The 106,155-nt window shown below is 37.0% G+C and overlaps 1 protein-coding gene and 1 long non-coding RNA gene across 4 annotated transcripts; one reads left to right on the top strand and one right to left on the bottom strand.

The window, feature by feature from the left end:
• Positions 1-47,667: 47,667 nt before the first annotated feature.
• Positions 47,668-88,134, bottom strand: LOC128812957 (uncharacterized). Its single transcript, XR_008438882.1, has 4 exons — positions 87,203-88,134; positions 80,351-80,443; positions 64,834-65,084; positions 47,668-47,778 (listed from the first exon to the last, which is right to left on the bottom strand). It is a non-coding gene; the product is annotated as an uncharacterized LOC128812957 (long non-coding RNA).
• Positions 88,135-88,323: 189 nt separating this feature from the next.
• Positions 88,324-103,297, top strand: N4BP1 (NEDD4 binding protein 1). Of its 3 annotated transcripts, XM_053987301.1 has the most exons (7): positions 88,380-88,652; positions 91,187-92,937; positions 97,171-97,301; positions 97,685-97,781; positions 99,030-99,137; positions 100,665-100,772; positions 102,846-103,297. In XM_053987301.1, the coding sequence occupies exons 1-7, from the start codon at positions 88,410-88,412 to the stop codon at positions 103,174-103,176; spliced, it is 2,769 nt and encodes a 922-aa protein (XP_053843276.1). In that variant the 5' UTR covers positions 88,380-88,409; the 3' UTR covers positions 103,177-103,297. The 3 variants fall into 3 exon arrangements, with proteins under 3 accessions (XP_053843277.1, XP_053843278.1, XP_053843276.1); XM_053987302.1 differs by lacking the exon at positions 100,665-100,772 and having other exon boundaries at positions 88,324-88,652; XM_053987303.1 differs by lacking the exons at positions 97,171-97,301; positions 97,685-97,781; positions 99,030-99,137; positions 100,665-100,772 and having other exon boundaries at positions 88,324-88,652.
• The last annotated feature ends 2,858 nt before the right edge of the window (positions 103,298-106,155 follow it).

Below are 106,155 nucleotides of genomic sequence, written 5' to 3'. Positions count from 1 at the left end.
ACTTCCCCAAGCCACACCTGGTTATTTTCTGAGCCTCAAAACTATCACAGTCCAATATCATAGTTGAGATTTCTGTCTCAAGAGTGAGTTCATGCAGAGTCCCTGATGTTTAATCAAAGATTAATTTTGTTGTCTTCCTTGGGTAAGGATGTGACAACAGCTCTCTCCAATATCTAACTCTCATTTTCATGAAATGGGAAAATACCCAACCTCTGTGACTTTCACCCATGCCAAATTTGTTTAAAATTGGCCAACAAGTTCAAATGTTATAAAGAAGGCACACACCAAGGGTAGGGGCACAAGCTTGCCACTTTTTAGGACAGCTTGAAATGAAAAAATCAGAACTAACAATTTCTAGATTAACAGTGTTCCAGAAATGCTTATTCATTTTTAAAGGAAAAAAAAAAAAAACAGTTCCATCATCCAGAGCCTTCCTTAGTTTTATAAGAAATTTTCTAGCACAGTTGATCTTATGTCTATTTTAAAAAATTAAGTTAATGCTAGCAAGAATGATTATGCATTAACTATGCATACATCACAGAGAGTACAACTTTAAATTCTACTCCCACTGTACTCTGTGGAAATATGGTGAGCTCAGTGGAAATGGCAGGTGAAAACCTTCCAAAGCAGCCAGTAAACACAGAAGACATCAATTTCTCTTGCTTCCACCTCTGGGTTCTGGGTTATATGCTCTGCCTAACTTACAGGGGAGACAAATGATGGAAAGCTCTGTTCTAAAGTATCATTTACAACACAAGGACCTTTTTTCTTTGGTGATACCTTAGTGTCTCTGCATCCTGGAGTATTTCACCTTGGCTCATTTGCTGGCTGACTCAGATCCTCTGGTCATTCTAAAAATAAAGTATTATCCTGGACAGTCCAAAGTCAAAACCCCATCCAAGAAGAAGAGCTACCACATTGATTTTATAAGACTGTGTTTGGGTTTAAGTTACTGACTCCAACAGGCAGCACATGACCCTACAGTGAAGAAGCCCAGTCAGCCCAGTCTTGGAATCTAATGACAGAAAAAATTTGTTCCAGCAGATTGAAGAAAGACACAACTCCTCTCTATCTGAGACTCCCTTGTTTCTCAGACCTCTGCTGCAGTCTCTATCTTTGCTAAACAGCACTGTAAATGTTTGCTGTCTAGGTAAGAAACTCTAGTGCCTTTTTTCTGTTAATTTGCTGTTCAATGTGACAAATTAAAGAATCATAATGCTTGCCATAAAAAGAAGCAAATAGAAAATTTCCCAGCAACAGATCCTCTTGAAATCCACACTGATTCTGCAGGACAGCTTTTCTCTCAGTAACTACTGAAAAAACCAGCTGATTACTGAGAAAACAATCAGTTAAGCTAGAAACCTTATTCTTATATTGGTATCTCCTCCTCTTATTAAGTGCAATGAGAGTGTCAATATCCAAGCATCCCACAAACACTGCATGATAAATCTTCCTTACAGCCTTTGGACAGACAATACAGTGCCCACAGAAGTCTGATTTATCAAGTGTGCTGCTATTCCATTTGAGACACTGAGCATCCAATTCCAGAAGTTCTGAGCCTATAAAAAGTTTACTTGAAGCCACTTCCAGCATCTAAGAAAACCTCCAGAGCACCAAACTTCCTGTGCCACATAATTGCTAGCCCAGAACCAAAGGAAGTAAAACCAGAAGTGTCTTTATGTACTTACAGTTTCCTCATTTCCAACAAACAGCACATCATCTTCAGTGAATGATTCCCTTCTGAAATTTTAGATAAGGCATACATTTATTTCTTTTTTCCCTGCTTGGCATGCTATATATAACATCCTAAACTGAGTATTTATTTTCCTTTGTAGATCACCATATCTATCCAACAGTGCTGAGAAACCATTCAGAAATAAAGAGACTATATATAATAATAAGCAGTAGGTTCAAGAACAGGAAATGTTTTAATTCCAGATTTTCAACAGTTTTCAGAAAAACAGATGTGGCAGATCAAGCAGAGGAGGCACTGCCTGTGCATCCTCTCAATAATTCTAATACATATCAGATGATAATAACATCACTTTCTAAATAATGACAGCAAAAAGCTTTTAGACTACAGAATAAGTAAAATGTCTGATACAGAGGAATGGGTATTGGCAACTTCATCTGATTCACAAGACACAAGGAAAAGGCTGAAGCTATGACCCTTGCTACCTTAAAAAGTCATTATAGAAGTATCAGCCTTGTTCTGGATGGCTTCCCCAGGCAAGGCAGCCCAGTATTTTTAGTTAAAACATCACTAGCTTATTTATCCCCTAAAACTAGACTATTATCCTAGATAGGATAATAGATTAGCTATCTAGGATAATAGTCTAGTTTTAAGGGATAACTAGATAACTAGACTATTTATCCTTTCTTCTTCCCTCCTCTTTCACTGGATTTTCTTTGAACTGATTCTGATAAAGGAAACTGGTTCCCAAGACACATTAAATTAATAATTGAGATTTACAATCACATTGAAGGAACAGTCCCATATTCACAAAGTAGCTCTGGAACCTCTAGTGGTGACAATAGAAAACAATGCATAGGGGATGGGCACAGATTCAGAGGGTGAGGATTTGTCCCTCTGAAAGATTCAAAGCATAGGATCAAAGCACTATTTCAATTGTCAAAATGGAACCTGAGCAGTACTGACACATCCAGGGATCTCTATGGAGAAACATTATTAAATACAGATTTCCTTTGGAGAAAGGGAAATACTTCAAGCAAAAATGTAAACTTCCATAATTTCAATTTATGTTGATTCTGTGAGTATAAAGTGGAAGAGGAAAAAAGAAAGGGCCTACTTTCTAACATATTGTCTATTTAGTGAAATATTTCCAATGTTATTTAGCCATTTTAATATCACCAAATTTAAAAGTAAACAAATAAAGAAAAATATTTCTGTGCCATATATTTGTAAAGATATGACTTTGCATTGTTATTCCAGCTACTCACATGAAATAGATTCTTTTCTGGTGTCCACATGTAGAGGAAAACTGTATAACTTTCAGCACCAGCAGGCAATTCAGAAATACAGGATATCATACTTTGCACAGTTTATAAATTTTATCAGTTGCAGTATTTTAGATCAAAACTTCAAAGAGCTAAAGAAAGAATGAGGATGCTACCTTTGCATTATTTTTATGATCAAGCTTTAGTGTATTGTAAGGTACATTGCTGAATTTATTTTGTAGTCAAAGATTGTATCACCTAGTAAGACTGATTAACCTGCCCTCCCCACCCCTCCAAAAAAACCTCATGCAAATTAGATTTTAGAGAAAGAACAAAAAAAGAACCAAAAAAAGAACTAAACTCTGCTCTTTAACACATAAAAATTGAGCACATCATGAAATATATACTGTGTGCTGTTAAGATACTAAAGTATCCTGCAGCATATAAAGGATTTCAGTTGGAAAGGAGAAATCTTTTCTTTCCTGTGATGTCATCTAAATCTCTTTGAAATAGCTGCTGCCCATAGAGAATTGGCACATGATCAATAGAGGTGGGGAAACCTCATGATCTCCTTCAGCATCCCTCAGGCAGCTGAACAAGTTCTACCTCCTGTAGGACCAGAACACTGATCCAGTGCATATAATTTAACTCCCCCACAGAATATCATTTCTTTCCAAATGCTTCCTATAAACATTAAGAAAAAGTAGGTTCAGTATCCATCCCTTTGGCCCACTTTTCATTTAATATGGATGTGCTTGAAAACTGGAAGTATCTTTTGTTGCGTTAGATGTTGTATTAAAATGAATACTGCCTGTTTCTTACATGGCTCTGTCTCCAGACTGGTTGAAGAAATGAATGATATATCTAAAAGTAGCCTCTGCAGAATTTAACAATTGTGTGAATACTCAATTTTGTGCAACTGGCTAAATGGGAAATATACCAAAATCTGGTTTTCACAAACTCACTTGGGATTATGGAAATCAATATTTTGGCAACACCCACATGAAGCAGCTCATGAAGAGGCTCTTTTTCCAGAACATTTACTTGTTCACAAATTCATTTCTATGATTTAAGAATATTCTTTCACCAATAATGTCTTACAAACCTCCCTGATTAACAAAAGAACTGCTGAAGATTTGCCCTCCCCTTTGCTTGCTTGATGGGCAGTTCTTGTGACACCTGAGTGAAAGGCAGAGCCTCCTTCTCTTTAGCTCTCAGAGCAGTTCCAGTGCCCATGAAAGGACTGAGCTGCAGCCTGTGGCACTTCAGTGCCCGTCAGCCCCACTGGCAAGGTTTAGCAGTGATCAGAAGGTGAGGGGCCAATGGCACTGTGCTCTACTGAGCCCAATAGAGAGAAACTCAGAAACTGCTGTGCAAAAGGGCATCTCAGGAAAGGTATGATTAATATTTTTTTAATGAACTACTCAGCATAAAAAGGATTGCAGAAAATGAATCTGGAAAAGGAGTCTGTTCATGAGCTGCTATATGTACAGCTTCAAAAATAAAGACCCACGGCCTCCAGGATCCCTCCTTGCTCAGCCAGTCAAGATGACTTATTACACCTGCATACAACAGAGGAGAAAACAGAAAGTAAAATTACTTCATTGATTTTGTTCTGGTGTATGTAAATAACTTTACTGTCAGATCTGCCCTTTCCAGGAGAAAAAAGTTTTGTTCAATTTGCCAGTTGACTTTTTTTTAAAATCTGATTTTCATATTTCACAACTTATCCACTGAGGACTCAGTAAATAGTAGCACGATTAACTGGAATTATATTTACTTCCTAATCTATTTTATAGATTATTTCAAACAGCTTTTAAGTTTCTTAATAATTTTTTGTTTAGCTAATATGGTGATTTAGGAAAAGAAATTCTCTTGAGTGATTTCAAGCATTTCCAGTATTTCTATTTTCTCACCACAACTGTTAATAAAGGCATAATTTTCTGAATATATTTTAAATGAACAAAGCTCCAAACTTTTACACATGTTGTATGTGTCTCAATTATAAAACAAATATTGTTTTGAAAGTAAAATAATCTATACACCACTAATTTGAGGAAAGGAAGCACCATCTATAAATCTATGGATCAGTCTCAAGCCAGTTCATTTTTAAGCCAAAATCAGCCAGTGTTAGTGAATGGCTGGGAATATCCATGTGGACAGTCACTGGAGGGCAGAAGTAATAACCAGCCTGTCAGTCATCTTAACAAGCTTCAACCAATATTGATTTTGGGGGTAGATGAATAAGTATAATATGCACGCGTTTAGAAATGTTAATAAAAATGTGATCTATTGCACTTTTCTCACTAAATACAAAAGGCCAAAAATAGTCTAAATAACTCTAAGAAAATTGTTTGCTTGGCAAATCCATCTGCAAGGGATGTGGAAATAAATCAAGGGTTCCTTGATGTGACATGGCATATTTGAACTAACGGATCAAACAGAAACACCAGCTACAATTCAAACAGCTACAACTCAGACTCATTAGAGACAAGAAAAGCAAATTAGATAAAAAAATAATCTTACTTAGGCCATCTTTCAAAACAAACTGAAAAGTTAGAGAAGTACATTCTCAGTGCTCATGAGTTTAAGTGATGGACTTAATATGAAATATATAATTTTGCTATATTCTTCATATCTAAAGCTAGTCAAAGCAGAGGGGTTTTTTTTATGTGCCTCAAAATAATCTTCTCGAAGCATTCCAAGCTCCCCTAATAATCATATCATATTTATGTGCTAAATAAACAGCCTAGACAAAATTCCAGGTAGAATTCTGTGCTCCTGCCTATTATAAATGAGAAGAACATTCAAGGACTGTGCATCACTAATTCTGACCTTACAACTTAAATACAGATTAAACACTATACAAGATCCATACCTCATAACTTGTCACAATTCCAGGTCAGCCAATGAGCTACTGTTGTCTTTGAGCATCTTATTTGTTTAAAAATCCAGTTTAATTTGGTAAATTTCTATTCCCAGAAGTAAAATTTACTTTAATAAATGGTAATACTGAGTCAACTGATACTATTTATTTACAATTATACTAATCACTTGAATGGGTATCTTCATGATGGAGCTGTAAATACACTGTAAACTTTAGCAAAAATAACAGAGTTTAATTTGAATTACAGATATGAGGCCAAATTCTGAACTGAACCCCTACTATTCTAAAGGCTGTAGAAAAACGGGTGAGTAAATAACATAAAAATTGAAATATGCTACAAGGGAGACTCAACAAAAAAAATTGGTACATACAAATAAGATTATAATGCCATGCTACTGTAAAATGACCCATTAATCTATTGTGAAGCAAAACATGTAAGCATGTATCAATACCTCTGATTTTACAGACCACCAACTTCCACAGATGCATCATGAACTCTACATTTTACTGCTTGTATTTCAAATTTTCAAGTGGTTCCACAGTGCAGGAGATCACTTAAAACAGGAAAGTACAGAAAAATATACATAGATTAAAAATTATGACACATAAATGAAACAATGGCATGTTCTGCAACCCAACAAAAGTAAAACCAAAACAGGAAAACTACAGAAAATGCAAAGCCTTTTCCACAAAAAAACCTCCCAGAATTCAGAACGCTGAATTACAAGCAGCATTCAAAACTGTTATCTAAAAAACTCATAACAAGCCTGTCATTAAGAGCAGTCCATGTCTCTAGCCCTACTGCTTTGCAACTAAGGACTTTTTCATGCAGCATGCTGTCCATACCTTTTCCTTAAATAACATTTTCCACATTGCCTCTCCCCAGGCAACAAAGCAGCAAATACAGGCAGATGAGCATCATATTTACAGCAAGCAAGCAAGCAAGGACTTACTCAGAAGCAGATGTCTGTCACTCATAGCAATGTACTAAATGAGTATCTGAGCAATAACCAAATTCCTAAAGGGACCTAAAAGGTGGGAAAATGATCAATCCTCACATGAGAATTAAATTCTTGAACTGAACTCATGAGGACAAAAGTACAAGTATGTAAAGGATGTTCTGAGGTCACTGAGCAGGACAAACATGTGCTCTTCATTTACACTTCAAAACAGTGTTGTCATTTTCTTGGAATATTTCATAAAAGGCGACAACTTCGAGCACAGCAGTCCAAAAATTAAACTGAGGTCAGAAAAACCTGGCCAGTTAATAGCAACCCCAAAGCAGTCTGTTCTTTATGGGACAGCAGCTCAAATAAATGAGATATATAAATATTTAATGCCAATCCTTACTTTTGCATAAATAAATGTAGCTCTTGGCCATGTGCAGAAGCCTGTTCTTCCACAAGTTAAAAGAATCCCAACATTAAGAAAACAGAGACAAATTCACATATAAAAGGAAAATCACAAAACTGAATTTAGTTATGTATTTATTCCATCATTTGGGGTCTATGCTATATACCCTGAATTGCCTTAATCTGTTTGATAGAATCAATTCCAAAACTTTCATGTAAAGACAGAAGAAATCATGGTCAAACTTATAAAAAAGTCTTGCTGCAAGGGGATCTGTAACACATTACATTTTCAGACACAAAATAATCCTGATTTTCTGTCTTTAAACATCTATATTATCAAATTAAGCAAAATGACATTTACATGTGAAAAAAAGGAAAATATTGAAAACCTTTACAGTAACATATTTCTCAATTTGCATGTAAAAAGCCTAAGTAGTAAGAGAGTTAGTGTACTAAGTATTGTGTACAAAATAGGCAGAATTATATTGAAAGTTTATTAGAGCTAGCTCAGTTATGTATTCTCTTCCAGAGATGTTTGAATTGCATAGAGTAAGGTGTCGCCCTGTTCTTTTAAAAGTTTTATAGTTCCTTTAAAAGTTTTCTATGCCTTCTAATATTTACATATTTCTACTGGACTTCTCACGCACTGTTCATGTAAATAATGATTGGTTTACATTCTTTGTGGGAGGACAGAATTGATAGACTGTTGGTTTGACCAGTGTGGTTGGAGAGGTGGCAATTTCACCCTCCAATCCACTGTTACTTTTGGAATTCTATATATTGCGAGGTCAGAAATAAAACTTCATCTTTTCCTTCTTTTGCATCTTGAGTAAATGCTTGAGTAAATGAGTTATTTTGTGTCATAGTGTGACAGTAAGGGACCAGATTAAAAGTTTTAAAAATATAAGTTCTATCAGAGTGTTTATTATGTAAGCATCACATCCTCAAATTCTGAAAATAGAACCCTCAACTCATGAGACTTTCCCACTGAAAACCTGAAAGAAGCCTGGTGTGACTGGCAGAACAGACATCCATGTGCACAGGGCCCTGCCATGAGGGACTGCACTGATCCATCCAGCAGGAGGTTCCCACTCCCATCAGGCAGTGCAATCTGGTGGCCAAAGCCTCCTGCATTTCAGTAGTGGATAAAACAATCTTTATGTATGCAGCACATATATACAAATACTGTACAAAGACATAAATGTGCCATTAAGGATTAAAATTAATTATATAAATGCATTCAACATTTTTCTAAAAACCGTGTATCTCCTTTGCACCAAACACAATAGAATTATGTGCATTTCATAAAAAGTAAATCCTGGTGCATATATCTCAGATATAAATATGTCTGCTAAAAGGTGTATATAAATTATTTCCTTGGTTGAATTCTAGCAGAATAACAGAAGTCCACCACATGTAACTAAGGTAGTCAAAGTAATTGTCAAGACACAGCAGAAAGGTCGCTGTAAAAAAAGACTATGTTACAGTAACATTCAGAGGCAGCTATTTCTTCCAAAAGACACCTCCTGAAAACAGAGAGACACTGTGACAAAATCAGACTTTTTTCTCCTATGACAACCTTCAGTTTCTTTGTTCCTTTGAATATTTTTCTTGATTATATTTATAAGAGTCCCTAAATCTCAGTTTAACTGCTGTTATTGATTCTTAAGGGCTGAAACACAGGTCTAAACGGAGTTTTTGCCAGCTCCTTAAGTGTCTTTTATATAAAGCATTAAGGACATTGATATATTTGTTTTCTCTTTCGGAGAAGTACAGATAACTCTATCATTCTATACATCACCTTCATTGATTGGTTTATTTCTAAAAATATGTGACAATTTACCTGCAGGACACTTGCTCCTAACTCATTAAGAGCGATCAGTAAACCCTGTGGTGTTCATTAGAAACAAACTTCTGTACACAGCAGCAAAAAAATATTGCCTTCAGCAACAGTGGTTCAGCATTTTAAGGTGGCTGTAAGGTCAAAGAAATTATTTGTTATCTAACAAATACGTTGAATGTAATCTCCATTGTATCTCCTTATTCTGAGGTCATCCTGGAGGCCTCATTATTTGATTCATGCATGTTGGTTAGATTCACTACCACCCTTTTCCCCAGTTTTTAATAATATTTATTTTCTGGGAGTTCATAAATTCTGAAATTTAGCAGAGAAGGTTTCTGGTGAAGTAATGAACCAAAATATGACAAAACATCAATCAAAGGAGCATGTGGCTTCTGACCCTTTCTGGGCTTGGTTTTATGACTTTCATATCTTTGAAGTTATAAAAAGGAGACACGATATGACAGGTACTGTGCTTGGAGAAGTCACTTAGTCAATTCAATTCCAGCAACCTGTGAGCAGCACCACAGAACTACTTCAGCAAATTTGAAGGTGTTCAGCTCCCTGTCTTCCTGTCACAGTAGTAACACATAAGCACTATAATAGCTTGCAGGTGTATTTGGCTGACTTTCTTTCAGTCCATTGATGAAGTGGAGGAATTAAGTAAAAACACAGCAACATTGCATTTCAACATTGCAATCCATCAAACAAAACCAGAGATAGCCTTCAGAAGATCAGGAAACCTGTAAGTGCAATGCAAAATGTGGCTGCGCAAAGTCTTAGAAGAGAAACATGGCCAGTTAGCTCTGTATGATGAAAAGAAAGAAAACGAATCCTAATATATATCATAGGTGAGCTCCTCATGTAGGGCATTTTAGCATAACTAGAACTTTTTGCTCCATTTTAGTTGTTCTAGAAGAGGAATACAGATAAAAAGCTTTGATTGTTCCCAGCTTTAGAGCTGGTGAGGCTTAGGTACCAAGAAATTACACTTTCTCAGTGCTTTTTATGAAAGTCTGGATACTTCAGCAGCCCAAAAAATAGGGAAAAAAAATCTCATTTTAATATGTTTTTAGTTTTATCAAGTAGGAAATTTTAAATTTGTCTTTGAACAAGCTATATTGGATCTTTCTGAAGTCAGCGGAGGCGCTTCAATTTTCAGCAGAAACTGAATCAGTGCCTTAGGGAAATAAGATGGCCATATTGTTCCTGTGGGGAAGGGGAGAAGATTTGAAGAGTTGTTTGTGAACAGAAACAAAGCTAAACTTACAAATAATTTGAAAGAAAACAGGAAAAGGAACTGAGGCAGCCTGTTGGAAAGTTAAACTGCTGCTGTAGGGGTGGTGCCCTGCGACAATTTCATGCAAAAACTAATAGACTGAATTACAGAGAAATATGTGTAGACAGTGATGTTTTTGGACTTTTTTTCCCATTTAAAATATTCATACTCAATACAGCAGAGATAATAATAGGAGTCTACATATTTCAGAAAGCAAGAGTTCTGGAAGTTTGTGGTACATTAGTTGAGGGTAAAGCCAGAAGGCAGGAAAAAAAGGATGAAGAGTAAGCATGGGTCTTTCTGTGCCAATTTTCTCTTCTGCCTGAGGCTGCCACTTTGGTAATAACCTGAGTTTCTAACACCTTATATTACACAGGAGGCTCAAGATTCTGAAAAGTTATATACAATAAAAATCTGAGAAATGTGCAGAGAGTAACAGTATCTGTTAAATCTTTAGGCTCAGCTCTGTTAAATTTAGGCTTTCTGGTAGGAATGAGTTAGTTGCAATGCTATCATTCAGAGGCAGACAAATGACACTTGACTTTTAAAGGGAGGGGAGCGTACGTGTTTGTGGAGGAAACAAGCCCAAGCCTCTGAGCAAACCAACATTTGGAGCATCCACCCATATTTTAACTCTCTCAACAGATAGGTTTTGAACCCTTCATGAATCATATACAGACTGGAGATAAATAGGTAGCATATTAGGAATTTGAGTGTTACAAAATAACATTTATACACCCTCTAATTTTCATAGGGCCAGCTTCCCATCACAGGCAGCAAAATAGAAAACATTCTCAGGAGCTTCAGTTGTGAGTCAGTACTTTCTTTAATTTGTTTTTTTTTTTAAGGCACTTTACAAATCCAGAACAAAAGCTGGTACCTCTGCATTTAGTTCACCGACAAATCTATTAACATGGCAGATGCTCTCCTTGCATCAAACATCAGAGGTTTTTCACGCCTAATGGGCAGAGTCTTTTCTCATTCTGAAACAGATCTTCCTGAAGAAGATCAAAGCACAATGGGAATGAGATGGGGAGCAAGACCCAGGAGTTCTAATCCATTTATATCATCCTGTCTTTCAATATTGTGAGCAAATCCCCCTAAAATGAATGCAGCTTATAGTGGAAGTTAATCCTGATCTGTGAGATTACAAAGTTGGAACAGGCAGGTTCACATAAAGGATAACAAGAGGGTGGGTGTCAGGTCTATTCCTTACCAAACAGACCAAAGTGAAAAAATGGAACATGAAATCTTTCTTGCTCTTTGGTGCTACTGTGAATGCATACTCTGGGAAATTTTAATTCTGAGAACCTCACAAAATATTTCACAAAGCACTTTTTTATATAATAGAAGAAAAGGAATACAAAAGGTATACAACGTATACAAATTATATATAAAAGGTATAAAAATTACCAGTTTTTCCAGTAAGATAAGATCTGTATAAGATATATATATATATATAGCAACTTATGCAATATTTGTCAATACCACACTGTGTTTGATCTTGTTTCACTTCCATTTTTAAAACTGATTTTCTATATGGGTATTTTATATGTTTGTTTACTTATAGGTGTAAGTGGACAGAATAACATATAGGCTGTTTTTTAGTGCTCAATAAGGCCAACAAAAAATTCTTTTGAATTCAAAGTCACTTGAACTCCATAAGGAGCAAATCACTCAGTCTTATGACAAATGGATAGGTTGTAGATTCACAGAAAGGATTTAGCTATCCTCTGGTGATACTCCTACAATCACCACTGAATAAAAACATGCACTATGCTTTTACCTAAGTTGCTATGTAAATGACATCTCCAAAACTCTGGGATGTGATTAGTCTAGAGCAATGCCAAGCCATACTGCATTCAAACACAATCTCACTAGAACAACTGCTGTCATTACCCCATCAAACACATCTCTTTAATTTTTGTATGTTATTTGGAGAATAACAACGTTCCCGAGTTAGGAATGCCATAGCACACAGTCAGATTATTCATGCAGAAGATGCTAGAGCAGTTGAAATATACCAAAAGGTCTCCTGAAAACCAAATTAAGAACTAATATGTGATCTCAGCAAACCAGAAATTAGTCGCAAATAGTGCATGTTTATATTTGATTTTGCAGCCACATCAAAATGTGGGTTTCATATACATAAAGCATTTTCAGAAACAGTGGTCCTAAACCTGCATGCAGAATAAAGCAGGAAACTGCTAGGGGCAGTTTAATAATTCCAGAGATGGTGTTTAATAATTCCAGAGATAATAATGGATTCAGATAGACTTTGCAGTGCTTTTATAGATAATATTGTGTAAAGTATGTAGTTGGGAGGAGATAAAATTTGAACACTGTAGGCAGAAGTTCAGTGGGGAAGTTTCTATTCAGTGATACTGAGGCTGATTTGGTCTGGCTTCATCATAGAACCCTCACTTTGCAGCCTGATGTGTATGGATCAGCCAGAAAAAAAACTGACATCCTCGTTCCCAGTGAACGAGGCATTCATAGGCATCCCATTCATAGGCAAAGCTGAAGGGAGGTAATATTGAAGGTAGCTTCCCATCCATGATCCAAAAGTAATAAATGGCCATTTTCTCCCAGGTAAAATGAGAAAGAAGGGGCAGGGAAAGAACTTGAGTATGTAGAGGTCAAGCACTGGAAGAATTTATAATTATTATTTTTAAACATTCCTCCTTCTCAATGTATTAGAGGTGAGTACACAAGGATACAAACAAAGCTTGTGCTTAGGCATCTATATTTTCTTCTAGGTCAGATTAAGCTAATGTAATAAAGTAATGGAAAACCACTGATGGATCTTGGCTGAAGACATGGATGTCAAACTTTCTTTAGATAACAGAAACACAGTTTGACAGAGAAAGGTATTTGTTAGTGACTTTCCATCTACTACAAAGCACCTTGAGTTGTCTTGGCACGGTGACTTGCCATATGGAGTGATGTGTGACCTGTGTTAATTTTGTTCCTATCAAAGTATTTTGTTCAATTTCCACAGAGATGTTGTGATAGAAATTATTGGCTACATATGTCAGCAAGAATACATGAAAATTTGCAGCCTTTTAAGTATATTTAGAATGGATCATAATTCCATAACAAACTCCCAACAATACTTTACCATTATTAGCCCCCATTACAAAAAAAAAAAAATTCCTTGTGGTAACAACAATAATATCGCTTCAATTCCCAATAATGAGGTAAATAACTAAGCTGTTCTACATCTTTTTCCTAATGTAAAATATTTGAATATTCAGTTGCAACTGTTACATTAAGCCTTAACAGCAGTAAATTTCTTTGATAGAACTCTTCCCCTATACTTAAACCAACAACTCTTCTTGAGGCAGCAACAACTATTCTAAAGGAAAGCTTCGGTCAGCCCTTGTTTCTGTCTCTGTAATGGACAAGGTTGTTTTCTTCATTGTTTTGACTGTTGACTTTCAAAAGAATCTTTAGACCATAACCATCTTTTCTCTGAATGCAAATCCAGCTCTATATACTCAGTAATATTGGTGGTTCTTTAACTAGTTTGCTCCCAAACTCAGATATCTGGGAGATATTCTATCAAGTTATTATATTTTAAATATACTTTGTGCTTTCACTGGTCTTTACTTTCCAGTAGAGTCCAAAGGCTGGATAAAAAATATCCTTATACAATAACTTTTAACAGTGCTACTAGCATGCCTTAAAGTTATTATTAAAGACTAATAGGTATATAGCGAAATGGAGTAATAAAAAAAGGATATATATATTATAGCAATTTCTAAAAAAAATAAACTCCAAAGTATTTGGTTATATCCTACTCTGTTGCTTGTCTCAGTCCAAATCCAGGGTCAAAATCTGACCAAGCAGAAAATTAAATGAAGCAAGATGTTTGATTATGACTATAAGACTTTTCTTTTGAACAGGCTTTGTATTAATCCTTCTTCTAGCCCACTGGGGTGACCATGGGAATATTAAGGGAGTTATTTGAACATAAGTTTGATCTGGTCTGAAACATCCTCATTAGTGCTGATGATGCTCATGTTGTAGAGAACCCATTTTCACTTTAAAAACAGCAGCTAAAATATGCAAGGCTGAGAGGCAGAAAAAGTTGAAATAAACTTTTTGCTCACATAAATTGTAATAGCAGTGAAGTTGGTAGAAGTACTGGAATTCTTTCTGAGCTTTTTTATACATTAGCTAATCCCATTTGATTTGGAAGTGTGTCCCACATGGCACTGTCTCATCGGTCACCGAGTGGGTGGGCACATGTTCATATGTACAGTGAAAGTAGGAATCTGACCAACTGCAGAGTAAAGAGAAAGCTGAAGAAGAAAGGGAGTAATATAACTTGAAGCCCTCCACACACAATAATAATCTGCATCTAGCAAAAAAATTCTGGTAAACCCAGAATATTAAAAATATTCTGTTCACCTAGGCATCCTGTGAGAAACAGTGCCACACATTCAATTTTCAAATGGTATCTCAAATACCATCCTTTTCCCCCACCTTCTCTCCAGCATTTTCATTTACAGAAATACTCATAAAACACCAGTATTTTTTCCCAGAGCAATGTAACTATATCCAACACCCCAGGTTGGTATCAGAAGTCTACTTCAGCAATACTCCTGTGTACAGTGTTTATTACTTTTAAGAAAGAAACAGAGCTAAGGCTACAGAAAAAGAAACATTTTCACCATTTTGATTATATAAACTAATAAATATTCTCCTCCCAGACCCAGGATCCTTGAAGTCAATACTTCCTGAAAAAAAATTGTTTCTTGCTTTCCATATTAAGAAAAATATTAACAATCAATAGAGAGGTCAAAAGCTTTTCTTCACAAAATATCTTCACAGCATTTTTTCTATTTTTTCCTTCCCCCTTTTCTTCTCCTGAAGGACATTAAATATTAGAAAGCTGTAACAATCACAGCTTCAAATATCTTTACAAATTCAGTTGAATTTAAACATGGACTCGTGCATGGAGGTGACACACATGATTTCATGAATTTGCTACAGGCAGCTGCATTTCTTTTCCCTCATAAGGTTTACTACCTGTCCTTATGGTCCCTGATTTTAAATAAGGCTCTGACCTAGCAAAGCCTTAGCCTATCCCATGATCCATCATATCCTCATCCTGCATCACCGATTTACAGTGCAGTACGAGATTTATTGAAAATGTATTGCCTTGCTGTGATTTATATTTGTGCAAGTCACTGAATCACAAGAGCTATTAAGTCTTCAGGGCAGGAATCACCTCTGATGATACATCTGGTAAATGTATCACATTTATTCAGTAGCTACAGAGTCCAAAATTAGGTTTCAGTTATACTGAAAAAACAATAATCAATAACAACAATTCTTTTCTAGTTTTGTATTTACGCAATAAATAATGTCTGCAGCAGTTGAGGAACATAAGGTCATTTTCTGCAATCTTTCAAGCTCTGTATTACCAAAATTAAGAAGAGAACACTCTTTATGTTATTATAAAACAGGAAATCTTTTTACCTTGATAATTATGATCCTTTAAGGCTTCTTAAATTAAGTGCCACCTGAAGAAAAAGAAATTGGAAGAGAAAATAGCCTGGTTTTATTTTTTCATCTCTTTCTTCTTGCACTGAAACTTTTTGAAGAAACTTGTTATCCTGTGATAAAAGTGCAATGAATTCTCTCTTATCCTCTCCCATTTTTCTATAGTTCTCTACAGTCAGATTAATATGACTATGAATGGAGTACAACTGTTTTGTAGCTCCCTCTGGAACTTAAAAAGGAAAATTGGATAACCTGGCAAACCTCATTTGCACTCAACAGCTTGACTAAAATCCATGTCAGGATAAACAAGAAAACAATGTGAAACAAGTGTTAGAACTGATTTACACAGGCCTGGACTATTCTCAGCATCAACTGCTTGCTTGAATATACTTCAAAAATATCATTCACAAACCAAATTGCCAATGCTCTTTTTTTCACATAGAGAGATAACCTACTGAACGTTTTTCACCTGTGGAATGATGAAAACTTCAAATCAAAAAACAGTCAAAACCAAACCCCAGAAAACCACCACAATAAAAACCCCCACAGATAAAGCTATTAAAAAATAAGACTTTAATCAAAATTTACCAGACTGCTTCTAACTGCAGGGTTAGTGCCAATACTTCCTGAGCAGTGAAGAGAAAGCCATGGTTGCCACAGCTCTCACTACATAATAACTATCAGGAAATGCTGGCTTCTCAGTGGTGGTGACAGTAGGGTACCCACTGACTACAGGACAAAAACCCCATTAATATGGCCTCTCATTATACACACCAATCACTATTTCTGTTTCATGAGATCATAGATCTTTAATGTGTCATTCAGATCCCCTTTGGCTACAAAAATAAGAGGTAACCAGAGAGGGAAGGTAATGGCATGAGCTGCATGAGATCACCTAAGCTGCACTCACACCATGTTGCTTTTCAGATGAGCAGGATTCAGATCCCAGGCTGCTGCCAGGGCTTGGAATATCTCCAGCTGCAGCAAAATGATCCATAATAAATCATCCCTTGGGATAAATAATGAAATAACTGCCATAACTGACTCCTAGCACTACAGACAAAGTACAGTTGTAGAATGAACCCTGAAGTTTTTATTATAAATTAGTCATTCATTCTAGGAAAATTTTCTTCCTGCAGGATGTTGCCATCCTTAAGCTTTGGTAAGATTCTGTGGGGAATGATAGACAGGGAGGTATCCAATTGCTGATTAGCCGCACCAGTGTTCTTTATTCCACATAAGGTAAGAAAATGTTGTAAAAGCACCGTGTGGAATCTTGAGTGGCTATGGAACCTGGTTATGTTTGTAACGTATCTTGAAATCTGAGCTTAATATCTAGATTTCACAGATAACAGAGAAAGTCCAAAATTAAATGGGTTTTCTGAACACATGCATAAAGCTCACAGCTGAACAGAACTTGAAATTACTAATTCTCCCCACCAGATATTTAAAAAAAAAAAAAGTAGAGAGTTTTGAAACTTTTGTTACTACAATTCCTAAAATGAATGTTTTTTAAAACTGATCATTGCACCTGTAAAACAAAATATAGCTACTAAAATATTAGTTTATTATTTACAGTTTGTCCTTTGGATTTGTAATGAGAGCTTTTGTTAAAGATGCTCCTAGAAATTTAAGTGGTTATTCCAGTATGTAAATAAATCTAACCACAATTAAGAAACATGACTCCACAGATGAACCAACATAAAACTAATGTTGGAAAAGAATGTAAAAAAAATGGAGAGCAAGAAACTGCTGCAATTACTCTCCCACCTTTAGATTATTCATCACAAGGCAGCTACCAACTGACTTTTATGTTGAGTTAAGTAGTCACCCAGATTGTAGATTTTATTTTATTTGCCAAAAGCTATTACCTCAGGATTCAAATTCAAAACTGGTTTAAGAATTGGAAGTGTTCTTTGGAAACATCAGGCTGGGCTGTTCACTCCTGTGGTTACTGCAGTTTGATCAACAGGATGCCAGCTCCTGGCTTCTTGACTTGCACTAACAGGCAAAAATTCTGATAAGAATACTACAAAACAGCACAGCATCCAAACAACTTAGGGATATACATATTGATGTATTTTTAAATTTATTTCTTAGGCAAATTATGGACAGAAAATGCACAGCATATTCATGTGAATGAGCATCCAGAGGGCCCTTATTGAGTATATACAGGAATATATACAAAATATAATACATAAATATAAAATTTCTGGTAAACATTCAACAAGAGAAGAGATGGCTCAACTGCTCATCTTCTGCCAGTGGCTAACAACTGATCACAGTTTTATCTAAGTTACATTTTTACTGCTTAATTTTTTCTGTCAAAATTGAGTAACAAAGGCAGGTTAATTTGTGGCAATATACTTAGCTTTGACACTGATATATGAAAAACACTGAAGGAAGAAGGCAAAGCTTTCAATAAATCCAATATTTACAGAAATACTCAGAAGGTTTAATGATATTTTATTCCTTTTTCCATGGACTCCAAAACACCAAATAGAAACACTAAGGGTTTGTTCCATTTCCCTTCATACCTCAGCCTTTTTAATTACTTCTTCCAGTTTGCATCCATTGCAGTTTGTTAATTCCTTCCTGTTTACTCCTCGAGCACTTTTTCCTGTAGGAAATAGGGTGTAGGCAACAGGGAAAATACCATGTCCCTAATAATATGACTAAAATTCTGGTTATTGTGCCCTACATTGAACCTTCACTACCTATGCCAGCCTCAGTGAGTTTTGTTACAAGTGCGTTAAATGTTCCCATCCTTTTCTGTCCTTGACAATATGTACATAATGCTCTTTTATAGCACAAGAGAGTTCTAACTGAGTTAAGTTCTCACAACATCCTTCTTCCTCAGTTAAGGAAAAGAAAGGTTTGGATCTGATAATGGTAGCATTAGCCTAAAACATGCATGTGAATTAAGTGAACACACAACAAAGGAATAAGCCTTCATTTAACACAGTGGATGTCCCGTTCAATGCAAAGATGCAGTAGAGTCACTTCAGTGCTAAAGTTTACAGGTCCCTAAAACGAAAATACTTTCTTATTTTCAAAAAGCTCTAAATGTCTCATAATCAGGCATAATCTCTATATCACTACAATGCTCCTAGAATAAGGCTTATAGCTAGGGGAGGTGGCAAGCACAGTTATTACTGAAATGAGGAGATAACACATATCAATACCTTCTGAAATATCTGGAGAGTAGTCAGTGGTGGCTGCAGACACCTTAGTAGAGATCTGTATAGCTTGGAGTAAGTAATTTTGGAAAATGACACTCAGCTTTGTTGAAGAATTAATGAAATAATAAAAGGCATGGGCCTAAATGTATTGTGGCTATTAAATCTGATTATCACTATTAAGATGTAGTTTTTAATTATGTTAGCTGTTTATTTCTTAATGTCTTAGCAAAATAAAGCAAAACAAAACACAGCAGAAGAGTTTTATGAGATTTCCTTTTTTTAAAATCAAGGGCAGATTCTACCTTGCTTTGCACCATACAATATCATTTGCTCTGCTGCCAAATGTCTGCAGTTACCATTATTATGACTGGCATCAAGACAAACCCTTTAAGCTTTGAAGAAAGTAAATAAACAGAGTAACAGAAAATTTGGCACAAAATGGATTACTGACAAACCACAATAATTTCCTAGAAAAGCTCAAGCCTCTTAAACAAAAGAAAAACTGGTATCTCCTGAGGCCAGTGCCATCTCTCAATTTACACTCTGTTGTACTGGAAGAGACTCTAAGTACGCCAAAGAGATAAGTATTAAATCTACTGCTTGAAAACATTCCATCCTGTCATTCAAATAGGTTCATTAAGTAAATCTGACATATAGTACTGAAAACTCTTTACATGCTGCAAACACTTCTTTACAAATCAACAATAATAAAGAAATCCAACAATAATAAAGAAATGCAATAATAAAGAAATCAACAATAATAAAGAAATTTGGAAATTTCAGTGAGAAATTGAGATTTAATCTCATCCCAATTGAATTAATCACCTTAAATTAGCAATACAAAATCAGTATTTCTGAGCCCTCATGAATCTAAGTGACAGGTGAAGAAAGACCTCCAGCTCAGACACATGGAGTACTTGATCAAGACAGAAGTGAACACAGCTCACTCATATTTAAAACATTCTTTCATATATTTTTAATAAAATAACTGATACAGATTCAAAACCAACTTCATAAATCAAACATTATTCAATGTACAAGGCTTCAAGGTTTCCCCTATTATGGATGTGAATGTGCCTGTCTCTGAGACAAGGGTTTTGCACTTGAATGCTTGAGGTTTTATGAAAGGTTTATTGGATTTCATAGTCCCTTAAGGGGAAACCCTTTAAATGTCTTTGCAATTATAAGTCTAATAACAATTTCAGCTCTTGGACAGAGCCTTGACTTGACAAAGATAAGGAACTGGAAGTTGCTCAGTCAATACAAAGCTATTAATCTCTGTCACCCTGCTGTCATTGTGGCTCAGGGAAACAATGTAGTTTCTTGACCTACGTGAAGCCATGTAGTGATTTTATTCAGGATGTCAGCATTCATCAGCACAGATTTTGTCACACCCCAACTCACTTGAAGAGCTCCCAGTTCTTTATCTTGACTGCATTGACACCCTTCAGATACCAGCAGTTTGTTTCAGTCTCTGCTTATTATTATTATTTAGCACCTACTCATGTGTAAAAGCCTTCAAGAATAAAGTTTTAAGCTGGAATATAAGCAGTTTCATCACTGCCTTCTGTGTCCTCAGAGGACAGTTTTGAGTTGCCAAATGCAATAAGCACTTGCATATTCGAATGAAGGTTAATTTTGTTCATCTTCAGTAAAATTAGATTAGTATTTTTCCTTAGTGGTGCGCTTTTTAATGTCATCCTTCTCTGATCTTGAAATACAGTGTGAGAACATAGATCAAACTCTTAGCAAATTATCCTGCCAATGTTATCACAGGAATGTACAATTAGCGTGGATTTGTCTTAAATAAGCTGAATTTATCTTTCTTTTTTGGTTAGTGTACCCTTGCTGTAGGAGAAACTACAGCACAGATTTGTTAATGGACTTATTCTAAAGTCTTGGAGAGCAATGAAAAGAACCCTCACTTTTTTCTGGAACACTTTACAGAAGACTACAGTGATAGTATGTAGAGACTTCACTAAATATTACATGTGAACAAATGTAAAAAGAAGTAATCTAACCAGTTCATACAGAATGATAACTGCACTCAAACCTTTAATAAATATTTCCTAAAGGGATTACTGAGTAACAAAAATGTGGACCACAAGAGAAGCTAAATAAATTATGAGTAATGTAGGAATGACAATTAGATGAGTTATTTTAACTGCCATACACCAACTTATTATACTAAACAATATATATGAATACTAGCAAAACCTAGGAAATATTAGAAATCTCTCCAAAGTACTTAGCAGTATAGTATTCTTGTATTACACTTAATAGAAGTAACTTCACTGACTTCAGTAAAACTATTCTAGAATTTCTCTGAATAAATAAGATTTTCAAAGTGAAATGACATTCTCCTAAATTTGCAACATTGATGATTTTATATTTGATAATGAATATGGATGATACTGTAAAATTGCAAGGGTGTTTTCTGTCTGGGTTTTGTGGCTTGTTTTGGGGTTTTTCTCAGTGAGTATTTTGAATGCAAGGACCTACAAGAGAAAACTTAACTAAAATTACAGCAATCAATTATATTTCCATCAGACAGCCCAGGAGTTTTCTATCAACTCTTGTTTTCTCTTCTTTTATCTCTTCTTCTTCACTCTTTAATTTGTCCCTTTATGATGTTCCCCTCTTTGTCCTACTACCCTTGTATTCTTACTCCTTCTTGTCCTTGCATCTGTTTCTACTCTCCATCTGTTTTGCTGAACAGGTTGCAGAGCAAGTTATATAATAACTTTCACATCCTCCTGCTGAAATTGGCTGCAACCAGCCTGCTGGTCTTACACTTGCTGAGTCAACCTGCTCTCTTCGACGTAGTCCTCCCAGTGTATGAGACTGACAGGGGCACTGCTATTTCAGCAAAGTCATCATGAATAAAGGTGACAGTAGGCAATTGCAAAAATAAACTAAGAATTAACTTCAAATTGAAATTTTTGTCTGTTTTTTTCTCTGTAGGCTTCCGAGTATGAAGGTTTTGAAGTTGTTTTATGATGTGGGTTCATCTAGTTGAGGAAAGAAGTTCCACTACATTCTCTTTTTACACTGGACAACCCTAAAATCAACTCACTCGGAAGACATTCTTTAATGTGTTTTCTGGTAGCTACTGAAATTGAAATGAATGGGGAAGCTGAATTAATGCATTATTTGTCTTAATCCTGCAAAGGCAACAATCTATGATCATTGAAGTGCATAAAGCTGTTCTCAGTAGCAGGGGATTAACACCTACAGTATATAGCTGGAATTGCTATTTTTCTCCTAATTTTTCCACACTGATATATTTTATATCAGACCAATTGCCAGTGTCTTTCAGTGTATTTTCTTCCTCAACTATCACTCTCCTTCCTTTCACTCTTTCTGTGGTCTTTATCTTTTCAGTTCCATTAATCACATTTTGTGGCATTACAGCCATTGCTAAGAAAGAATTCCAATCTTACATATTGTGGACATACTTCAAATTTTCATACGCCTTTAACCCAAAGTCCTCCTCCCTGTTCTCTGCATGTATATATGTGCATGTAAGTATTTATGCACACACATATGCAGTATCTGTCACAAGAAGCCCTCGGTGACTCGAGGCTGTTAGTACATGATAACAAAAAGCAGCAACACAGAGGCTAATGCCAGTTAGAGAGCCGAGGTTTGTATCATTCATTCTGATCTCTCACACTGTTTCATTAATACTTGCTTATCAACACAAGCCAGTACTTTTCATCCTTCTGGGCCAGTGCCAGCACGACACTGCAGTTTGACCAAGTATCCTGCACAATGTGCACACTCTCTCATGCCCTGATACACTGTGCACAGCTGCCATCTCCTTTTAACCTCTCTCAATGCAAATTAGATGGGGTTGACAGGAGAGCTCAAACAGATTTTAGGAGGTAAGATTTTTGTACAATAGGTGACCTCATTATTAATTTAGCATTTTCTTTTTCTTTCAGCCTCTTAATTCTTTAATTCCATTTTGTAGTTTTCTTTCCAATACTTCACAAAATTATATTCTTGGATATGCTCAAACCTATTTCTCATCCTCACAACAAGACACCTAAGTTTTTGGTCTTTGTTTTGGGGTTTTTTTCCTGTCTTTGTTCATTCTGTTATTCAGTATTTATCCCCATTCCATCTTACATGGCCAAAGCAGATTTGCCCCCAGTCCCTTAGATCTTCTGAAGAAGATACAGACAGTATCACATATCCCACCAGGAACAAGGTGTGAATTCATGGCTGCTGATCCTGCTCAGAGACAGCTGACTTCATGGGAAGGACAAAATTCCATATGCAATCTAGCACTGCCTGTCACCAACTTTGTGGCCTATTTTCTGGGCAGCTAGATGAGGTATCAAATATTTCTTCCTGACTTGCTTCTCCTCTTTCTCATAACTTTTATAACACTGAAAGCATTCATCCCATCTCATAAATACAAATGTTTTTACTTCCTTTGACTCATAGGACCTAAAGATTCTAAAGCAGTTTATATTTCCTGTGGTTTCACCCCACTTTCCTGTCCCAATGTTTCTTATAATGTCACTGGCTATTTTTTGCCTCGTTATACAATAAATTTGAAATAACAATACTTCAACTTTAATATATGGTGGTCCCTGAATTTTGATACTTCTTCTTTCACCATCTTTATGTTAATACTAAGGAATTTATGACTCTACTTCAATTTTATCTTGTTGGATGATAATGAGTTTGTAATGACCAAATAATTAGTGATTGTGAAACACCTTTAGTACCTAGAAGTAGGACTTAATCTAAAACATTACATAAAAGCTGTATATTAACAGTACTCTTGTTTAGGTGTATCAGACTGAAAGAATCAACAATATGCAATAATTTAAATAAAAATAAGCCTGTATGATAATCTACAAATAAAACAGTTCAAAAAATAATCAAATATTCATGTGATTAAAGATAGAGGTTTTCTGATCTGGCAAAAGGAAATTCTCTTGGTTTAAATTCTCTTGTTTAATCTCCCAGTCTCTCTGTCTAGATTGCATTTAAGTGAAAAATGCCTTAAGAGCACAGTGTCTGTAAAACCATAATATCTGATCCTGTAAATTTGAGTATATGTTAGTGACTCTGGCACCATAAATTTTCACTGTATAACTATTTTCATTCATAAGTTATGTTGTAAAAGTGAGATTGCACTGTAAACCCTTCTCCTTTGCAATGAATAAAACAGAGGAGTATCCGGAAATGCTTCCTGAGCTGTAGAAGCTGTAAATCAGTGGAATTACAGCATGTGGAACAATGCACATCTCCCAGAATATTTCCAGAAAAAAATGCTTCATCTGCTTGAAACTTACTAATAAATGGAATCAGATTTAAATGTATTTTTAAATAATTGAGAGTGTATTATACAGAAAGATTTTGTAAGTCAAAGTATTTCCACTGTTTTGGCATGATTGTTACAAAACCACATTTCCAGGAATGTTTTCTTCTGCACAAGCATTCTGTTGCAATGCTACTTCCCACTGCATTTGAATTTGCTTTAAGACAGTACAATAGTTATTAGTGATTTATAGTGAAGTAAAGGAGAATCAAGCCAAGTATTTCTCATTAAATCTCCAGTTTACTTTGACTGTGTCTCACTTCATCATTTTGATAATACTTCTCAGGAGAATTCACAAATCAGTATTTATGCTAATTATTTCAAGATTTTTAGAAAAACTTGCTGTCAGTGCATTGAGTAATGAAAGAGGAGTTGAAAAATGCAGCATTTCATGATGGCCTAGTAGAATAGCAGCCTACCACACTTTCGTTTGACAAAGGGCTGAGGCAGTTCCAGTGCTCATTCACTGAATGTTAAAAGTATGAGAGGATTAAAATTTTGCTTCATGAAATTAGAATTAAGACTGAAATTTACTGAGCTCCCCACCCCAACATATAATCATGAAAAAAAAAACCAAAACCAAAAACAAACAAAAAAAGTTCTTAATTCTATTATAATGAAAACCCATTAAAAGAAATTAAAAGCAAATTTTGAAGGAAATTGTAAAGTCCCATGTCAACAATTTCAAAGACTTGTTATTTATTTTAAATTAAATTCTGGAACAAAAAAACCCTGGGTTTTATGAAGCATTTCGAATTCAACAGAACTATGTAGATGAGAATAGCATAATTTTCATGTGTTTGTGTTTGGGTTTTTGCTGTCAGGTGAGCAGATTCCTACCCCAAAGCCTTAAATAAGTCTCTTGTTCTCTATCTCAATAAAATCACAAATGCAAAATGAAATTGTATTTCTTAATATATATCAGAATTTTGGGAAATAACATTCTTCTTTTAAAATCTGAAAGGGATTCTGTCTCACTGAAATAAGTCTGTAGATTTGGCAGGAATTTCCCATTTATTGTGTAGTGAAAGCTAAATGAAAAAGTCAGCTTAGTGATACAGTTTTCATTATTTCTGGTAGGTTGGAGTCTAAAACCTTGAGTTTAAAGACAACTGTGACTTTTGAGCTAGGTAGTGTCCTAATAAATATGCAACACTTTGCTCCTTTCCCCAGTGAATCTCTAATTATTCTCCTTACAAACTGCAGTAGCTCAGGGGAGAGTAATGAAGTAATATGTGTTTTTGCATAAGTCAGGGAGGGTGAGAGATCTGTCCTGCCAGAACACACTGAAGTCCAATTTCTAGTTTCCATTGGGTAAAGAGATGGCTTTCCAACAATCTTAATGGGAAGAAGTTCCAAGGGAAGCAGTAACTTTGCAAGGAATAAGTAAAATCCTAGTATGTTTAGGTTTTGAGCTTCTAGATTTTCACATCTCTCATGAACAGCAGTGTATTTGGGTTTATTTATTCACAAATCATGGTATGTTACAACACAGATTTGATCTCATTCAGGGTTGAACCATGCCAGAGTGAAAAGCTATTATGCAGTAATTGCCTTTATACAGCTGCTGGAAGAATTTGGTTTTCATCTCATGTCTCATTATTCACCTGACTGCAGATCTGTGGGTGTAAGAACCATAAAATGTTCCAAGTGTCCTGTTATTGTCCTATTACTGAAATGTAACATGACTGTTTACATTCAGATTGCTAATTGACCACTTTGGGTCTGGAAGTTGTTGCTATGAACAGCAATGTATTTTTCTTTTATACATGGAAAACACCAACACTTTGGAGTCCTTTACCATGGGAACTAAAAAAAAGTCTTAAGAATCAGTAAAGGCAGGAAAATTTCCTTCTTTGCAACAGAAGTTACCTACACAACAGCCATCATCAGGAGCACAAAATGTGTAATTAAAATTCTGAACAGAAAAACAGAGTGCCCTAATTATACAGGGCCAATGAAAAATGGGAGAAGTGTTTGAAATCTTTCAAGCAGACAATGCAGTGATGCTCAATAAAAAGACATGGAAAGGTCACATTAAGTTAACTCAAAAATAATGAAACAAGAGAGTTCAAATACTGCATTCCAACAGCAGACTACAGAGACTGGAAGTGTTTAGCCTATTTTGGAAGCTAGTGGAGTCTTCTTTCAAAGATTTTTTTTTTTTTGTTTTAACTCTTAGAATTTGTACACTTTATGAAGAACTTCAGTCAGGAAGTACAACAGAGTCATCCCCTTTCTCCTTTCTATCTGATCTCTTTGCTATTTTCTTTGAACTCTGGATAAACTGGATTTGATTTTAAGTTGCATATCTATTGCCTCTTCATATGGCCTCTGACAGTGCACCTATTTTGAAATAGGATGTTTATACAATAAAGAAATTTTACTCTTCAAAAAGACCATAAAACCATCTCACATTAAATACAAACCTGTGATATGTCTGTTTTGAAGAGCTATGAAAGGAACAAAAGAAATCAGGTGGTATTTTAAACACTAAAAGCACTCATACATGTCACCCAAATGCCATTAACACTGAATTCAACAAAAAGATTTGTTTGAATGAAGACTGCAGGATTCACCACCAAAACTCTTTCTAAATGGGAAGCCTATCAATGTGCTCTTAGTCTGCACACATTTTATTGTGTTCTTCATAAAGTCAAAGAGAATTTGAATTTATTCTAGAGATGAATGACTAGAACTCTGCAACTACACTTACATCAGCTCTACATCAGGTTCTGTTTTAATACACACAAAAATCATAATGGAGCAATTGCAAACATCACACACAAAACTCCAGGAAATGACAGCAGGAGTCACAATGTACTTTATTCCAAGTAGCACACACTTAAAAAGCTCACACACATCACTACAAATTCTGCTAAAGGCCAAGTACGATGCTCAACATGACCTATTCCCCTTAAAGAAGTGGTCTGTCCTACAAGATAACTTAAAGTTTACTTTAATTAATCTATTGTGTACTACAGTTTTTTCTTCTCTCCTCCAGAGTATTTTTTTTTTCCTAGGGTTAATTTGCAATTATTAACTGGGATAAAATTTAAAGCATAGGAAGAAGAGGTAAAAGTTTACAAGAGTACATCAGTGTAGATGCTGAATGTAAATGAGAACAAAGGTCTGTGTGCTAAGATATATAGTTAGAGGAAAAAAGCTGATATCAGAACAGAGTTGCTGTTAATGGAATAAAAATTCAATTCTCCCTGGTAGACAATGTTATCTAACAGTTGATTTTTTTTTTCAGTTGTTTGCAGACATGTTTTCAGCTTTTAGGTTAATTATCAAAATCCCTGCTCCTTCCAATTTTCTTCAAGAACACTCCCACCCATTGTGCCTTATCTACCAAAGATACCTTTGTTAAGAAACATAACATATATATGCAGTATCTTTCAAAAATATCTGTCAATAATGAAAAAAACAAAGTACCAATGAAAAATATCAGCCAGAGGCAAAATTACAATAAGTCAGATGAAAAATGTGGAAACAAACAACCCCACAACCCTGCATAAAGAAATCAAGTATCTAGCACTGTAAAAATTTTCCTTCTGAGAGGTAGAATTTGTTTAAAAGAAAAACAAGGCTTTTCCACATATATTATTGAATCCATTGTGAAAGTTCCAACAATAGTCTCTGAAACAATTACAAACATTAAGAATTATAATTAACTTCTGCTTAAAAAAACTACACACATCTTTCCTCTGCATCAAAGCATCTAACTGTAAATAACTGAAACTAGCTGATTCACAAAAGGTCTTTTGTTATGGTAGTTCCCAGGTTTGCTGTTCTGACAACAGAGATGAGTTTTTCACTAAAGGTTCAAAGACAGTAAAGGGAGTAATATAAATAACAGGTATGAAAATGACAATTAGGAGGAACAGTACAAGCAGTAAAGGGACTGTCAAAGTCAAGTCAGGAAAGTAAAAACAGGTTGTAAAAGGAGTAATGTCTGTAATATTAGTGAACATCTTTTAACTACTTCTAATTCCAACAGCTCAGCTGGGGACTCTGCTCTAAGGCAGGAAGGTAGAGACATTGAAAGTCAGGAACAAAGCACACCCAATTCCACATTTGATGGGTTCATTCTTTGCAGAGCTGTAATGAGGCAGCTTTACATTAGCTCAGGCGTGTTTACAGCCACACATCCCAGCTGTCTGAAAGGATGCCTGTAAATTTTGGTGTAACAATCCCAATGTCATAAGTGAATGTCATAAGTGAGGTGGTAACCGCCTCAGAGTCCTGAAGGCAGCCAAGATCTAGACAGGAATCAAGCACCAGCTCCTGACAAATAAAAAACCCAATCTATAACCCTATATTAGGGTAATTACCTCCCCAAAGAAGTGAGGGTTTCAAATTCAGACCTGAAATTAAGACACTTGCATTTACAAGCAGGTGTAGACACACCTCCAGACAGCAGGAACAATTTCTTCACCAAAAAGGTTGTCAAGCATTGAAACAGGCTGGCCCAGGAAATGGGGACTCACCATCCCTGGAGGTATTGAAAAAGGTGTGTGAAAAGTTAAGCAGTGAGGCAGCATTTCTCACTCGTTAAATTCACACCAGCAGATCATCTGGTAGTCAATACCCAAGATGCCGCCTGCAAAGTGAGTGGGACAATGCCTGGGAAATATTTCTAAGAAAATGAGTGCTAATTAATAATATTTACGGCACCTCCCTGCTTTTATTTCATTCCAACTCCTTACTCTAATTGCTTTGAGCTTTACCTTAGAAAGGCAAAAGCTAAACAGAAAACAGTCAGAAATAGTCAAATATGCCTTCATTTTTCCTACAGTTTTCTAAAGATGCTCAGTCCTGAATCTTGCAGACTAACATACAGACTTTCTCTGACCCAGAACCTGGATTATTTGAGTAGTCTGTTAGCTACTTAATTTTGGGAGCATGTGGCTTTCCATGGGGATTTTGATGTGAACAGCATACAAGGAGATGCCAGAGGGGAGTCAGAGTACCAGCAGTGCCTGGGAGCTTGGTTCATTGTAGCAGAGAGCTAGCGAGCTATAATTTAAAGGGTCAAAAGCCTTCTGTTATTTTCTTATGAGGTTTTTCTCTTTTGATGACTGTGCTAACAGATCCTGTTCTATTTATGCATTGAAATTTATGTTTATATTCCATGTGAGATGCTCATTTATCTGCCAGCCTGTGTCAGCAAAATTATAAACCTGTCAGAGACACTGTATTTTAGTAGTAACCTATATTGGCTGTAAAAAACAAATGCAAATGTTCAGACAATTACTTATATGCAATGAAAATAGCACTTCCCAACAAATAATGCTGCCAAATAAAATACTGACTCATCTTCAAAACAACGAATTTATATCATCTACTTTGAATTGTGTTAAGTTTTTTGAAAGGCTTTATATCATTTACTACCTCAAGAAAATTGCAGGCATTTCAGATACATTCAGAATGTGGTTAAACATAGAACCTTCCTGAGGCATTTTGCAAAGCTGTGCTGCAATTCAATACAGTTGACTGAATTCAACTCTACAAAACTTATCTCCCCTAGTCCATAGGTGTTAACACACTTGAAACTGCAATATCAGTATATAGGTAGATATTTGCATATTTACATGATAAAATCCTTGCTTCTGCTCAACCAGTATTTTTGCCTTATAGTGTTAATTCCATGGCTTTTCATCTCCATGGATTATGTTGTTTACTGTATGGAATTAATTCAAGTCAGTAACAATGTAATACATGGTGGGTAAGAGAGGGGAGAGGAGCCACAGATCCCTTACACAGCCACTCCATTGAAGAAAACTATCTCAGGATCTGTCTTGGCTTTAACCTTGTTTTTTAAAGGCGGAGCTGTACTGAAATGTATGCCCTAATGCCTCTGCAGAAGCCTTATTTGGACAGTACATTTTAAAATGTGTTTTACTCTTTGCTAAACCTTTACAATGCATGTTGCTCATATTATCATCAAATAGGAGATTGCAAGAGCTTATCTGGTGTATTTTCTTGCCCCAAGGCTTTGTGGCAGTGTGCTTTTTGCCAGGGTACTCTGTGTGCATGCACAAGAACCAATTAGTGTCTAAGGCTTTAAATTAGTTATAAAATTAATCACAGCATATTAGAAGCATAAAACAGCACTTGTAATATGTGCTCATTTTATAGATAAGCTAAATTAGCGTAGCCATTGCAAATCAACTCTATTTCAGGAGTTACATAGACAAACAGACCTCATCCTTCAGCCTTTGTATGTATGAGGATTATGAAGGATTTGATTCATAATAGCCAGACTAATTATATTTACACACTCAGGACATTCTTTGATACTAGTTCAAATTTCCACTCAAGAAAAATATATTATATTTAAATGTATAAATTCATACATCTTTTGTCTGTTAAATGGTATAAAGTGATGTAAAAATCCTCTTTGCTTTTTTTTAAAAAAAGGTTAATATTAAATCCAGGTACTTATTTTTAATTAGCCTGCCATTGAAGATGAAAATTTAACATCTTGTCTTTCATTTTAGATACTTCACATTCTCCTAGTTAAGATGTATTTTATAATTTAAAATAATACATAAAGTTTTTCCAATTGAAAGTTTCTTCTCAAGAAGGATCTTATCAATGAGTAAGCTACTTCCTTAAGATTTTATTTTAAAACTTTTAAAAGTTTGTAGTGAAACTTATTTTTTTAAAAAAACAACTTTGCAATAAATAACATTTGCATTGTTAGTTAGCAGTTTCAGAAATATAATTTTTTTAATTTAACCATTAATAAATCCATGTTTTTCTGATAGAACTTCTACTGGTGGTATCCAGATCTCACTAATGACAAAGGAAGATTATCTGGAAGGAATAAAAGCAACACAGAAACTTGAAGAGAAACTAGAGAAGGAGGTCTAGAGTCTCCCTATTTTATATCTAAATAGATGAATGCGCAATTATTCTTACATAATCTCCTTGAATCTTATTTATCCCAGTACTCATGAGTTTCTCTGTAGCTTCAGGTATCCTCAGGTGAGTGAGAGAATAACAGAAGAATGGGAGACTGAATTTCACCCGCTCAAAAAAATCTGAGGAAATTTCTCTATGAGCTTTTGCTCCATTCTTTGGTTTAGATATTTATACTTCAGAGAAAGAAGTTCTATTACATCTACACAGTTGCAGACAAATTTTAAAAAGACCTAAGCATGCTGAGGGCCAAAGTCTTTTAAAACTTGGGTCTTAGGTGTCACAATGGGAACTGTGCTGGTGAGTGTATTTGAAAATCTGGTCCTGAGATGTGTGCCCTAGTTGGAGTTATGACCTTTTAAAATTCTGTCTCCAGCTTCAAATGCTTAAAAATTAGGCTTTGGACTCTTCAAGGTTTATTTTTATTTAACAGATACTTTTCAGAAGTTCTGAGCTTCTGCAGTTTGTGTTCAAGTACATATGATCACTGGATATTCAGTATGTATGAATTACAGGCCTATCCTCATTTCTAGATATTCCTGTTATTCCTTATAGGAAAATCATGAAGTCTGCTTTTCATATCCCTTTCTCATCCACATTCTTCAACAGTGTAGCTTCAAACTAATTTCTCTTCTTTGTGGTCCCTGTAGCAGTTATACATGGGTCAAATTACTTCTGCATATTCATTATAAAGATATTCTAAATGACATAATATGCTCCAGAAAAGCTTTTGACAAGACAGACAGCCAAGGGACTGAGAGGTGATGGTCTTTTGCCATTTCTGAGTGATGTGGCTGCCAAAACTCATGGACTTGAGGTTTAACCTTGCACAGACAGTGATCTGTCTTCATGAAAACCAACTGTCACATGCACATGCCTCAATTTCACAGAGGAAGCACTGGAACTGTAAAACAACAGAACCTTGGACATCACTAAAGAGAAAAAATGTGTAAAGCTTTCAGGGCCTCACCAACAGCTAAAATTAACTCTGAATCACCCATGTGGATATATTCTGATGCAAACAAATTTGCCACAAGCCATAGCTTTTACAATCTCCCATGGCCAGCACAACTGCAAATGAAAGTTTCTCTCTCTCACACTAGATCTTAAAAAGCTGCTAACTCTTTATTAGCACAGAACCACTTTTTATCTGCAAGGACAGAACAAGCTGCCACGCCAAACATGGTTTGAAAGGATAAGAAAGCATTCAGCATAACAAAACATCCATTTTTAAAGAAGGTCAGTATCATTTAATGCCGCTGCTCTGTATTGAGCAAATCCATCTCTTCATTCTTCCATCACCCTCACAGAAAATATAAACAGCCATTAGGAGCCAGAAGGGATAAGGGAAATGCAGAGTTTTAATTGCTTTGCCTTGGGAATGTTGCAAAGTTGGTCTTGCACAATGAATACTCTGACAGCTCAAACAGAGATTTATCTATGGAATTAGAACTGCTTTAAAAAGAACACACATGAACCTGACAGAAAGTACTGACTGAAGACACACTATCAGCTTATTAAACAATATAAATGAAGGAAGGATGCATCCGCAGCTGATTTGCTGTGTCCATCTGGGACCCTTTTAGGCTGACAAGAGCAACATATTATTGAGTGACAGAATTCGGGAGAATTTGGAAGAATGCAAGGAGAATCATAACTGCTCTGTACAGAAAATAAATGTATTTATTGCTTTTCTTTTTCTAACCTAGTGACAGCAAACTGGCACAATGTTAGTAATTCCGTATTTTTAAGCGGAGAAAATACAAAGCTGATAATTTATTGCCCTGCTACAAGCAGTAATCTTAATTCTGGAGTCAGAACAAGGATGGCAAAGACTTTTAATACTGTGTATACAGTACCTAAAACAATAGGGGATCACTGCTTGGACATTCAACAATTAACATAAATCTGTAGTAACTACCTGGTTGCTATTACACCAGTTTTGAAATACAGGGGTCACTGCTACTCATGGCACAGTGTGTAAAACACCCCATTATACACAGCTATATAAAAATACATGTAAGGGAAAAAACATTTTCCCACTTTCTAAATATTTCATGGCAACTGACATTATTTTAAAAGACCTTCCTATTTAAATAAAATCTTTAGATGAAATTTTCTGATTTTATTTTGAGGTTTTTTTTAAAAAGTTATATAACTCAAGACTTCAGTGAGAAAGCTAGAGGATATTATTTATAGTTGTTGGTTTGGGTTTTTTTAATAGGTTCATTATTTCAGACCAAACATGTTATTTACACATCAAAACTATGCAATACTGCTTCTTAAGGGATGTTTTAGATGACAGCACAATAATGGGAGGATATGACCTAGTTACCAATAAAATCAAGGAAAAAAGCTTGCATTTAATTACATATCTTAAATGAAATTTAAAATCTATTGATCTGGGGGGAAAACTCTATCCTCTTATTTATCACAGATTTCCTATCAGCTACCACTACTTTGGTTTCCAAAAACTTATGTGTCAATACTGTAACCATACAGATTACTCACATCATTATGGCTAGACATATCAGAGAAGTTAAAGATTTTAAAGAAACTTTCTAAGTAAAATGGAATTGCTCCTATTTTGTAAAAGGAATAGAGTTAAACCATGATAGTAACATGGCTAGAGAAACACTCACTTTGTGAGGTGGTACCATGAGGCACGGGCACCCTGAATATCACCATGATCCAGCTCCAAACATTGCACAACCTGCATAAATTATTTACCTGACATTAGAAACCAAACTGGGGATAGTTCTCAGATTACCCAAATCCCCTGACTATGTCTTAATCACAGATCATTCTCCCTATAATCAATGCTGATGTCTGTTTCAAGGAGGTGATTTCAGGACATAAGTCATTATTATAAAAACTAAAAATATATAAGTATCCAAAGGCTATGTCTGCAAACCTTTGTGTTTAAACACCACCCACTCTTCACTAAGTACATCTAATTACTCTGCTGTCTAACAGCACTTGGTATTCAGTTATACTCAGTAAGAAATACTCCAGTGTTCTGCTGCACTAAATATCTACCTGCCTATTAGTTCCAACCCCGCAAATTAGGAGGGAAACTACAAGCTGCTACAACTCATTCCTCAGAGAAAGCAGCTGTGTTCCCACCACATTTCCAAAACAAGCAAGTGAAATGTTATTACTATGGTTAAAGAAAATTAATTCTAGATTAGGCCATTTTGAGACACAGCAATAAATTCCACCCTTACCTTTCAAATTGCCCACTATCTTTAATAATTTTCTATTTATGACTGTGGACTGTTTTAGAAGACATCATATCTAACTGAAAGGAAGAAAAATGGTTTTGATTGCCTATATTATATTTACTCTAAAATACCTTTGTTTTCCACTTGATTTAAAAAGTCAGCACTACATTGCAGAGAATACATATGTTATACTCTTAGCTCACCACTATTAGGCCAAGGAAAAAATGCTTGAAGTTCCAATGCTTGAACTTGAATATATAGAATGCACTAAATTTTTAACCTCATCCTTTAAGACTTGTATATATATATATATATATATATATATATATATATATATATATAAGCAACTTCCCACCTGGTGAAATGAAAGACATTTGGGAAATCATTGGTATAGTCTTTTGGACTATTTTGTTTCCTTTCCTTTTATTCATCTGTCATTTTGTAATATTTTTTCAAGAGAGACTCAGGATTTATTGTGTCAGCTTTGAATGCCTGCAATGAGACTGTCACCATGTCTGCCACTCTTATGTCCACTAAACATAGCAGAATCACAGAATAATTTAAATCACAATTCTAAAAGAAATAGCCATCTTCAAGACAAGTGTGACAAAAATGCCTAGATTTTAGTGGGAAAAAATGCAATCCAATAAAAAGTAAGTTCTTTTTTGAAGAAAGTTCTGAGGCTATGCTGCTTCTTATTTCTGAGGACAGAAGCATACCCAGAGCACATACAACTTTCCTTCTCATTATTTGATTCTCCTAATCAATGCTATTTTCACCAAGTTTTGAGCTCTGGCATTCCCACACTTCCAGAAGCCACGGTGCTGTTGTCTCTCCCACCAGATCAGTGCAGGAACTGCTTGGGCCTGATGACATGGCAGTGTTCCTGTCACCTCGCTCACACATCACATTGAGTTTTAGGCCTGCTTTACAGGGATCAAACAAATTAACAGAGGGAAGCTGTGCTGGATCAGGACCTGATGCAGCTTCAGCCCTTTTGGTTACACAGCAGGAGCCCGTGCTCAACCAGGATCTGAATTTGCAGAACTGGAAGTGCTTCCATGCCAAGTTTCAAATCTTGAGTTCAGCCCTAGTGTTTGCAGCCATGAACACTTAAAGCTGATATACACTGCTCATGTTACTAAAAGAATTCATCTTGTCAGCTTCTTTTATCCTTTCCTCTTTGATTCCACTCCCTTACACCACTTTCTTGGTCACTCTAACATGAACCAGACTAAGTACCCAGGCTAAATAACTTGCAGGGGGATTCCTTCCTTGGTTGCAATCCAGATCAATTCCAATCCACACAGGCATGTTCATGCCACCATGAACTATCAGAGGCAGTAGGTGGGTGGGAGTGATCAGTGCATTTTTTTGAAGCAATAGCAAAAGCTTCTGCAGGCCTACATGATTTGTAGACTACCACACCATATCACCCTATGTAGAACTACCACATTAATCATTTGAACCCAAAAGGGGTGCATGCAGTGCCCGGATACAGAGGAGCACAGCTATAAATTAATTCAAATCAAATAATCAAACTGGAATCTTGGCAGAATGCTTCCCATGTTCTTGCAAATAATCTCATGGGAATTTTTAATGGATGCAAAAATTTTATTCCGTCTCATCTAGGGGAAAAAAAAAAAGTAACTGTCATAGTAGAGAGCCACCTTGTATCTGGGTTATTAACTCAGTGACTCAGGAGGAATAGTGCCATCTACTGAATTAGCTACAGTCCTAAAAATAAAACCTTAGAAAATCTTCTCTCATCTGCTGGTTATTGTACATGGATGAGTTTTTTGTCCAGTTAGTTTAATAGAAAACTGTAGTGCAGACACTTCAAATCACTTGGCACCTGCTGTTTTTCCTTTGCCAGGTGCATTTCAAAAGCTTATTCACAAAACAAAAAAAATAAGATTCTTTTTCTCAATATGTTTGCAATGATACTTTCAAGAACCTACATGGGCACAGAGTACTTGGAACAGTCCAGGAGGGAAGTAACTGTTGGCTGCTAAATGTTACAAGAAAACAGAAGCCTGGAACATGCAAGCAATGAGACAAATCAGGAAGAAAATAGATATATGTTTACTGTTTCTGCAAATATCCAAGGAAATCCAAAATCCAGCAGTGAAAGCATATGGCATTAAAAGAAATATGATGGAAGAGGGTTCACCCCACCACCAAAATATCTAATATGCAAAAGGTATATATTAAATAAATGGAAAAATGAGTGGGATGGAAAGAAGTTCTGGTGATATTAAAAGAACAGATTGAGATAAACAAGATGAGGTTTAACCACATGAATCTCTTAAGTAATCACTGAAAAAAACTATGCTCTTCTACAACTTCCCCTAAAAATTCAGTCAAGAATTTCCTTCAGGAAAATGAGGAGAGGTTAAATATTCAGCATCAAAATAAATACTGTGCATCCAGATGATGGGTGGAGAAAGTGTTGATAATCTATTATGGACTTTGTAAACCAAAATAATATTGATAGCTTAAATTATACTTCTGCATATAAATGAAGTATATGCAAATATTTCATCATCAGTCATGTCAAGGGGGAATTCAAAGAATTGACTGCCATAAAAATTGCCAAGTGACAAAAGAAATGTGCACACACTTAAATCTTCCACTTGGTTAAGCAACCAATATCATTACAGGTTATTCTATGGTTAATGACTGAAAATAAAACAATGAAGTAAATTTTTCTAAATTTATAAACAACTAAGTAAGGCCTAATAATCATAGAATCAGATTCATAATTAATCTTCTTAGAATAGGTCTTTCTTAGAATTGATGGTACAGAATCCAAATGAACACATTGTTCTTTTAAATCATAAACACAGAGAAAACCCCCTAAGTATCTCAAGATATTTTATTTTATATATATCTTTACATTTTCATCTCCTTGAAAAAAAAATCAGCTATTAAAGGAAATTATATAAAAGTGTATAAATTCTTTAGCTGCATGAATCATACAATGGAGAGTTGTTATCCTGTCTTTGTTATTCAGATACATTTCCCAATAAGACTTTGGAGTGTAAGAAATGAAATCCATACTCTCTGCACTGCTGAAAAGAAACCAGGTTTTTTCCAAAATACTAGAACCAATGCTATCAAAAACTGTTTAAAATTACTTAATTGCTATATATTGCAATGAATAAAAATTCTTTGCATCTTAGAGTGTTCCTTTTATATAATGCATAAATTCACAGTCGGTATTAAGTTGATTGTAAATTGGTAAATTTACAAAACATATATGTAATGACTTAGAAATATATTATGTAGCTGTTAAATCACTTCTTGCAGACATGTTTGTACTGCATGAGTTTCCAAATGTTTTTTTTTTTTTTTTCCAGAAAGATGAAATACCATGAAGAAATGCACAGCTTTTGAGGGAATGGTCTCATAATAATCTTTAAGGACGCTCTGTGGATTTTCAAGTCATCTTGTTAAGCAGCAGAAACCCCTTTACATGAGCTATCTGACTAGACAGAGACCAAGAGTAAAACAGCTGAGAACAACTTCATCCCATCCTCACTGAAGTCAATGGAAAAAATATCTGCAGGATTTGGAAACTGAAGTGTAAAGGAGCCTTTACAACGACTTCAATGAGCACTGAATCAGTCCCATCAGCAGCAGCAGAAGCTAGTGGGTAATCACTGTGGGTAATATATGAGCTGTCCTTAGGCTGCAATGTATTTGCATAAACCTTTTGTTGAATAACTTGAAGAACAAAATAAATCAAAATTGAAATCTATTCACAGTTAAATGGCAAGCTGAAAAAGAGATTTAGTGAGTTAAATTATTCACCATGCTCCAGTGAAAGCATATTTCACAGATTCACATTCCCAAGTGAACTCATGCTCTGCCACAGCCTAGCTAAATTTAGCATGAATAAGCATCTCTGGACAAATAACAGCCAAATGAAACAGGTGCCTTAATACATGCACTCAACACCTGTTATTTTGCAGAAAATTACAACCACACATATTTGTTCTCATTTGATTTATTAATATTTCCAGTGTGCATGAAGCTCTTTTGCACCGGACACACAAACAGGGCCTTGGGCTAATATGCTTCTGTGATTCTGCACTAAATACAAAATTCAAAGGGTTTTTTCCTATGCCTGACTGGTTTATAATGCTAAAATATCATTTGGTTATGTCTACTATAATTTCTGTGAACCACTTTTCTTTCCCTTTATACTCCTTGTGAGATGAGGTGACCAGAACTGAAAATACAAATTTATATGATGGCATTGTATTATTCTTCTATACGTACAGCACTATGAGGGCTGCTATAGGGAAGTTGTCTCCATCCCATTTGTATCCTTTCCTTTCTGCAGTACAGTCCCTGCATTGTGGCTTCATAAAGATGGAAACTGTATTTCACTGGATTCTATGTACTCTTCCAGAATCGTGCAGTTCCTACATTAAATCCTTTCCAAAAATTCATGTCTGGATTTTTCTCTAACACATTATTTTGCCATCCTCTTGCCTTTCATTAATACCGACTATATTAGAAGCACTCTACTTCAAAGGTGCTGTTAAACACAATTCTCTCCAAGCTGTTTGCTCCTTTGTGCATGGAATGTAAACACTCCCTTGGTACTTTCAAGAAGAGGAGTAACCATTCTCCTGGGAAGGGTTCCTGCACGAATGTTCACCTTTGCACAACCACTTTGCTACCAGCTCCTGAGGGGACACTGCAAACATTTGTAGAGAAACAATGTCCTATGAAATAGGACAGAGGAGCAGTTACTCTGTCTGCTACTTCATTTGGAAGTGGTGGAGAACTCAGGGGGGGGGCTGTGGTGAAAGAAAATACTGGCCAGAACAAGATCCTGGATGCTGAAGACTTATGAAGTTTCTACAATACAGAAACAAAAGGATACTGGCAAGTGAATTGAAAATGAGCCTGCTTGAAGAACAATAAAAATCAGTAACATACACTGACACTAATAAGCTGAATGACTGGCAGTTTGATCAAACACTGTTATAAGAGTGATGAGCAATTCAGTCACATTTGCCAGGATAAATATTAATTGTGTGTTAAAGTATCTCCTATCTTATTGTAGCCACAGTAAAAGACAAATGACTAAAACATAAGCATGTAAATGTGGAAATAAATGCAGATTCTCAAGAACTAAAGCAGCTAATAACAGTGTTGAATGACAACTGGCTGTCCTCGCTGAATTCAGATGCTTAAGAGAATTTATAGCTTGCCATGAGAGAAAAATGAATAAATAGTTTGGAAACATTATCATTCCAAAATTAATAGAGATGATCTAAGATGATCTAAGATATTGTGACAATAGCAAAAGTCACAAAAACTAACATAAGTATTGAAAATCAGTAAGAGCTCACAGGAGGTAACAACCCTCTGAAGAGTAGACAGCTCAGAGAAAAGACAGCTACAGAGAGAGAAAAGGAAATCAGAGTTGAAAACCCCAAACTTTGTTTATTTAAATTAGCTGTACTGAAAGAGAAATAGAAGAGTCATTGGAGTGAAGATAACAATGGATATGGGCCATAAAAAGGAGGAGAGAAGGATCAATCTGCTAATGGTTCTGACCTCCCTACTCAAGCTAACATGGTCAGGGCAAAATAAAACATTTATAGTCAGACATGGTAAACAGCAAATGAGCAGATAATTGCACAGGCACACTTTCCCATCAGTGATATTTTTTCCTTATAGTTTATCTGTGATTTTACAAAAGCAGAGGTAATGATCTACTTAGCTTATACATTAATTTATGATCCAGAAAATAAAGCACAGCAAACAATAATTACCATCACTGTCTTGTTTTAAATCTTGCTAAAAAATTCTCAGTGGCCAATAGGCACTTATTCATTTAGGATTTTTTTTTCTCTCCCCTTTGTAAATATTTCTGCATTTCATTCACTTGGCTTTCAGAAGACAATTTTACCACAGAACTGTTAAACAATAAATAACATCAAAGTCTTCAGTGGCATAAAGATGTAAGCAGTTTAACTCTATATACATAAATTCATTGACTTCAGTGAGATGCATGAAGTCAAACAAGTGTCTTTGTATTTGGAAAATACAGGAATTAATTATTAAAATACATTTTTCAAAACGAGATTGTCAAACTCTACTTGTAGAAAAGACTTTTAAAATTCTGAAACAGCTGTACTATATAAAACCTGGTTTGATCTTCTTAAAGAAACACAAGCTTAAATGTCAAAAATAAGCTGTTGCTCAAATCTTTTGGAGCTCTGATCCAGGTAGGAATATGCTGGCACCTAGCATTTCTTTTTCTCCAGAAACATACTTCTGAGTATATCTGTTCATAACATGAAATACAATCATCTGTTTAGATACTTTAAACACATTCATATATTTTGCAGAGGCAACTTCTACCTTTTTGCATTTGTCAGAAGCAAATTTTTCAGTCTAGCTGTCAAGTGTGAACAAAATTATCTATTCTGAGGTTCTCCAGAGCTCTTATTAATTGCATTTATTGTGGGCTTGTATTAATTCTAACTGTGCATAATTTGCACACTCATATATTCCTTTATGCCACCATTCATCTGACACACCCACAGAAGCACCACATGTGAAAGACAAGACATGGAATTCAGCATCTTGTTGCTCGGTGCTGACTGAAGAAATTGGCACATTAATGCAAAAAAATGGCACAATGATGATTTGTTGATGACACCTTCAGGAATATCACTAATGGTGTCAGCTGGCCTAGTCCCAAGGCATCTAGGGATTTACAGGTTAAAGCCAATAGGCTTGAACTTATCCTGCAAGTTAATTGGGAACTGGTGGTGACTGCAGAGCCTCTACAGGGGATGCTCCCGTAAGGCACTACTTAAAGAGCAGGTAGTCATACTTTGCATTAGGTAGCCATATTTTCCACCCCCTGAAGGCAGATACTGAGGGGAATTCTAATCACAAATTTAGCTCCTAGACTAGAGCTAACTACATTCAATGTGGAACATCTCCTGCTGAAACTGTCAAAGAAAGCCTATATATATAGATCTAGAAGTAACTCCAAGACACTGCACAGAATGTTCACTAGGATAATTCCATTCCATCCCCTTTCTAGTAATTACACAATGTTAAATGTAATGCATTGCCAATTATGTTGCCAATTTTCTTGAATTGATAGGCTCTGTCCTCAGCAGGTCCCCCACTTAGCCTGAGCATTACACCACAGTGGCACAGCTGTTTGCTTAGGGTTCTGGAAATAAGGCAGCCCTGTTCTCTGCTGTACTGCATGAGATCAGCATGCCTTTAAACTCTTAAGTTTGAAAACAGAGACTGTTTGAAAACAGATGTAAGAAGCTATGATGTTAATGTCAAGGAAATTCTCTCCCTTAAATGTATCATCTTGTTCCAGGAACCATCCTCAGCATCAGGTGATTGAATATTTTTCCTAATTAGCATGATGAAGTAGAATAAAGACAAAAGTCCATGACAGAGAAGAGACCCTAAAGAAGAATTAATTATTTTCCCCTTTTCCACCTTATTTCAAGCTGCAGTATCATAAAAATAGATGGATAATTTTTTTAAAAATCCTATAAGGCAACGAAAACACAAATTGGTACCAGTGCCAATCTGGCACTCACTGGGTCCTCTGCCTTGCCAAAATGCTTCATTGAGCTGCTAGCTGAAAGTGTGAGGAGCATGCTGATGCCGCAGCTGCTGCTGTATTTGTTGTGTCCTATTCTGGTGGAGATTCTCCAAGGATTTCCCCCAGTACAGCTCATTTACAGTACAAATATAATAAACCTCAACTTAAATAAGTTCCAAAAAGTGCTTCTCAGTAACAGAGATCCTGAAAGCACTAAGATGCAGGTCTAAGACAGACTTAAGCAGAACTTTAAACACTATGCTTGTTTTAAACAAACTAATCATTTGCCATGTGTTACTTGGTTACTCCTCACAACCCCAAATCTTTAACAGTTAGGCCAAATTGATGGACACAACATGTGTTGAAAAGCAGATGCATTGTTTCAAAACATCTTTGTCAACTCTGTCATTAGTTTCCATATGCTAAGTGAATGGGTATTACAGGATGTTACACATCTGCCCTGCACCACCACAGGAGTACAGAGCAGTTTAAAGTAACAGGTAAATCCACAAACTGCATTTTACAACCTGAGCAAGTGACAGAAGAACTATGGGTTTTGCCACAGGTAGAGAGGCGGAAAAAATTGGATTTGTTTCCAATTTTTGGCACACAGAATGGACAAAAAATTACAGTCCACATGGATTACTAAGGAAATGATACTGTGACAGAGTCCTGAGGAAGAAGCAGGATGCCTTGTGCATGTGGTGGGCAGCCCGTGAAAGGGCACTGCCAGATACCCGACTGTGGTATGGGAGAGACCTCCAATAAAGAACAAGGTAATTTCACTGCCCACAAGCAAAGTAAACTGAAAGCCAAGCTGTGGCTCTCTGGGTCACCAGCTTCATAGCATATTCAGATTTTTTAAGCCTGCATACAATAGATTTCCTCTTCAAAAATCCTGTTTTGAGAGAGCTAGACCTTTCAAGATTGCCAATGTTTAAAATGCATAAGCTGGAAAAAGCTGTTTAACACACACTGTCAAATTATATAATCAATGGGTGAAAATGTTTTGGTCATCTTTTTTAACCTGGATTAACAAAGATTAATAAATTTATGTGCTAGTTTTACTGTTCAAAGTATTAAAAAATGCATTTATTAGATAATAGCTTCCAGGAAGCCTTTAAATAACATAAATTATGATAATGATAATATTTAAGTAATGGTAAGTAAATTGAAATATATTATGCCCCATAGGTTCATATAGTTTCTTTGCCTCCTAAGCTTACTCTGTCCAGTCTGCCAACACAATTTGTAAAGACCCATCCAGGGCTACAAAGCCTGGGTGGTTGTGAGCCTGAGCTGTGAGTGCACACTCGATGTAATGCAGGTTCCACACTGCCACTGATCCAACAGGGACCAGGACCAGGGAGCAATTGAGAGCAAGCAGAATATGTACTTAAGCATCACCTATCAAGGTAAAACAGAGGAATTACACCTTCAACTTGTAGAAGGAGGGCAAATGTCTACCAAAAAATATATAGGAGCAATGGGAATCTGCCCTGTTCCCTATAGGGCTTGCACTGAAAGGATCATCTTTCACACTGCAACTCAGATTCTTGTGTGAAACAGCCTCCATAGATTCATATTTTATAGTAGATGTTGAATAACCCTTTCTGTAATTGAAACATTTCAGTTTACTATGATAGATCTATTTTCATTCAGTATTCTCTACTTCTGGAGAGGCTGAGCACCTTTATCTCCTACTGACTTCACTTGGAGCTATGCCTGCTCAGCAGCTGGGATTAATGGGCCCAGGATCTTTTTCCACAATAGGACTTGATGAAGATTTGCATTGTTTAATAATAATAACTTGATCTAATGATCAATTTATTGCTCATTAGGTGATCTGCATTCCCCTCTCTATAGGTTCCCAGAAGAATCTGATAGGAATGGAAAAAAAAATTAAAATTGAGTATCAACCAAATTAAAAAAAAAAAAAAACATTCTTAGATTTTTTTTCATTATAGAAATTGTTTTCAGATCATAGGAAAAGAACTTGTAGGAAATAGTAACTATAACAGAAATAATTATGCTTATCTTCTATTGTGATGTTTATGGGAAATCTTAAGAACTACTCTCAATTCAGTATTTCAACAAATAGACAGAAATTAATGGATTCTTAAATAGCGTATGCAATTCCTATGTTATTCATGTGTTATGCAAAATAGTTATCATTATTATCCTTTTGAAATAATCTTGTGGTCCTTCTTTGTAAAAGGAACACACTGAAAGGATGTTTACAGTAGTAGAGTATTGGCTGAAGTATTGGCTGATAGTACAATAAGTTAGGTAAAAAAAAAATCTAATGTAATTGGGACTAGAAACCTTTAAAAGATCCTTGTCAACCTGGAGTTCTATGAAAGAACAGTAATTTTCATTAATCACAGTTTACTGGAGGATGTTTTTCTGGCTCTGGCTGTTTGGCACACGTATATAAATATATAATTCAGTGTAAAAAAGTTACACCCCTTTTACCACATGAAACTCCCAACTATGCTGAAGACCAGAGACCAGTTGGATGAATGGATTCAGACAGAGATGCACATTTAGTTCATTTGAATTCAAAAGAAAACACTTTTTGATCTGGGTTTACTGTAGTGAGAAACTGCCACTTCTATAAAATTCAAAGCAAGTAAACGCAGATAAGAATCTTTGTTTATTAGGAATAGTTTTTAAAAAGTTAATATGCCACTTGAGGCCACAGGGAAATCAGCAGCTTTAGATAGCACTACTTAAATTTTACAGTAGATTGTTTTTTTAGAACAACACTTTTCATAGCTTCTTATAGGCATGAAAATAGCTTTCCATTCACCAACTACAATACCCTGAACAGTAAGATTCATCTTGTTTCCAGTGTTTTGTGAACAAAGCAGGAAGGAAAGAAAGCCTCCAGTGTGATTCCCTCCTGAGTATCAATACATTGTCCCAGTATCTCAGGCTCAGCATCTGTTAAAGTTGCTGGAGTTAAATTTGTGCAGGTGAGTGCAGTGAGGAGAGAGCATATGCTGCAGCTTTCAACACATACTGCAAACTGCTGGTGCAATGTATCCTGCTGTGTAGGCCTTTAGGAGAAATTGGAAATGTTTCATCCATCCCTAATGTTAGAGCTGACGCAGGGAGAGGCAGTACAGAGCTTGCTCCACCTTTGTGCCTGCTCTAAGAGCAACCCTTATGGGACATGCAAGGTGGCACAAGGGAATATCGCAGTAATCCTACATTCTTGTGATTTTAAACTCCTGCAATTGAGGTAATTATGTTAAAGATCACATCAGAGTTTTAAATTATAACACAAGGCACAGGCTGTACAACTACTACAAATTCTGTACAGAAAAAAAATACTACAAAAAAAGAGAGGCAAGAGAGCAGCAGCAACATGTTGAGGCAGCTGGGTCAAAGAGCATGCCAGGATCCTGAAAAATCATAGAAAGACTCTAAAGAGGCTGACAGAGATTCTCCAACAGCATGAAAGACAGTGGGACCATGGAAGCGGGGACTGGTTTGAAGAGCAGCACATTTGAAAGAATGTGAGGCGTAGCAGGCCAAAATGACTTGGCATTAAAGGCATGTCTCTGTGGTGGGCTGCATGGCTCTAATGCTACAGAAATAGCACAGCAGATTCTTTATAGAAAAAGCTCAAATGTACAGGGATGAGCATCCCTTACCTCCTACTGGGCTCCATAGATGAAATCAGTTTCTCAATTTATTTTACAGGTACTCAAATAATTAATACTGAGATACTAGCCCTGAGATAATGCAAGATCTTCATTACTTGTCTTAGGAATAGCATCAAAACACTTCCTTCTCCTTAGGCAACTACTGCTTTAAAATCTCTCTTTTCATCCTGTATAATAGGGATTGGAAAGGTTGGAGGCAGACGACATGAAGTGAAGTAAATCAATGAATAATTACTACCCTACACAGAAGAAGCAGCCACCAGTACCCCTAAAGGAGCAAGACAGACAGACAGAGCTAACATGCTGTTGTAATCCTATGCTGTTGTAATTGTAACAGCAATTCAACTCCTCAAAATGTTTCTTTCAGCTGAGAAAAACATGCTGCATCAATGACTTTGCAGATTAAAAGAAAAAAATCATCAGAAAAAAAGCAGAAATAGACTAGACAAAAAGAGAGGCAAATGCAATAATTCAATGTAAAACATTCATAAGCAAGCATTTAACAAAACTGAATGATGCTTGAAAGCATAATCTATAATAAAAGAGGAAAGTGAGAAGCAGATTAAAGTTTACTCCTTTTTATTCCATACTGTGATTTGTCCATTATACAATTATCATAAGATAACCTTTTCATTTCCCCTAGATGGAAAGTTTGTTCAGTGTTTCACAGTCTAAAATCTGCAGGTTCCCAACCCTTGTTCATCCGCCAATCATATCTAAAGTAATGAAAAAAGTCCCTTTTTCTATTGCACATCAGAGAACCTTCACCTGTTTATCACATATATGACATGGGTATACCTGTGCCCAAAAGTTCATACAGCTTATGTGACATGAAACACATGAATTTTACTGCAATACATATAGCAGGACAACTATATTTGTAGGCAAATTTATAGTATTTCAGAATTTGGGGAAACAAAATTCTCTTATTTTACAGTTAAAAATTTCTGTGAGTACCTCTAAACTGAAAGTCAGTGGAAGAAAATCCCTCATCCAGAGGTACAGAGATATTAGGACATTCTGTTCTTATTGATCTGGGAAATGCTGGTCTCTTCTAATCAGAATGTCTATCTTACCTTGTTACCTCCAAACCATTAGAGCAGTCTAAAAGAAATATGTAAGTACAGGGGCTTTTAATTGCTTTGTACAAATTTAGAATGAGAAGTTCACAGGTGATATTTCCATCTGATTTGTATCTTGGCCATGATGCTTTTTTTTCATTATTGTGCAGTTAGCAACCCAGGAAAGACTAGAACTATTAATAATCATTCGATCTTGTGCATGCACAGCATATTCAGCCCAGTAACAGCAGCCCAACTCAGAAAAGAAATGTAATTTGCAGTGTAGTCCTCTAAAGGGCCATGGTGTGCTAAATGATTTGTTATTAACGAGTTGCAAAGAAGAACTGCTCAAAAATAGGTACAAATAAATTTTAACAAAGCATACCTTCTCACATGTTGAAATTGTCACTATCTATAAGAGCCCTTCAGAACTTCATGGTCATCACTTACATTTGTTCTTTTCCACTCCTTTAAATGCAACCATATATGTGACAATATATGTGACAATGATGGCAAGCTTACTACTCAATTACACATTATAAGGCAAATATTTTTACATCATAAAATTTTAAGGATGTATTTCCTCTTTTTTCAGAACTCTATAAGTCTAAGATGTCCTAAATATTCTGCAACCCTATACTCTTCAAGTTTGAGCAATGTAAACAGCAGCGCGTAATGCAGTGGTTTAAGCTTTTTTATTCTGTGTACTAGGCCAATATGTGCTTTATCCTAGAGAATTTTTGAAAATATATAAGGAATTTAGGAGCTATAGTGTATAAAAAATGAGCATAATATGGTGTTACCTTGCTCCTGCAGGTTTGCTTCTGAAAGTTAGCTTAAGAAACAGTAATTATGCTTTTAGTTATCCTTTTCTCATGTGTCTACTGTACATTCCATACCACAAAGCAAATTATTTTTTGAGACCTGTGGGATGGAAGAAAAATAGATCAGTATGAAAAGCATAGATCTCTTTAAAAAGCTAGTTAAGAATGATGTCACAATTCTATCTTTTATCTGCTTTATTAATTACTATTCAATTTTCTTTTTTGTTTGTTCATTCTTAGTTTCACTGTGGAAGTTAGGAATCGAAACCAGTTGCATTGAAACCACCAGAGAACGCTGTCAGTGATTTAGTGGGCACAAGACTATGTTCTAAAGCCAGTGGAGGCAGATGCAGGAAATCTGGCAGAACTCAGATGTACTAAAAACTTAATCTAGAATGCTGATGACATGGATTCAATTGCTGCCTTCTGTCTTTCCCAACAACAACATTACACCTTTTATAATGGTGTATGACCTTTCAAATATGGTGCAGCACACAAGAAAATTGTCTCACAAATATTCAGGACTTCTTAGCTACGCTTTTTGCCATGTCAAGGCAACAAACAAAATTAATTCCCTGGAAGTAGTGACCAATTTAGATTAAGTAGTTCTAGACTACTTCTTTTCCTCAGAAAAATCTCGCTTTTCACCAAAGAGGAACATGTGGTGTGTCTAAGAAAAATATTGTATTTATAGCAGAAATTGAAAGCAGCCAATAATCATTTTAAAAATTTAACCCCAGGCTTGAGCTAAAACCTTCTGTAAGCTGTTTATCTAGATCAATGTTTAGAAATACACATTCTCTAGATTAAAAATTATCAATGTTAATTTGATTTACATAATTAATTTCTGCAGAATAGTAGTATTTCTTAGAATAAAGGCCAAAAAAATAAATAAAGTAATATAATTAAAATATCACTGTTATGGAGCTGGAATCTATACAAACGTATTTACCAATATTTATAACTCTAATATATTTACTATTGTAATAATTCTCCAAGTTGCCACCAGTCATTACAAAACCAAGCAGAATTTCCCTGCATTAAACTTTGAAGGTGACACGAGAGGCATAATACAAATGGAGCACAACTTCCCCTTTGGCCAGAATGTCAGAGAAGGTCTCATTTGAGACTCAGGATATATGGACTTACAAAATTACTCTATGAAGTTACAAAATATAAAACCATGAAGATGTGTCTAGATTTCTTTTTTCTCTTCTAGAGTGTAAACCTTTTCTGGGAAAGTGACATCAAGGAACAGACTCCACAGGGAATACATCATGGGGAGCAAGCCAGTCATGATGCTGTTGAAAGGAATGGCAATAAAAAATAACTTTTGCATATGGATTCCTTAATCTTTTGGCCCATAAAGGTTTCCTTCTTGTGGGAGCTGTGACATGGTCAAGGACACATCTTTGAGTCTGTCCACCACAGAGTTTTGCTAGTCCAGACATTGTTGTTTCTAGTCAGTCATAAAAAATAGAGACTTAATATATTACTTTATGGAAAACAAGGTACCCTGATGCAATGCATCACATAACTGGATGAAAAGCCATTCATAAGATAATAAGAAGTTATGCTCAAGTGTGTCAGATCAATAAGCAATAATGACTGAGGCAGAAAGCATTTGTGTTGAGATTAATGGCCAGTTATAGAAGTGTCCTAGTGCTACATCCAGATCCATTAAATCCACCATGTCACTGACAATTAACAAAGTGACCTGTGGTTTAGTCATTATTACAAATATATGTTTGTTTTAGAAGAGACTACCATTAGGATTTTGGTTTTGCTTCCATTCTTATTCGTGCAAAGTATGCCTTCATGCAGGACTAAACCAACATGTTCTAATTTATATCCAATTATCTTCTTATCAGGATACTCCAATAATAGAAATGGAGAATAACTCTTTAGAAAGTAATTTTTTATGATTGCGTGCCAACCAAATCCAATTTTGACATTTTTAAGTGAATTCAGTGCCAAGCTTAAATTTATGGAAGTATTTGATTAAGTCCTCCATTTATTCCCCAGACAGATACTGATAAAAACTTGTAAGCTCTCCATAAATTTTTCTTCTTTGATTTTACATCAGGACAACCTCCAGATCTTTTATTTCCCAACATGAATCCTAGGATAATCTAAAATGGTATAGACTTCCTTTTCAAGTGTACGCACAGCCTAAGAAAGCAACTTTTCTCATTTCTTAATTTGTACACATTTGAAATAGGACAAACTGGGATCAAGAGTGAAGCACTATATGAATGGAAGCAAACAACTTTTTTTTTTTTCAATCATATGTACCATATGTCCTTTTACTCTCCTATAAGAAGCTCTGGAATATCTTTATTTTAGGTGGCGAGAACAACAAATGAAGATCCTATTTCGTTTTACAGACAACACTCCTTCACTTCCCTTGTGGCTCCTTTAATTAATATTAAAACTAAAAATTAATTAAGGAACTTCTCTAGTACATACTGATAATCCAGTACTCACATCCTCTTAGGTTGCAATAGCTAAGTGGAAGCATTATAAGGCTCCACTAACTTTCTTCCAACTACATATCTACATATTTATTTAAAAAAAAAAAAAGTTAAATCACCTTTTCATTCAGAGAGCATTACAGATATATATCAAAATAGAAGGTAAAATTTTAAGCTGGTTATTGTGGTCATTCACTTTAAAATTTATTTTCTGTTGACTGTACATAAGAATATGACATGATATCTAACTCTCCTAGTGATTACACAAGCAGAATCTCACAGAGAGCAGGACTGGATTTAAACAGGGATGAAGAGGCATGTCCTCTGACTACTCAATAAGTAATCCTCAAAATTAACAGAAGAGGTAACATTGCACTTAGCTTTGTTATGAGCCTACTAATGGGCTTCACAGAGATCACTACACAGTAACGAAATGGAAATAACACAACTAATTTAAGCCATATTTGAACCAGAGCACAAGGTCCTAGTGCTCTCCAGTATACTGCTGGCCTTGCTTGACAGCACCAGCAGGCCATTGTGAAAACTGAAATTTTCCTACAATAATTAGAATCAGCTGTGTATTGGCAAGTTGAAAATATCCTCAGCCATGCAATATGTTCTGTAAGCTTAAATTAGTCAACAAATATACTGTGCATGTGTAAACAAGATGCTTAAAGGAAAGCATCACTCTAATAGTATGATCACTATAATTGCCACAGTACTAAAAATTATGTACAAATGCTTTGCATATTTCAAACCTGTAGTGCCCTGTGGCAAAATAATTCTGGTTTTTAAAAGAGAAATGTATTAAAATTGATATACTCCCCTTGAAACAATTAACCTTCTCAAGGATTAATTAAGGCCTACTATCATTCATTTTTTCTTAAAGTATATTTATAACATTTATGAACTGCTCAAAGTCTAAACACTGTCATTGCAGGTATGCTGTGAACTTCTCAAATCTTTACCCCATTGGTGTATTCCCTTTTTTTCTGCTAATGTAGACACTAATGAAGGAAAAGAAGGAAGAATTACAATATAGCCAAAAAAGAGAATGAGTGCATTCAAATGGCTTTTTTTTTTCACTTTTTAGTGCACTCATTAGACTCAGGATGCATGGTCAGACTAGCGATACCAGCAAACCTTTTTTAATTGCACATTCTATTTGCCCCTGTTCCACACGTTCAACCTGCAGAGAAGAAAGACATTTAAAGATTACCAAGGCAAGTTTGTAATGAAGCGGGTACCTCTTTGTCTGTCCTTGTGCCAACAGCAGCAGAAGGGATACTAATTAGAGGGTGAATTATTAGCTTCCCATGGTGCACTGCAGGGGCATTAAAAATGACTGTAGTTTGTTGCTTTCCTTTTAGATGGTTAGTACTGGTTTAATATATTCCTGTTTCTAGGTGAGCAGCAGGGGACAGTTTTTATTATTATAATTGTTGCATAATTACTGGCCTAGGGTTGCCTATTGTTAAATAAAAATGCTGAGATACTAATGTTTTATTGAACAGTACAAGTAGATAAAATTGTAATATATTTTCCTGAACAATATAAGCTTGTTATCTGACAGTTTGGTGACAACTCTAAGTTGTCTTGTGGACAAAACTCTGATTTTTTATAAAGACTAAGTATAAAATGGGATTTTCTAAAACTTGAAATACATTCAACTTAAAAAAAGAAGTTTTATTTTCATTTATTCAAGAGGACCCAAGTTTGTGTAACATACCCTCACCAGATTTTACCTGATGAGGATTCTGACCTCAGAATTAAAACCTGCAGCTCTCCTGTCTCTGCATTCACAAATACACAAATATATTCTAAATTTTCTGCCCACAGTTTGGTTTTGTGATAATCCAAAACTGATTACCAATGTAAGAAACTAAATACAAAAATAACCAGCATTTAAAAAAAAAGTACATTAAGAATCATTCAGTATTAACCCAAATAAGAAATTTATAATATTTTCCTTGGTCCACCTTAGCAGAAGAGCTGTCTGAATTTGTAGCAAAAAGGTTTTCATACTTTATCTCAATTTCCTGTTGTGGTTCCTGCATGTCAGTAGGTAACAGGCTATTTTGATGTCCCATGGTTTAGCCAGGTGGAGCTCTGTCTGCCAAGCCACCTGCTCTGCATCAAAACGGCCTTGAGAGAAGAATTCCGAATGCAAAGGATCAGCTCCTGTCACTTGTGTCCATGTCACATTTACACAGACTTCTCTCTGAATTGTGCAAATTCTAAGTGTACATCTCCAAACAGCTATCCTAAAGAAACAAATGCTACTTTAACCTCATCTGCTTCTTTCTACAGAGGAGGAGCAAAAGGATATAGAAGAAAGGCAATTATTTGTAATACTTTTGAAAAGCAAATCATATTCCTTAAATTTTGCCAAAATCCACTTTAAACGTTGCTTGGCATTGCACAGAACTGATAACTTACCAGCAAAGATTGTTCTTATGATTTTTTAACGGCAGAACTTCTTCATTATTCTTACTTTCAAGAAAGTGAAACAACTAAGAGATAGTTAAAACTGAACAATAATTAGAGGACAGGAACTAATTAGCTGTCTTAAAGAAGTCTTCCAATTGTCTTCCAATGCTTTTCTTTGTTTTTGAGCCTTCTAAACTGAAAGATCTGAAGACACCATCCTTAGAAGCCATTCTTCCTCTTGGTAGCTTCAGTTTCCTAAGTTGCATCCCTGAAACCCTCAGTTCTACCAGCTCAGATGAGATGCTGTGATTATGAAGAACATTTTGGAAAAAAAAGCTAGTGCTTTAAAGCTTATACTAAACTACTTTTTTTTTTTCTCTTGCTCTAAATCATGACTAAACCTAAATCATGACTAAATAAAGAATCTAAAATTCTTTAAGAGAAGTACTTGTAGCACCTCTGGTATATCCAAACACACAATAGGTTTCAGGGAAGAAATACTTAAGTATTGTTATATAATGAAAGAAAAGAGGATTACACTGTACATCCACAGCTGGTGGAATAGTGCACACAATAGCCACCTTCCCCTACTCAAGTTGTCAGTATCCTTATTTAACTTGTTCCACCTTGACCTAGAAAAGACATCAGTCATTTGCTATTTCTGTAATGAAATGCTGATCTATGCAAGCCTGTGCTGGCAGCACTATCCAGCACTTTCCTGCAAGGTTCTGCTGGCTGCCAATCTCCGGAAACCCCTCGGTGGTGTTGAACAATAAGAGATCGCTGACCTTTCCTTCCTCTCCAATGAAAGAACTATTTAAAAGCCAAAGCCACTGTAGAGATAACACAGGTAAGGAACTGATGGCAGGTGCCATCAGTGGAGTCTTATCCTGTTGTGATTAAAGTTTTATTTCTGCAATATTTATATTGCCAAGCATCTCAAAGCAAAGACAAAAGAAAAGGCTGTGCAGGATTATAAACTTCACCTAAGACAAAACCCTGGTATTTTTATTTAGCCTAGCTTTGCATTTCTGATGTGGAAACTTTCCTATCAGAAAATCTCATCGTTTCCCACAAAAACCTTGGTGCAACTTATTGTTTCTGCCTTTCTATAGTTAAAAAATTTTTCCAGAAAGTGCCAGAGGAAAATTTATACAGTTTCTTTCATTTTAGGAATTCAATTTATTCAGTATTCCTATTTTAAAAAATATTTAATATTTTCTTCCTACTTGTATTAATCTCATTTTTTTTTCTGGCTTCAAATTTATTTTTGTCATCTTTTTCTGGTGTCAATAACCTCATGAAAAAACCTAAAAATCCTCAGTGATTATGTAACCTCATGAAAAAACCCAAAAATCCGCAGTGATTATGTAGATCTGTGAAACTTTCCCTAAACAAAATAAGCAAAAGAAATCCCTTGGCTTAACTCCATAAATTCAGGTATCAAAGCATTAAAATTGACTGATCACTTACAAGAATGTGCTAATTTCAGCCACCCCTTCAGAGTCTGTTCCAATAAATAGATTTTAACCACAAGCCTAAACTGAGTTAGATACACCTCTGAACAGCAATATTTTTTTTCATTTCAAGGTTTAGAAGTGCAAAAAAATATATTAAGGCATTATGAGCATTTTCTGTTCAGAAACTGATTACACAAGAGCTAGACTCTGAGTGGGATTGTATAGTTGCACAAAGAGACAAAGGAAGGGAGCAAACACCTCTGGAAAGGACTTGGTGTCTTTGCACGAACAGGCAACGCTCACACTCCTCCTGCAAGTGAGGAGTCCCTCCTGGCCAGGCAGATGCCTCCCAGAAGAAGGGACTTCGTGTGAAGCAGCTGAGGATTTTGCAACAGTTCCAAACCCAAAGAAGATGCTAAAACAAACTGGGACTCTTCATCCCATCTTGTGGTGAAGGTCAGTCTGGCCTGTTCACCCATTTAAATTGTTTATTCAGTCACATAAGAGAGCATCAGAACTATTCACAATGTGTCACACACATTTAAAAGGCATTTAGAGGTTTTAATCAATGGCTTCAGAGAGGCACACAACTGCTGTTGGCTTTGACTCTGAATTAGGTGACAAACCTGTGGGGCTTTACCCTGTTTCCATCACTATTAGTTACAAATCAAGCCTGAAGATCCCAGAACTGCCACAGAATTCACCCACAAAGATTCCACTAAGGGATATGAAGCAACCTGGCCACATTGATATTGAGTATAATCAATTTCAGTGAAACACAGTTAAAATTTTAATTTCTTTTTGCTTTTTTTTCTGTTAAAATTAATCAAGAGTGTGTTGAGAGGCAATACAATGTTTGTCCAGAATGACTGCAGTGAGCCTCCCAGTTGAAATGTTTTTATTCCCTGGAACCAACAAATATTTCTCTTAATAGTAAATCAAGCAGCAGCAGAAAGAGCAATGCCAGTCTCTTGCATTGATATAGTTGTTAAGTATTTGCATCATAGGATACTTTTTGTAAGCATAATAACAGCTGTGTTTGTGATCATGAATCCTGTGGAAAGAGAGACCAATCTTTGTCTCAGCAAGACCAGATAGGATTGAGCAGCACCTTAAAGGTCTCATTGTGTAAGCCTCACTGGATCTGCTTTCATCATATTATTTAAAAGAGAAGGCATTGCCCAAAGCAAGGGTAATCAAGACCTAAAGAGTGACTGCTTAAGCAGAATGACAGATGAATACAGTCACTGTAAAAAAAGAGAACACAGCACTAAGGAAAAATCATTTAAAATAGTAAAGCGGAGAAAACACCTTCAAATATGTTCTTTTCACAATTCTATTTTTACTAGAGAGAATTTTTGGCTAAATTTTTGGTCCATTAACCTGAAGTTTGAGATGGTGAGGAAAGAGAATCAAAATTTAGTATTATGAGAATAGATTCCATTCTGTGAGCTGGATTGATTCTGTTTTCAGCCTCTTTACAAAAAGGGAAATATACTGTATGATTAAATACATACCATGGTGGGTAAATATTTTGAACCTCTTTCCTCAGCATGCATGTGGTAAAAATTTTTCCAAGAAAAATATCAAAACTACATAATGATATATATGTGCTTTAAGTGATTGAAATAATATTTTTTAAGTGGAATGTAAGATAAGCTGGGACAACTTCCAAGGAGATAAATAGAATTACCATAATATAACAGTTGGAAGTTTAGCAAAGGGGGCAAACAGGGAGAGTGGGTGAGAGAGAGAAAGGAATGTTGAAGGGAATTAAGAGGAAGAAGGAAGAGAGAGGGAGAGGGAGAGGGAGAGGGAGAGGGAGAGGGAGAGGGAGAGGGAGAGGGAGAGGGAGAGGGACCATACAGAAATTCATTCCATACAGAAATTCATGCATTTAGTACAAACCATGGGTTACTGGTATGACCCCAATACCAAACTCCACTGTCTGAAGTTTAATCATATTAGTGGTGCCAAATATGCCTATGACAATGCAAAGAACATAGTGATAAATCACCACAGACATAGCTGTAGTAATAAACATTATGATAGACCAATAGAATTTTAAAGGATAAAAAAAATACATCCCTCCAAAATAAATAATGCAGCAAGTGGTTTGTCGGGGTTTTTACATTTTCCTTGTAATTTAACACTAACTGAAGCTTCTAAAACAGTGAATAAAAACATTCTGCAAGGCTTTTATTCAGCCACCTGCCCCCATTTTCATAAAGAACAGTTCATGTCAGCCCACAACCCTGTCATTTCATAATGACACAGTACATGGCTGTGGGCCTTGTTGTCATTTTTAGGAGCTCATGTTGCTGCAGGAGTATCGAGGGTTTGGAAAGTGCATGAGGAGTAACCCTGACAGTGCTCATGGAAGCTTTGTTAGTGTCTCACATAGGTGTTGGAACTGAACAATCTCTGGCAGCTCCATATACCTGAATGAGATTGTGTGAGCTGGTTACATCATATGTGGTAGAACACAGGGAATATAAAGTCAGCCTAAGGCCCTCAGCATAGGAACAGCAAATAAAGCGTGGGAACAGAATCTCTGCAGTTTTGTAGCACTTCACTGGCTACTCCGGTCTACCCAGCATGAAAGTTAATCATGCTAATCATGACTATAAGTCCCATTAGACTACCAGAACTGTAAAAAGGGGTATTATTATAATTAACAGATATTTTTAAAGTTACTTTTTGTGCTAGATGAGAAAAAAAAAAAAAAAAAAAAAAAGGTTATTGCAGCACCACACATTTAGCTAGCTGAATATTGTAACGATTGTAACATCAAAAAAATGGCAAATGGTAAACCTCTCTTATAGTCAGAACAAATTAATTTACTGCCAGTAACATAAATAATTGATTATTGATTTGGGTGTTGGCAAACAAAGAAGACAAAAGTTTACTTAGGGAAAATACCAGGCTCAACTTCATTAGCTCACTCCAGACCCCTCTCCTGCCTGCCTTGTTACCTCTGCAGGGTAACTCGAGGTTAGTGTACAGAGCTTCCTCTTTGCTGTTCTGTGCTCCTCACTCATTTCCTATGCTCCACAGGGTGCAGTTCCCCTCAGTGATGAACCTGCTGTGGGGTCTGGGCTTATTCACAGCCCACAGCCTCTTTGGGGCCATACCTGCTCCAGCATGGGCTCACCCAGGAGCCACAATCCCTTTGGGGTGTGCATGCCCTGCCATCGAGCAACTGCTCCTCTATCTCATTGTCTATTCCCTCTGTTCCCTCTTCCCTCCATTCTTCTTTCCTGTCTTAAACAGGTTTTCCAGAGGTGCTACAGACTCCTCCAAATGGCTTGGCAACTGGCAACTGGAGTGTCTATTGCAAGGTCTGGCACTGGGCAGCCCCTGAACTCCTCCCACAGAGGCCACCCCTACAGCCACCTCTGCCACCAGAACCTTGTAAGGAAAGGTTAGCAATTATTGGCCTGCTGCTGACCTGTAAAACCTAGAGAATATAAGGACTTACCAGGAGCTCTTCTCTTAAGAGAGAGAGAGAGCACGACTGAAAATTCAAAAGGGGATTTCAGAACAAATTAGTTATGAATTCAAATGAAGAAAAAAAGAAAAAAAAAAAAAAGGAAAAAACATGAGGGTCTTTTTCATCAGTTCATGCCAATAATAGCCAATCCAGGTGGATTTTTTTCTGAACTGGGAATAGTACAGAAAGGTAGTCCTGAGGTTAATTTCATTAATATAAAAAGGCTAATACTATCTCATTCACAAACTGCCTTCTTTCCTATTTATTAAATCAATGCAGTCACAATTCCATTCAAATATTATGTTTTAATGTATTTAATGATGTCAAGGAGGGTTCCATTCAAAACTGTTTTAATAAAAATGGACTTCTAAAAATCATTTGGAGTGTTTAGGAGACTGTTGGCCTTCTCCCTTTTCTATTTTTCTTTGCAACTTATGGATCACTAATGATGGCATTTTCACCAAGCAGCCATGACATGCTAAATTAATCTCCTTTTGGCAATTTAACAATGAGCATTAACTATTACACTTTAGAACCAAATAATATCATTGATACAAAACTAGGAGTTTTTTAAAGGAAGATAATTAGAAGAAGAGCAAAGAGTCTTTAGTGCTGAATTTTTTAATGAAATAGATGCAAAATTAAACATGTAAAACATGACAGATAAAGAAGCCAAAAAGACACACAATTTAGTAAAATATAAAATGCAAACTGTTCATTCCTATTTATCAGTACAACAGGGAAATGTCAAGGAGTTTTAATGCTTAATGAGCCCATCAGGCTTAGAATGCACCAATTGTACCATTTTACCTAATTGGCTACAACATTTTTGCCTCCTCCTCTTCTTTGCCTTCAACACAGCAAAGCAAAAACTCTGAACATCTTGCCTGAACTAAATTACACCTTCTACAGTACATGGGGTAGTTTGTGGCTGATTTTTGATGAAGGCAGTTCAGACAAGATTTCAGGAAGGATTTTTTTGTTTTGACATGGCTGACATTTGTTTTGATAGATTACAACATCGTCAATACAAGTAATGGTGGAACAATAATCAGTTCAGCTTCATTGGGATGTTGCTTCACCTTTTGTACAATCTCACACTAAACATAAAAGTTTTGTTAAGCTATCCATATCAGACATACAGTATTGATATCAGATTTATAGTACAGAAAAATAAATTCCTGACATTATATTAACCAGTATTCTTAGAGATCTGGTGATCCGGTAATTCCAAGATAATCTGTTGGATATTTTAAACTAGTTTTCTAACCTGAAGTTACCTGGCTTTAAAAAAAAAATTAAAGTATATCCTTTAGAACCCCACAGTCCTTGTAGAAAACATGCACTGGATTCTCTCTCTGCAAAATTCAATGAGAAGAAGCTCTTTTTGGTTCTATCAGGTTTTTTTTGAATTATCTTCCTATCAATAGAGGTGGCAATGCTGAAGATTATCCATTCAATGAATATTTCATCATATCCCTCTAAATAATGCTGCCCCTTTAAATCCCAGTAATTATGTTTTATTGGTATAAGACCTCAAAGATCAAAAACATACCAATAAAAAAAAAATCCATGCTGAGTGATTGATACATATTACAATTGTTAAGAGGCAGCTGACACCAGCTGGCTTCATGCTTCATCCAACTTGCCCATTAAACCTGCCCTGCTTCTCTGAATGAGTTCATATGGCCGGGTCTCTGGCAAAACCTTGGAATGCTGACAAGCCACACAATCATAACTATTCAATATAGTGTGCACAATTGCATCAGCAGGCAGACAAAAGATTGTTATTATCACTGAACAACTAAAAGGTACAGAGCTTTACTCAGTAGCAATAGCACTTAAATGCTATATAGTAATAGTGTGTTTCAGATCAACCTGACTGGGAAATATTGATCCTTTCATCTCAGCAGCTGCTAAGCTTTACTGGGTTGCAGATGACAAGTGTTTAAAAAAAATAAAGTAGAATTTGGAGAGAAAAAGTGGCAGGAGGGAAATGAAACACAAATATGTGCAGTTGATTAAGCAGCTGGAACTACCAGGTTTGTGTCGTGTATTGATTCTCACAATTTTTTTATTTATTTGATTGATGTCAATTGCATTTCATGTCAACTCAAGCCACAATGATGTTTTACAGCCACGTTTGTGAGAGCTGAACTAAATGAGAACAATTGGATCAGAAGTCCCTCAGTCACATTTCTTTGATTTAGTGAAGCAGGAGCCCATCGTTATTGTGCTGTTGCTAAAACCATCAGTAATTAAAGCTGAGTGCTTAAATCTTTGAAGCTCATCAAACAACATGTCCAACATGCTTGTTTATTGCTAGAGATGTGCTAAACCTTTCAGTCAAGTAACCCAGCAAAAGCAGTCCTCTGAAGAATTGAAGAACCACAAGAAGTATTTGTTAGAAAAATTCCCATTTTCTTTAAAATATTTTTCAGCAAATAGCTCTGAAGTTGATTGATAAATGCAGAAACAATATGGTTTCTCCTGATGCTTCTCATGCTAATTTCTCATGAAAATGGAAAAGTATTACATTCAGAAAATAACACCAAATAACAGAACAATGATGTTCTGATTAGGAAAAACAAACAAACAAACAATAATAGTATATTTGTTGGGTTGTTCCCATTCAACAACACTTTAGAGGAATTTACTTAGGTTTAAGAATTTACTTAAAATAAGGCATGGGCTCAAAATGATTCACTGAACCAGAATTCAAAATATTGTTTTTAAAAGACAGTCCAGGACATTTCAAACTTTGACTTTAATATCTTCTTTAATAAACAGGGATGAGCTATGGCATTTTTCTATTGATAGTTCTAATTACCTTGTTTTACTTTAGAAAGTCATAGAATGACAGAATTGGTAAGGCTAGAAAAATCTCTAAGATCAGGTCCAACCAAAGGTTGGTCTGTTGCTCTTCTTTTCAAACGGTATAAAAATAGATTAATTCCTTGAGTTCTCTATCTGAACCAATCTCCAGAACCTATCTTCTCTTTAACATGGACTTGAGTTACAAAAATTTCATGTATGTTTCAAAAATATGCTACTTTTAAAGGTCTCTGTAACTCACCTGAACTTGTTAATATAAGGGACTTTTTAATTTCATATTTTTGCATATGTAAATTAGGTAATTTATTTAAATAACCTGCAGTGACACACAGGTGAAAAAATATCTATTACCAGGCAAGAAAAGTCCATGTTTGCAGAAAGAAATAAACCTATAAACTCACACTAAACATGTCCTATGGAGAAGTTCCTATTAAAAATTCACTTCCAAGAAGACTAAATTTCAAGTTTAATTTTTTTCCTTACTCCAACAACAATAGCTTGTAAAATAAAGCTTGTGAAAAAGCAAGGTTTGGCTTTTGCCCCTTTCTTGTGCTACAATGAGCCAGGAGTTCACTGTATTTTGGTCAGCATTAGTGGTTTACAAAGGGCACGAGCAGCAAACTGCTCTGTCCTGCTGGAAGAGCCATTGCCATCCTCAGAGCTCCCTCCAGGCTGCCCTGCCCTCGGTGGGCATGGTCCCCAGGAGTCAGGGTGTGAGATCTGCTCTAGGGACAGCAGAGATCACATCCACAAGGGCATCAATAGCAATTACTTCCACTTTCCAAAAACATCTAGGAGCCAGCTAAAACTCAGAACCTTATTTTCTTACTAAATTTTAACTTTTGCCTTTTTCCTTATCTATTTTTTTTTGCTTCTCAGGAAAGCACATTTTTAAAGGGTCATTTTCACAATTTTTTGTATCTCTGCAAAATGCCTTTTTGGTAACAAATGTCAGAAATATAATACCTGAATAATAAGCAATATAAATATTTTATTTTCATGTGTTTACAAGTGTTAAAATAATTTCAGTTATTTTATTTTTAATCAGCTACTATATTGTCTTGTTATGATGGAGCACCAAGGACATATATTAGCTGTTATAAATCACACATTAAATTAGGGAAGTATAAAGCAGGAAAAATAAAATATTAACAAAAAATAAATTTCTTAAAATAAATTTTGAATTTTCTGAAACTAGCTGGTCTAGCTACTCTCTGTACTAGCAAAGTTCATCATGCAGTAAAATTATTTTGTCAAACTTAGGGGCAGCTGTGCTGGAAGAAAAATGTTATTTAAGTAAAGTCACTGCTTAAAATATTTAATTGGATTAACATGAATTCAACTGTCCTAAATAGCTGAGATGTACTTAACTATGTAACTAACAGCTTCAAAAAATAAAAACAACCTTTAGTGACCACATTTGTTAGCCGCTGCTTTTTCACCACACCCAGTTAGTAAAAAAGACAATTTAATAGAAGCTGGTATGCACAAGAGTATAAAAAAGGGAGCCAGATAATGAGAATAGTAGTTAACATTCAGTAATTCATAAGAAGAAACAGAAAGGAGTGCTCTTTTTACCAGAAGCAGATTCTTCTTATAAAAAACAGACTGGAATTTTAATTTTCAGGGCACCACACACAGATCTTGCAGTACAAGGACTCTCCAACAGAGTATCCTGATCTGTTAGAAGGAGTGTTTTTTATTATTTTGTTTGTATCCTGATGGCCAAAATCTTTCTCGGTATAAATGACCCCCACCATGTTCATTCTGAGATACACCAAGGTCAGTTATGTAATGGGAAGCATCTTTCTTAGTACAAACTGAAAGTATTCAAGGTGTCTATAACTTTCAAGGTAGTTCCAATGCTAATTCCTATCCTGTTCTCTTTACACTTATTTCTGTAAAACAACAAAAGGCAGAATTTAACTACCTGTTGGAGACTTAATCCCTAAGATTTACAAATATTTTTGGGGATGAGCATATAAAATGGAATTGAAAGCTGATCTCCCACAAGCATTCAGCAGACAGATGTGCAAGGCTCACTGTTGGTTCTGAAGAATATTTGGACACCATGGTGAGTATGCTGTAACTTTCAGGTATTTTTAAGGAGAGAAACGAGTGATCCCAGCACCAATTTACATGAGGTGGATGCAAATTTTATGCCTTGTTTTCTGTTACAAAAAAAGTTTGACTTAGATGTCACTGTGAACATAGCAAGGATGTAATGAGGTGGGGTGCTGTGCTGCTGCTGCCTTGCACTGGCATGGAAATCCACAAGGATCTAAGAGAAAAGACTGAAGCAGTAGCCACTGAACCCAGTAAGCCCTGCCTGGAGCTTCCTACTGCCCCGGGCTCTGGCACAGGCTAAGGGGTGTCAATCCAGGACGCTGCTCTTCGATGCTTCTCTCTACAGAGACACACTTAATGTACTTGCATTTCTCCTCTCTAGCTGTAAAACAGTGATACAGCAAAAACTCATATTCATCTGATGGGGATGAATGTTGTCTTGGTAGATAAATAAGAATGTAAGTAGTCCAGGATGTATGAAAATCACTCTTCATTACTTCAGTGCACCAGCTCATACTAACACAATATAGCAAGTATGATGCCTTTTGGTTGTACACTACAGTAAAAAAAAAAAAAAAAATTGAAAACCATTTTTAAAAGAAAGATGGAACTTAGTGTGAGATATTTAGAAGTCTTGTAGAAACTGGATGGGGAATTCCATTACAGGCTTAATCCAATCAAGTAATGATAAGCCATGACTCACTGAACTGCTGTGGGATACCCTGTTATGATTGTTATCAGTTCTTTTTAACATTTAACATTTCTAACAGTAGTTAGCAAGACATACCACTCTGGTTGTTTTATCATACTAATGCCTTATCTGCTGTGTCACATATTTTTAATACCCTGGAAAAAAAAACTTGTACAAAATCAAATATTCTGCTTTATCTGGTAAAAGGAGAGAAACAGATTGGAGAAAGAGGTTTAGCAACACCATGAACCATTTGCAGTTCCCAGTCAATGTCAGGTTTATTGTTATCTCTACCCAGCTGCTTGACCAGTTGCTTTCAGCCACAGGAACCTCTCATTCTCACAGGCAGCATCCCAGCCTTGCTGAGCAGCAAGAACAGCAAGTTTTCTGCCAGACATGGTGGACACATCCCATCAGCAGGATGTGGGCTATGGAACCTGCACTTCTGCATGAGGCAAACATTTCTGGCTCCTGTTCTGCTGGCATTCCTCAGTTAACCTTGCTGTAGACACAGACTTGGATTCCCTATGACCACCTGGGTGTACTTGGGCCCTGGTTCCAAACTCAAATCTACAGAATTGCTCCCACTGGTGCTGGCAGACTTCAGTTTAGTCCTTTGCTAAGCATTTATCGGAGGTATCCCCATCCCTCACATGGGTTACAAACAAATCACATTTTGTTCTAAAGCCAGATAGTGCTGTGCAATGCACAAATAAGATATAGGCTGAATACTTAATATTTTGAGCCAACCATAGGGAACAATAATCCTGTTCATGCTTCTCAGGTATTTTACCAGCTATGCTGATATAGCACTATTAAAATTCAGGTTCATAAAAATCCTAATGCAACCACTAAAATTTTGGCAACATATTTTTAATTTAGATAGTTACTTTGAATGCAAAAGCATCTAACTTAAATATATTCTGGCAAACAGAGTTACAAATCTGAAATGCAGACATAATTATCAGCAAATCACCAGTTAATTACTTGAGTACCTTTATCTACTTCATCTAAATACCTGATGTGTATTTGCTTGCCTTTAATTGTGGAGGTTTTCCTCTCTTTTTCCCAATTATTTACAATAAAAACCTGGTATCAGTTATGTAATAATAGGATGTCACAGGTTAGGTGACACCTACTTATCAGATAGTGCAGTAAGTAATCTGCCATAATGCAGAATGTAAAGAAACTTCCTGAATGCTGATCTGTTCATGTCCACTCTTAATCACTGCATATAATTTTACTGACAACACAAGAATCCTTCATGTTGTAGAAGTCAGAGCTGTGTATGCACCATCCTTTCCTCAGAAGAGACATAAATCTAAGTCCTGGGTTTATGTAATATGATAAGTAAAGCCAAGTGCATCTCCTGGGCAGTTCCACCAAACTCATCCTAAACTTTAAATATATCTGCATATATAACATAACTACTTAATTTCTTAATTTCTCTCACAGAGATGCTACATGAAACAAGAATGCTACATTTAAGCTACATTTAAGCTTTAAAAAGGCTCTGTTTTGGCATTTTTCAACTTAATAAAAGAAACAGTACTTCTATATTAGTAAACAGTTCATGAGCGGTGACTATAAAGCTAAAAAAGTGTCACATACATTATAGAAACCTTAAATAAATTATGTATTCAAAGACCAGGAAACCCAAGAAAGAACTACACCCTGTTATGGAAATCTATAGGGCCAGCATTACCTTGGAAACATGCTGATCAAATACTCATCTCTCCATAATGCAAAGGGATGGTTCTTATCATTCCAGAGACTGCTTATCACTTGAGGGTTCTTTTGCGAAGATTGTCCTTTGCATGATCAGTCTTCCAAGACCTTCACAATACTGAAACATCCGGCTATTATTTGTTTGATATTCAATTTTCCATGCAAATTTAATGATCTTCATCTTTGGGCCTCTCATTTTAAATGTTTTGGAAACATCAAGCTGAAAAGCTAGAAAGGTGAAAAAAAAAACAGTCTTAAATTTACCAGGGTAAACAGGTGTAGGCTTATATCAAACATATTGACATGTTTGAGAAAATAAAGTGGCCATATTTATTCACATTGCTATCCTCTTTTCAATACCCTGTCATAACTACATTTTAAAAAGACCAGCTCACTAAAGACATCTCTCTAAATTCCAAATAAATGTTTAAAGAACATCAAAAATGCAACAGAAGTGAACATGGATGATCAAGAGGGCATTTTTCAAAAGTATTTATGATCAACAGAAACAAATTTTACACTGAGATGTGTTTCTCATTAAAAAAAACTTCCAACCCATCAAACCAGAAGCACAATGGATTTCATTTCATGTTAGCATGAACTGAATTGTATTGGTTTATTGAAATGACATGAAGTTTTTCTTTTCCCTCTGATCAATGTGTAAATGTGTCAGTGTCACAGAAGTCCCCTAGCAGGAGGCAGTTAACAAGAGATGTCTGTATGTAGTGCATTTCAAATGAGAAGGTGTGAGCAACTTCACAATTGCAAAAGCAATTTCCTTTTAAAGACACCATTTGGTTCAGAAGCAAGTGCCTTATTATCCCATTAGAGTTTTCTTGAGCATGTACAAGTCTTGAGTTGGTAAAGACTGAAGCATGTAGATAGTCCTGGCTATTCTGAAGTTGTTCTAACTTAGCCTACGCAAGTACTCAATAAACTTAGACATTGCTACCAGGGTAAAGATGAAACATTGATTCACTTGCTATGGGAAATAAAGGCAAAACCACTCAGCATCATGTAGGATCATGTCCTGATTGCTGGATGTGAAGTAACCAGAAAACCATACATAGTCAAATCCAATTGCTTGAGCATAAATTTTAGGTTTAGAAACTATACAAATAAAGTAGTTCAGAAATAAGCAGTAGATGCACAACAAAATTCTTTTTACCACCTCATGTGTCATATTTTGATAAAAATCTCTTCAGCTTTTTGCACCTTGTTATCTTTTGTGGCCTGTGTCCATTCTGTATAAACACAACAAAACTAATTTGGCTGAAAGCCAAAGCTTTGGCAGGAGACAATGGGATCCTATTGGCCAAATATATTCTGATAGATGTGTTTACTTCACAGGTCCAGCTCAACTGTCTTGATGAGCTGGACGTGTGAAGTAAACATGATGAGCTTGAATCTTTTCCAGAAATCCCAGCTAAAGTTAATTTCAGTGAAATTTTTTCATTCTAACTCCAGTGAAATGATCAGAATTCAGTATTTACCCTGAAGAAAATGAGGAAATAGTTTTGAATATGTAAGAATTATCTACAGTTCTTTATGCTAGAACAAGTTTTTGTAGGTAGCTATAAAAAAATTGATAGTGATCATGGAAAAAGTAAACTTGCTCAAACATCACCTTATGTATCTCATCTAGTAATTATTAAATAATTTGTATTTTTGTCAGAAGGATTGTTTATATTGTCTTATTTTAACAACACCCATAGAGTTCCGGTATCCTAGTGGTATATGACAAGCCAAGTTACCAATACAAAAAAAAAAAAAAAAGCTATACAAAAAGAGTTTTTAGCAGAGGAAGTAATTATCAAGATAACCTTCTACCTCCTACAAACATAATTCACTTCAAGTAAGGAATCTGGATGGCTTGGCTGAAGATACAGTAGTGATGCACATAAATATCTGTGACATGGGAGATAAAATTATTTGAATGCCAGACAGCAGGTGGTGCAAGTTCTTGTTAGTTTTCTAACAGTTGAGAGATTGTTAACAATTTTTTATCAGTGTTGCAAAGTTATTTCATCATTCTCTTTGTTTTGCTAGGCAAAATAAAAATACAAAGCACAATATGTCCCCACTCTAACACCTCTACATTAGTAACAGATGAGAACTATGGGATTGATTTTCTGAATGCACAGGAAATCTTTGAAATGAAACAATATTTTTAGAGAACTCGTATAGATCTAAAGCCTGTGTGGCTGTCAGAAGCTGCTGAATAGAAAACCTAAGGAGTGCTCTGGGAAGGATGGTAAAAGGTTTGGGAGTGTCATGTGAAAGTAACCCTGGATTTAATCAATGTTAGTCTGGCCAGAAGAGAGCTCTAACAAGTGAGCAGCGGTAACGTTTGCCTGGAACGCTCCTGCTGAGTCTCTTGACTAACTGAAGCAACTTCTATTTTGTCCAACTGGATGTACTCAAAAATAGCTTTAAGGGAGAAAGGACACAGAGACAAATATTTTTTCAGCTAGGATCCTCATAAACAACCATCCCTGAGAGGAACCAAGATGAACACGGTCTACTTTATTTATAAATAGAATGAAGCACCAACTAGGAAAGAGACATAGTATGTGGGCTGGATTGGTGGAGCAGGTTGGGAATGTTTCTGCTTAACATGTCACACAATATAATACAGGGGGAGATGGAAATTTTACCTATTTGATTCTTTAATGTAAATTAATTTTTTTACTTGTCAAAATGTTATCAAAAACCCAGTGGAAAGAATGGACTATTATTTTTAAAGTAAACAAACAAGACAGCTTTGATTTGAAATGAAAACAAACAGCAGTGAAAGGATAAGCTTTCATCATTTTGGAGACCTTGGCATTCTTGCAGATATATTCATGAATTAATCATTGAAAAACTTAAACTCAAAAGATCATGCATTTTCCAATGCAAGTAGTCTCTAAAGAGTACTCAAAATGGTTATTAAATTATAATTCTTTAAACTCCTTGCATCAAGAATTTGTTTCACACACAGCTAACTGAAAGGATAGCATGATGCTAAAGTCCCTGTGATCTTACAAAACCAAAGAAAATTGTGAGCAGGCACTAGCAATATGTCACCATGTATAACAGTACTAAAATCTGTTAACAAAACTACCTTACACATAGTAAACAGCAGGAGTTTTGAAATGCCATGCAGCTTTTAAAATATTAGCACTAATTAGCCAAATCAAAAACAGAGATCAGAAAACACATTAGAAGTGTAGACAAGTCTACCTGTATTGCTGTGTCAAAATTACATTTCCAAACAACCAATTAGTAAAGACAACCTTTCAGCCCAAGGAGCCATATGTAAAGTGGGACGGCTTCATTACAGTGGCTCCCTAATTAAAATGTAAAGGCTGCTGATCATTGCATAATTAAACAACATGTCATGTGGTTTCATCTGGCAATTGGAAGCAGCTAGGCCTGAAATCATTAATGACTAAGATGTCGTCTAAATGAGTCCAGAGACTGTAGGACTACATTCTGTCAGAATGGAGAGCATCCTATGGTCATTATGGAGATAATATCCTCCAAAGGGACTGCTCAGTATGAAATGCTGAAGTTCTTTCTCTCAAAATGACTTTGACTTTTTATATCCAGTTTTCTTACTAATTAGCCCAAAAGAAAAAGGCTAGCAGGGCTAATTAACTTCCAGCTACAGTAATCTAAATATGAAACTGAAGAACCAAAGATTTTCCCTGTGGAAATTCTAAACATTTTTTATAAGTTAAAGCTCTGCTATTGAGAAAATATTTTTTAGGTAACCTTATGCCTTGATTGAGTATTCTTTATGTGGCTTCCCACTTTGCAGACTGCCCAAGGATCAAAAGCATTTGCAGAACCAGTTCTCTGTGTTCTGCATACCACAGACCATCCATTCAGCCTTCACAGATGATACACAGAAATACTAAAAACAAAACAGTGAATTTGTAGTTCTATTAATTTACTATTTTGGGGGTAGGAATTGTTTTGCAAAATAACAATGCCAGTCACAAGAAAAGCATGTATTATGAAAACACACACATTCCCCAGTCTATGCTTTAGGATATTCAAAGTGTAATGGATAAAGTAACATGAGTTCAAACTCCTTTGAAAAGCTCAAAAAACCAGCAGATGTGCTAAGTTTGTAACAGACATATCCAATCATCCTATCACTTTCACTCTGAGTACAGCTAGGGTCTGACTCAGGTTTGAAAGAATTCCTTAGGTCATTCCCCAAATCAATAGAGATTGCAGCCATTATTTAGCATGGAGCTAAATTCCAGACCAGTAAAGTAAATATGCACTAAATTTTAAACTGCAGAGTATAATTGGACATTATTTTTCTTCTTCATGCCATTCATTTTTATCACCACAATGTACTCTGAATTCTTTCTCTGGTAGGATCAGTCTGAGAGCTGGCTATAGTTCAGTGAAACCCTGGCAGACAAGGCTGTCCCTTCCCTGCTCTATACAACCATTCTTTCAATTTTGAATTTAGCAATCATGCCACCGCTAATTGTCCTACAAATAGATTTTTAAAATATTTTAAAAATAAATAAATATAAAATCATGATGAACACATGGATATGTTTCTTTTCTATGTAACACAAATAAAACAGAATTTGGTTCTGTATCATAGTTTTTTAAGGACAGAGAACTTTTTAACAAAGTATCTTGCTGACAGCACATTGAGTACAGAAAAATGTAGCAGCTGGAATGCTCTCAGCAAAACCTCAGATGTGTTCATAAGCAATAGAAGTTCTTTTATTGAGAAGACTTGTTGCTCAGGAAGCCAGAGTTGATTTCTGTTCTTTTTCACCAGAAAGAAAATACCTGAGACAAGTTTTTCTTAAACAAGATAAGCATCCTCTTAGATTCTTCACGCCAGATGTGTTAAATGGTTTCAGTTAGAAGACATGGTGTTTCACACCACCTAACACAATATTGAAAATAGAAGGCTAAAAAAACTGGTGGTGAAAATAGTACTAAAGTATAGGGATTCTAAAGAAATGGAGTACTGTTCTGCTAACACCATGATGTCTTCTGGAGTCTGAAAAAATCCCCAATATACAAACCTGTTGATGTTATTAGGGATGATAATTCTCAGTGCAGACTCAGTTTAATTTGCAATAGTCAGTAAATGAGGAATTTATGCCAATCAATACACTTCTGTATTTATACATATATTTCTACCATATGTTACATCATAGCTATGATATAGGAAACACTGGAACATACAGGCAGAACTGCAATAATGGGACTGACACTGAGACACTGACAGTCAAACTGGAAATGTTCACTCAAACTCTCGCAGTCTTTGAGGATATATCTGCAAATTTTTGGAAGTGTGAATGTTTTTGTCATGTTTTTATCTTCCTGTAAATATCAAGGCCCACAAAATTTAGCTTCAGATATGGGTACTTCCTGCAACTTCCTGTGGAATTAGGATCATGTGCTCATTTTACCACGGAAGTGGTCTTTCCCAAGGCCAGCTTTACCATATCTACTCATATTCCTCTGTCTCCCATTCCCAGTCCATCTACAGATCACTCAAATTGCTGCTTTTATTCACCTGAAGTGACTCCTTTTTATTGCCTGATCTTGCAACAAGTTGGGTGTTTTTGCAATCAGAGTCACCTCTACTGCCAGATTCTTGAATGCAGAGACATTGCTTTGGTAGGAGGGGCTGGACATCCCGGAGAATGACCGTGGTTTGACATGTAAAGCACTCAACACTAGCGTTTCATGAAATTAGCATCACTTAGAGCAGTCCGCTAAGGGCCACAAACACTGCTCTGGGACCACATGGGAGCCTTCTGCTGTGCCAGTACTGCCCAAATCATTTTGAGTTTTTAGCTAGTAAGATGAATCCTCATTTCAGTGCTCCAGCCAAATTTAATTACTTGGCTTACCCCCAGGCTGCAAACTGAGGCAGCTTCAAAATGAGGGTGGCTTATATTAACTATATTTTAATTACTGTCTTCTGCACCATAACAGTAATGGTGGTTCTCTTAATCAAGGGAAGTGAATTTCCCTTCACTCAGGTCAGTAATAAGTCCATTTTGGACTTTCACAAGGAGAAATTCCTGCTCATTTTTTTAAAAATATATATATATCTGCTTTCTTAAAAATTAAGAACATCCATGGAAATCAGGAATCATAGGTCTGTAAATATAAGATGCACCCAGATTTTCTACTATCTCCTGGCTGGTTACATTATAATTAGAGAATAAAAAGAGCTATTAATTCTTCTGGTCTGTAGAAATTCAAGCTTCTGTGCAGAGGACTACAGTTAAAAGCTGAAAATGGGCACTGCTCTAATTCTTTCATGTTTTATTTTCAAACTCATTTTCACATTTATTGAAATTCTTCAATGCGGCTCTGGAGCTTCCTATGACTTTTTTGACTCCAACTGAAGAGCCATAAGCATATCCCATACTTTAGCCAAATGAAGCCTATCAAACTAGAGGTCAAATTCATCCCAGCTATCTCAACAAGTAAAATAATTCCTAAATATCAATTTCAAGATCTTGCAGCTAGAAAGACAAATAAAACAGTGTCACGAAAGTACAGAAGGATTACAAGAATCTGTGAAGTCCAGAACCCTTTATACAGCACTGTTTGCTATAAAACATGACAACATCAGAGAATGTTGAGAGAGTGATTCTGCTGGTCACTCTTCAAACATTCCGGACTATAGAAGGCCAAACCATATTTTTCTGTGCTTAATTTAGTGCTCAGTGTTAAGCAAATAGCAGTTTAACTGAACCTTCAAACTTCCTTTTTTAGAAAGCAAAAAAAAAAATTTGAAAGAGGAAAATATTTGTTATTTCTGGCAGGATTTTTGAAGAAATATCTGCCCTCATTGCACCTCTTATACTGCTATGCAGCATTAGTACTATGTTTCTATCCCTATTTTAATGCTGTATGCTGGATTTAGGCTTGATCTTAAGGAATTACAGGTCAGATAGCATTGCCACTCAGAAATTGCTACTTCTAAGTACTACAATTTAATAAAATTTAAAGACAGAAAACTAATTAATCCCAAGTTTAAAATGTCAGCCAAAAATGAAAGAAGGTAAAGGAAGAAACATTGGAGCATTGATTACTTAAAAATTCAAAGTTGAATCCCCACAGAGATGGTGAAAGTCAGAGGGAAAGCATCATTTCACATCCTAAATAATGTTTTCGAATAAAGCAATTATCATGTAGGCATGTATTGAGAAGACTCCAGCTCTCCACTGGCTAAGAAAGTTCCTGAGTAGAAACCAGGTAAGATGCTTTGGAAGACTAAATTGTGAAAATGCCCACAAGTAGAGCAAAAGTCACCAGCATCATTTTTTTCATATTTTAGCCCTAGTTAAACTTCATTTTCTCCAACCCTGTATGCTAATTAAGTGGGGGGGGGGGGGGGGGGGTTGAGGCTTGTATATTAACTATCTAAGAATTAACTAATTTTTCCTCAGTTTCTTGGGTAATTTTGACCCTTTTTTTACTTTTTTTTTTTTTTTAATAAGGTCTTGGCATTAAAACAAGTACATTAAAGGAGTTGAAAAGACACAAAAGTCTTCTCATAATATGCAGGGCAAGGTCCTTTTATGGAGCTTGCTGATTATATAACTCCATGTATTTTCATATTCTAGGACTACAGTGGGAAAAAAGGCTCAAGCCCGTAATATCCTACACTTTCTGACAATCAGTAATACGACCCTGAGAACATGATTCAGAGTCCACAGAAATCAATAGCAGCTTTACTCCACTTGTAACATTTGTCTTGATGCTCTTCAGTTATTCATCTAATACAAGTGAATCAAAGAATACAAGACAAACTTTGCAAATTTTATTTAGAAAAGTTCTGCCTATACCCTTTTGCTATTTTCAAGCCACCTACCACCATATTCACCAAACCTGAAGCTGAAGAATCTTATCTTCAGCTGATTATTTCACTTTGAAAAAAGAGCTGACTGTTCCAAAAAGTCTTGCAGAGGTACATGGAGACTGTCAACTCTTCAAACAGAACCAATACAAGATTAAACCTAGACATTTTAAATATCATTATTATAAATGTGCACTAAATTCAGTTGCTAATTGGATTAGAGTTTCACTGACTACATTTAAACTACAATCCTGACTATGCAGTTAACCTAGATATGAGGAGGTTACCTAAAGTAAACCCATAAATTACTGTGCTTCTAATGATATATTCAGAGGTCTCTGCACAACACTCAGTAATAAAAAAATTTCTCATACGGAAAATAGCTGATGAACAATGACATCCACTGATACTGTAGCCTGCTATACTTCTTATTAGAAACCCCCTATTCTCTCCCACATTCATACCCCTGTAGTATCCTGTGGAGCATCTCCAGTGCATCTAAGAAAGGGTAAAAGCTTGGGGTTAATAATTCATTATCAATAGTCTACATTTTCATGCAGTGTGTATTTAGGTGATACTATGCTTAATATTAATTCAAAATGTCAGCTAAAAAAGAAAGAAAGAAAGAAAGAAAGAAAGAAAGAAAGAAAGAAAGAAAGAAAGAAAGAAAGAAAGAAAGAAAGAAAGAAAGAAAGAAAGAAAGAAAGAAAGAAAGAAAGAAAGAAAGAAAGAAAGAAAGAAAGAAAGAAAGAAAGAAAGAAAGAAAGAAAGAAAGAAAGAAAGAAAGAAAGAAGTCTTTCTGCCTTTATTTCAAGTGTGAACCTTGAAATAATTTATTCATGGTACCATAATAAACTGTCAGCTATCTTGACAACTAAAAATTAAGTGCACTGTACTCCTTGGAAATTCCCAGAAATATTTTTTTTTTTGTTACAAAAAGAATAGAGAGAAAAGACAACACATTGAAACCCACGGCCAGACTCCACATGCACTGAAACTTCATTCAGATGCCACTGCTTAGGATCTGTAGAGCCCTTAAGTCATAACAACCTATCAGAAAAAAATCACCTGAAGTGATCTCAGCATACCTAAAAATGTTCAACTGTCGTTTTGAAGCAGTAATTCAAGTATTTAAACTCAGGCAAAAAAAAACTCTTGATGGAAAATACAAGGGGGAAAAGCATGTAAGTGGAAGAGAAACTGCCTTAATTGGGTAGTTAGGAGTATTTGATAAGATTATAAAAAGGCAAAACTGTCAGAATGCTATTCTTCTACTGGCCATTGGCCAAAGCAGTGCAAATTTTAGAGGGAAGAATGAACCTCCACAATTATACAGCATCTCCCACACTAGATAATTTTGAAACAATTCTCAGCATTTCACTTTCATTTAAGTGAGAGCAAATTTTCACTTTCTTTATAGTTTCCCACTGAATTTCTTCATCATTTAAGTCATTGTCTATAAAAGGGAATATGCCCCAATGAAAAACCACTGAGAGCAGCTGCACCAACACATAGGTCTAGTGTGGACAAGCAAGTATCCTAATTGCACCAGAATTTATTCTTTTTTGAATCATTTCACTCTTGCAAAGTGCCTGTACCAGAAGCTGTATCAATTCAGGTACACCAATGACTCAGCTGCAACTGAAGCAAATGTCCACCCCAGAAAAGCTCTGGAATGATTAGAGGTAACAGGTCAGCAGCTGCTCCCTGCTGTGAAACTTTAATTCATCTTCAGCTACCAAAGTGCTTCTCTTCCCTACATGAGCCAAAACTTTCTCTCTCTCCAAACTTTAACCCTTGATTTTTAAAGGCTAACCATTCTTCTGACCTAAAAACCCTGCAGTAAGTAAGGAAAAACTCACCAGGAAAGGAAGATAGAATGAAGATCCCAATACTGTTGAGCACTGTTGGGTTTATTTTCAAAAAGAAAAATCTTGCATTACTTGATGTAAAACTTGAAGAGCTGTCAGAACTACTATCCATCCAGTGGAAAGAGATTTCTACTTAGTAAAATGGAGAGTCTCATGATAGACCCTCATTCCTGCTGCCTCTGACAAGTAAGGAAGCTTTTCTTTTCCCCATGCTGGTAGTGAACATTTCTAAGTATTCTAAGTATTCTGTCATTATAACTTCTATATAAAACAGCACAAAGGAACACACAAGAAGAATTAGGTTGTATATTCAGAGCTCAGAGCTACATTTCACTTGACCTTAGCCTTTAAGTGGCTACTGATAGATTGCAAATTTGTTGCTTTATATTCTATATATATTATATACAAAGATATAATATTATATATACACACTGTATATTATATATTGCATACATATTATAAAATAGTATAGTAATATATGCTATGTATTGCTATATTGTATATTTAAAATGTATTTATATTATATATATGTATGTATGTATTATATATATGTCTCTCCTGCAAAGTAGCCATTACGTGTCATGCAGTTTGCTCATTGCTGCCTCAAGTTTTTTTATTTGATCAAATGAGAAAGTATTTGCATTAAGAAAGCCGCTTTGAACTAATTTTTTATAGTACATACCATTTGTTACAATCCATTCTGAGAAAGAACAGGAAAAATGTAGGTCCAGCAATGCAAATGTAGGACTTAACACCTTCAGATCAGGATTTCTCTTTCCATTCCCTTCCCTTCTACTACCAGCATGACTTTCTCAATCAGCTTGGCAAAGACACATGGACAGCAGAGAAGTAGCAACAATGTTAGAATCATTTCTGTCAGGTCCACAGGGACAATTTCAAGCAGATGAAATCATAGAATCATAGTCTTTTAGTTTAGAAAAGATCTCTAAGACCAGTGAGTCAAACCATTAATCCAGCACTGCCGAGTCTGTAACTAACCCACGTCCCCAAGTGCCACGTCTTTTAGATACCTCTGGGGATGGCCTCCACCCCTTCACTTGGCAGCCGGTTCCAATGCCTGACAACCCTTTTGGTGAAGAAATCTTTCCTAATAGCCAGCCTAAACCTCTCCTGGAATAACTTGAGGCTGATTCCTCTTGCCTCATTACCTGTCAATTGAGAGAAGAGGCTGATCCCTAACTGTGCGCCCTCCATCCTCCTCTAAGGGAGTTGTGGGAAGTGAAAAGGTTCCCCTCCTGAGGCCCCTCTTCTCCAGGCTGAGCCCCCTGGCTTCCTCAGCCACTCCTCATATGACTGACCCTTCAGACTCTTCACCAGCTTTGCTGCCCTTCTCTGGACATGCTCCATCATCTCAGTGTCCTTCCTTTAGTGAGGGACCCAAAAGTGATCACAGGATTTGAGGTGTGGCCTCACGAGGGGCCAATAGAGGGGAAGAATCACTTCCCTGGTCCTGCTGAGCACACTATTGCTGATACAGGCCAGGTACCCTTGGCCTCCTTGGCCACCTGGGCACACCTGGCTCATGTTCAACTGTTGCCAACCAGCACCTCCAGGTCCTTTCCTGCCAGGCACTTTCCAGCCACTCTGCCCCAGCCTGGATCCCTGGATGGGGTTGTTGTGGCCCAAGTGCAAGACCCAGCACTTGGCCTTATTGAACCTCAGACCACTGGCCTTGGCCCATTGATCCAGCCTGTCCCACTGCAGAGCCTTCCTACCCTCCAGCAGACCAACACTGCTGCCCAACTTGGTGTCACCTGCAAGGAGACTGATGGTGCACTTGAACCCCTTGTCCAGATCATTGATACAGATATTAAACAGGACTGGTCCCAACACTGCAGTCAGTTTTTTACCCAGCAAACAGGGCACCTCTCCAAGCCATGAGCAGCCAGTATCTCCAGGACAATGCTGTGGGAAATTGTGTCAAATGCTTTGCTTAAGTCCAGGTAGACGACCCAGAGACTTATCCTCATCTACTAAGTGGGTCACCTTGTCACAGAAGGAGATCGAGTTACTCAAGCAGGAGCTGCCTTTCATAAACCCAGGGTGACTGGGCACAATTCCCTTGTGTCCTGCATGGGCCAGGTGATGGCACTCAGGATGATCTGCTTACAGCAGTCAGAAGAAATACCTGCCTTGGGAAGAGTCCTGGGATTTTATCCTATATTGTTTTATCATAACTGCACATTAAATATTAATAACTGCAAAAAGGACAGAGAAAAAGGCCTCTTGACTTACCCTGAGGATAGCAGCAAACTGGGGACTATGACATTTTACAGTGTATACCTCTTAACTGTATCACTTCCAGGGGTAGACTAACGCATTTAAGTGACGTATAGTATCCACACATTTTCTATCCCTCATTGGAGATCTTCAGCTTCCAGACTGGAATTTCCAAACCCAACAGTTCTGATAAATAACATCAGATATTCCAAATTCAGGGGGGAATAGTTGGTGCACAAAAAGAGATCCTTTTTAATAACTGATCAACCTCCAATTGATAGTTTATTATCATTAGCTGAAAAACACACTTTTGCCACAAGTGGAAGTTACCATCCCTTGATGCTCTAACCCTGTGAGGAGGATTAGCAATCTTAGAATTTGGTATCTATTGCAAATATTTGATACAGTGTGTTACAGTATGAATAACAGCTTAGTGCATTTTATTGGTTCACCAACGAGGAGCACATCCTTCAGCTCTCACACAGCTTCTGTGTTCTCAAATACAACAGCCCAGCTATTAAAAAATAAATTGCCTTTTTTTAATGTCATATGTGTGACATTTGAAAAAAAAAAATCATTTCCTTTCTTCTTTCCTTCTTCTGTGTCACTAGAATAATTTCTTCCTCCTCAGCTCACATTTAAACACATTCTACTCAACACAGCTGCAGTGTATGAAACTAGCATAAATGATGGTGTCTTCAATTCTTACTATTACATGTTCATTACCTAAAACAATTAAAACTTAAGGGAAATTACAAAGAATATCTGTGAAAGTCATGCTGCAGGAAGATTTTCAAAATTACTCTTCTAAGACTGTAAGGAGTGCAATTACTCAGACAATCCATCACTGTCTATTGTGTGTCATGAGATATGGCTGTTACTGTTGGATTCGGAGTATTCTGCACATCCCTTACCTGTAACGAGCCAGCAAGAGCTGAGCTCATCCACTGAGTGCTCCACTATTGTGAGCAAGCTCAGCCAAAAGACAACTTATATCAAACAAACTGAAGAAAATTCAAATACCAGCACATACTACAGACACTAGCTGTCTCTTCAGCTGTCAAACATTTAAATTCAGGAGCAGGATTGAAACTACCATCAAACTAACCCTTGGTGCTATGAAGACCAAATAAAGTGATCATGGGCAGTCCTGCCATGGAAATGATGCAATTAGACACATATTTTCTATATAAGCTTTCATGGGAAGAGTGTATAAATGGTTTCAGTTTCTTCATCTGTGTGGTTTAACTTCCTTTTTTCATTCAAAAATACTAAATCCAAAATGAAAAACCTATTTTAGAATCCTACCAAACATCAGTACTCTTCCAAGACAGCATTACATAACTTTTATTTCTATTCAAGTTTTTCTGCCCTTTAACTTGCACACACTCCATATATACTGAAAAATATTTTTATATGATTATTGCTACAATAAACACAGGTCCCAGTATCAAAATACAAAGCCTGAGATATGGGAGAGATTCAATTTTCTAGTCTTACCATGAGCCTGAATCATTCTACCTGAATAATCCTGAACCAAATCATTTATGAAATCAGCATATACCTCACACTCACCCAAAATATTTGATGAGTCACCACCTTCTCCACATGGACAAAAAGAGGAAGTACTCCCAGTACACAATTTTTTTTTTTTTTGCTTGAAGACCATGGAGAGTAGTAAACTTCCTATAAATTTGTTCTTCACTTATAAACCAAAGGGCAACTCAAACATTCAATGCAAATTAAAGAGCAATGTTTTTCAAAGAAAGAAAAAAGTTAAAAATCTTCACTTACAATTAAGAAAAATTATTAATAACATACACATTATAAGTCAAGGCAACAGAAGCAATTTATTTACATGCTGCTAGTTGTTTAATCATCTTTAAATTGCCTTTGAAAATTGAATTTTAAATGTTTTCCTGATCTCAGTTATTTTGCAAGTAAATATTATGCATATGAATAGCTTGCTTGCTTTGTTTCCACATTCATAAAGTTTCTATGCGTTTAGACATTCCAGGATGTATGTTTACTGGTTTGAAATCTATGCGAAGGAGCAAAGATTCTATGAGTTACAAAAATCAATAAATCAACCAAACAAAAAATGTTTGCACTGTTTAAAAAACATAATCAGAGGCTAAAGAACTAAGCTCAGACAATAAGTAAATTAGATTTATATCTTGCATGTAAAGATCACTGATATCTAAAGCTCACTTGTCTCAATTTATTTTAAGCAGAAGTGAGGGCAGTGGCACTCAAGAAGAGTCTAAAAATAATAAATTACATCTTATTGCACAAAGTCAAAGGTTAAACTTATTATTGCTCACCACAGGCCAACCTTAACCCCAGGATTAATGCCATAAACAAAACGAAAATTCAGTTTGCACACATAATGCACGAGGTTAATGTCTCTGAAGAATTACAAAAGGGAAATGATGCCCCCTACTGCTCCCAGAAAATGTTTCTGTATAAACACAATATTTTGGTTCAAAGTGAATTATAATGTAAAACCAATGAACATGTATTTTCAAACTAACTAGTACTCATTAGCATGACATATGCCAAGAACAATTTATTTCTTCTTTAGTCTTTAATTAAAATATATGAAGGGCCTTTCCTTGTAGAGGAAACTCTCAGGAACACAAACAGCTAGAGAGGATATAGAATCTAAGTTTCTCAGGAGTTACACATTTTGATGAAGAAAGCATAAAGATTCAATTCAATTTTTTGTCTTCATGCATTTCTGATTACATCAAGCTTCAAATAATTTTTATGTATCAGTGATATTTTGCAAACAGCAAAGTTGATAGGATGGTGTTTGATGTCTGGTAGCAACTTGACACAATTCATTAAAAGCTAATAAAGCCCATACCGTGCCTTGGGGTTGTGGAAGACCACAGCTCAATTCCTAACCCAGTTTTCTGGTTCTGGTATCACAGACGCTGTTGTAATGGATTTCTTGATGGGCAGGTAAAGCAACAAGGTTATTGTTTGAAACACTTTTCAGGGAAAGAGAGCTCAAATACTGAAGAGCTTTTACCAGTGTCTCATTTGTTCTGTTTTTAAGCCACAATAGACCCAATGACATCAATACTGTTAAGTCTTGATTTCCACTAGTGTAAGTGAAAAATAACCCCCAAATTCTTAAATATATTGGACACACTGAACTTCTCTATTTCAAAGTAAACTACATAAATATTATTGGGTACATTGTTGCCTTTGATCTGACCTTCAGCACCCTTGTGACTATTCCAAAATATATCTAATCTTAAAACTGCTATCACCTACCTTTGTTCAAGGCTTGTAGAGTAAAATGGCTGCAGTTCACAAGTTCGTATGCCACAAAAATAACCAAAATTAAATCAGTAAGCAAAGTTAATGAGCTGAAATGAACAGGTATGCTTTTTTTATTACTAAGTCCTATTTTATCACACTAAGTCCTGATGTTATTTAGACAATACTACTGTGACCTTGCATTGGTCATTTTCAGCTCAAAGCACAATGAAACACTGATGCAAGATGAACACTTTTACCTGATTCTTATGAGGATGCCTCTGCAGTAGAGCGTGAGAAATGAAAAATTTTGTCGTTCATTGTCAGAGCATGCAAAATTGAAATTGCAGCACCTGTATATTGGGAAACATTTGGTTAGAACCGTTTCTGCTCATTTATAGTAACTTTACAACTCAATCAGTAAGAGGAAAAAATGTTCATGATGGTTTACTATTTCAAAATGAACTGGACCCAAGACAGGCTCGGTGATGAGGTTTAGCAAAATACGAATTGTATTCAAACTTGTAAGATTGTATGTCATAAACATATGTATCATGTTTTTCCAAGATTCAAATAAGTTCAGAAATCAGGTTCCATCCCAGACTTTTCTTTTTCTTTTTATTGTTGATGCTTTCTAGCAGGAATTTTGGCCCTCACAGTACTGCCTGAGTAACACCAGTTCAAGTTTGCACCATGGCTACGGTCTTCTAATAAAAATATAAATAATAATACAAATCTCCATGGATTAACTGGATTTAGAAGTAGATTTAAATAAATATATAATGTTAGAGGGTCAAAGGAGATGATTTTAAACCAGTAAAGAGTAGGCATTGTCCAGGGAGGAAATTCAAATAATTGCATCTTATTTCCAAGGCAAAATTGCACTTAACTGTGCTAAAATACAGCTCAAATGCCATTGGGGATAGACCTGACATATATATTTCTACAGGCATGATAGAAGTGTGTTATTTAAGGGTTTAAGAGTCTGGAGAAGGCTGCAGACTGACAGAACAGCAGTATGAAAAAGTGGATAACATGACTGACAGAAGTTTGAAAAATTTTATCAGTCATATAAAGCAAATTACCTCCAACTTATTTTTCCTAGATATTGATGTAGGACTCTCCAATAAAATACTATTACTTATAGTGGAATAAGCTGAAATGGGACAGTATCATCCTGAAAACATTTTACTGTTTTTCTACCACTGTGAAACCCAGCACATAAAAGGAGGCATCCCATTTCTCTAAATATGCTTTCTTAATGTGAAAGGGTTGAAGCAATTTCCAGAGGTCTCTATCTAGAAAAAGCCTTCCACTGATATTTAATTGAACTGCCTTTGCTGTGAGACATGCAATAAAATACACTGGAATCAAATGTAAATGCATCATTGTGCTTTATGTAAAGAAAATCAGCTTAATTTGCTTTTTTTACCACTATATACACAAGCCTAGCATGCCTAGTTGTTGTAACTATTTTTTTTTAATTGTTGGAAATATTCCGATTTACATCAGCTGACTAATAATCCCACCATTTTTAGTAGAATTATATTAAGCCTTGTTCTCACAGGAAGCCTGTGAGTCCAATTTTTGACTGCAGTGCTTTCATATGCCCCTCAAGAGAGGATCAGTTACAGTGTAAATATATCAGAAACATCTTCACACACTTTGACAGTGTAGAAATCACTGTATGTACAGAAATTCTGGCCCAGCTTACTCTCCATACACAAAAGTTAAAAGAACTTGGTGTATTCAGAGAGAACTCTCATCTGTAATTGAAGAAAAAATATTGTTCTATAGAAGAAAATACAAACCAAGTATTACCATACTGTTTCAGGCATTAAAATAATGCTAAAATTTAGGACCAGATTCTGGAAAACCTTACTGAAGTAAATCAGCATTTAGTCTGCTCAGCAAACTGAAGTCAACAGGACCATACATTCAGGTGAATATTCATTTATCTTGGTCTTAACCTTATAATGTTAGATTTTGTGCAAATAATCTGCAAACTGACATAATTCAGACATAGATGTTTCTATATTTATCCTGCTTTGCACAAATATAAAAACAAAAAGCAAATCACCCACGGTAAGGTTTACTACAGGCTGCATCTTTTAAAAGCATTAAAAGCCATTGTCAGTACATTTTCACAGCTCACTGCATGCCTTTTACCTTTCAATTACTGGTGCGACTTCTCACCTACTCTGAAACCGAACTGAACCTCAGGAAAGACAGAAATCAGCTGTAAGGTCCCATTCTGTTAGCAGTCAGCTATCTAACAGGTACAGCACACGCAAGGACATTGCTCAGCAATTAACCATACCTAGTGCTTTACAGAAAAAAAAAAAAATATATATATATATATATATATATATATATATATACATATATATATAAATAAATAAAAAATTCCAGTAGTCAGAGTAGTAGCAAAATGTTTATGAAAATTTAAAAAAACTAAACACTTGGGTGCAAGAGTCATAAAACCTTAATGATGCTCAAGAGTCTCACTTTAAAAGAGTCTCACTATAAAAATTATTTGAAAGAGCATTATGAAATCCCTAGATTTTAGCAAGATTAGCAAGAATGCTGCTTTAATTTTTTGTAGTTGCAGAAACTTTGACAAAGTACTCTCTTTTAAACTAACTTAGAGTGGTACTTGAGTATTGCTCACTTTTTGCATTGCTCAGAGCCAGCTGCATAGTGCTGACACCTCTTCAGATTGGCATTTCTAAACTAATTCAGTAGTGTTCATCTCCTCTCACAATAAAGACTGTACTCTTAGGTTATCATTTGTTCTGTCAGTCATCCAAGTGAAGCTGCAATATTTAAATACACAGTAGTCACACAGCGTGGAACCTTTAAAATTACTGGTAATAATATAGCTAAATATTTACATTAGAAAAAAGCCCCACAAAACTGTCTCCTGGAACATTTCCCAGGCTAAATAACAGTCTTTGCCAATACACCTGCAGCTTTTTGTAACTAATTAAAAAACTTGAGCCAACACACTCAAAAAGCCTCAAAAAACCAAATGCAGAGACCATTACTTGAAAAAACCCTACCTATTCTCAACAATTGATGCATGTGTAATTGCAGTACTTTTGTCTTTTCTTCCTTTTATAAAGCCTCAATTATTTACAACAGGTTATTTTGAAAGGAAATTGGAATTAAGAGACGTAATTAATTCTAAAATTAAGGGATAGAATAAGTTTTGGTTATGGAAACTACTAATTACAGCACCTATACCTTGGATCATTTTCAAAAAGTTTGCCTCTTGATACGAAACTTGATGATCTATAGGTTCATTAAGATGGCAGCATTGCAACAAATTCTCCAAAAAGGAAACCTTCTTAATCACCTTCTTACTCTCCAGGGCTTCAAGCACACGTAAATGTCTGTCACACCATAACTATAACTGGGGACTTGAACAAGATGTAAAAGTTTGCCTCTATAAAGAATTTTTAATAATTCCATTTCAAACCATTTTGGCTTTTTTCCCTGTAGTTCTGTAAACAACAAAAACAACCAAAAAATTTAGTTTAAAAATATACTATCATTTCCTAGTGAGAATTTGGGGTTGGCTTATGTTTTAGGACTATATTACACACAAAACTCGAGGGCTCTAGTTACACTACTTCTATATATTTCCTTCTGAAATACATAGAATTTGAGGTATCACTCTTAGAATATGCTACTATTTGTGCTAAGACTGCAAATTAAAGTCTTTGCTATTCATATTAATGCAGGATACTTCCTATACCCTAGTATTTTAAGTCCACATTCTGCAATCAAACAAATATTTAAATTTATGCATGCAAATAACCTCACTGAAGACCATAATACTGAGGATCAGAGCACCATCTGTAAAGTGCATTCATAGACTCCATAGCTCATTTACCCAGTACGGGTGAGAAAGACAGTTTGGAAATTTGTTTTCCTCATTGTTTGTCGTGGTTTGACATGGAAGTGAATTTTTTCCAGGAAGTTGGGTCAAACCAATCAGTGGTCAGGTTTGGATATTGGCACCTGGAGTGACCACTGAAAGTATGGAGACGCCTCTGAGAACACAGGGGGTTAAAAGCAAGAACTCCCAGGGGAACTGTCTCTTTGGTTCTGGTCGTCAGAGAGTGCAGACTCTCCCCTGCCCAGGCACGGGCTTGTCCAGGTAGGCCGAGGGGCTGAGGGTCTGGAACCGAGCCAGCTCCTGGACGGAAGGGTGGAGAGAAGCGGAGATGCCTTTGTTCCCCCCCCCCCACAGAGGGAAGGTGACAGAGAGCCTGGCGGCGCCTGGAAATTTGCCGGCAGAGGAGAAGGAGAAAGAGGGGGGGATGGTACCCAGCGTGGGAGACGGAACGCTGGACCGAGATATCAGCCGTCCAGGGAGTCTGAACTTTTAACCCTTTCCAGGAAATGAGGGCTTTGTAAAATATTACTCCTCCTTGATTTGTAGTGGAAGAGAGATAGTCCGGGACCTGACATGTTAGAAGAAGAAATATTTAGGTGGGAGGAGATGATGAAGTAGCTTTTGGCTGGACTTTTCTTGTTAGCCATGGACTGAACCAAAATCTCCTGCAATAGAGACTGCATTTTAGGGGGATGCAGTGGTGACCCAAGGAGACCTGCTTCAGCTTCTAACAGCACAGGAATGGCAAGAATAGAAGAAAGCTGAGGAGGGAATGGTGATGCCCTCTGTCTTCTGGAAAGAAGATGATTTCTGTTCTTGGACCCTCGGCCCCAGGGGAAAATGGGGGGGACGGTAGTCCCAAGATGAGGAGCTGAACTGTTGTATCTTTGGGTCCGTGGCAAAGCATCCTTAAAGGAGCCCTGTGAGCAGTCTGTCCATGCACGGTGGTGAGAGCACTGTGACATGGAATGGAGAGTGTCACACTGGCAGATTTTCTCCAGGCAGTGCCATGTGTGACAGGGAAACACGGGAGGTGGCAACTGTGTTTCCTGGGGGGTCTGTGGTGCAAGAGAGACTTCTCTCTCCCTTGATAGCTTGAGTATTGATTATCTGAAGGGTGGTAATTTGATCAGGAATCCCGGGTGATGTTTCATGGTGGGTGTTTTAGGAATTGGGAGGAGGAGGGGTGTTTTAAAAGGTCTTCATCCTGGATTTAGTTTATGTGTTTTCTGTAGTAGTAGTAGTTTAATAAAGTTTTTTTTTTCCCTTTGTTATTAAGCTTGGGCCTGCTCTGCTCTGTTCCTGATAACATCTCACAGCATTTATTTGGGGAAGGTGCATTTTCATGGGGGCGCTGGCATTGCGCCAGTGTCAAACCATGACATTGTTTCAACCAGTACAGCTCCTGTTTCAAGTATGCAGCCCAAACCCAAACTACTCAGGAAGGCCCAGTTTCATAAAATCATTCACACACCAATTTTCAATTGCAAAAATTCTAATAAAGAGCAAGCAGGTGCACCAGGCAGCTGAAGCAAGCTATTGCGAAACATGAAAAAAAAACCCACACCTATTTACACATCACCATTACAGTATTTCCCCAACAGCAATGCAAATAATAAACTTGGCATCAACTCACATTCAGAAAATTTTCTAATATATCCTGCAGGTGTGCCAAGCAGAAAAGCAAGACCAGACACTGGGTGTGTCAAATTCCTTCCAGTGCTACTAGCAAAATATTGCACTTTTCAATCTCTAAAATAAACTTACAAGATACAACCAAAGATCCAGAAAAGTGACATTTTCCTGCAACTAAACAGAAACTGTAACTTTGGATATTTTACTGCAAAATAAATTCCTCCCATAGGAGGAAAACAAAATCATTCTTTCCCAACAAATCCACTTTGTAAGCAGCCTATTGTAAGATGTCAGAGAATTTCCAGTGTTGTCAACCTAGCTCACATTTAGGGTTTGTACACCTACATTTGTGCTTATGGCAAGAGGCTTGAAATTTCTCCTAAGTATGAGGAAGATTATATTTTCCACTTCAAAAGGGCTTTAGTTTGCCTTGAATCTTACAATATCAGGTACTCCCTAATCTCAGTAGGCTGGGTCACAGAGCCACAACTGCTCACACTCACAACGACCTCCCTGAGAGCAGCCTCAGACCACTATAATGCATTTGAATACAGATTTATCAGGAATATATCTAGAATTATACTTATACAATAAATTCAGCAGTGAAAACGTGTTTTATAACATACAGCATGGCAAAACAGGCAAGAAAATATTCACAGCACCAAGCGTTATCCACATCATTTAGAAGTCAGTAAGCCTTCTGTTATATGAGAGATTCCAAAAGACCGTGTTGATGTGGTAGAAATAAATTTTCTTTCAGCTTTTGAATGATATTTTGTGTCTCAAAATGCTGGTAATTTCATTTTTATTATGAAGTTCCTTGCTTATAATGTCGCTTGTAATAGCTAAAAGCAACATTGGCTGCAGTGTCTGCGTTTTAACAGTGGATGGCACCAATCAGCTCAGAAATTGCCTCCCTAAATGTTAGATTACATTCTTAAGTGTGAACCTTGTAGCATAATGCAAATGTGAAAGCAAAATGCAAATGTGTAAACAACAAAAACAGAAAAAAAAGTATTGTCTTCAGGAAAGTACTTCAGGGGAAGCATCTTTCTTGAATAAGACACTCCCTGTGAAAATCCTGTCCTGTGCAGAATGAGTGTTTGTGTGCAAATGCAGCCTGTGTACAGACATTTGATTTTTTTTTTTTAATTTTACCACTGTCCCAGACAAATATCTTATTTAGCTCAAATAATGACTTTAAATTCAGATTGGAAAGTGTATATAGCAATACCCAAACATAAGCTTTTAGCGAGATTTTCATATAGGCTAAGAACTGCAAACTGTCATTTGCTTTAAAAGTTCTAATAGGGATAAAAATGATATTTCATATTTCTGTATTAAGCCTTTCATGGTTTAACATACAATGTATCATATTCTATGATGGTTTAACACACAAGTAAATTAAAACAAAATATGCACATTTAAATGCACAACAATAAAATATTTGCTCTCCCTTTTAAGGCTGTATTTAATGAACAGCTGCTAAAATCTAATTTCACAGTGATGCTAAAGAGATGTCTGAAACAAGCAGGAATCAAATAGTTCCAAGGGGAACTTGGAAGATACGAACCTGTGTCTGGGATGGAACGAAAGGAGACATTTACTTTGTACAACAGCTGGTCCGTATTGTTAAGTCCAGGCACGCAAAAGTCAACAGCAGTCCCACAGATACTTTTTAAGTCCTAACCTTATCCTTCACGTCTCTTTAACAGCTTGGGGAGGGGGAGGGGGGGGTGGGGTGGAGAGCGAAGTAAAAGTGCGTCCTCTATATTTTCCGAGCTATCAGAGCTAAAGATTTGGGGATCGGAGCTACACTCGTGTCCCCTGACATCAGAAGGGATAAAGCTTGCATTTCTTTTTAAATGAAATCCAAGTAGGCAATACCTACTGGCTGGTGCCAAAAGTGTGTTTCACCAAGGTTTCCCCGCCAGGCGGGCGGGAGCCTCTGGGGCAGGGAGCGGCCCTTCCGTGGGGCTGCGCCGGCGATAAGGGCGATAAGCGCTGCGGGGAACACTCGCATTCTCCCGGGACACACAGACAGGGATGGGAGGAGCCGAGGGGCGGGGAACGACCGGGAGGCGGGGAGGGGAGGCCGCGCCTGGAGGGCTCTGTGCGGCTCGGGGCTCCTCAGCACCAGAGGCGGGAGCTGGTGGAGAATGCGGGGCCGGGGCTATGCAGCTCCTGGAGCGGGTCCTGCGGAGGGTGACAAAGCTGGTCAAGGGACTGGAGCATCTCTCTTACGAGGAAAGGCTGAGGAAGCTGGGCCTGTTCAGCCTCGGGAAGAGACGACTGAGAGGGGACCTCATTATGTGTATAGATATCTAAAGAGGGGGTGCCAAGAGGATGGACCAGGCTCTGCTCGGTGGTGCATAGGAAGTTCCACCTGAATATGAGGAAGAATTTCTTTCCTGTGCAGTGGCTGCGCACTGGAACAGGTTGCCCAGAAAGGCTGTGCGGTGTAGAGGTGCCCCAGGACGGCCTGGGCGCAATGCTGCGCCCCGCGCTCCGGGACGGCCCTGCCCGGGCAGGGCGGGCTCCACTGAGCCGCCCTGGCCCCGCCCCGCGGCCCTCAGGGCGGTGCGGGGGCGGGGCTGGGCCTGGCCGGGGGCGGGGCTCGCCCGGGCCGGGGGCGGGGCTAGGCCGCCGGTGCTAACCATGGCGGCGCGGCTGCGGGCGGGCGCTGCCCGGCGCCGTCGCGGGCCGATGACGCGAGCGGCCGGTGCGGCGTTTCCCGGTGTCGCTGTTCCCGGTGCGATGAGATTGCGCGCCCCGCGCTGATGGCGGCCCGCCGGACACCGCGCGGCTCCGCGCCGGGGCCCAGCGTGGATGAGTTCACCGTCCCCGCCGAGAAGAGCTGCCTCCTGGAGCGCAGCCGGGGCCGCATCGAGGGCTTGTTCGAGGTGCGGCTGGCCGTGCTGGGGGCGCAGGGGGACTGGCGGCCCGCGCTGCAGCCGCCAAACGCGAGTGCCAGGATCTGGGTGCAGCTGGCGGGCTGCACGAAGGCCGTGAGCAGAGCCAAGGTACGGGGCCGGGCGGGGCGCTGGGGCCGCGGGCTCTGCGTGCGGAAGGGCCCGCCGGACCGGCACGGCCGGGGCCGTGGGGCGCGGGTTGGAGGAAGAAAGGGTGGGGAAAAGCCGAGTGCCACAGGAGGAAACAGAAACGGCGCTGCTTTGGCAGGTGGGTGTGTGCCCGGTGCCAGGGAGTCTCCCGCCGTGTTGACATAAGCGCAGGGAATAAAGCGAAACAACTCAGCTGGGAAGTGCAAAGTTCACGGGCACCGCGTTATGAAATAGTCCAGCCCGTAGCTGAGGGGTAACACCGGTGGGGATGGGCTGAGTTTTGTTTTAAAGCGAGATTGAAATGTTTCGCTTTCCTTTTTCCTCGCGAAGTCAAGAACTTCCTCGGAGTTGTTTGGGCGTTGCCGTGTTTTGCCTTACAGACTTCGCTTATTCTGTGGCATTTAGTAGCTCGTTGGCCAAGCTCTTACTAAAGCTTAACGCAGCTAGTATTTCCTTCATGTAAAAGCTGTCAGACCTGAACGGCTTCACCAGTGTGGAGCAGGTAGTTCTCTTTTCGACCCCGCTCTAACGCGTTAAGAGAACTGCCTGTGCAGGTTGTGTCTCAGAGGGGGCAGCAGTTGCTGTGAAATGTTTTCACGCGTGTTAAATGTCTTGCACAACTAACCTTTGGGGGGAGTTTCTCAGCAGTGATGCTGAAATTGATATTACTCATAATGAGCCTGGCAAGTACAGCTGCCTGAATCATGTGATGAGAATTTTGGTGTGAGCAGTAGCTAGGCTGAGGGTCCCTTTCAAACCCAAAATCTCGATATATGGGCGTTGGTCGGTCTGTTTGTGTAACTACGCTTGGATGTTCGTGGGGATCCAGAGCGTGTGTTTTGGGACTGATTTCAGACTTGGCAGCCCTCTTTCAAAAACTTTATTCCTTAACTGTGTCATGCACGTGTTCCTCAACATGTAATGCACTTCCTTACGATCAGCTGTAAGAAAAATACTATGACTATATAGGGGTTTGAATTATTTGACTCTGAAATTTACTCTAAACCAATTTGCCTGGGCTCAGAGAATCCAGAAACTGTTACAGATAGCTATTCTACTCCAGGTATCTGCAGTGCAACTTCCCTTTTTTCCAGGAAATTAAAGCACAAGAAATAAATAGCACAGGATATCCATTTTCTAATTGCTGCCTTTCCTAACAAGATAAAAAAAAAAATGTTTTCTACCCTTAATACTTTAAAGGGTATAAGAAACTTGATTTCTCTTACAGGTAGAGCAGTTTTCAGACACTGTCTGGAGGAATTATTGTATACAAAGTACAATTGCTTGTCTTCCATTGAAAGGTTTGGTGGTAGCAATTTGTGTTATAACTTATTAGTCATAGGTAATGTATAGGTACTCCATTGCTACTTCGTTAAAAACAAAAGTTCCTAGATTTAGAGTATCCTTTTCACCAATTACGTTATCTTGTTGCTCGGCATAAGCAGTCATGTGATGAGTGAGGCGTGGAGAGTAACCCCGTGGGTTTTGCTGGGGAAGCAGTTTGTGCTGATATGCTCCTGAGGCAGCCTGCCTTGATAGCAGTGATGATGTAACTCGAGGTGATAGGAAATGATGTTACATTATTCATTACCTTGTGTTGGTTCTCAGCTCCACTTAAAACAAATAATGTTTGAGAGTAAATATACGTAGTATACTTAGGATTCTGCAAATACAATGACTGCAGCTTAGAAGCTGGTTTCATTTTAGTAAAGAATTTTAAGCACAGAAGGAGGTAGTTTGGGAAAAATAATGCTATCTGAAAGAATAAGTAGTATACTGTATTGACAGAGTTTTGAACTCCTGACACATTTAAAACAAGGTAGTATAGTGAATTTACCAATTTACCTGTAGTACCTTACAGGTGGCAGAAATAGCATTGGGATATACATATATATATACACACACACACACATATATATATATATATGTGTGTGTGTGTATATATATATATGTATGTATGTATGTATATAAAATTTTGTGTGTGTGTTTGAAAATCTTGAACTTCAGGAACACAGAAGTATCTGGAGCCTGGAGTTTTCTCAGTCAGTAACAAAAATATGGGATGGCTGCTGGCATGATAAGCCTTAGGAAATGTACTTTGAAACTGTGTAGAAGTTCAGGTTCATGGACTAGGTAGAACTCTAGTGAAAGGCATTTGTTCATGAAGAGTTCTCTTTGACCAAAGAATAGGGACAGGAAAATAAATATCTTCTGACAGTCTTTTAAACTGTTTGATCTACAAATTAAGTTACCTGTTACTATCAGGTATAAATGAGAGAATATAAAAGAGCTTTCTATGAGATCTATTAAAAATAATTTTAGATATTGGTGTTTTATTGCTATTGTCCTGTTTACTGGTAGTGTTTACTTTCTGACATGACTTATGCTAAGTTTGCTTTATTTTCTAATGTTTCTGTCCATTATTGACCTAGTAAAAACCAATTAGATATATTAGGTTTTCACAACTATTCACTTTGCTCTCTTTCTCCTCTTAGGAGTACATCAAGGGACTGTGTGAACCTGAGCTAGAAGAAAAGGAGTACTACCCAAAGGACATGCACTGCATCTTTGTTGGTGCACAGAGCCTGTTTCTCAACAGTCTTATTCAGGATACCTGTGCTGATGTAACAGTGCTGGAAATGGGATTGCTCAGTATTAAGGGGGGTGCAGAAGCTGTTGTTATGGCTCAAAGTCATGTGCAGCAGTTTGTGAAGCTTTTTGAGAATAATGAAAGCTTATTAAATGACAATGAATCAGAGATTAAAAAGCAGTTCAGACAATTTGTGGAAGCACATGCAGATAAGTATACAATGGATTTACTGATTTTGCCTAGTGCACTAAAAAGAGAACTCCTAGCTCTCACCCAAACTGCTGTTCCTGAAGGGGTGACTGGTATCATAGATCTCACAGGCTCTGAAAGCCCACAGCAGCTTGGACAGAACAGCACCTCCAAAGTCATTGCTGCAAACAGAGATGGAAGAGCAGGTGGGGAGGAAGCAAGAAGCAATGCTGGCACACCTGTAACTGAGCTTACAAAGCAAATGGACACTGTGTTTTCTGATGATTCTGAAACAAGGTTTGTTCCCATAAAGGACCCTCTGTTAGAGGCAGTGGCCTTTAAAGAGAGGCAGTCTTGTAAAAGAAGGTCCTCTGATGAGGAGGAAAGGCTCCCTAAAAAGCATTTCTCTTTGGAAGATGATCCACAAGGGAAATCTGCTTTACACAAGAATTCTTCGGACTCTGATGCAGTTGTTGATTTGGTTTTGGATAGCTGCACAGAATCAGATGGTCCTACTTACTGCCTTAAAGAAGGTGATGCTCTCACTGAGGAAATGGAATATAAGATTCTTGTGAACTTTTTCAGAACAATGGGATATTCCCAAAATATTGTTGAAAAGGTTATTGGTATCCTAGGACAATCTGTGGAACCATTAATCTTGCTAGAAGAAATTGAAAAGGAAAGTTTGAAGTTTAAAAAAGAACATGAGCAGTCATCTCAAAAGCCTAGAACTGTCAATCTTCCTTTAGGAAATAATGTAAATAATTCACAAAAGCGAGAAGACAAAGGCATTTCTAGGAATAAAAGTCCACTTAAATCCAGTCATACTTCAAAGGAGACAAAAAATGAATATCACCAAATAAGAGGTGCTCCAGACACACAAGTTGGTGCAGAAGATAAAATGCATAGATTGGTATGTGAATCTTCCCCTCCCAACAAAAATTCAGTTCTGTGCCATAAACAGAGAGATGTTTATGGCCCTGGTAAGAATCACAACTCAAAATCAAGCAATCTAGAAACTGATGGTGGGGTAACTTTCAGCACTGTGCACGGTGGAGCTCTAAAAGATGTTGGCTTTGTAGCCAGAGGGAGCTCAGATGTGCAGCATATCTCAAGTAAAACTACATTTCAGCAAAAATCTGCAGGGCCCTCAACTGTACAGAACAGCCACCCTGGTTCTGAGGAGCAGCTGGGACACCGCAGCTCTTCTCAAGCAAGGCCTCTCCACCAGCGCCTTTCCCAAACCTCACATTGTGACAATCCTGTCCCAGACTGGTTACTGTCTTCACAAAAACACACTTCAAATCCAGACAGAGACACACTGGGACCACATCCAGATCATTCAGTTACTGGAGTTCAAAGATTTTTGGACTCTCTGAAGAAGCCATACAAACTGGAGTTGATAAATGAACCTGGAAAACCATATTTAAAACATATAATTATTGATGGAAGCAATGTTGCAATTTCGTAAGTATGGTTCTTTTCAGCTATCCCTTTATTAACGGTTCAGTGAACTTTCAGATTAATTGGGGGCTAAGAGGTTGCAGTGGCATATGTTAAGGCTTTGCTAGCTAGGTTTTTGGTGTGCATGTACACAGTTGTGCCATTTCAGAGTAACCTGATTTGAATCACCAGTGTTCAGCTCAATGTAACACTTCAGTCAGAAGTAATCTCAGGGCAAGTTTTGCTCTGTTGCAATCAGCGTTATGTATGAAGCTTAATTTGCTTTGCCAGTGCCTAACAACGAGGTTAAATTATTGCCAATTTAAGTGGTTTGGATTTGAGGAAATTTTTTGTGCTCTTTCTCCTCCAACAGCATTGCATTTCTTGGATCCTGTTATTTTTTGCAAATGTATATATGTATATTTGCCAGCTATGAATGTGCATTACTGAGGTTCCAATATTTCCTTCATGCACCCCAGTGGATTGGCTGCACACACCCCGCATTGGAGTAGGGCACAGTAGCTGGGTGTTATTGACATACAATCTCCAAAAAGGTTATATAACACCTGGAGCCTCCTACCCAACCAAATGAAAACTGATTTTGAAAGGTAAAGGACAGAGCTGCCTCAAAAGAGCAGAACCATTGAGGTATTCAAATGTTCTACTAAATAATCAATGCCTGAGGGCCTGTTGGTTCAATCTTGTAGGTATTCTGCAGCTTCCCTCTGGCTAAATAAAGCCTCATTTGTTTCTTGCATTTCATAAAGTGAAGAGTTGTTTGCAAAATTGCTTTGAATTGTTCTCAGTTTTACTTCTCAATACCTTGAGAACTGCGCTGATTCAGGGTTCTTTTGGCCCCCTTTTTTGATGGGAGTGTGGATATTAATGCATCACCTACATGCTTAGAGTAATGCTCTATGGGTTCCTGAGTCATTGCTTGCCTCATGTCATAAGTCTAGAAAACTGCAAAAGCTGTAGAATATTTTTTGACATGTGCAGCATGTTGATCTGTTATTACATTGTCTCAGGGTGTGGAATGAGGGAATGCCCAGAGTTTACCCTAGCTGCTAATAAGTATTTTTTAATTACCTGGTTTTGTATGCTAGAAACATACATTGAGGGCAGACTGCAATATCCAGTTGTTGGATAATTTAAATTTTATTAAAATGTGGAAGAAACTCAGAATGAAAGAATAATTGAAATGGAATTACCTCTTCCTAGAATAGTTTGTAAATAATATGTACTTGTGGTGGTGCATCCAACCAGAAACACAGGATGCCCAAACAAGGTGGGAAACAAAGGGTAAGCAATTATCCTTTGAAGCCTTAGTAAACTATTTACCTGAATCATAGCCCGACTGGAGGGGCACCATTGTTCCTGCCCTTTGGGGAAGAAAGCCCAGGAGTTACCGAGTTGTGTTGTGGCCAGGGGGACATTTACTGCTGGCCAAAGTCAGTCATCTTGTGGCCCTGTAGCCAGCACTCCTGAGTGAAGCCCTTTGAGCTCTCCTGGGGCTCAGCAGCTGTGGCAGCACCTCTCTCGAGTGGGACACTGCTCAGAGCTCACAAATCCTCACTTTTTTGATACTCAGAGGACTGTTCCTGGTGACAAAGCTCCCACACACCTCTCCACACTTCCTGAGGTGTGACCCTTGCATGTTGGGAAATGCAAAGGGACTTGGTGTGAGCATTTCACTGAAGCTGAGTGGAATTTGTTGATGAGTTCCTTTAAGCACAGAGAATTGTGTACCTGTGTTTATGTGAATTGATCATGGTATGAATGTTACTGCCTCAAATCTACAGTTAAGTCATTGTTATAACTATAGTGAGCCCTATGGAATTATTTGGAAATGTTAAAGTACTCAGTGATAAAGTGCTGCTAAGCCCTTTTGTACCCTTATCTTTGCATCCATATGCTTTGCACCCTCACCCCCTTCTGCATTCCTGGCTTCTGTGTAAATCAGTGCAAACTGATTCTAATTTGATCTTTGTATGTCTTAACCTGTGCAGTAAATAATGAACTTATTCTTCACAAGTTCACAAGAGTGAATGTTGCCTCCAAACTCTGTGAAGCCCTATTTTCACAAATTCACATCAAACCCTGCCTTTGGCAATACCTTTGGCCGTGTTTCTTTAAGCAGCCAAGCCACTCATTTGCAACAGTATTTACTTTAGTTGCAAACCAAAGGGAAAATGTTACATGTCCCAGAAGGCAACCTGCTCTTTGCTGCTTTTGATCATCTTTTGTTTAATTTAGGAAATACCTTTGTAGGCTCTTCAGAGGATATTAAAGAAATGGGACAGGCAAAACCAGTATTTGCAATGGCATTTGGAGAACAGATGCAATCTTTGAGATGGATATCTTGAAAAGACCATCTTGCTGTCGTGATTTGCTGTCCCTTGAGGTGGTAATCTAACTCAGTTAAAACATTTCTTATTTACTTTAGTTTAGTGGTGACATATTTTTTCATATTATTGCTTACATTAATTCTATGTGCTATTTGATAAAGTTGCTTCTATTTGCATGTTTTTTTTAAGTTGTAGCAGAGCAGGATTTTGTGAGCATTCAGGACAAATTGGGAGCTGGTTTTCTAAGCTTCAAAACACTTAAAAAACAGTACGCTGTAGTTCAGCCAGCTTGGAGCTCTAAAACAGGAGGATGAACAAGAAGAGAAAGCATAAATTTTGACATGAATACTGAGACCTCTGCATTTCTTGAAGTCCAGTTTAGAACCATTAATTCATTAAAAATACTTAACAGAATTTTCCAATTTAATGAATAGGATGCCTAACTTAAATTAGTGGGATGATGACTGCATTTAAAGTTTTTGTCCCAGAAGGTTTACAAAGAGTAACTTTTCTATGAAAATTGCCTTCCTTTTTTGACTGTTCTTGGCACCAAGAATGCTTAATTTTATTAAGGACAATGTGGCATAGTATTTTTTCCCCTCTGAAAATTCTGTTAGTAAGTCAGATTTTTTTGCCTTTTATATTTCAGATATGGCTTATTCATTTTTCTGCCTTTCTACATAAAGAATTCCTCTCAAAATTCAGAGAACCTTAATAGATTTACATTTAGACAAACATATTTTTTTATAGAATTTACAAAACTGGAAAAGTATAAATGAATGCTACTACAGGCTGAGTTTCACTGTAAAATATTTCCATGAAAATCTTTTAAAGACCATTATGTTGGGAAGATTTCTTGGTAGGTTAAACTAGGGTTTAAAGATAGGTTCAAAACTAACAGGGCTTACTATTAGGGTTAACTATAAGCACTTGCTTATTATTTGGGAGACTGGTTTAAAAGAAGAATACCACTTGCTCATTTATTGTTAAAAGTACTTTGTAGTGATTTGACATCTAATTCAAAACACAGATTATACACTATTTTGCAAGAAATGCTTTGGCTGTTCATGCCATCAGTGCTCAATCAGTGTGTTTTTTCCTAGGGAATCATATCTTTGTTTTGTCTAAGTGTAGCCTCTATGGAAAGGCTGGAGTCTGGTTAGACAGTTAATTGTGCCATGTGTTAAACAGGCAAATAGGGTCATTGGGATAATTCCAGTTAGGAAGGGCCTCACAAGGTCATTAAGTCTTTGTGTCCCCTCATTTTAGGCAGTTGCTGGTTTTTCTGGAAAGTCACTTAAGGGAGTTGTAAAAACAGATAATTAATATCTTATATTTTTAAATAGAGAAAAAATATTAATGCCAAAATACAATGTTTTGAAAATATTTTTTTTAAATAAATTTCATTATTTTGCTTCAGAACACTCGTTCAGGCTGTTGAAATGAAGGGAGAGGAGTCCCTAAAAGTATCAGGGAGCTGTTCAGATGGAATCCTTGGAATCAGTTGAACCAAAGGTGTTCTGTTTTGTAGTAGGACTGTATTTGGAGCTACTACAATATTGGATTATATCGTTTTAATCTATACTCAATAGAGTTCAGAAACCATCACTATGGGCCTCTTTTTTAAAGCTGAACCTGCTTCTGTTTACTCCATTGTGGTTGTGCCCAGGAAACTGAAAGGAGACTGAGCTATAAAGATGCTAAGTGATATATCTGTTATCTTCTTCTGCTGAAGAGCTCTTTCCATTTAGACGATTCCTTATCATTAACACGCATCTGCCTTTTCTTTTCCTGAGGCTCTATGTGGGACTTTCAGCTTCACTTGGCAAGGTTTTGTTCAGTTTTCTTTGTTTTTCTGGTAGTAAAACCCTAATGAATTTAATATCCCTTCTTTTTGTTTCACCCTCAGTCATGGTCTAAGGAAATTCTTCTCCTGTCGAGGAATTGCAATAGCTGTTGACTACTTTTGGAGACGTGGCCACAGAAATATTACTGTGTTTGTTCCACAGTGGAGAACAAGACGTGACCCTTCCATTACAGGTGAGGGACGTTCCTAATGTTTCCTTAATTAAAGAGTAACCTTTTCTTTGTAAAGACTGTAACTTTTTCTTTGGGTACTTCTGTGAAGAATAAATGGAGAAGGAACGTTTCATCAAATGCTGAGCCCAATTGGGTTTCTATACACAGTGTGAGAGACCCTGAAATGCTCTGTAGGCTAACAGCTGTGCCATCGGGGGAGGCCTCTTTGGGTTGGTTTTTGTTTGCTCTTTAATTTCTAGTTTTGACCTCCTCCTCCCCATTTTTATAGTATGAGCAATTCTTCAGCTATCAATGTCATTTCTATAGCTTAATTGGTACAAAAATAGCCCATCTTCTCTCTGCTAATTTTATCTCAGACTAATTGTCAAATCATGTTTTAACAGAGCAGAATTTCTTAACGCAGCTCGCGGATGTTGGAATATTGTCTTTAACCCCTGCAAGGATGGTTTTAGGAGCAAGAATTGCTGCTCATGATGACAGGTACAGAATATATGTAGCTTTAAAGTCATTTTAAACATCTGACTAATGGTAGTGAAAGCTCAATATTTCATGAGCAGTTATGTTAGCTAGTTCTGCAACCTTTCTAGACAGAGTTATGCATCCAACTTAAGACTGAGTTTTACATCTGTTTCATTATTTCACTGTTGTAGGAAACACTACTATGTATTCAGAAATTCATGGAGAACTACAAGTTTTCATGGCAATTAAAAAAAAAAAATTAATCCCCCAGTAATGTTTTTATGCTTTCCTGGTCATCACTCTATCCCTGAATTGCCTTTTATTCTTGGGGCATAAATCATCTGCTGATCAGACAGTACTAAGCTCCATTTTCTTCTTGATTTCATGGTGCCACAAAGACCTTGCTGTGTGTTTGGAGCAGTGTATTTGTAACAATGCATAAGTCAGCCATAAGTGAACTTCTAAGTTAATTTGACCACCAAAGATCAGCTTTAAAATGTGGGGATCATCTGACAGTGAACAAGACACTGTAAGCTTTAGGAGTCTGTGGGAGTTTCCTGGTACTTCATTAATGTTTTATGTATACCCAGCCTTTCATAAGAAATGCTCTGGCAGTGCAGTTGAGATTATTGTGGAAATAAGTGTTTTAATAACATATTTGCACTTTTGTTAAAAGCATGCACTTTCTTTAAAAGGACACCATCCATTATCTTGTGGCTAAAATTGTTTCAAATGGCAAAAAATGTATTTTCAGTGACATTATAAAAGAAAGCAAAGATTTTTCTTTTGCTTAATAAATCAGTAGTTGTTTTTTCATAGTTTAACAGAAAGGTTTTTAAGAAGTGTTGACAGAGCAAACAACTAACATACAGAACACAGACATTAATGCTAAGCAAAAAAGTGTATGGAAATGAGATTGCTTTGGATTGTGTAATAAATACTGTACTGCATAAAACATGCCATTTACCTGTGCAAATATTTAGATTATGGGGTTTGGGGGCTTTTGCTTCTGTGGGTTTGTTTGTTTGGGTTTTTTAATGGGGAAGAAAACATCCCATGAAGACTCTGCTGCACTAAATAAGTGCATGCTACAGAAAATATTGTTGTAAGTTTAAGGTGGGTAAAAACAGGGTAATTTCCTGGTAATCAAGGTGCTTATTTTTATGCAAATAGATTACTTTGGGATGATTAAATGTTTCATTCTCTTCATCTTTGGATTGTTTTCAGCAAAACAAACTATCTTAGTGATCTTTGGAATTAATTTTACAGATTTTTGTTACACCTTGCTGCTAAAACTGGAGGTGTTATTGTGACTAATGATAACTTCAGAGAATTTGTGACAGAATCATTTGCCTGGAGAGAAATTATTCAAAAAAGGTAATAATTGAATTTCTGTGAAGTTTTAAAAGGATGTCTGTCCTTGTAGTTGTAGGCACTCTACCGACATGTGGGATTTTGTTATCTTTAATTAATCTGTCATGCAATTCTGGTAGATCCAAACAAAGTACTCTGTGACTCACTGTGGTGATTCATGGCCTTACAGTCATGTGTTGAGTAGTCTAATGTCCCTGTTATTCATATATTCTGTCATGTTTGTGTGTTAATTGCTCTCATAAGCAGGAGCTTGGTGTAACAGCACGTGTGTCACTTTTGAAGGTCAGTGTTGGATCTGGTTTGAGCTGTCCACTTTCACAGCCTCTCTTGTCTGAAAGCTCTTTTTTTTTTTTCAGGGAGACATGATAGCTGATGAGGATGTAGTGTCACTTTTAATTATTCAGAATCAATCACTCTTTACTCAAGTGGGACAGATTGTCACAGCTAAACAAAATGAGCACTTGCAGCATACCCATGTAGCCATTTCCCTGCAATTGTTGTTCTTTGGGTTTAGATGAGTTCACTTAGTTATCAAATATTCCTGCTTCATCTTGTGGACTTTTGTTTCTGCTTGTTTCTTCTTGTTTGTTGGGTTTGGGTGTTTGGGATTTTTTTTTTCCAATTTCAGTTAAATCAGGTTATTTTACTGCTGAGGTGTGATCTTCTGTGAGTAAAATTTCTCACTAATTCCTCAGTGTCCCTGACAGTTTCTGAGGGTACATCTGTTACAGTGGCTGGGGTCAGTATAGCACTAATGAAATAAGGAACTAAAAACTTGCCCTGGATTCACACAATATAGCTGTGAGACCATGGAGTTGATGCTGGTTGATCATGTAGACATTTACATCATTTCTTGAGTGAATTCTACCCAAGTCAGGTTATGTTCTCCCACAGAACTTTAGCAAGAATACTTGGCGTGGCATCTTGAGTCTGTGGTTTAAGAGCTTATGTTAACATCTGCTATTAGTTTTACTTCTGGGGAAATTCCACTGTACCAAATCTCCTCCTTGCAGACAAATTTCAGCTGAACTGGATTGTTTGTTTTTTTTTTTAATGCAGATTTCTACCTGTCCCAAAGTGATTCCAGAAAAAAGGTTTTGTGTCTTAACTGTAAACATTTAATACTATATTTGCAAGTTGTGTAGCTTTCTGCTAACACAGGCATTTCAGCTACATGACTGAAGATCCTTGCAAGGAAAAGGAGTTAGAACAACCAAAAAATCTCTGATCACCTAGAAAACTCCACTGTGGTCTTGTTGCAAATTTTCTGTCATAAAACAGTTGCTGGGAAAAAAAAAAAAAAAAAAAACAAAAACAAAAAGGGGAAGCTGTGTTCTGCAGTGTAATAGGGAGAGTTCACAGTTCCCATGGAATTAGACAGGGATTGCTGGTTGTGTCTTAGTTGGGTTTACTAATTAGTCTTCAGGGACTCCTGGTATGGTGTCTACTCTAAGGACATTTGTCCTGTGCTACAAAGGTGAAGGACAACAAGGGTGAAATACCTTGTTATTTAAAAGAACTCTCTTGCAGGTTGCTCCAGTACACTTTTGCTGGTGACATATTTATGGTTCCTGATGATCCTTTGGGAAGAAATGGACCCAGATTAGATGACTTCCTTCGAAGTGAAGGCTGTTCTAGGTATAAACACTGTTTTCACTTTTGTTTGACACAGTTATTTCACATTTGAAATAAACTGTTCTCCTGCTTCACTCACACGTCTGTAAAGCACAGTAAAGTTAAGCAGGAACACTGTAGCATGTAGCAGTTTAACAAAAAAACAAAAAAAAAAAAAACAAAAATGTTTTTCCTGTTACTTCAGTTGGTTCAGAAACTGCTGGTGACATTTGCCTCTGAGATCTCTCTGAGAACTGAGATAAGTACAACAAAATCTGCTTCTGAGATTTGACTGTGGTGGCTTTTATGCACAGGTCTGTTAACAGCACCCAGAGGTGCCAGAGATGTGGATCTGTGTTGTTAATTACACTGATGGTATCCAAGACACCTTGGCTGGTCACTTCTTCATAGTGGGACAATAGGTGCTACACTCTGCACTTGGGTTTTTTTTGTCAGGGGGTGACACTTCACCTCATGGTTGAGGGTACTTTACTGTTGTCAAAACAATTTTTGAAGCATTGTTATTAAATCTGGTTGTATTTGAGTAATACTTATAAATATTAATGAACATATGTTGTTCATTTAAGATTAATATACTTTTTAAATGTGCACATATTCAAAGTATGAATTTGCTTTGCATGAACTGCCAAGATTTGAGGATTAGTTTGCTCTTTTGCACAATATAATAATAGTCTGTTCTTTTACCAGTTTAGGAAGTAGAAATGCTAATAATTCTGAGGAGTATTGAGAGGGCTTTTAAAAACAAGTGAGATAACTTAAAAATTCTCAATAGAAAAGGCAAGCTATTCTTAAGGATTAATACAATGAATAAGCAAGAATCTCATCTATTGTAAACATTTGAGGAAAGTAGAACTTTTTTATACTATAGATTACAAGCTGATTTGAAAATAAGTGTGTTGACATTAAAAAAGCAAGTGTAGTGCTAGAACTCCAGAAGGAAATGCAGAGTATTCAAGCACAAAAGTACAAAACCTTTGAGATGTTATTTGGAGCACTGTGTTTTACCTGCCTGTGTCTGAGAGAAATAAAATGGAAACAGTGTTCTGAGGTAGGTGAGTGTGATGATTGTAGAAATAGAGTCTTTTGAGAAGACCACAGAAGAGCTTGGTTTCTTATCTGTAAACTTGGAACTGGAACTAGGCTTTGGTGTTTGTTTTGGGGTTGGGCTGGGGCAGGGGGGGTGGACCAGGAAGAACAGAGAAAAGCTGCCAGTGCAGAGTTAATTTTGTTCCTTCCCTGTGACTTTTCTACATGATTTAAATCATGCAGAAAGCATAAATGGCAGCAGGAACAAGATCAGAAACTGGCAGGATCTTCAGCAGTTAGAAAACCTTTCCACACTGAGTAACTGGAGGTGTCATAACACAAATGCTTTTAAAATAGAGCTCTGTAATTTAGGTACTGTTTCCCTTGGTGGTAGGAAACTAGACTGTAACACGAGTTCCACTTCACATTTCTCTGGTATCTGCTGGCATCTGAAGTAGGCTGACCTTTATATTTTGTAGTGCTTGCAGTGTATAGAGTAGCAAAACTTTTTAAAATCTGAAATGAAATTGCAATAATTAAGAGTATTCAAATCCTGAGATTCCTAAAACAACTTCATTGGCCTGTTAAGGATACCATACAAAGGAAACAAGGCCCTGATCTAAATAGAGCACAGCTCAGTCCAGAGCAAAAGTACATGAGGAATAGTCTCGTGAAGCAGTTTTGGAAGCCCCTTTGGTCTGTCAGCAGTTTCACATGCTCCACGTCAGTGTACATGTTTTCAATGTATCTTTTTATCTATATCTTCATAAAATTTGCTGTAATCTGCCAAGTAAAGGACTCACAGCATATTGAGGCTATTCCTGAGTGATATTAATGTTAGTTGTGCCAGATTCATATTGAGAGCTGTTACACCTCCTGTTTTGTTTCACTTTGAAAGAATGCTTGTCATTTGATTCCAGTCAGTAACTGCATGAGCAGCAGGGAAGTTTAAGTTATACACATTTGTCTTTTCTTTCTCATGTACACAGAGGGCTACAGTTAGTATGTCCTTTAGCCTAATTAATTTTTAAAAATTCTTTTGTTCCATAGAGATTCCTGGTCAACACACAAGGCTTTGCAGAGCAGTGGACAGTATTCTTCTGAGACCCCCTTTTTCCTCCCCGAAGTGAGCAGTAGCAGTCGACAGCCTGGAGGCAGAGTGCATGATGATCGTTCATCCCAGTGGCTTCCATGGGAAGAAAACACAGAGCCCTGTCCAGCAATTCCACCACAGAGATCTCCCTCAGAAACAGCCCAGCTAAGAGAAGCCCTGATCAAAATTTTTCCTGACTATGATCAAAGGCAGAAGATTGATCAAATACTATCTAATCATCCATTTATGAGAGATCTTAATGCACTGTCTGCCATGGTGCTTGACTGAATGCTTACACAGCTTGTATATCACAACTGCTCTGACTAACAATTATGAATGTGAAGAAAAATGTCGCTCTTTTATGTTACTTTGTGAATATTAAAAACCTAATTTTATTTGTATAAACAAAGATATTTTTCTCTATGTTCTGTTGCTAATAGATGCCAGGTTTTGGTAAATTAAAAACTGCTGCTACTACAGATTTTTAGCAATATTTTCTATGAAAAAGAACCCCAAGTCTTCTGCTTCACTCGAGCCGCTTGTTAAAGCAGTGGCAGTACTCCCTTTTGAGCAGTGTGTTCATACTTTTTACAAAACCCTTTTCCTGGAAGGCAGCATTCCTGTCAGCTGGAGACCCGCGTGTGGGAGCAGCTGCCAGCAGGTGGCGGCCGCGGGCCCGTGAGCATCCCCGGGAAGGGCCGGAAAATCCAAGAAAATCCAAGAAAATCCATTTGCTCTTTCAGGCTGAAGTGCTGTGTGGGGTAGTTAGAAGAGAAAGTATAAATTCACGGCTCTCAGGAAGAACGCGTTTTGAATTCTTTAAAAGATTTGAAACCTACAATGGTTTTTAAATCGGGAATTATCTTGACTATCAGTATTCTCTAAGAATAATTTTAATATCTTTAACAGTTGCACTGATGCCTTGTCTGTTCTAAGTGTGAATGGTGTGACATTAACAGAATGTGACACTGTCTGTATAGAAATGGCTTTTTTGTGCAGAGCTACAGCTGTAGTCAGCTCCACCCCTTTAGATCTGTTCTGGGATCTATCCCAGAAGTAAGGGGGGGAAAAGGAAAATAATTTATTAAAGCTGACCAATAGGACCACTTTCTAAAGCAGAGCAAAGTTAAGATTGTCTGTATCTCTGTACACACTTAAGGCTGTTACTCCTTCCTTTTAACCAGTCTCTGGTGCCAAATGTTCACATGAGTAAATTCAAATTAGACTGTAAAGAAAAGTAGGCTCCAGAGCCTACATTCAACTTCTGATGTACTGAGCCTTACTCTAAAGCATTAGTGGCTTTCTCTCCAGTTCCATGGGGTCTGAAATCACTCTTTGTTTATATGCAAAAGAGCTGAAATATGCTTGAGGAACTGGGGGTTTTGAAAGACTTCTTTGCATGGCCCTTTCACATTTTGTGAAGTCAGAAACAGAAGGCAGTCTTGCTCTTCCCTGAACACAAGCAACCTGAAAGAGAATTGCAGCAAAAACAAAAAAAGTTTTAGGAACAGTAGTTACAGCTTCTCAAAACTACAGGTGATGATGACGGGAGGCCTTTAATGTTTCTACATCCAAACAGACAAATCTAAATTATTCTTTATTCTGTATGAGTGGGAGATTTGCTATTCAGGTGGGCAGAGTCCTTCTGACCAGCACATGTTTGCCAAGAACTAGTTCTTACCTGTGAAGTGTTACATAATCTCTGAGTTCTAACCCCATAAAAACTTAATGCAGATTCTTAAAGCCTTTTTCACTGACTACAGTTGGTATAATTTTAATAAATAGTAAGAGAATAAATCACCAGCTCCCTCACGCTGCCTGGGGGGCCTGTCTACGTGTGTGAACGTGCTCCTTGAAGAAGAACTTGTCTTCTTTTCATTAGGTATATCCCTGATTGCATATGTTGTTTCCACTTTTTAGGTGCTAGTATGGGGATATAAATATATTGTAATCTTTATTTCATAGAGAATTGCTTCATGGAGTTGGAAGGGAACCACAAGGATCATCCAGTCCAACTCCTGGCCTCCCACACTTCAGCAATCCCACCCCATGCCTGAGAGCCTTGTCCAAACACTTCTCGAGTTCTGTCAGGCTTGGGGCTGTGCCCACTTCCCTGGGGAGGCTGTTCAGTGCCCAACCACCCTCTGAGTGAAGAGCTTTTCCTGATCTAACCTAAATCCCCCCACTCAGCTTCAAGCCTCAAGTCCTGTCACGAGAGCAAAGAGATTGGTACTCTTTCTCCTTTCTCTATTTCTTTCTCCAAAGTCTGTTTCTGAAACATGTCTTGTGCTAATCAACCTTTGGTTGTAGCAAAAACACAACTAGAAGCAGTGTTTGGAGTGGAAAATACCAGGGACTTTCCCTTACGTGTGAGTGACCTGGCATTTCCCTCTCCCTCCCTTTAAAGGGGTAAAGTCCTGAGACTGATTCCTGGTGTAAGGCCAAGTGCAGGATTTCTATGACAAATACAACAGTTTACTGTTAAAAGGAGTGTTTTCTCTGACGTCTTAAGAGCATGTAATGTAAACAATTTCATTGCGGTTGTCAACAAGCAAAGTTCAGATGAGTCCCAGTAGTCGGTGCTAGTGCTGCTGTTTTCCTTCCTGTTTTAGTGCCTTATTGGGGTAGCTCGTGTTTTGGATGAGCATTCTGAACCAGAGAGAGAGTGCCTGTGAAAGTTCCATGACAAACAGTGACTCACAGTGTCTTTCTAATACTGGCAGTGTTTCCTTCTGTTTAGCAAGCTTGCAGGCTGGGTTTGATATGAATGCCTTTCCTGCTCGAATTTTGTGTAGCTGCATTAAATGCTATTTTTAGATCTGGGGCTGGTTTATGTTCTGAATGGCTCTGTTTTATTGGAAAGGAGTAGCTCTGCTATAATTCAGGTATAAGACCTGTTATTTTCACAAATACAGTTTAGAATCATGATGACTTTGCAGATTCCAAGACCCAGTCTGCTGTCTGGTATTTGGAGGAGTCTGGTTATATAAGCAGGTGTTTTCTCTGATGTGTTCAGTTTCTCTTTTTTATCAGAGAATGGAAATCCAAATGCCTTACAAGAGTGTAACTCATGGTGTTCAGACTATTCCTAGCCTTCCTGACTGCTACTGTTTGTGTTCAATTTTGTACAAAAATCTACCAGTTCTGTGTATGTTGGTATACAACTCTGTGCATACAGTGGAAATACTGCAGTGCTCAAGTAGATGGTGTAGACGATGACTTTTAAAAAACATGGAGTTTAGATTTGTACTTTTTTTACCTGTGTAT

This window comes from Vidua macroura, chromosome 11, assembly GCF_024509145.1.
Source record: "Vidua macroura isolate BioBank_ID:100142 chromosome 11, ASM2450914v1, whole genome shotgun sequence".
In the NCBI taxonomy this organism is placed as follows: Eukaryota; Metazoa; Chordata; class Aves; order Passeriformes; family Viduidae; genus Vidua; species Vidua macroura.
This window is presented reverse-complemented; position numbering and strand designations above follow the sequence as displayed.

Coding starts and splice junctions, on each gene's coding strand:
- N4BP1 (XM_053987301.1), top strand. CDS start 88,410: ATGGCGGCCCGCCGGACACCGCGCGGCTCCGCGCCGGGGCCCAGCGTG. Junction 88,653..91,186: donor AGGCCGTGAGCAGAGCCAAG/GTACGGGGCCGG, acceptor TTCTCCTCTTAG/GAGTACATCAAGGGACTGTG. Junction 92,938..97,170: donor GGAAGCAATGTTGCAATTTC/GTAAGTATGGTT, acceptor TTTCACCCTCAG/TCATGGTCTAAGGAAATTCT.